The sequence below is a fragment of the Ixodes scapularis genome, unplaced genomic scaffold (assembly GCF_016920785.2).
Source record: "Ixodes scapularis isolate PalLabHiFi unplaced genomic scaffold, ASM1692078v2 PGA_scaffold0__279_contigs__length_252992795, whole genome shotgun sequence".
In the NCBI taxonomy this organism is placed as follows: domain Eukaryota; kingdom Metazoa; phylum Arthropoda; class Arachnida; order Ixodida; family Ixodidae; genus Ixodes; species Ixodes scapularis.
Genome location: NW_024609835.1, coordinates 75,456,130 through 75,584,694, shown reverse-complemented (window position 1 = coordinate 75,584,694; position 128,565 = coordinate 75,456,130). Strand labels below are relative to the sequence as shown.

The window sequence follows — 128,565 nt, the reverse complement described above, 5'->3', positions numbered from 1 at the left end:
CTGCTCAAATAGTTCAGATGATACCCAGTACTAGCATAGTCAGAGGAGAAGAACACTGAACGTGGTTTCTCCTAATACCCTAGCCCCACTAGAGCAACAAACAGAAATTGACACTGACAATCCTCGAGCACATGCCGCATGCACGTTAAGGTATCTCTGGCAAGCTTGCAATCGCTAATGCAAACATCACGAGCACAGAGACTCGAAGCTGGCCAAAGGTACCTCTGCGAGCACATTGCACGTGTTTGAAGCTAGTTAGTATTGGTTGTTTCTGTTTGCCGCTCCAGTGGGACGTGGGTATAAATGAAACCATTCAGTTCAGTGGCATTTATGTTTACCAAAGAATGGAAAAGTAGCAGACCATACTAACTGCATCACACTTTATGACAGCATTTTGTCTACATTTTAGTATTGGTAGCATCACAAACAATTTACCGTAAAGTTCTGAGAGAACGCCCGCCACCGAGAAATCGCCTATCGCGTTTTTCTGGCTAAATATTCGTAACATCAAAATTTAGAAACATTCCCCACCTTCCAATTCCCGTTGGACGTCACGCGATGTCCGACGGGAATCGTATCAACATTTGCTGTACCGGCACGTCTGACAAGCGAGTTCACAGCGGGTTCCCGCGCTTTTGTCCGCGATCTGCGTGCGCGATATCGGTTCCCGTGACAGGCTAGTTTGTAGCGGGTTCCCGCGTGTTTATTGTACCATTAACTTGAATCTGCTGCGTCTGCGGTATTCGTTCCCGCAAGATGCGAGTTCTGGGCGGGTTTTCTTCGCACCGTGAAAGGCGAATCTGCTGCATCCGCAACCTGCGCGCTATCCTTTCCCGTGACACAGGAGTTCCTAGTGGATCCCCGAGTGTTTATCACATCGGGAAACGCGAATTTGCGGTGTCCGCGATCTGAGGTAACAGTTCTCGCGGTACGTGGTTTGTAGCCGGTGATAGGGTGTTTATTATTATTATTTTTTTTTTTTTTTCCTGTGGCATCTTTAAAGATAGCCCAACCTGTCTTTCACCATTTATCTCTTCCCTTGGGTGGGCGTTCTTTCGGAACTTTACCGCAATTTTTGTCGCTCGGCAGTGGCGTAACAAGGTCATCCGGCATCCAGGGCCCTTAAATCTTTCGTAGGTCCCCGCTCGCCCCCCCCCCCCCCCCCCCCCCCTTCCCCCGAGATCGCAACCAGTAAAGCAGGGGGGGGGGGGGGGGGGGGGGGCGCCAGAGGTGGCACCCACACAGACACACAGGTGACTGGGACGCCTGGTATCCGGGGCTAAGGTACCCCAGCCTCCCCCGTTAGTACGCCACTGTAGCTCGGTAAATAATTCGACAAAATCCAAGTATTACTTGGTATCCCATTTTGTTCAATGAAGCTAAAAGTATGCCTTATGTGACAGAAATACCAATATCAGCACAGATTTAAGATTGCCAAAGAACAGAAAGGGCAGTTCAGAAATATAACAAATGTTGTACATAAGTTGAGCAAGGTTAACACAAGGAAAAAATAAATATTGAATGTTTCATTGATCTTTCATCAAAATTTAACGAAGTCAGTCTCCTACTTTATGAAATCTGTGTCTGACTGAAACTTTGTCCTTCCAACATTTTCTTTGATAACACCAACAATCAATGCTTAATTACAGTCTCCCATAAATTGAGGGGGTTATCTACAATTTATGATAGGGTGGGTGGTGAAAGTCGGTGCAGGGTTCAAGCCCCTTTGAGATCATTATCATCATCATCTGTTCTCTCTCTCTGCCTCCCTCCCTCTCCCCTTCTCCACTCCTCCTCTCCTCTCCTCTCCTCTCCTCTCCTCCCCCCCCCCCCCCCCCCCCCCCCCGACTTTGAGCACTCCCAACATTGGCCCAAGTTTGGCACTGTTGTCTTTTCTTTCTGCACGATGTGACCAGACCATGAAAATTGGGATAGAATTCTGTGGGAATGACAAGATGGAATTTACTAAGAAATAGGCAATTTGCAGTATTCCCAAGCGCCCCGGCCCGTACTCAAGGAATCATGGGAACGGTGTTCCTCCAGCTCCCTAGCATTCGCTAATTTTCGACCAACTCCATCGTTACACGGGTTTTGAGCGTAATTCGAAATCACCCTGAACAAACACCTGATACACCCCAAGGACCTGTCATATCACTTTTAAAATTGCTCATCAACGTCAGCATTTTTGATACTGCGCATGCGGTCCCACCTTTCAACCTGGCTGCGCTGCAGATATCTGAGGTATTCACTAGATGCCATATTTGAGGTAACTGCTCACAGCGCATGCCCGGGAAGAGTTTCCCGTCAGCTCACGGGCAACCACTCGAGAAGAGGGGAAGGAGAAATCCTCTCATCACCAGGACCCTCCTTTGTAGGTCACAGGCTTCTCCAGACGTCGCTATTCTCCCTCTAGAAGATTATAGAAGATTAACTTGCCACTCAAAACTCGTACAAAACCCTCTTTCCCCTCTCTCTCTTCTCCGGTGGTAAGAAAGCAGCCGCAAGCTCAGCTATGACCGCCAGTGAATACTCCGTGATGGTTGTTTGAGCAGGAATTGCTTAAAAAGCCGATAAATCACAACAACAAAAACCAGGATTTAGCTCGGAGTCCGCGGGGTTGTTTATAGACCTTTTCACCCTCCGCCACATGGGCGCTGCCATCTTGGAATCACGTGATGCGGCCGCCATTAGGTTGCTTCAACTTGTTGCTCCGCTCTCCCCTCCGCGCTACTCCACGCCTTGGGGGATGCGTTAAATTCGTGTTTTTCGTCGCGTTTCACCGACTTTCTTACCTTACTCCAGAAGGCGTTGTTCGATACTTATCTTTACCATATAATTGCATTACATCATTATGTGCACAACTTCTGCAGTTAGTTTGTAACAAAATTTGACCATTTTTACCGTCGGTTCGCCGGATACTTGTTAAGATGCTATAGTATATGGGCTCATAAATCAGCATTAGCGCTCACGCACATAGTCATACATGCATGACTCTAAAACAGCACGAGGACTCTAAAGTCAGTAACATATGAAAACTCAGGTTTGGTTCCTAATTGTTACGGCGGAACATTCGTAATAGGAAGAACACGGTAAGTATATATATGATCGCGCATTTAGGATCTCAAGGAAGGGGACAAAATTAGTAAATTACTCAGCAAAATTAATCACGTGTGTTTCCTGAAAGCATCGAGTTTTGTATTTATTACAGATCGAAAACGGTTGCTCTCGACTACGGTATGTGGGGGAACTTGTGGACAAGATGGAGTACAAACGTTTAATTTTGATTTTTTTTATTCTATGAATAATGGTACGTCAACGCCAAACAATTCCTTTACAATATCACCTACGTTCTTAATCGTCTCTGCGATATAAATTTTCGCTTGATCGCTTTATATATGATTTCCAAGAAACTGTATACCGTGCTTGGTGCCATACGCTTTTAATTGCCTAAATTATTTTCTTAAGATAATTACACAGTTCATTTCAGTTATTTAATTAAAAAAAATATTGCGACTCCCCTTGTGAGAAACAGTTACAGACAGCTTGAGAGTGCATTTGGTACACAATATGTGACACCGAAAAAAATCTGTCCGCACGAAAATCGCCCGAGTGCAACGTTGTTGACGGCGAATAGGGATTTACTGACGACTGGCGGCTGACGGCTGGCGACGCCGAAATCTACAAAGCGCATCGGCTCAAACCAGTAAAGAGCTTTCTGCATAGGTCCATGCATGGCGTGGCGCCTGGCGCTCGACTTCAGCCAAACTTCCTATATATCACTTCTTTTGCGCCCTTTAATTTTCTTTGTGAAATTTTACGCGAGATGAATTTCAGACCACATTTGAAGGAAAGTCACTTATCTTATACCTTGAGAACGTCGTAAGCAAATCTCCATACATGCAACAAATAGTTTATTTCATAAGGCCAATATTGTGAAATGTTGTTAGTGACTACTTTAGTTAAAGAAATTTTCTAGTCGGCCTAGGTGATCTATAAAAATATTTCTCTAACTTATTTCTGTTTTAATGAAACAGGACAAGACAATATTAGTTCTTTTGAATATTCTCTACGTCATTATAAAATACTTTTCTAGTGCGAACTTTATAAAAACTTGGTGCCCAAAAAACAAACATCGAGCAATAAACTTGTCCGTTCATCTGTTCTTCGTGATTCAGCACATTGTTGATCATGTTGTCAACCTGCATCTTCACTAAGCACTCATGCATTATTGTCTCTTGCAATATAAGATGAGCAGATATAATTTCTTACTTGAGCGCGAGCCATCTACCTGCCGTACCACACGGTGCACGCGCAGCCAAAGCACGGCGGCAGGAAACGAGAGCGTGCTGGAGCGGCTGGAAGCGGAGCTTGTCCTGCTCCTTATTTATTTATTTTCCTGGAAACTAGTGTCCACAGGTACGGCCGTGAATGATAGTAATCCTGTGCATCAGCGTAATTGTTTCACCGCCGAAAGTGGTCGGAATGAACCATGGACGTAATCAGACGCATTTGGTGTTCGTGTAAGTGCTCGCAATTTAGGCCTGAAACCACCTCCTGGTTTTCCAGGTGGCTCAGTACCATTGTTTCATGCGCTGTGTGGTACAAGGAACAAATTTGTAACATAAAAGAAGCGAAAACGGCACGAAATAGCTCCACCATCGCGTGCTCGTTGAAAACGAAACCAACCAAATTGAAGCAACCTCATGGCGGTGAGTGCGCCAGCGCCCTCTACCCGACTGTCAGGCAACTACTGAAGTGAAAAGGTCTATAGCATTTTTAGCGTTTCTAACTTAATATCAGTATGATAATAATGTAAGAGATTTCTGTAGCCCATCCAAGTTGAAGGGTGGACAGCATGCACAGTATCAAAAACGCTGACATTGAGGAGAAAGTTTAAAAGCGATTTGACGGGTCATTGGGGTATATCAGACGCTTATTCAGGGTGACTCCGAATTACGCTCAGAACCCGTGTAAACAAGAATAGGGTTGAAATTACCGATTAGTAAGGGGCTGAAGGAAAGCCGTTTTCATGATTCTTTTAGCGCGGGCCGGGGCACTTGGTCTATTACTCTGCTGCCATTACTTCAAACAGTTTAGGTTTTGTCAGGCTGTTAGGAAAATGCTGCATGAAATGTTTGTTAAATAATGTCTCGTACTGCCATAAACTAATTCGTGAATGTTTAGCATAGCGTCTTTTTTCACATTCTTGCCTTTCTGCCTATTCCACTCTCTGGGGTATTCACTCACTCCAGTACCTTGTCACCAGAATTTGATAGTACTTACTAGTTCACATAATATCTTTGAGTGCAGCAAGATATGTCAAAAAAATTTTTTTTTAAATAAAACTAAAGATGAGTGCTCTTAGGTGGCAGAAAGGATTATCAAATGTGGAAGCTTAGATTCTTCATCAGAAGCTGGTACACCTTTTACTACAAAACTAATGTTGAAGCTTGGCAAGGACTGTACAAAAGATGTTGGCATGACTATTAGGCTCAAAGGGCGACGGCGACGCCTCCCTTCGAGCGGCGTCGCCGTCGCCTCACGAGGGTCACGTGACCTCACGGAGTCACGGGACCTCTGTGAGGTCACATGACGGTGACGATGACGTCATCGTGATGACGTTATCGCCACTGATGACGTCATTAGTGACGTCACTGATGATGTCATCAACATCGTCACTGATGACGTCATTAGTGACGTCACCAGTTACATCACGCCTCCCCTCGGTTTTCTGCAGGGAAGATAATCCTTTTAGCGGACCCCTCTCCTAAGCTGCGAAGGGAGTCAAGGTAAAAAGTGGAGAGGATATAGGAAAGGAGGAGGCGGGCAAAAGTGGACAGCGCGATGTGTGCGTCGGCCTTTAAGCCAAAAACGGGCACCTAAGAGCTCCGCTCTAAAATTAAACAGCCAGGCAGCTAAACATTGGTAAGAGCAGTTCCAATGTCTATATTCTGTTTCATACTTAGTGTGCAACGCTGTCAAAGCTACTGGCGCGAGCGCATGGCTTCATCTATGGTTTTGTTTGCGCGAGAACACGTGCAAATGATCAACGATATCAAGCCCCTTGCTCGCAACAGTAGCTTTGACAGCATTACACACTAAGTATGAAACAGAGTATATGTACTGAGTAATTCATAATTATTCATGTAAAAATTATTAGTATGTCTTAGGATAAAAAGACTTGGCAACTAAACTATCAAGTATCTCTAAAAAAAAGTTTGCCTTCTAGTAATAGTTTATATTAAAAAAAATAATAAATACCTTTTTCTGTGTTAGTCAACAGATATTCTTACCTTTTAAAATGGTGGATATTATAACACTTGCACGTTATCGATAAACCAGGATGTTCATAAAAAAGTAGAGACAACTAGAGGGAAGCATAGATTTGAATTCTGGCATACATACCCATAGAGGGAAACCTGCTCCCCCAAGTAAATCATCGAACTCCACAAATCGGGAGGGAGAAAATAGTTTCTAATTCTTTTACTGCCCATAATAGAAGAAAGAGATCATAGCCATCACTGGAAAAAATCAGAGTACTAAGAAACAACAAGTAAAAGAAATGAACAGAATGAGCACTGTCTGTTAGTCTCTTTTACTTGTTTGAGGTGTCTTGGCACTGATTCTTTTCAGTTACACCACACTAACCAGCCCGAGTGTAGACTCTGTAATAGTCTAGGTATTGCACTATCAGATATCTATGACACATATATCATGGTATATGATGTAACATGGCTGAAAATTGAACCGTTATGTCTGACAAATGTAAAAAAGCATAAAAGTAAGAATGCAGACCAAAAACAATAGACCAGATAAGCCATTGTCTGCTGTGTCGTTCCTTGGTCTGCATCTTTATTTTTACATTCATTACGAATAATGTCTGAGGCATAACGGAGGTCCACAGTGTGGACAGTTATGAATCTGGTGGACAGTATTAAATGAAAAGAGCAAGTTCAGAGACTCAATAACACACTGGAATGACAGTCAAATATCTGTAAGGCTTTTACAATTCTCAAATTGTTTTACGGCTCTTTTCAAAAGGTTTTTATTTCTGGCTTTGAGGCAATCCTACTTCACAAAATTATGAAAACTTTTAGCTCATGTAGTAGTATATTACAATGCATGATACTCACCTGTCCATGTAGAAAATGTGAAGAATTTGCCATTGTTACTTCTGTAGGAAGCGAACTAGTGCAGTGGTGCAATTCATTTCCCTTCTCAAGTAGAAAGCTGCTTGTGAAGCACTTTGGCAACTTTCCGGGTGGAGAGGCAGAGACATAGCTGCTGTAAACCTAGGAAGAAAAACACCAATTAAGTTCCCCCATTCCTCTCTCATCGCTTCCCTCTCCCTCCCTCCCTCTCCCAACCCCTTTTCTCACCGTCTTATAGGGCCCCTCCCCTGCCCCAGTTGTCTCCCTTTCCTCTCCCTCTTCCTGGTCACATGACACACCAATTCAATTTCCCCAAAAATGATAGGAATGTAGGTTGTTCACTCCCAAATAACTGTTTCATGTCTTCCACACAATTGAAGTAATTTCTCCTAGACTGTAACAAAATTGCTTTGTTTTTGCCTTTGTCCTCCTCCAAATTAAGATGTCAGCTGAGAAAAAGCACTTGTCCTGTGTAGTCTTCCACTTGTCCTTCCTTGTCTTTTGCACATTCTATTTCCGTGAAGCTCCTAAACACTGCATTTCATGAATTATAGGACTTCGAAGATAAAGGTCGCTGCCAATTTTTTTTTATACACAAGATTTTCTTTTCAACTGGAAATACTATGCACTACAAGATATGAGGTCATAAATGCTCTGCTCTATTATTCTTGAAAATAAGAACTGTGTGGTACCATTTGTTTATAGGTAGCGATCAAGGGCAAGATGAGAACTTTCCAACTGGTAGAAGTTGGAAAGTTGTTTTGAGCCATCTAGTTCTTTTTATAAAAAATTGTTATGCTGGACCATGTTTTATAATAATGGTATAGCAGTAATTAGGACCATCTTTTCTCCCATTACTTCTTTAAAAGACAACTTCAGGAATGGCCTATGTAATTAGCATCCAACACACATTTTTTACTTCCCAGATCTGAGTGTTTTCTCCCCTCCCACATCTTTTCCCTTTCCATCACCCCCCTCTCCAAGCAGAGTTTGTGTGAAGCCATCATATTTCTTTTTCAGCCTTCCTTACATCTTTTGCTAATCTTGCTGCAGTTCGGGAGAGGGGAGAACCAAGACAATATATTTTACCCTGTGGAAGGTGACAAGACCAGATGACATTTCTCCATAATCTTGAATTCTGCAACCTCCCCATCCAACTTTTTTTTTTTTTTTTTTGCATTTATCATAGTTTGCATTTTTATTTTCATAATTTAACTATTCTAGCATTTAAAAGGGTGTAAAGAAATATGTAGAGAACAGCACACTAAAAGTGTTCCATTGTTCTGTGAGAATCTTAGGTCACTTTTTATATCTACAGCATTTCCATCCTGAAGCAGCTTAGTAAATATATTTCATACACCGTTGTTTAACCTATCCATCCGTTTTTCTCGCTGAGTTTGAAATGTAAGCATGTGTATTATGTTCAACCATTGCCAGCTCGTTTTTGCCCAAACATTTTATATTTATTATGCTGTATGTATACTTATTGTGAGCATTATATTGTTGAATTCTTTCCACTGTTTTATAGCATTATAACTGTAGTACTTGTTTATAAGTTTGTGCTTTCTTGCCTTGTGTCTTTTTTGTTTGTCTATATCTTGAATTCGTTGTATTTTCTTGTTTTTGTCCTTCCTTACTTAATGCTCCACATAAGCCTGTAAGGTATGAAAAATAAATAAATTCCAAAAAACTATATGGCCCTCACAAATTTTGCCCAGGACTGCCATCTTGCAGACTGGATGGATAGATGATAATGGCTGTACCCTTTGTAACTGGTGGTAGCTTGTGCCACCTAGCCTAAAAACAATAACAAAAACCTGATTTTCCCTTCCCAGTTAATGTGTTTCTCTAACCATCACCAGGTAGAAGATGATTGCCAGGCAGACCTTTGGGGGTTTGAGCAAAAAAACTAAAACATCATCCTTCACCTCCTCCCCACGGCGAAGGAGTTGCCAATTTTTACCTGGTCAAACCTTGTCGACGTCAAGTAACCCCCGACCCACTGGGAGACAGGGTTCAGACATTGGGCCGCAACCACACGGGAGGGAGTCCCAATTTTCCTCTGTCCCACCTGTCCCCCAACTGTGCTAGTCAGTTGTACTTAGTTCAAGTTTTCCTAGATAATTCCTACCAGCATTCCAATCTTGCTAACATGTGTCCACCACTGCCAGACTGGCATCCCAACAAAGCATTTTTCCACATACGGTAGCCAGATTAGCTTTTGAAGTGTGGCTACTTGCAAATGTGGATAGGTAAATGGTACAGAAAAAAAAAAACTGGAAAAGGAATAAAAAAAGGTCTACTACCTTAGGTTCAGAAATTCCTGTTTTCTCAAAAGCTAGGCCCAAATCAGATTTCTGAGGCTGCTGCCAAGAGTGGGACTTGTGGCACTGCTGAAGATGAATCAGGTGATTTGACCTGAAAAGAAGCAAAGGGTTTAAGGTCAGTATTACTTTCCCAAAAGCACTTATCTATAAAACAAAATACCTTGTTCACAACACACATAACTTCTACAACAATTTTCCACATTATAATACACCATGTTCTCGTATCCCTGAGTAATGTGAGCAAAGACCCACGTAGCACCCAATGTCGTGCGAACATTCCCTGGGTGTTCTGAACGTTGAAGGAACGTTAAAACACCATTCAGAACGTTCTAGGAACGTTCGTATGCGAACATTCCTCACAAGGTAAGCTGCTCAACACTCTAGGAACGTTCCTTGGCGAACATTCGTATGCCTAATGTTCTCGGAACATTCGCCTTCGAATATTCACATGTGCAACATTCTTTGAACGTTCGCTTGCGAACATTTCTAAAATTTTCGCAGGCGAAGCCAACTTTACGGAGCTCTCACCCAACCTGTGGTTCAAAACACCATCCACTATATGCCACTTTGTGCCAAGAATATGCAAATTAAGTGGAGTTTCTGGAAACTTAGCATAAGGGATCAGTTCTATCTCATATGAATCTACCGAGGAATGTAATATAAGCTGTAGGAGAAAAAGAATGGTTTTCAAAACTTCATAATAAACTTTGCACTCACTGCGTATGTAGAAGTGCAGTTTTGAATAAACCCGATTTTTCGCACGTGGGTAAAATACTTTGAAAAGGGTATATCCTGCAGTTGAGTGTGGGATGCTATGTTCTAAGCTCGGAGTGAGTAATCGGTTATGTATGCAGAACATTTTGAATGAAAGAAGTTGACAAGTGACAGGTAGGAGTAAACTGTCGTTAGTACATGCTCGGGCTGGTGAGCTGGGAAAGCGGTAATATTGTGCCTCCGCTTCTAAAAATATCTTTTGATTAAAAAATATCCATCGCCCTGTGAGCGGCTTTACCATCATTCATATATGTGAGCAGCTGATTAGTGCTTTTTCCTAATCAAACCGTAATTGTAAAAACTTTGTATAAGCAGAAAATGCTCCCTGAATGTAAGGAGCAGCAACCCACGCACGTTCCGGGGAGACTGAAGGATGTCCCTGCATAAATTTGCAGCATTTCAAGAAAGTTGCAGAAGTTCTTTGGATGTTCTGAGAACGTTCTTAGAACCTTGTTAGGATATTTTAATGTTGATTGAATATCCTGGTAATGTTCTTTGTCGTTCTCAGAACGTTTTAAGAATATATCTTTGAAAACATTTCCCGAATATAGCGATAAGTGCCTGCGCCACATTCTGACAACGTTGATAGAATGTTCTTACGTAAATTTCCAACATTCCAAGAATGTTGTCTATGTTCTCTTGAACATTCCCGGAATGTTCTCAGAACGTTCTCGTGCTACGCGGGGAACTTCACTCTAGAACCATTGCCAAAAGTGCGCAGATGATAGAAGACAAAGACAACATGAAGTATGCTTTTCAGGATTATGGCCTATACCTAGAGGGCAATGTATTAGATGTAACTTTTATTTCTGCCTTTAGAATGCTGATAGGGCTTAGTTAGTTCTTTAAAAAAAAAAATCAGTGCTCAATTTATTTTTTTGTTTTCTTTTTTTTACTGAAAATTTTATTTTGACAAGAAAAATATTGTTATGTGTACCAGGTTTCAAATATTTTAACAATAAACATAGAAGTAACAAAACTATGAAAACATGATATTTAAAATAGAAAAATTGAATAAAATAACTTTTACTCTGCACAATGTATTTTAAACTGAAGATGTTTCCAGACACAAAAAGAGCCAAACTATTTTTTGCTGTAAAGGCATTATGCATTCCTGATTTGGAATACTATCATAGAAATGCATGCAGAACTACCCACATTGACCAAAAGTAGAGGTTAGATATTGGTTTTATAAAAAGAATCGACATTGAAAGCCGATATATATATATATATATATATTGGGAGCCTTATCACATCAACATATGGATATTAATATTAATGAACTCGATTATTTATAGGTCTCTTTAGAAGGTTTAAAGTGAAGCATATTTCAAAACTCATCAACAAAAAATCCCAAGCTGGCAAATGAACATCACAAGTGACAAATTTCGGATTTGTTACTATCATGATATAAAGTAAAGACTTGTTAGTCACCGAAGCACACTATCTGATGTAAAAAAAATCCATGTTAAAGTAAAGCACCCATGTCTTGAGACACTCTCAAAACCGCGACAAAGATGATTGGCAAATTTATGACAAATATCTCAAGAACTAAACTGATAACAAAAATGCTGTTGCGTTTTGTTCTAGGAAGCAATAAAGCTTATACGATCTCTTTCATCACATAACCACACATTTTTAGAAAACAAGTAGAATAACAGAAGTGCCGTGAAAAAAAAAAGTCTTAATCATACAACGCACACTAATCATAGAATAAGTCATGCAGTCTTTAAACCAAAAAGACAAAAAAAATATATTATTATTTTTTCGCTTAAGTATCCTCGTTTGAAACTGTGCTTGTTTTCAAGCGCGAGCGTACGTGAAACTCCCTGTAGCGCTATACTCACACCACAAGAGCCTTTCCCCGACCGCCCTTGGCAAAAGCTGGCATAACGACGTTCAACTCTATCGCAAATATAGCGTCATCGTTTTATTTCCCTATCCTCGCCCACTCCGTTGGTCAGCAAACACGGCAAATAGGAAACCAGTCACGAATTCGCAATCAACACCAGCGAAGAAGGCGACTCTGCTCATGATGGGCCGACTTCCCTATCACCCTTCCGGACTCTGACGAGTGTTCTTTTCTGACTAGCGTACTTCTTCGAGCCCTCTCCCTCTCATCGACAGTCGATCGTATCTCTAATTGCTTTACTGCACTTCCTCGAATGTCCCCTTACGGGCCTTACCCAAAACGCGCTTCGCAAATGTAAACAGTCATTCCTTTTTTTTTTTCCCGGAGAATTGCACTTCTTTGATCAACGCGGCTTCTGATACGATAGCCCCGGGTGTATTTGACAAGAAGAGCAATCCAAAGAGAAGTAAACTTTCCCTGCCCCTCTCTCCCGTTGACACGAACGGAGAAGAGACAAGAAGAGGAAGAGCTCACAGCAGAGTCCTTTCGGCGCCGTTCGCGTGTTACCCGTGCACGAAGACGGCGACTGCGCCGTCGAAAGACAAACACCGCGATGTCAAGTTTAGGGTCACGCATACGAAGGGGGAGAGGGAAAGACTCCCCCTGGTTGCGGGGTCACGCGACTCGAACTTTGAAGACGTCTGCCTGCTGCCATGCCACCAAGACCCGGATCGCTCGATCCGCGGTCAACGAACCCCGCACCCCCGCTGCGCACGGGGACGTCGTCGTGCCACGGAGGAAATCGGATCAAATCAATATAACCAGAAAAAAAAAAAAAAAAAGACTCATGCCCTTTTACACGTTTGTGGGAGACATCCGAAATCGCGAGATTGGAACCTCGATGGTCCGCGAACGATTGGGGCACCAGGGAGTTGCCGTAGATCGTTTTTCTCCTCCGCTATACGGTATCCGTAAAGAAAACGCTGCAGCTGCGCATGCGCGCCGCCAGCCTTGTCTGCATAGTTCAAGGTCTTGTGGCGGATTATGGAGCGCTATTCGGGTGCCTAGCGGGCTGCGGAAACGGTCTACTCAAAGACCCTACTGGTGACGAACGCACGAGGAGTTTCAAACTTGCTAGAAGAGTGCCAGCGTGGTGAAGCAATAAATAATTCTCTGAAGAGGACATCTACGCGCATGCTATGCACATGCAAAAAAAAAAAAAACGCACGTTCTTGCGCACACGTAGAACTTAACATCACAGTTAAAAAAAGAGCGTAGTAAAAAAAAAAAAAAAACATATTCGCTATCTTAAACCAGTCAGTGCAATGAAGAAAAATAATTTGCGCTACACCTATTTTATCATAAAAGGAATAAAAGAAATTGCAAAAAAAAATGCCATTTTCAAAGAGCTAACAAAAGGTTCTTGAATTTTTCATAAATATAAAAAAATATACCTTCAGACCAAGCCTCGATAGTTGCATTTTACATGGTATAAATCATACATATGCAAATTTTTGTGGTTATAGGTCAAAAATAAGAACAAGAATTATTGAGCGCAAATTGTGAAAATGCCCCAAAATTGCATAGAGATAAACGCGTTCGAATAGATGTGTCACAACAATCACAACACTCTTCGGCGGGGCGAAAAAGAATAATTAAAATTACAATTTATAAATATATATATAAATATATATAAATCATATATATATATATATATATATATATATGATTTCCCCTGAGAGATTAAGCCACAGAAACTATGATGGAAAGGAGACGACTAGGACAACTCCTCAACATAAATGTGATGGAAGGCGACGTAACAATTTGAAGAGCCACGCACATAAAAATGGCTCAAATTTATGCCGCTCTGGATTGCCGGGAGTTCTTCAAATGCGTAATTAACTAATTTCGGAATCATGACCAGTCCTTGATACTTTTAGACGTAAAATATAAAGATTCAAGTTTACTACAAAACCCTAAATCGCAATGTTTGCAAAATATTGCCGTTTATCGATTTTTAGGTAGCAAGTATGACAAAACATCTAGCGTACGACATGTACGAACATTTCAGTAGGCTTTTAGCCTGCATGAAAACTAGAGCAGGTTTTTTGTCGAACATTAGCATATGGCGTCATTCCAGGGACAGCGCCCTGGTGTACGAAATACATATCCAGGTATATATCAAGACGAAATTACTTAACTCAAAAACAAAAGAACCCTTAAAAACCGAAATGTTTATGAAAGGGATTCAATGGAAAACTTAGTACCACATTTCCACGTGATGCAGTTATAGTTACCTAATGTGTGGCCAATAAAAACAGGGCCCAGACTAATATGTTGTTCAAACTAACCAGGGTCTTCTCTGTGGGAACATGAGGAACGAGCTCTTGCATTTGTCGATTTTACCCAAACTAGGTACCGACCAGAACTTATTACCTCAAGGTTGACGTTTTTCGCGCTTTCCCGACCCGGAGGAACCTTCCATTGAGGACTTTCACAAATCTTGCTACCCCTTGGCCCGTTTCCTCGATTGAACTGCTTGACAGCCAGTAACGCCTATGAGATGTTACCGATTATCAAGTCCAAATCCTTGCGAACGGTTAGATTGACAAGGACTTGGACATGCCCACACAGAAGACAGCGGCGCCTTGGCGTCTTCCATTCCGACTGGAGTGAGCGACGTTCGGGGCCGTCAAACGCCTGGCAGACAAACGTCACAGCAAGAAGCGAGCGACAGGCCCTGCGAAAGGCCGAAGAAGCGAGTATCTCTTGTACAAATGACGAGCTCTCCACGGGCGTGTCGCTTGGGCCTCTCTGGACAACGTCGTCGTCCGGATGTGTCAAGAGCCCCAGCGCCGTCTTGGACGACCCCCTCCTCTTGACGCCGTTCATCGCGGTGACGTTTGTACACTTAAGGACTCCCCGTCGCGAAGGCTGAGGTTGAACGGCGAGTCTCACGGTCGCCGACCCATCGGCGGCGAAAGGGGTTTGCAGAGGTGACCATCAGCGAAGTTCAACGAACGCGACGACCGAGCGCGGCGTATTTGCACGGACTGCCCTCTCTTCTCGAGTACAACCCTTGTAAATCCTGAAGTGGTGCGGGCTTTTATTAAATTAATCGCGCGCGCGGACCGCTCATCTGACGTGGGCGTATACGTGTGGGGCCGATGTTTAGTTCACGATAGAGAATCGTTAGAATATGGCAAAGCGAGTGACACCGACAAGGCAGTGATCTGAGACTCAACGTGCCGATGCGTCCATCAAAATGACAGGTGGCTCGCTATTACTAATAGAAAATTGCTAAAGCTACTACTGATATGAGGTTACTAAAAGGACGATGTCGGTGCTGAAATAGCGCATTCATGAGGGTGCCTGTATTGTAAACGAAACATCGCATCCTATACTTCTTGAAAAGAGAGAGAGAGAGAGAAAGAGAGGGGGGTGATGTTAATTTTAAATTTTCATGTGTTTTGATTAAAGCGCTTATTCATAGATTTCCTCTACAAACATCCTCGGTGGGCGCGCTTCTGTAAACACTGCTGATGAAAAAACGAAGCAACGAAGCGGTCCAAATGGCGGAACGCTACGGACTGCTTCCTGCTTTGACAAAAATATTTGGTCTACGTTTACGAGTTCGATACTGAGATTCGGCAGAAGTATAGAGCCGCTATCGTATACGCAGACATAACAGATGCCGCTGTCCAGCACTCGGTAAAACTAATTTATAATAATAATATTTATTTAAACTCTGAAGAGTTGCGGCACCGCAGTAAGGCGGGTAAGCTCGTACCAGAAGCCCAGCGAAAGAAATAGCTTTCCACTGCATAAATTCCACACATGGAAAAAAACAACACTCCACTAAACCATTTCACGGTGATTTATAAACAAAGCCGCATTGTCAAAACTAGACGCGAGAATGAAGACAAAGCTGAAGTCGGTACAGCAAACAAAGGACGCTAGACGTTAGGAATGCGCTGTCAGCTTGTTACTGGGGATGTCCGTAGTTAGACTGGCAGTTGTGTCTCCGCAGCAAAGGGACGACTTGTCTACCGACAGTCATCCGAGTTGTATGACTGGCGCGTCGTCCCCGTCCCGACCCTAGTCGCCCCAGATTCGTGTCGTGTGCAAACAAACACCAACAAAGCAACGGAGAGGAAAAGCTCCAATTCCCGGAGATACGACGCCCCAAGATGTTCGTGCGGTATAGTAATGTCGCGCGAGCATTACGATACAGCCCAATCATCATTACGCGAGGAATCTTTACTTGTCCGTTGACGCCAAGACCGAAGGTTAGCGCCAATTCCTCTGCCCGCGCTGCTGCAAGCCGTAATGTTAGTTCCTGCTCTAATAATTTCCGATTATATACGACACGCCCGAGCGGTATGCTGCTGCTCTAAGCCCGTTGTAGTTGCAGCGACGACCCAGATAAGCGGAGGCAAGCGTCGAGCCTGCCCGGCCTGGCGCGGCGGCGACTCGGCGATTTCCTCCTCAATGGCTCGCCGCGAACAAAGCGCTCATTTCGGAGCCAGAATATCGGCTGGTCCCCACTTTCGGGCAAAGCGGCCAAGGTCTGCCCTTACGGGAACTCGGCAAGCACGCGTCGCTGACGCAAGGACGTGATGTGGGTGACACAAGCGCTCGCATATATGCAAACGGGGCGCGACAGGGTCGTGCGATCGAGCGGCAGAGTGCCTCAACGTTGCTGGGGCACTCTATTGAGGCACTCTATCGAGTGTGCTCGTGTGTCAAATATCCGCACAAATCCTTTTTTTTTTTTTTTTTTTTTTTGGGGGGGGGGGGGGGGGGTGGGGGGGGCGAGCGTTTTACGTTGAAGATATTTATTAGTAAAGCAGAAAAAAAGATGAGACCAAAGAAGCAAAAACATAATAATAATAATAATGAACTAAACTCACTATAAAGCTTCCAGGGCTAAGGGGTCTAGTAAGCGAACTACACGACGGTGGAAGTAATTCCACAACTGCCGGTTGATCAGTCTGGCCTCGCCGTCGACGCAATAGGATTAAAAGAATTAATCTGGTTAATATTCCTCGCTTCTAAAACTTAGACGCATACCTGGTGTGTTTTCTTTTTCTGCAAGATGCCGCGAGTCTTAATTTTATTTAGATTATGTTGTCTCGGTGTTCCTGAGACGGCGCCATACTTTGTAACGTCTCCAGCATGCGCTCGTTGCTTAGCTAAGCGTGCACGCTCGAGGTTCACGAGACGCGGTTATCGAAGGTGGGAAGCGGGTCATCTGAAGGACCTTCGTGTCGTTCTAATTCTGTCAGTGACTGCAGACGCACGAAGCACGCCATGAGAAAGTCAACAGACAAAGTAATTGCGTGTGACAGAATGGCTGCGAGCCATCGGTCAAAGCTCAAGCAGGACGCTGCTTCATGTCTGCTCCGTACCCCAGAAAGAAGCAACGTGAGACAAAATTTTCTCAACCCCGTCACGGTGCGTACAAATCCAGGTGTTTTTTTATACATATATGGTTATAAACTTCCGACTGGAATCCCCACGATATTTTAGTCATACAAGCTATACGATTCCGAGCCTCACTTGCCACGCGCCGCAGTATGGAACAACCCGAATTTTTACTACCTCTCCTAATAGGGACGTTTAGCAAACCGTTACCGTGTTCCGCGTACCGTACTACCGGTACGCGGAAGCATGCCCTGCGGTCACGGTATCACCCGGGAGCGCTTTAAAGCATGCGGTACGCGAAACCCGGTAACGGTTTGCTAAAAGTCCCGAATGTTATTTTGCGGTGTCCTAACGTTTGCCCCTCCTCTATGTAAAGGTCCTCATTGGCAATAAATGAAATGAAATCAAGTAGTTCAGACTGCATATGTCAACAGAGAATATAATTTATGTTACTGTTTACGTGTCAGGGCCAGCAAACCCAGCTTTTCTGCGCCCCCGTTGGCCAGCCTGTGTTACTTGGCGAATCACGAGAGAGACAACATAATGGGTATATGAAAGAAAGAAAGAAAGAAAGAAAGCTGTCTTATTTCCTGGCGTCCCGGGAAACAAAAAGAAAAGTAGTCTAAAAATATCCTTATCAATATTGGTCTTGCCCGAATACGGAGCATGAGCTCACACGCGGCAATCTAGCTCGCTGAGAATTATATTTCGACTTCATTTGTTTACGTGCCATTGAAAGTGCGAAAAAAGCGGAAGATGCACTCGGTCTCTGTGAAGATCTCATTGCATGAGACATTTCGGTCCCGGCGTTGATGGTCCCAGATGCGGAGGTAAAGGCCTGGTTCACACAACACCGTTTTCTTACATTACCTTACGTATAAGTCACCGAAACATTCGTGCCTCAAAAGTCGCGTGCCAGGCCTTGGACTCGTAGCCACGCCTATAAAGCACAGATGTCCTGGGGTGCTATGTTGCTCTTTTTGGACTCCCAGGAGACTTGGAAGAAGGAAGTGACGTCAACGGTTAGAGCAAACGCAGATTGGATGTTGACAGAAGAAAACGAAATCAACATCCAATCTGCATTTGCTGCGTCGTTGACGTCACTTCCTTCTCCCTAGTCTCCTGGGAGTCCAAAACGTGCAACATAGCCCCCCTGGTGACTGGTGCATAAGCTTTCGTAACGTGACGTAGAAATATCGGGGACTGTGTGAACCATACATAATTGATAGCAAATATTTTCGGCTAATAATCCGCTATAATAGTGGAACAGAGCGATAGCAAATCGGAGGAATCCGCTTTTTATAACCTAGGTTTCTTGGATTTCTTAAGCTTTGCTTACACACGATCCTAAAGTTTCGATTGTTTCTCAAAAGCGATTAAGTTCATTTCTATGCCACCAGGAAAATTCAACGCTCAAATCGTTATGGCTTTTAACCTTATACATGTGGTCAATGGCAGTAAAACACAATTATATATTTCCAAAACTGCTCTTACTAATCGAAAATACGCATGCCACCAAAGGATTCGTGCCATGTTGACAAGGAGATCAAACTATAGGGGAAGCTCTTTCCAGTCTGTTTTCCCCAGAGCTCGGTGTTTACCTATAATACAATGTTTGTCGACTTTATTCTTTACACAATGTAAACAGTGTGGGCAATAAACGGAGTGACGTTTGCAGGACACGAAAAGCCGGAACTCTCGTGAAAGCAGTGGCCAGAGGATACGAGCTTGACCAATACCACCTTGAATCAACAAAACATGTGCACTCGGACGTCATAAGAGTGAGATCGAGCGAAGACACAGGTTGGATCCGAGTGCTGCGTCAGTGCTCGGCTGAGCCTCGTGTCCAATCAACGCGCCGAAAGACGCTCGCCATCGGCCTCGGGGCCAATTGCTGATTCGGCGCCATCCGGCTGTGATGAAGTTTAGTGAAGGAAGAGTGGGGAGTTCGAGGGCCTTCATCACTCTGTACTCGTTTTAACCTCAAGAACCGTAGTGAACGATATACAGGAAGATCCATTGGAGGATTCTTAGGGAATACGTTTGCTTGACCCTTGGGAAACGTCACACACGTCCCCCTTTGAGAATCGCTAATGCTGACCCATGAACGTTCCTCTTTTGGCTTTCTCTTTTGCTTCGTCTATTTTTCGCTGCCTTTTTTTAGTCTCGTTACGGGGTCAGCGTTAGCGTTTCCCAGAGGGGGACGTGTGTGGTGGTTCCCAAGGGTCATGCTAACGCATTCCCTAACAATCCACCAATGGATCTTCCGTTTTTGTTTCTTTTTACCCCTTTTCTGTACTTAGTTTGTCAAGGTACGTCGACGGCCTAAGATACGGTAATCCATATGACCCATAGAAAGAACCACATCCATACTACTTTACCCCTTTTCACCCCTTTTATGGACTTAGTTAGTCAAGGTACGTCGACGCCCTAAGGTACGGTAACCCATATGGCTCAGAAAGAACCACATCCATACTACTTTACCCCTTTTCTGTACTTTGTCAAGGTACGACGACGCCCTAGGATACGGCAATCCGTATGACTCATATAAGGAACCACATCCGTACTACGCATAGAAAGAACCACATCCATACTACTCCATACCACTCGTGGAGGGAACCGCATCCATCGTTTTAACTGCAGACACGCGTAACAAACAGTCCACGCACAGCTACTACGGAAATCCAGAGTGAAGTACAACCGGTGACGGCAGAGCGGCACCTGAGCACGCCCGCATTCCACCGCGCCAGCTGTGCGCGTGACGGACGAAAACGAAAGGGCTCGCTTCGACGAAAACCCGGCGGTGCCTGTCAGTTTGTCAGCGGCGGGGAGAGTGGGAGAGGTTGACGCGTGCTGACATCAGCGCTTCGGACTAATAGGAGCGCGTCACTCTCTCCCCCTCCCTCTCTCCCCGGCGCTGACAAAGGAAAGACACCGCCGGGTTTTCGTCAAAACGAGCGTTCTAATGCTAACGCATTAAAGGAGTCCGACTCTTCACGGAGCACTACTGCTTTTCTCTTTTATGTACAGAATTAAAGGGAAGTTGGGGCACTTCTACATTTGAGAAAAAACGCTTGAATTGCGTTCATTTGGCCTTTAGAATAACAGATATCAAAATTATATTTCAATGCGACGCGCCGGAGAGCCACAAGAGCAATTTCAAAATAGGGCTGAAGCCCCGCCCCCCTAGCCTTGGGCAGCCAAAAGATCCGTCGATGACGTCACGGACAGCGACTGTCTTTCGCGTTTTTCTCGCGTTTAACAATACTTACGCAGCAAATGGTTTGGGTATTTGGGTTTATGGGGCAAAAATACACTAGAATTCAATTCTAACTCATTTTTTCCAAGAAGCTCCGTAGCTTGCCTTTAAGATATATTTAGGTGCATTCTAGATTACATATTTGTTACCTTATCAAGACGTACACGTTTCAAATACCAAAATCATCGCTTCTTCCTCTGACAACAAAATCTTGTAAGAACTACTCCGCGCGGCATGTGAACAGCGGGCAAAACTTACTTCTTCCTTGGGGTGAAAATGAGGCACTTCAAGCCTTTTTGCCAAACAGGTACTGTGGTCACGTGCACGATGCATGCTGCATTGTCCACGCAGGCCGGAGTGGCTGATCGCTGAAGCAGTGTTCGGCTACGGCAGCCGAGCGCTGCGTTACTGTTGATGTCCACATATCCATGGTTCTGGCTGTCCCTAGGTTGTCCCCAGAAGTGTAGTTGTAAAGTTAGCCGCTCGGGGCGTAGCGATCTCCTCTCCAATAGGAGTGCGTCCCAGAAACGCTTCAGTGCGCGCTCTTCCGGCTCGTGGCCATTACGGGTGATCCTTCGACGGCTGGCACTATCAATATTCGTCACAGTTACGCACCATGGGTTAGCAATGCTGATGACACGTGTAGTGCCCATACATAGTTATAGTTCTTCGATTTCCGCCAAGGTGCTAATTGGTCGCTAACCGGAACCCGAGCATTCACCGACGGATTGATCTCGTTACCCAGCGCATGATATCCTGAGTGACGCAGCGCTCGTTTCTTCGGTAATCGTGAGTTGGATTCAGCTGACGTGGTAGAGTGTACTGCGTATGCACCAAGGTAAAAAAAAACAGAAAGCTTAGCAAGAAAAAAAAAATCCACTCTTGTTTTCTTTTGTGTTTTTTTTTTACAGGAAAAATTACTGTTTCTGGCTTCTTACCCACATGTATTAGGTGTATGTTGCCCCATTACACAATACGTAATATAAATCTAACCCAATATCGTTTCACGGTCCCACTGACGTTCTCATAGCTGTTGTCGAAGAACGCGGGAGATGGAAAAGGTTGCCCTCGAACTTTTGCTTCCTCCGCTCTTCCGCTTTTGTTTTGTTTTTCAAAACTACTGGCAAAAAAAAAAAAAAAAAAGATTGTGATATTAGCAGTGAAACGGTATTCCTGAAAGTGTTACGCGCCGAATAATATTCCTTCCAAATTTATTCACCCGACCATACGAGGCGTGTTTTGGGTTCCCCTTCGTAACCACTATTCAACACAAAAACTTCGGGTAGATGAGTGTATTTCGAGTGACCTGGATTCCGGAAAACACGCATTTCCCGATGTGGTCGTTCAGCTGTTGCACCCGATTTCTTTATTCCTTAGCCGAAAGGAAAGGGTACTATAGGGAACTAGCGTACAGTTTCGCCTGTCCTGCTTTCCTGGTTACTGCAAAACCACAGACCAGGAATGTAACCTTAAAGTGGTAATTGGTTCCCTTCTGTTTACAACGAGACGCATAAGTCAGAACATACATCGATGTCGACTAATTAAATATTTTTTTTACTATTTGCAAGTGACCTGTATCTATGCCAACGAGTTAATAAACTTTCATCTCTAAATAATTTTCGTTTCTTTTTTTTTTATGTATTACTGAAATAGACAGGTGACAGCAGGCTCCAATTTTCTTCGCTTAGTCAAAAGTTGCCTGTTTCACTGGATAACGCAGTTCAATCCGTTATCCAGTGTAGGGAACTATAATAGAAAGAAAAACATGTTTAAAGAGCATTAAGAAAAGGACATGATATGAGTCTAATTTATTGCGCTCCTCGATTCGATAAACCACAGTAAGGGCATCAAAAACTTCCAGTCAAAAAATGTATTCATAAAGTTTCTTATCCAAAACATATATATAGAACAAAAATAGTACGGAGTCGGAGGGTTAAAGGGTGAAACGAGTCCACGCGATATCTATAGGCGATGTGCACATTTTTGCATGACGACCTTACGAAGATCTCGGACAACCGTGCAAATTCTCAAAGTAACCTCTACACCGTGGCCACCGAGCACCAATTTTCCAAAGTACCGCAAAGACTATCGTCGTATTCTTTGACCGAGCTACAATTGGCACGTCGCGCAGCTGTCTCTGGGTCAGAGCAACGCAGACACATTTACGGCGGCCTCCTCGATCGCTTAGCCGGACACCAAACGCGACGGTAGACGAGCGTCCATACAATGTATGTGAGCACAACAACAGCGATACGCCTTGGTTCACTTTTCGTGTCAACCATTGTAAAGCATCCCGCGTGTAAAGACCGAAATCGCTACGCTCAGCTCATTCGGGGAAGGCATACTCCGTATGCATGGCTGAAGCAATCTGACGATCTCCAAATAAAAAAAAAAAAGAAAACAACTTTGTATACGTTTTTGAGAAGTGTGTTACTTCTGCTGGCCGACGTCACAATGGGCCGAATGTTCTCATAAACACACTCGCTTTGTAGCACGGCTTCTCGCGTATAACCACGCGAGAGCGCTGTCACACGAAATAAGAAACTTGGAGCACTGGAGAGGGGGAGCGGCAGGTCGAGCAACAAGCGGACATTGTTCTCCGTTTCCTCCTTTACGACCGCGGCCGTAGTGGATGCTACGAGCCATCAGAGCCAATCCGTTGCCGGCGGAATGTCACGTGCCCACCGGGACGAGCGCATGCAGCGGGGGAGGGGGGCGGCACGATAGTCATGCGATGCGTTCGCAGCGCTGCAATTGGCTGGGATGGCTCGTATAGCACTCGCCGCGGTCCATCGAAAGGTGAAACTGGGTACAGCGGTGCTTTGCTCGTATACGGCGCATCGCGGAAACCGGGTCGCGCGAAAGCGTGCTCACAACAACAGTGTACACCGGTTGTGTGAACAAGCTGAGAAAACGCAAACATTCGAAGACACAAAGAGCAGCTGCAGCAGCAGCAGGCGATCCAAAGAGAGCAAACTGCTTTAATGTGTTTCACAAGAGCCAACAAAGCCCGTATGTCAGCCCACAACGGCCGTCGGCACCTTGTTTGACCAACGCAGACGGGCGTTTATTCTTGGAGAACTTTGAGCGCTCGACGAGTGGCGGGAAAACGAAAGGGACGGGCGAAAGACGTTAAGAACAGCGAACCAATTCCCACTCGGTCATTCAACGCCGAACCCGCGATGGTGGTGTGGAACTCATACCTTGCCTAGAGTTCCTGTATAGGCTCCCTACGGGAGCCAGTGTGGCGCGTTTGATTCCACGTGCCGCGTGCCGCCCTCGCCGCTATTCGCCGAGATTCGATTACGTGAGGAGCCGTATCAAGTGTCGTGCAGCAAAGTAGACGTTGCACGCGCGCCAAGGTACGTTCCCCGGCTTTTGAGCGTGCCGCGCGCCTCGAACGCGCGGCGCTGCTATTCGCCGAATTCAGTCACGTGAGGAGCTGTATCCACATGCCATGCATGAACGCGCAACTCTGGCTCCCGTAGGGAGCCTCTACAGGAACTCTAACCTTGCTTTCTGAGAGAGAAAATGATCGGGGACGCGGATTCAGCGTTCCGGCCAAGGGCTCATAAGTTAGAAGCTATACCCTAAAGATCGACTTCCACGCGTGATGAAATAATGAGGCTCAAAGGCTCACTTTCCGAATTCTGGAGATGGCCAATATCAACAAGAGAGCCGACCCAAAACTTGTTTTCGTCGCGAGAATTCCCCAGCACCAGCAGACTCCTCCCGATTTTTTCATCCCACGCAAAGCCGAGCGCGATTGTTTGTAAACAGAGTACAACCGCGCGTAACTCCTGCAGAGCGGAACTGTTTAAATAGAGCGGGAGCGCGCGCCACGCGCGATAAGCACGATTTTGGGAGGGAAACGAAACGTGTGCACTCGTCCGGTGAAGGGAGCTGACGGACCCCCAAAACACGCTCTGAGGTGCTCATGAAGACGCTGCTCGCTCCTCGGTGCAAGGGTGAACGCCAAAGCGGCCAAGAAGCAATCGTGCACGAACGAAACCTCCTCTCAGTAATCGGGACGTTTACAGTTTCTGCAGCGTGTTTCCTTCCGCCGGTAATGAGGCGCAGCTGCTGACGGAACAGATGGCCCCGCACGGGGACCTCCGGAGCCAAACACCGAACCGGTGAGCACACTGCAATCACTAAACCTCTGACGCGCCGACAAATTGCACTCCGCCGAAGTATACGCAGCGGCGCGCATCCCGAGTCCCGACCCCAACGCGAGAAAATGGCGGCGAAGTAAAACGAGTGTCGCTCGAGATTAGCGCACGGAGGCAAGCACTATATATATATATATATATATATATATATATATATATATATAGAGAGAGAGAGAGAGAGAGAGAGAGAGAGAAAGCGGAACAGACGTCGCCCATCAACCGCGCGTTCAACGCGGCTTCTATATTCATCTTTAAAGTTTCCGCTCGGCTTGGCAGCTCAACAACTTGACGTTGCTCTGTTTGATTTTTTTTTTTTTTTCTGGTTTAACTTTTTCATGTACACAAAGCCGGAACCAGTTTAGCGACTCGAACAGTTTTACTGTTCCGGTTTGCCTGTGATTTGGAATATTTGCATGCGTCCAGAGGCACGAGCACGCGTGGCGCTTTAAATTCTTCAACAGTGTGGACATGAACTTTCGTTTACAAGAGCCACCCACAATCTTCACAAGTTGGCCACCGGCCACTGACCTTAGCTCTGACACGTACTTCCAGTAGGCTTCCGTGCGCCTCGAGTTCGAACCGTGTCGCCACCGTGCGGCCGAAATCGGTAACATCCGAAAGTGGGGATACCACCGTGCGTCGTCTGCTACGGACGCACGTTCAGAAGCATGGACCTCGACGACGCAAGTACTTTTTTGGCTGAGCTGGACCCTTCCTATTAAATGCTTGTTGTTGCAGTTTTTTTGCTTTTTTTTTTTTGCTAAAGGTTGTGTCGTGCCGTTTCACATGCGCGGAAATTCAGCAAAGCAATAAATATTAAGTCGAATGGTTCTATAGCCTAAGTGACGTGGTTTGTAGAACTGATGGTCCTATGCATTTTTTGTTAACTCTCGCAATCCATAGCTTTCATAAAACATTGCTTGCTCATGGGAGCTGAGGGTTGAATAAAAAATTAACTCTGCTGCTTTATCTGCGGGAGCTGGCGCTAACGCAGATAAAGCAGCAGAGTGATGATGTGAAATGAAGGTAGTGGAAGATCGCCTTCATACGCGGTAACGCACAAAACAATGGCGGCCAGTGTTTTTTTTTTTTTTTTTCCTAAATGTTGCAAAAAGAATGGGAAAGGGGGAGGAGGTTGTCCATCCTTGCTATAGCAAGCTGTAACGTGTGCTTACAAGCCTCTAGGGCAGCATACTGTCAAATAATCATGCGTGAACTATAGGTGCACTAAGTGAACAGTCGAGTAACTTCTCACACTAACGCACGCCTCGTTAATACAATCACCCTCTGCCAACTTGCAGGTGGCCCGTTGAATCGGTGGAGAACTTTTACCTTGTTTGACAAAAGATTTTTTTTTTCTTTTTTTTTTTTTTTTTCAACGCCGTCACGAATGTATTGACCATGTGTTGACGCCGTTTGAGCGTGACCGGACAGCGAACAAGGCTCTCGTGTCGATGGAAAGCGCTGAATGATTGAGCCCTGGACTAAGGGCACCCACCTACATTCTTTACAACTTTACTTCCATGCCCTCCCCCCCCCCCTTTTTTTTTCTATTCCATCTATCATTAAACAAAGGTTGCTACAAGAAACAATTGTCGGTTAGACGAATAAAGAAAAAACTGAGAACAGGTTACAGATTATTTCAAGAGGCATTTTATTAAAGCATGAAATGCGTTAATAATATTGTCCGTCCGTCGGTGCATTTCCCACTAAATTCAGCGGGGAAACTAAATTGGCGTTTAGGTTTCGTGACGTCAATTGATGTCCCGTGACCTGAGGTCAGGTGAACCATACATTAGAGAGTTTTCGTAGACCGCGTTTCTGCCTCCGCTAAGCCCTCCGCTACGAAGAAGCCGCTACTGCGCCTGCGCGCCGATGGCCTTGGCTGTAGACTTCCGGGTATCGTAGCGGGTTGCCGAGAGCGTTGTGGGACGGCGAAAACCATCTACGAAAACTCCCTATTAATTTAGTTTCCCCCGCTAAATTTAGCGGGAAAATTGACATGACGTGACCTGACGTCACGTGACATATACACCAATGAACTTTCCCGCTAAATTTAGCGGAAAATGGATGTCACGTGACCGGAGGTCACGTGAACCACACCCCAATTCAGTGTCCCCGCTTAATTTAGAAAGAAAATTGACATAACGTGACCTGAAGTCACGTGACCTCCAAAACAATTCTGTTTCCCAGCTAAATTCGGCGGGGAAATTGATGTTACATGTATAAGCATACGCTTCAGCACCATCAGTTTCCCCGCTAAATGTACCGAGGAAATCGACATCACATGACCCATCCATGCAATTTCTCCGCTAAATCAAGCAGAAGAACTGACTTGACGCGACCTATAGACTAATTTAGTCTCCCCGCTAAATTCACGCCACATGACCTACAGTAAAGTGGAGATTTGGGCCAGTTGGTTCATTGCAAGCAAAAAACATCAGTTGAGAGTGCGCCTTGTCCTGTTTCCCTTCGTCTGTGTCCCTGTATTTTTTCGGCGCTTTTTTGCTGACAAGACCTACGCACCGAGTCCCGTCCCCCCCCCCCCCCCCCCCCCCCCAATTTAGGTCCCTCTCTCCCAGAAATGACGGTCTAATGTCGTCTAAATAATATCAAGCGATCATACCTTAAACACTATATTTCATGCATTATAGAACCGTTAAAAAAACATTGCTGCTTTTTTTCTCTTTTTTTGGTGTGGGAGTAATGCAGGTCTTGTAGCTTATATGTAGCCAAGGTTTTTATTTGTCCATGACATATGAGAGCCCAACTACACAGAACACAATATGCGGCTCGAAATTTCTTTGCGCCCGAAAACCGCCGATCGAGAGCTGGCCGGTATGAGTCGCGCTCGCTCTCTTCTCTGCGGTCACGTGCCGTTTTCTGTGGCTTAGAAACAACAATCAATTATAATCAGAGTCGCAGGTCATCGAAGGTACGCAAAAAATATTTAAAAAAAAATATGGCACCCATTGCTGCGGCTTTTAAAACACCGCAAATACGTTGATTAGCAACAACAAAAAAAATCAATAGAATGTTGCACAGTTATGTGATTTTGGCACATTCTTCTTTATATTTCTTCTTCCTCTCCAGTCCAGTTTCGGTTTCGAGCAGTTGCGTATTTTGACTTTATTAAAAATATACGCGACGCAGTAGCAAAATACTGATTAGGTAGTCTTCTGACACCATAATAAATCGCCTGGCAAAAAAACTAAAAAAAAAAAAAAAGGTTCGGCGGGTGACGATATTCCACAGCTTCCAACGTAAGCAGACTTTCGAACGGGTAGGATGACCCCATATGCCCTTTCGCAAAATGAGGTTAATTTTGATCGACCATAGGTCAAATTATTCACACCGTTCACGTTGGAGGAACGAGGAACGTTGAAGACCTGCACAGATACCGAGGTCTCTTCCGCGTGACCTTGATTTACGCTCGGAGAAATCATCACGGCGACGTGACTCGCCTATCAGAAGCCCATTATGGAGGAAAACTAGAAGCAAACAAAAAAAAAATGAAAGAAAACGACCGAGGGGCGATGAAAACATCGTCTGTTCTTTTAGTTATCGACCTTCTGCTAATAGAGCTGCAAACGTTGGCGGTTAGTAGGCATGATATGGTGGACATTGGAAAGGCCTAAAGCAAGACCAGGAATATCCCAGAAACAACACCACATTTTAAACTCCGTTTTTCTTTTGTTTTTTCTTAGGCGGTAAAACTAGAGAAAGCGAATTTTATTAGGTAAAATGCTCACACTGCGTGATCAAGAGATTTCAAATGGAAAAAGAAAGATTCTCTTACTGCTCAAGTGTGTTCGAGTTTCGACAGACCGATCTCACCAGCCAGTTACTACGCCACCGCTACCGCAATGCATCGAAGTAACTTTAGTTAGGGTGTAGCGACCGTGTCGGCTTCTTCATAGGAGCTGGGTGTTGTGTTGCACAATTCTGCCGCAGGGGCCTGAGGCGGCGCTGCCATTCACAGCGGAGTAGGGTATGAAGGCACTCTACAGCGGAGCAGAGCCTGGGCTTCTCGACAACAAGCGAAGGAGCCAATACTGCTGAAGCCTTTTGGAAGACCCTCGAGCAGACGAAAAGACGACTGAAGGATCGGTGGCATCAAACACAACAGAGGGGGCGCTGAATTCACCCCCAGGCTTGGGCACGATAAATCGAGCCCGCCCTTTATAAAGGGAGCAGCCACAGTATCATCATCATCATCAGGCCAGGAGGTCTAACGGGCTGTGTTTGGCGAGGCTGGGGTGGTGCGTGTTGGTGTGACTATTTCCTGTTTTGTGTTGCTTTTGTGCAATAAAATGCTTAGATGGGCCAGTTGGTACATCATGGGAAAATAACCGCCAAAAGAACAGGGACAAAGAGTAGAATAACAACGACACAGGGCGCACTCTCAACTGAATGTATTAGGAAAAAACACAAACTTATATACCCACGGGAGCACACCATCAGACAACACACGTCACGGTAGTCCCCGCCCAGACCACGTTTCAAATATTTAAACTCATCCGTAGACAGAGCCAGAGATGTATCGCTAATGCATTTTTCACCCCTACTCCTAATCTCAAATGCCTCGTGAAGCTCGCGTGACACTTTGTTTTTGTACTTCGCCAATATTTTAACATACAATATTGTGTGGTTGCTAGCTGTGCCGAAGAGACAAAGGACTCACAACGACGTCAAATTTGGCGGAGAAAAAGACGTTGGTGTTTCATGCTGGGGTGCAACGTGGGTTACAGCGCATGCAAAGAGAAACACTCCTCGTTTACGACGTCGAGCGACGCCTCTTTGTTCGCAGAATGGGATAGTCTGATTCCAGTGGAAAACAACAATAAAACTGATACACAGTAAAGAAAAAGGAGTCTAAGAAGAATGTGTGAACTGTGTGACATGTCAGAGAAAACAGATTTCTCCAAGTGGGATGGCTCGTCAATAAAGACAACATTGAAAGTTGCTCTATTTATCTTGCCAGTATAGGTGTTTAATTTCATATCATACATGCTCACTAGACCAAATCAACTCAGACATTTCCTAGTCTAAGCTTTGGCTGAAAATGCGGAAGTCAAGAAAAAGTCGCTTTCGTCAATTCATGCCACGAAAAATTAACACCAGAACAAAAATGAGGTATTTAAAGGTCTGCAAACGCACAGCTGCCGAAAAAACAATCAAATGAGTTTTAACACTAAAGTGGAGAGGAAAGTACCGCATATCATATCATACTCAGAGTTCGATTTCTTAGTCTCGTGTAAGGGCAGATAGACAATTATTTGTCCAAACCAAACCAAGACGATAAAACAAAATGACCGCATCTCCACGTGGTGAATGATGTTGATTGGAGCGAAGCTCTATAGTTCGTTTCACCTTATGGGCGAGCGAAGCCAACGCTACAAGCGCGAGCATGCTGCTTGTAACAGCGCCTGTGGTGCACGAGCGCACGTGCGAAGCCGGCACGCTCGGAGCCTTGGGCTCGCGCTTCTAGCTTTGACTTCGCTCGCACATGAAGTGAAACGAAGTATAGATGTGCTTGTCTGCGCATGACGCCGCAGCATGCCGAGCCTTTTGTTCGTTTTCACCCATGTCAGAAAGAGAATGTGTGGTATGGAACGTGGTTATATACGCATTTGAGCATTTGACTGCAGCGCCCTCTCCAGTATAGACGTTGAGCGGCTACATACAACGTTTCATCCATGACTGAAACCCCAGCTCTTGAGTTACTACCACATCTCAGAGCCCCCTACTCAACTAGAAATCCATTGGGGTCTCCCCGCACAGGTTCGAATCCTGTCGACTGCGCAAACATTTTTTTCTTTTTTGCCCTACGTGAGCACGTGAGCAAACGAGCACGATCACGAGCACGAGCACGAGCACCAGCAAGATCGATGTGAGCACGGACGCCGGACGGACAAGGCTAGACCCTAAGGAGCTTCGCCCCTAAAAAATTACAAAAGCGAGACTACACTCTAAGCCCGGTCCCACTTAGTAAGAGGGACATTTCTTCGATTTTTTCCCACTTAACTTTAAGGGGGGCGACAGACCTCTTAATATTACTTGGAGATGCTCCCTCTTAATTAAGTGAGACACCACCCCTCTTAAAGTAAGCGAGGCGGCGTCTCCCTTAAATTTGAGGTCAGAGTCACTTAATTAAGAGGGACAGTTTTTAGATATTTTCTTCCTTAAATTCGGAGGGACGGTGGCCCGCTTAAAATGCAGGGGCATAGTCCCCCTTAAGTCGGGGTCACGCTGCTTATACTTCATACAAAATACATTCTGCAGACATGTTTTGAAACGAGTCGCCTCGACATCCGCGCTTCGTACGCCACGAGGTAACCAATCAAGAGGTTACTTTGTCACGTGGCATACAAAGCACGGATGTCGCGGTGACTCGCATTGGAACATGTCTGCAGGATGTATTTTGTATGATGTATAAGCAGCGTGACCCCGGCTTTAAGTTACCTCTGTTATTGTATCGTACAATTTCTGCTCCTTCGTGTTTTGAGTGTCAGGTGACTTCTCGCACTTTTGCTGATATGGTTTAACCAAAGTTATTCTGTGCTGCGTAGCAGAATTGAAATTTGATCTGTATATCTTGTTTGATAAACGAAATCAATGTGTTAAAGAAAACAGTAACAATCTTTAAAGGTAAACACTGTTTTATTTGCCATGACACAAGAAAATATTTTGATATGTCTTCATCAAAATAATAATTCTATAACGATGTTCTGGTAGCTTTTACGAATAAAAAAAGACTTAGAACGACGCCAGAAATCGGCGTTTCTTGGAAGCTATCACACAAGAAATTTCGTGCTGCAGAGTGACTCATTTTGCCTATCATAAACAATAATACAATCGTGCTGGAAAAAAAAAAAAAAAAAAACTTTTTTTAGCGGATAACACAAAAAGAAAAGTACATTCTAAAAAAAAAGCCCGTGCGTCTACTTTCCCGCACAACACTTGGAAAGACAATCACCATAACTCTCGGAGGCAGCTCAGCGAATGTAGATGCCGAAACATATGATTATACCAAAAAAATTAGTTGCGACATTAAGCACAACAAGCGTGATGTTTTGCATTGGTTAATGTCACAACTCGGACTGGCTTTTTTGGTCTAATCTTATGTTTCGGCATCGTGATTCGCTGAGCTGCTTCCGTGAGTTACGGTGATTGACTTTCCAAGTGCTGGCTCGGGAAAGTAGATTCCTGTGCTTTTTTTTAGAGCGTAGTTACCCACTTCATAGCATTAAAAACTAATTATTCGGCTTCTCTTGCCATCAGCAGAAGCTCAGAATTTCTGTTGTTTTTGAACGGCCATAAGCGATTTTATGAGCTTCTCCGACATAAACTGAATCGAAACACTTTATTTTCAACGAGCAGACTGTAGAAGAGTCCAAGGGTTTGTCCACATGCCACGGGGTAGGAAAGTCCCGTTATGTAATACACCCATAAGCACATGACTAGTGCCCCCTCCATAGTCGTGCTAGCGGTGAGTTTCACTGACCAGTTCCCAGAAACGATCCCTTTCTCTGAACCGAAGAAAGTCTTGGGTCTTGGAACTTTTTCGTCAGGGGTAAAATCGTCCTGCAAGCAGCAATTCTTAAAAAAAAAAAAAAAAATTGCGTCAGCGTCAAATTTAGATTTTTATTTTTGCATTCGCTTTTTCACATACCATAGGTGATGAAAGAACTTCTGGCCAATCGAGACCGGAGGATGGTCTTAATGTTCAAGAATGTTGTTGGGTTGTCTCCGCAGAAGGCCCCTTTTACCTCCTCCAGGTTTCCCAGAATGGTGACGATCGTGTTATGGAACCGAAGTTGTGCATCCACCTTTAGCTGAATGAAAGACCATATTGTTTTCCTTTAGATACAGAGGGTCGGAATTAGAATAAAGGTAATGAAGCGCTTTCACCTGTTATCAAGCAGGCGATAGGAAACAAATGCGAAAATAAAGTGCAAACAGTTCAAAGATTCGGAACCCAATCTGTATGCGATGAAATAGCGAGTGACATTAGCTTATGACGCAACTTCTGCTACTATTAATTTTTGGTACGAGAATAGACTTCAGTTTTAATTAATTTACGAGAATCAATTGTTTCTGTATTACCAAGACAAAACGAAAACGCATTTAGTAGTAGATGAACTTTAGAAGCCCCATGTGCTTTGGAAAGCATGGATTGCATTTGCGGCTCGAAGCTGCAGAAGTGATCTAGCGCATGTTTTAGAAAGCAACATAATCAAATAAAAAATTACATTTCTGTAAATATTTCGCTGCAAGCCATTCATTTTTTTTTTTTTTTTTTTTTCAGAAGCAGTGCATATGCCAACAGAACGTAAATAGAGCCTACCTACATACCGGAATACAAAAAGTTAATAATTACCGAGTTCGTTGTGAACCGTGTGCGGGTGGCCGCAGTAGGCTCACCACTCAGGGTGGTGCGTTCCACCGTGCAGAGGGTCCCGGTAGAGCTCTTTACACGAGCAATCCGAGCGGAACCCCCGCCTGATTCCCTTCATGTCAACGTTCGTTGCCATTGCCTCACTCTGAAACCAAGATTGTTAATAACGGTCAGTCATTTAACGCCCACAGTCAACGCACCAGCCCTAAAGCGCATAAGAAAAAAAAAAAAAAACTTCTGTTTATATATTTTTCGCGGATGCACGACACAGAAAAAAAAATATTCAGCCAGCTACAGAAAACAAAGAGCATAATAAACATCATAAATAAAATCTCTAAAAACAAAAACATGATCGGCGCCAAAAAAAAAAAAAAAAAAAAGCCGGTAGCTGTGCCGGCACGACCGTCAAAATATAACGAACAAAACAGTACGCCAAAGGAATACAAAAAAAAAAAAAAAAAAAAAAAAGTACTCCCTGGTCGCCGCTACACCCTTCCCCCAGACGCCGCGACGCCGACGCAACGCGAACACGGGAAGAAAAAAAAAACCTTTATTTCTTCTTTTTGTTTTGTGCTCGTCCAATCCCCCTGCCCTTTTCACAAACATACACACACATTATGGGTTTTTGCTCGCCGCCCACTTGAGAAAAAAATGTTCATAATCACTGCAACGCTAACGATGTCTACAACATAACGTTGCAGTGTAAATTGCTGTAATGAATTGTGAAGGCAAACAAACGCAAAATCGCCAACATAGTTTCTGTCAATCAACGCTCTCGGGCGGTCAACCTCAAGCATTTAGAGTGCACACCGAGAAAGAAATCGGCGAGCCAAGCTTACAAACACTGACTGCCCCAGCTAGGGTGCCTTTATGTTGGCTTTGCCTTAGGGAGGGTGATGCCATCCTTTGTAGTATTCGATGCCGACAGTGTACGCTCACGGATAAAATACCAGGAAATTGGCGGTAATAAAATGCCGGCGTAGCACTGCCAAAGTTAGCAGCTCGAGCTGGGAGAAGAACGAACGCGCGTTCGAAATTAAAAAGTAGACAAAAGCGTCGGACAGAAAATGGTCTGATATCACCAGCTTAAGACAGACGCGTACACATTGGGACACCCTAACCCGCTAAAAGTGTTCTGTGCGAAAGACAGCCCTGCGGCTCACGGCAGGACAAACGATTAGCGACGCTTTGTCCTAGCTGAACGAGCAGATCCAGGAAGCGACCGCGTCCGCGGACTACAGCTGAACACTCTCACTCTACATGCAAAGCTCGTGCATCTCACAGCCAGCGTGAAAATATTGATGGCTCGTTATTCCCACCCGCAATGCACCCAAAACAAAAGCGCCAATATGACAGGATTACTCACCCGAAGGAAGTCAAACGAGCAGCATGACGCTTGCGACTCTCCGGCAACGACCGTTTCCAGCTCTCCGTGAATTGGCGCGAAGCCTTAGCACCGTCTGAACTCTTTGACGTGGATTAGTGCGCCTGCCCCCCTCCTCCTCACCGAACTACATTGGTCCAGTTAAGAGGGACCGGTCCCCTCTTAATATGAAGGGACACGCGTGAATCTTTTTATCTGTCTTTCCTGTTCAGAGGGACTAACGAAACGGTTTCCTTGGTCTCTCTTAATATGTTGGTGTCCCTCTAGATGTTGCTATTTTATTTTTCAATTTCCCTCTTAAAATGGGCTGTCCCCCTGAAAGCATTGTTGTCCCCTCTAAAATCAGAGGGACAGCGTTTTTTATGAGGGACCGGTTTTAGAGTGTATGCAAGCAACTGATAGGTTCAAAACGGCATTTGCGCTTTGAATTTAATACCCGTGCCACATGGGCAACTCGAATGCCATTTACAACGAATGACATTGGAACGATCGGCCAATCAGCGCGCGACACTCCGAGCGTGGGGCGTTCCACGCGCGACAGATCGCGAGCCGATTCGTCGATCACACGAATGTCATTCGTTGTAAATGGCATTCGAGTTGCCCGTGTGGCACGGGTATAACTTCCAGCCGCTCGCGCAGCTCACGTTTATCACAAGGGCACAGTGACCAAGAATGAGGTAGTGGGCTCACCGCGCCCGCTCGCTGAGGCGGTTCATGTCTAAATTGACAGATGGTGCTCCGGTTGGCTCCTCCTGAAGATTTCTAGCGCGCTTCTGCGATCGCTTGCGTATTTGTGCGTGTGTGCGTCGGTGTTCTCTTGGTCAGACGTAGTTGGGAAAACTCGGAAGAATCATAGGAACTACGTCGGCCGAAAGCCTTGATTTCCTACGCTGAACGCGTACCTCTACACCGCTGATGACCGTGCACGTAATCTCTAATTACGTACTGTGGTTCAAAATGTGATTCGCGCACAGCAGGGGTTTCATCTATAGTCTTGCCCGCTCGATGCAAGTTCTTATCCCACAGTTTTCGCCGCTCCTCGTCTTCGCGTACACCGAACAAAGACACCTTTGGACCGTATTTCACGCAGGCGTATCCTGTGTTACAGCCGGGCGCAAAACATTATAATTTCGCCGGCGATTATCGATGCTTCCATTTGAGTCGAAGAACAGAAACGCAATACAACAGTAGTGCCAGTGGCCACAAGACAAAGGCACGCAGACGAAAACACGCGAACTGCAGTTGCTCACTCAACGACAAGATCAAAGTCGAACGCAAACACACTCTCAAGAAAAAGGGTGTAGAAGGGTGTATCGTTACACCCTTTGTCCCATATAATACACCCTAAAACTTCATTTCGACGTACTGAGCCCTACAGTCGAACAGACGGCCCAAAATTTTACGAGGGGCTTGAGAACGGTGCGATATAACTTTTTTAAATAGCTAAAGTACGTATCAAAGACCACATAAAGAAAACACCAAATTTTTACAGTAGAACCAAAAAAAAAAAACGTTAATCTTTTTTTTTTTTTTTTTTTGTAGTCGGTAAAACGTGCATAAGCTACTTTAATAAGTTGTACCACCACGGCTATCAAGCCCCTCAAAACATTTCGGGCCGTCTGTTCGATTGTAGGGCCCTGTACGTCAAATTGAAGTTTTGTGGTGTATTATATGGGACAAAGGGTGTAACGATACACCCTTTTTTCTTGAAAATGCAGGCGGCCGGGCGTAGCCGGGATGCAGGACGCTGTCGGAAGGAGTCGAAAGCAGCGCCCCCGTCAGCCTCCGACATAGACCGCCTCATCTCGAAGCATGAGCGAGAGAGGGCCAGTGCGCTCACTGCCCCATTCTAGGTCACCGTAACAGGGGAGTGAGATAGAATGGAACTTAATTCTCACAACCGAACAGACAAAAAAAAAAAAAAAACGAAGAATACGACTAGTTTCACGCCGAATAAGGCATCTCTGCTGCGACCGCCAGGCCTCTGTCAGCCGTCGGATGGCCGCGCTCTAAAGCCCCTCGATGTGTTTGGGTTTGTCTTGCAATTAGCGTCAAATGAGCCAGTGCACGAGGCCCGTGTCTCGAGCGGCACTTGGAAGCAAATGGCGGTGCAGCACTGAAATGAGTAAAACCCATCTATCCTGGGAAAAGTGGCGTCATTCATTTTTGTAGAAATGCTCGAGGCACGTGCCGCGCGCCACTTGTGGGAAGTTCATGGCGTCTGAAATCTAGCTCAGTGCTGCGCTGTGCCGCCATGATCTTCCAAAGGGCTGCACGTTGCACGTGCCTCATGCATCGATGAACATTGCGCTACTTTTGAAACATAAAGGGGCTTTAGAAATGAGCGGCTCTTTGATCCTTGGAAGCAAATGGCGGCGGAGCACCCGCTCGTGGCACGTGTCTTGCGCGTTTCCACGCCAACGGGGGGATCGATGGCGGAGTGGGCTAGCGCACACCAGCTCGGAGCACGTGGAGCGAAAGCTGGCGCTGCAGAACGCAGAGATCCTGGGTTCAATCCCCACCCCTGCCCATTTCAATCTGGGAGCACCGTACCAACGTGCGGTCGTGTACCACTATTGCGTGGTGCACGTTAAAGACCTCAGGTTAGCGGTGTGCTGCACTGGCTAAATGTCTCATCTACTGCGAGCGACACGTCGCAACTTTGAAATGGCTGACCAACTACACGCTGTCTAAATATCCACACAACCCCAAATATTATTATTTCCACGCCAACAGTTGGCGGTACTTGTAAGCGTGAATTTTATCAAGAGACTGTACCACGCTCTGACCCACAGCGCCCTCGCCGGTGTGCTTGCATATCGCAACACTCTCATGGCCGCCGGACGGAAGGCACACCTCCCCAATCTAGTTTTGGAACGTGCGACAACCTCGGTGGAGCTCTGCGGGTGTCGAGCACAAGACGGCACGAGCTCGCGCTCGTCTTCCTCCTGTGAACTGAACGCATGCGCTGAACGCCGAGTCGGATCGGTCTGTTGAAAAACGCACGCCCATGGCCACTGTCCGGACATGGGTGGTCTGAATCTCTCTCTCTCTCCCTCCCCTCTCTCGCTCGCTCGCTCTCTCTTTCGTTTCTTTTGTTTTCTTTCTCTTTTTTTTTTGTACGTGCAACCCCTCCCTCCCTCTTCCCTCCTCCCCTCCCCTCCCTCCCCCCCCCCCCCCCCCCCGTCGCTCACGCGAGGGGACCGAAAGACATACCTGCACGTGATAACTAAGGCAGCGCAAATTCAAGCAAAAATAATTTTCTTTGGTTTGCGCAAGCAGAGTGGGCTCCCTGTTGGTCTTTCCGCTTTTAGATTCCAGACTAATCAAGAAGGGGCCGCTCCATCTCCATAAATACGCGGCCGCGACACGGAGAAGTCCGCATAATTTCAGCCCTGTCGTCTAAATTACGGTATGACCTAGCAAACATCTGCCATGGAGTCGGCCCTAGAAGTCATTTATTGCCCCACTACAATATGCTGTAGAGATAAATGGGTGAAACAGGTGGAAGATTTACGTTGCAAGTGCAACTTAAAAAAAAGAACCAAAGCGCACACAAAACACTCGACGTGGTTCGTCGCCTACTAACGCTTAGCAGCTGCCTCGGGCCATACCACGACAGTTATAACATTAGAGATGAAGGGACAACTTCGTTTATTCGCTAGTTTTCTAAGCTACCATGCAGACGAGCAGATCGCTCGTCAAACCTCTATATATGGGTTTGTCCATTACTGCTTTCGACGTTCAAAGCTGATCGATAACTTGTTACGCGACTCGCGTTGTTGCGTATAAATCAGCAACAAACACGAGCGGGATGTTTCCTGCATCCAATTGCACCGAGAGATTGGACGGCCGATCGGACCTCGGGGCTGACAACTCGGCGCAGCTGCCGCCGGGTCGGCACGGCAGACGGACGACCGCGGCCATCTGGCCACCCCCCGTGGTCCGACAGGAGGCATGGCCCAGGCTCGAGGATATATAGAACGGCCACTTGGCGCAGCGCCACGCCGTCGCGTAAACAAAGGGCGGAGCGAGCGCGTCTTCGGGGTCCGATGCCTTCGGCGCTGCTCGCTGCCGTTCGGCCCGGGTTACGGCAACAGACCCACGCCCGAGGAGCCAGCTGACTTCGGCCGCTCGCGGCTCGTGACTCAACTCCGGGCGTGCCGACGTCACTGGCGAGGGAAGTCGTAAAAAAAGGAACGCGTATATCCTGTACACTCGCCGCGTCGCATCGCGGTTCAATTATCTCGGTCCGACAGCTGCAGAGGAGATACTGGCACGGGTCCCGGCTATTCCTGACGGCCATGGGACCGCGCCTCGTCTGATTGGCGGGTGCGTCTAGACTTGTAGGCGTAATAAGAGTCTGCCAGAAGGCCCGGGAATGCCCTCAAGGAGCGTTGTATTCGTCGTCTTTCTCGTGAATGATCGCCGGACCAGCGCAACACCACCTAGATAGAAAGTCATGCCGAATTCGATACGTAGCCTACCTAGGGCCAGCGTGGGACACCTGCATTGGACAGGAGAGGCACGTCAGCGTTCGACTGAAACTCGCGTCAAAGAGAACATTAACTGAACGCTGACAGAGCACTCGTATCCAAATCTGTAACCCGCACAGGCCATCAAGTGAAGTGCTACGACCTTCCATCCAGGTGGTACTAAACCGCAGCACACGAGCTCCCTCGACGAACCATCCACGGCTGATCGCATACACTTTCGACATCTATCATAGCCGCTTGCGCATAGCCGTTTCCCTCCCTTGCCACGGCCTTCGTCCTTGATCGGGAGATAAATGACAAAGTGCGCTGCAAGAGTGTGGTGCCAGCTGAGGCACGTAAAAATCCGCACACAGTGCGGCCCGTGCGGGCGCGGCTGTCATGCTATTACGGATTCAAAGATGGCGATAGAATGTACAGCTCGCGGGCCGCGCGTGACCGCGCCACGATGTTACGAGCCCTGCGGGAGTGGTGTGGTTAGCGCACCGCAGACACTTTCCGTTTAGTCTCCTGCACACACATCCGGTTTGTGCGACAAAAAAAAAAAAAAAAAAGAAGAACCTGCAACAAGGGCGTATATAAATATATATATATAAAAGAAGCAAACCAAGAAGGATTGACAGCGGTGATAAAACCAATTGGGTTTTGGGTATATTTATAGTACAGCCTGAACTTAGCCTGTCTCAACGGGCGACTTCACTGTCAGCTGTAGATGAGAAATTTAGCCAGTGCAGCACAACCGCTAGCCTGGGGGTCTTTAATATAGTGATACGCGACCGCACAGCGGTACGATGCTCATCCAGATCGAAACGGGCAGGGGTAAGGATTGAAGCCAGGATCCCTGGGTAGTGCAGCGCGAGCTTTCGCTCCACGCGCTCCGAGCTGACAGCAGTGATAAAAACGCGAACGCTTCCCAGTTGCGTGGCAAGGGCAAAACGATGTTTTACCCAATACCGGAAGTCCCGCGATTCAAGATGGCGACGACTACACGGAAAAGGTCGACAGGAGCGCAACGCACACATACCACAAAACTCAAACAATCAAGAATGTTAATAAAAAAAGAAGAATCCACCGTAGGCGTCTGACAGCGGTGCAAGACCGGCCCGCTCAATTTATCTTGCCACCTATCATATTTCTATCGGTGCTTAAACTCGGGCGATTCTTTCGAGCTACCCCAACTAACTATATTTTCGGAATCACCGGCCTTTAACCTTTCCAGTATGCTATTTAGTATCGCGAAATTCACAATAGGTATAGTGAAATCGGCAAGTGAAAAGGATGCCAAAACAAACATTCAAATATACCCGCGCTTTTCAGTGCGGTGAGATCAGTGGACGCAGTCTTTTAGGTCGAGAGGGCAATCTAAGAATGGACTATGCTGGGCATTTGTTTCGTGCTTCTGCGCCGGTGCTGAAGCGAGCTTCCAAAGCATTGATTTGACACCATGAAACTGCTTGCAATGAGGTGGAAGAAAGTCTACAGTCCAAAGTATTACACCTGCCTTCCGCTTACGTCACTTTTTTATTGTTGCCAGTAGAGACTTTCGCTTGAGCAAAAAAAATTATTTTTTTTTGCTCAATATTTGGGTTATGATTTTAGCGATGACTGTTGGTGTGCTTAGCTGATTTTCAGGCAAATCGAGGACTGTGACGAAAACGCCGGAGTACCCCTTTAAGAACTTGCCCTCACCTCCTGAAAGCACACGTGAACGACTCACGTGCCATCAGACGTATTCCCGTTTTTATTTACGTTTTCTTCTATCCTTCGTTCCTCAAGTCATCTGAGACAGTCTCCGTCGTCACCATCCTGGATCTGACTGTTTTTCATCAAAGTTTACAGGGACATTTTTCTTGTCGTCCCTACTTGATTTCGCAATTTTAAGTTTGCTGCGTTGTTCGGAATGTATAGTATACTTAAGTCTCGCGCTTATCTGTTGTCTTTATTTTGTCAACGGTGCTATCACCCCTCCCCCATTTACGTAACGCCCTTAACGGGTCCTTAAAATGCAATAAATGAATGAATGCATGCACCCTTACACAACCACCAAACAAACATTTTTTTTCTCTTTTCTTCGAGAGTTTTTTTCCGATTTTCGGTTCCAAGAGCAAGGAGCCGAGTTCACGGTCACGTATATTTTCAGCCGCAACGCGCAGCCCACAGTGGCGCGTCGTCTATTACGAGCAATCCCCGACGCCCGGAGAGTAGCTCCCTCTAAATATTCATGACGCCCCACTGCACGCAGCGGCCATTACAAGGCGGGCGGCCCGTGCCACGTACGTCAGTCCAACGCGCCCCGAAGCCGAACAGCGGATGGGCACTTTCGCCGGTGCATCACCGGGGGCGTACGGAGCACTGCGGGCTCTTGCGCGCTTCAAAGCGTGCCGCCCCAAAAACAGGCACGCCCAGCGGGCACCCACATTTCAGCGGCGTCCGCTCGCAATCCCCTCAGTCAGGACGCAACCGACAGGTACCGTGTTTTCTCGTGAACAACGCGCGCGATGTGCGTTTGACTGTACCCGACTGCGTCACGACCGCTTGTGACTCCCAGCCGAACACGGCGCAGCACTCCCGTCCAATCTGTGGCCCGGGCTCGATCGAGGTAGATGACGTGAAGAAGCCAGTCCAGAGGCCTTGTGTTGGGTATATATTGAGCTATGTGTAAGAGAACAACATGGACAAAGCGTCCCTTATAGTTCCACCTCCTCGCTCGCGCGCTCTCCTCTCTCCCCTCTTCATCCCCAATTTACTACTTCCTTGTTTGTAATTAATTACAAGCAGACGTCCCTCTCTTCTTCCGGGAGGCTTCCGATCGTTTGTTTGTTTGTGTCCGCGAGCTGCTTGAGAGCACCAGGCGCGTTGGTGAGTTCCCTGAAATTTTCATGCAAAACCAGAAGCCTTTTTTTTTCTTTTTTTGACGTTGTTTTTGAGCCTTGTGAGTCTGAAGTTGACCCGCGGAAAGCTCCCGAGACGCGGACGTTTGGAATTTCCGATCAAAGCGCCATCCCGAAACAACTGAGGAGCGCGGACATGGAGCAGGCAGTATCATGTATACATCGCGATTTGTGATGTCCAGCCAGACTTCCGCAATATTTGGTCGTGACACGCAACTGGCGTGTTTCACGTGCAGCGATTTTAGCCCTAGAGCGGCGCGATTTCTGCCTTCGCGGCGCTCGTGCCGCTTAACCGCTGGTGCTGGCCAGAGAGCCGCGACGGCAGAAATCGCGCCGCTCTAGGGCCAAAACCGCTGCATGTGAAACATGCTTAACACGCGATACAGCGAAAAGCGGCACAGACGATTGCAAGCCGGGCAACTGGCCGCCGACAAGCATGCCTCTGCTCGCGCGGGCACGCCCGTGCGATTGTAACCTTGCCGAAGCTACGTTCACGCGCACGTTGCACGTGCTTGCGCGCATGGGGCACCAGTCGGGGCACCATAAGACCTTTCCAAAAAGGGGCTCCTGGCCGGTTCCGTTCGTGCGTATGGCGCGTGATTTGCTCGCTTTCCGAAGCGACAACACGCGCGTGCTGGGCTGAGATCGCAGTTGGGCTACAGTGTACTAGAATACTTGGGTAGTGTGGGGACCGAAGGGGCTCGCCTGAAGCGCGTGGTATTGATAGCGACAGGTGTCGCGTCCGGCGCCTTATCCGCAGCTTATCCGTAGAGTGCCTTCATACACACGCGCGCTTTTGCTTGAGTGGTGACATCTCAGCCATTTTCACGCCCAATCGTTTTTTTATGCATTTTGAAGTGCGCGCAATACGGTGTTACTCAGCTCGAGCGCGCAGCTTGGGCTAATGCCAAGGACGTTTAAACAGACAGGACCCGGCATGACGTCAGCCTGAGTGAAGCCGGAAGAGGCGTTTAATCCCAGACTACCTTGCGCACCCGTTCCGAGGCCGTGGGGTAGCGCACCGGCGGTTCGTCTGCTTTCTAATCCGCTCCGGCGTGTGCTTCACGAGGCTAGCTTTCGATGCGGTCAGCGTCCGCCGTGGGCGTCCACGATGCAAATGCTTTGCAGCGTGAGTGTTTATACTTACTTCCACATTATGTGCGAGCGAGGTCAGAACTGGAAGCGCGAGCCCGTTGTTCTGTGCGCTCCTGGCCATCCTGGCTTGCATTCGCGCTCGTGCGATCTGCTGCTGCTGTTTATTAAAAAATGCGTTGCGCACCGCCAAGTCCTTCACGGTGCGTCGTCTAGAGCGTCTCAATTCTAGTCACTTACTTTCTGCTGGGCAACCAGGCGTTCGTTTATAATAATCTCATCCAATTCCGACCATACCGGTTCAAAAGTCTCCCGTTAAGCGCTGTTTCAAATAACAGTGGGTACCGCCATTACTTTCGGTGCACACAGTCGGGTTGCCACGGAAATGTCATGGCAACGCGGTTGTTTGCACCGAAATTAATGGCGGCGCCAACTCACTAGGCTTCCCATTGGTCAAGAAATGCTCGTTGCGGCTCGTGGCCACGCCTACTTCCGTTACACATCGCTCCATGCATTGGGGATAGGGACGCCACCTGCTAATGCATAGACGCCATTTTCTCGCCCAAGTCACGCACCAAGTGCGCGAGAGCGTCACGCGCTGGCACATTCAGTGCAACAATAGATGTCTTCACCCTGAGACAGACAGACATGTAGGCACCCTACTTATCCGGAAGGTGTGCGCGTGCGCGGCTGCACGCGCGAAAATATGAATCTTTGGTGCCGCTTTGGTGGAGTGCACGTAGGATTTCTGATACAGCTACGTCCCGCCAGCGGCCGTACCGCAGCATCAATTACGCTGCGGCACGATCGTTAGCAACATGATGCTTCAATGTATTGGACGGTACAAGCTACATTACCCTTCCTTTACATTAAAACAATTGCGACTTTAAAGAAGCGGTTTCGGTTTGTCGGATGGTGAGGCATTTTAAATGAAATGCCCATTTCCTTGGTCGCAAATGTCGAACATTAGATATTTGAAAGGGATATCTAAAACTCGGAAGCGGTTTTTTTTGTTGTTGTTTTTTTTCCTATCTTATTTTATAACGGAACGAAACGGCACATACTAAAGTTCGAGATTGTTTTAGTATGTTTTTAATACCCCAGGTTAACTTCTCTGTCTTCTTTTCTGCCCGTCTTCTTTTTCTTGGCCTTAATCAGCTCGCTTCACTTGTCACTCATTCTTTTGTCCATTTATGCGACGAACCACCCAAGCGACGGTCGCAAAGGGGTGAGAATCTTCTATTTCTTCGTGGCTGCCACGATCATCCGATAATCACCCGACGTTCACTTGTAAGAAATGGCTTATAAGCCGTGACAATTTTTATCACGCGTTTTAACATTTAACTTAAGTCCAAAAACTGAGACAATGTGGGCTGAACAAGTAATGCTTTATAAGATTCAAAGAAAACAAGAAAATATTTCACATCATTTTGAGCAGAAAACATGAGCACACGTAGATCAGGCAAGGAAAAAGTTGTAATAGTTTACAGCACGGCATTGAAATAATGGCTACAATGTGCAGCGCATACATGGTTAAAATATGCAGCGCATTATCCTCTTGAGGGTAAACCATCTGAAACCTACACGCTCACAATACATTTAACCGACAGCTGCTTTCTGACAACCAGGTAAGTCTCGCCTGAGCTGGGTATTCGAAGGGAAACACCCATGCATGGTTCCACAGGGGGCGTATCTGGTTCACTCAGACATTCAGGGTGTTTTTGTTTTATTCTTTACAGAACTTTACATATTTTACAAAAAAAAAAAAAAGGATGTGGCAGATATGTGGATGCTGTCTTTCGTTATATCTGTAGGGTTCGGTGGACAATGAATGGGTTAATAACCGTTGCAATGTTTAATAATGAACCAAGATATGTTAGTTAACTTGTTTATTAACGGTTTAATTGGCCATGGTGCAATTGCAGTTTTAAAAGGAGCCATTATTAAAGGCAAATACAATTTCGACACAATTCGCGAAAAGGCAACGAGGTTCGCAAAATTAATCGTAAAAGTTTGCCTTTCTTCGCTTGATTCAGAAACCGCGTAATGAAAATAATACGTAGAATAGTAACTTAGTCGTCTTGATGTGTGGCGCCGGCTAAAGTCACTGGATCCTGGGAAAGTAACGCCAAGCTCCCCGTTTGGTCGCCATCTTGGTCCGTGAAATGAGCAATTTCTCTTTGACCACTTCGTTCTTGGTGAGCCGATCTAAATTCGCTGGTGACCGGTAGCTTTATGGAAGCGTTTATTGTATACCGAGAGTTTGCTATCCACAAACCGGCGAAACAAGCGCACATATTTGTATCACCACCACATGCTGGGCCGGTGCTTGGATGCACTGAAAAATAAGTTTACTGTCTTGAAATACGCAAGATGAACACTAAAATAGTAAGATATCCATGGAGATATGCATGATTAATAAGTTGATCGCATACGAAGTGCCAAAGACTCTTAAATTGGTGGGGAACGCTTCCAGTACGATGATGCTCCATGGTGATCTTGGCGCGACTGGTTTAGAACGACCCCCTGGAGGCTTCGAAGATTTAAATGGACCAAGATGGCGATTTCCATGGCAACCTAGACCAATTAGCCAATCGCCTTGCGAGGTTTGGGTCGTGTGTATGTTAGTATCCGTTTGTGCCCGGCTAGCAGGTAGGGAAGGCAATGGCGCTACTTTCCCAGGATCCAGTGACTGTAGCGCCGGCGAGTCCACCGAAGAAACGCTGTCGAGTTAGTGACAAGGGGACAGAAACAACTTGCGTCATTCTTCTACGCATCAATATCAGCACAACCTCATTCGCGCTTTCAGCGCGCAGTTTTTTTAATTAAGTGAAGAAAGGCAAAATTTTAGCGATGAATATCTCAGGACAGAACGAGCGGGTTGGTAGAGATAATTAAGCTTGAGGAAGAAACGAAAATGGACGGACAAACACAACAAAAACGAACGCCTTGTTACTTTCGCTCAAAACTCGTTGTTTGTTCGCGAACTTTTTAAATTAAGTTGGCCTTTAATGATGGCTCCCTTTAAAGCTGCAATTGCAACATGGCCCATCAAACATTTCATTAACCCTTTGCCTACCGCAAAAATAAAAAAAAAAATTTGAAAATACCGATTTTTTTACGTGCCCTATGCTCTGTTTCACCTTGTGTTGTACCGCAGGAAAGGCTACAAGCGCGAGCTCCTTGCTCTAGGGCACATCTCGGCGGCACGAGCTCCCGTGCACCAAGGGCAGCTGCCAACGCCATGAGCTCGCGCTCCTAGCTTTCGCTACATGCACCGCTCAAAGAGAAAAAAAAAGAAAAAGGCGGGCTGCGCGAGCCGGATAACTCGACTACAGCGCCGCCACGAACTGTCAATACACGCGTCCTCACGAGCTCCCGTTGCCGAGCCGCTCCGGTCCCAACGCTACCCAAGTATTCTAGTACACTGTAGTTGGGCTGAGGACTTGTAAATATCGGAATGGTGTATAGGGAGTATTCAATGGCGGCCATTGCTGTGTGCGCGAATGCCGAGCGGCGCTGATGGCAAGCTTCCACAGTTCTTCCGCAACGTCTATTCCGCACTATCAAGATTGCCGGTCTTAGCAGGCTATTAATGCGAGCTCGTTCTGAGCATGCGCTCTTAACATCGCCCTCAAATATGCGTCCAGTAAATGCACCCTATACGAGCTCAGTAGAAGCCGCTTTTAAATTTGAGAGTTTGCGCGTTTTAGCCACCGCTGTGTTCAATACGCCAAATCATTGCTGCTAAACAATTAAGAACGTTTGCCGATGATAGTCAGTCACAGGTTAAGAAAAGTTTTCCAGGGAAAGGAGGCCAGGGGAGGATGAAGCAGACAAAATGCTGGTCAGGAGAGGGGGAAATATCCTCCTCTCTACAGCATTCCGTCTGTTTCCTGCTCCCCAGCCAGAAAACTTTAACCCTGTCACTGACTATAGCTATAAACACTGTAAACGCGCCGGTTTTTTTTGTTTTTTTGTTTTTTTTTGTTATGTTTAAATATATTTGTATTCTCGTCATTTGCCGAGCTCGCTCCGTAAATTGCCAATGGATCTCCCAACTACCTCCATACATGAGCTACGCTTTGAGTCTCGGCACTCTGTTTCTCGATATTGTTGTGGGCGCCTCCATCTTAGTGCTTAGTATACAGGGCAGACGCAACTGCAGATCGTCACGATGTAAAAAAGGTCGATTTCCTCGGCATTAAATTCAGTGTTAGGAAGCTCACGTAATGCTGCTTTGCTCCTCGTCGCAAACTGTTTAAAGATGTGTGGAGGACGGAAAAGCGTCTCCTGCGATTCCAGATAAAGCCCCAGGTAACTGGCAACCACGATTCTAAGCCCCAAGATGGGTGTAAGTGTCGTTACTCTGAAGCGTAAAGCTTATTTAGTGGCTCTACATCGTACAAAAGACACGCTCTGCAGACGTTATGACATGATTACATACGCCTCAAGCATGCAGGTTCGAAACATGATTGCTTCATGCATACACGTCTGCTTCGAACATGCCTGCAAAAAGAGTTCGTATGACTATGACCCATGTGAAAGGACACGCCCCACAGAGTGTCTCCAGACTTTGTTTTGTACGATGTATTAACATAGTGGTCGAAGTTTTTAGAGTGTAGCCACGCTGACGAACCCTGTTCCCTTCCCGGAAAACATCGAGACTGCGAGGGAAAGAGTCCAGGCCCGTCGGTCGTGTTAGAGCGAGTCAGACAGGGGAAGCACGGCTGAGAACCGCAGTCGACATTTCGGCGGACAATGCACGCGCTCGCATCTGGAGGCAGTCACGCTAAAATAAGCCGACAACTGCGCCGCGGCGTCGCGGGCGTATGTGTCAAGGCACACTCTTTGTTCGCCACGGGTAGAACCCAGCTGCAACGATACTATTTATCGCGCGCACGAAATACGACCGTGGATCGAGCACGAAGAACGCGAGAACAAACCGCACGCGAGAATAGTAGTTTTGAGGACTACAAGTATACGTCCTAATGCGTGAACTCAAGAGAAGAAAGAAAACGGAAAGAACAGGCACCCTACAGAAAGCATCAAAGCGCGGCGTATCGTGTCCGGACTGGTGTTATCTCGGTGAAGTGAGCTCGCGACGCATCGAAATAGCGCTTCTTCCGTAAGTATAGAGGGGATAGCTGCGAGCCGCAAAGCTCTGCATGTGCGAGTACAAGATTTTCAGATTGTACACCACGCTTCTCGCCGCCAGTACAAGAAACAAAAACGAAAAAGACGATATAAAAAATTCAAGATCACGTTTCTCGCCTTCGTTTATTCAGTGCCCAACCGGAAATCTCGTTAAAGCAAATAGAGAAAAAAAAAAGAAAAAAAAGAACAGTATGAGTTACACGAACGTGAGATACAAAGCTCCCATCGCCCCGTAGAAATCTACAGCGTTGTACTGTTTAATAGAGAAACAAACAAGCGCAGTTTGGTGCACACTCCAAGTAATATCGGATGACGGAGACCGCGAACAAATATTTACTATAGACCAACCCATATGGCTTACGTTATAACTGGGGCGGTGACGTGTCGAGCGCGCTTCCGGCACTTCCGCGACCTATGGGGCCAGTCACGCAGCACGGCATCGCATGGGACAGTTGCGGCATTTTGCTGGAAACTCGCGGCACAGCTGGCGCGAACACGACAGTGGCACCTTTGCGCATTCTTAGTCGGACAAGATAAAGATGAGCACAAAGTTCTTACGTTTAGGAGCCCTAAACTCGTCAGACACAAAGTTGTAGCCGAAAGTTCGCGGAGCGCGCCGATTGGACGTCGACGAGAAAAACGCCAAGTCTTCGTCGTGATTGTCCAATCGGCGCGCTCCCTCAACTTCGGCTCCAACTTTGTGTTTGACGAGTTTAGGGCCCTAGGTTGGTGCCTCGAATGAACACCTTGCACGACGTCCGTTGTGTTCACGAGTCTTCAAGTTTTTTTAACAGGTAAACGGGGCAAATCGCGCTCGCAATTTTTACGTTAACTGTACAGTGCCGCCCTCTGCATACTTCTCTCGCAGAAATGAAACAGACCTTCATATACAGGGTGTTTCACCAACGACTGATAGTACATTTGGAAAAGACCAGCCACTACAAGCTTGTCAGCGGCGGATAACACTGCACGAAGTCAACGCCAGTTCTCCTCCCCCGGGAGAAGGCGTGCGCCTGTTCCTACCAGAGAGACAGCCTTCTATTTCGGGGCAGCAACACACGGCCGCGGGGCTCGGTGTCACTGGCGCGCACGCCGAGCGCGAACTCGAAGAAAGCCAGCAGACGGTCCCGGCCGGAACTCGAAGCAGGCAATGCAGCAAACACTTCAATCTTCAAAAAAGAAAGCTTCGACTCTTCCTTCGCTTCCTGCCCACGTCCTCTCCCGCGCATCCTCCTTCCCCGCACTACACCACCCGCGGCAACGAGAGCGGAACAGGCGCCAGAGGCGTGCTGCCGGAGCCCCGAACCAGACACCAGGGCCCGAGATAGGCCAAGGATGGAGACCGCGGCTGCCAAAAGTTCCGAGAAGACTGGCGGCACTGCGAGGCTTTCTCCGAACTACGCCCGCTTCGTTGCGCGAGGGCGCTCTCGAAGCCGACTACATGGCGGACATTCCGTCAGCGGGAGGGGTTCGCGAGGACCGGAACTGTGGCTGATTCGAGCTGGGGTTCGCGTCTAACTTACGAGCCGTTGTTACGGCCGAGTTGAACGGCCACTGCTCCAATTCCACGAAGCGGCGACGCTGGCGATCGATGACATGGTGGGCTACATCGGGTTAGTAATAACAACAATAAGATCTAGCGCAGACAGAGATCGATCAATGTGAGCAACACTTGGAGACGGGCTAAGGCCCAATCGCCGAGTTGGCGCCACCCTGACGAGGTTTCATGAATGTAGAGCGGGCTCTTCACGGGCTTTGTTTAGGTGATGTTCGTTGAGCTCGCGTCATAGCCTGGTCACACTGAGCGAACGACCAACCAACACTGCTCGCCGAGTCACCGACACTGAAAAATCATTGTTTTGGTCATGCGATCGAGCTAATACAGTTTGTTCACAAGCACGTTCTTTTACCACCGGTTGACTAAAATACTTGGTGGCAGTGTTTGTTGACTGGTCGTTTTGTCGGGCTCTTATGAGTTTGGTTGACGCAACTTGCTCCGCGTGAACAGACAAATACGCCTCCGACATTAAGCGCGAAACACATGTACAACGAAACCGTCCGATCCGGCGTCCGACCACGCAATACGACGGTCAAAGGCGAGGGTTTTAAACGCTTTCCGATGCTACGAAAACCCTCGCCCCTCAAGGTCATTCCGGCAGTCCGCACGTCGGATCGGACGGTTTTGTCGTACATGTGTTTCGCGCTTTACTGCCTCTCAGTAATACCCGTGCAACACGGGCAACTCGAATGCCATTTACAACGAATGACATTTGAGCGGACGGCCAATCAGCGCGCGACACTCCGGGCTCGGCGCATTCCACGCGCGACAGATTGCGAGCTGATTCGCCGATCACACAAATGTCATTCGTTGTAAATGGCACTCGAGTTGCCCGTGTGGCACGGGTATAAGTCTCCGTCAAATTTTTGTGTCATTTACCCGTGCTGCGAGCAGACGATTGGTACAATAAGCCTAAATGACTATATATAGTCAGTTAAGGGCTAAGGAAAGCCCGACCGGCTGCTGTAACAAAGCGCTTCCCTTTTCCACTTTAGCGGAGCGAACGCTGAAAGGGAGGTGAGTGCAGAGGAGGAAGCCATCAATCATGGCGAGCAGCGATTCTTGTGGGAGGGAGTCGTTCTACTTTTCGTAACCTGCAACAGACTGTGTAGTCCATCTGCGGCCACAGCTTCCAGTCGTTTTCAAAAGTTACAATAACGTACACATTTTCAAACGCTAATACACCTAGTGGCACCATTCAGAGTTGAAGAAAAACGAAAATAACATTTTCAACACACGCCGATATGCCCAGCACCGTGGGACTGCAAGTTTAAAAAATGCGTCAAAACTGTGCTAATAATAATAAAAAAAAAAAAGTGAACGTTTGGCGTGGAGGCTACAAACTTGTGAAGCACTCGAAAATAATTAAATGGCGATAATGGGTGAATTATAGTGTACAAATAAGCACATAGCGGATGTCATGGGGATAGCCGAGCAGACTCGCTTATAATTCGAAAACTTCTCCAACTGTCAACCATATGCCAAGACGTCGGCAACGCTGCAAGGCACCAAAGCGTCGGAGGCTGATGTGGTTAGACACTGTTAACAGCCCTATAGGCCCAGTCACTCCCAGTTTCGGAAACGTCGCATTTTGTTTGAAAACGAGCACTACCTTACATGGTGCACTCAGGAGAAAAGTTATTCGGAAAATCAAGGGACAGGACAATAAATTGCAGCAAAACTAGCTGCACATGCACCTAGCAGATAGGCAAAATATTCGGGAATGAACTGGGTAAATACATGTGCTTTTGTCTCTTTCTAACGAACAACTCACATTATAGACAATTTTACGGGGAATGGAGGTGTCCATACATATAAACGAAACACGACTTCGATGTTTTCGGGGTTTACGTACGGTATACGAGCCAAAACGACGGAGGGCATCTAACGCACTCTAGAGAAGTCAAATCTCTAATGCACTACACCGAACGTCCCGACTACGCCACAAAAACACTTCTCAGATAGCAGTACCGACATTCATGACCAAATTTCGCTACCAGTACGCACTAGCAGACACTTCCCTGGCACACTGTGAAACTAGGTCAAGGCGACGTCAACCGCAGAATGCCCTTGTCAACAGCGGCCCGAACAATGCTCTTTTGATCAAAAATTCATTCAGATATTTCATGCGAACATCCGATTCCAGCGAGAACAGAGGGACAGCAGAAATACAAAAGTACCTTGCTTTCCTGCAACCAACTGCAGGACGTTTGCGCACACCCTATTTCGAGGCAGTAGAAACAACCATGGGTTTATATCAGGACGTCATAAAGACGCTGCAAGCTGCTGGAACTTAAAAAAAAAAAAAAAAAGTTGCAATGAACGACATCTTTGCTAAACTGTACTTTTGTCTCCACTAAAAATCCATCCGTGTTTTTTTTTTTTTTTTTTTACTTTTATTACATTTGAGGTTTGGTTACAAAAGGCGCTATGAAAACGGGAAATTACTTCATACACGAGTATTGCCGTTACAGCCCCATTCGCAAGGTAGGATTATCGCTGCACGCTGAAAGGGAAGTTCATTACAGGGACTGCACAGCACCTGGAGCGGTCTATCTCGCCTAGGTGTGTCTTCTGCGTGTGCGTTTGCGCGGCAATTTAATGGAATTAGGGCTAAAAATAAATTTTGAGCCTTCCCTGCGAAACGGGCATTTTGCGACCTTTCGGATCTTGTAGGAGCTCGGCAATCGGTCAATCAGCTCGCGCTCGGCCGATATTTCTCGTTTTTCTTTTTTGGACGATTTTTACCGTTTCTCTGTGGTGGAAAGGAATGATTCAGTAAATTAAGGCGCTCGTAAATTCTTTCCATAAACAGGGTACAGGCATATTATAAGTAAAACGCGAAAGTGTGTCGACCTCGTGTCCGCGCTAACTGTGTCGATGAGTGTCCGTGCCCACAGAACTGGGCGCGGCAAGGTCACTTCGCATGCCAAAACAAGCATTGTGGTCCCTTTGGGAGCCCCTGTCACGTGATCGCACGAAATAAGTACTAGGCCACACATTTCTGCAATCGACAAATGTAACTGTAAAGTAATAAATATATCTCTGAAATTCCGGCACAACAACATCACCGCGGTGTCAAGTCGCATCGAGCCCTGTCCCTCGTTCTCTTCCCAACCTCAGAAGTGTCAAGCCGCTCGAAACGATTATTTAAGGCAGCGCGTGCTACTTTGCTATGGCACAGTTTCAAAGAGGTCCAATAAATAAAGCTCGCAGTCGTACGTACACTCTCGGCTCTCGTGATTAGAGAAGGGCAAGGCAGTTTATATACAAAAGCTTACGACAAACTACAAGCGTTAAAACCGTAATAAGAGGTCAAAACGTGGGGAAACTTTTTTAAAAGTACAAGGAGGCAGTTTGTGAAGCGAGCGATGGCTCGCGACCAAGAAACATGACTCGAAGCCTTGCTGCGGCAAATTGCTAACGGGAAGGTCCCCTGACCCCGCCCAATTCGGGGCGACCTTGACACAGGACGGTGAAACACGCGTGTAAGCGTGGGAGCAAAAACCGGCAAGTGTCTAGTCCGCCCTGTCAGCGGAGGCGCAGCTCGGAATAGCCCAGGTTGGATCAGGCCGAGAATAACAACGAGGGCGCGAATTAGCGGCCCCAGGCATGTCATCGCGATCCTCTGGGCTGTGTACCTTCCCTCTTTCTCTCATGACCCATACCGATTTCTCCCCAACTCAGCACGCGCCTTTTCCCACGTAGAAGCGACAGGCTGCACTAGACGTTATCTAATTATGGTAAGAAAGATGGCACTTTATGCCATCATCATTTAACAGTTTACCAGAGTCTTGGTTCAATTTATTATTCATTCGAGTGGTCAAAAAGGATGGAAGAGAATGTTGCCACATGTTCTCGCACTAATCACTATGCAAGTCTAATGTTGTAGTTCTCTTCTTTTACCATTTCTTTTGCTCATATTGATTTTCTTGTAGTATTGTGTAATGATGTGCACAGTGTTCATGCTGAATGTTTGGTCCAACATACAAGCAACTTTGCATTCGTGGGTCAGTACGCTTGCATATCTGTTTAAATGTAAAACAAAGGCATTATTATTATTATTATTATTATATTTACTATTGTTATTCTTGTTATTATTAATATTATTATTCTTATTTTACATATTTGACGTCCGTTCCTTCCCAACCCTGAAACCCTTCCTCAATTGTGCACGAGATAAATCTGATGAATTTCTCGCTGATTAGCAACTGGCGTCGGCAGAAATTTGTCCACTCAAGATTCTTCAGATTGTTCGAGTTCGCAGCAGTCGTGCAGAAAGTCCCCAAATATATTTCTCTCCTACGCGTCCCCCCCCCCCCCCCCCTTTCCCTTGCTTCCTGTAGAGAGAAGGCCAACCGAGACGAACTTATTAATATTTTGTTATTGACACTGTCGGCCCTCTACAAGGCCTTTACAGGAGTGGTAATACATACAAGATGTAAAAGAAGGATCATGCATTGACACTTCAAAAAAGTGATTCACCCGGAGGAATAAAAAAGCAAAAGATTTTTTTTGTTTCTATTTATTTACTTGCCACGTTAACCCGTGTCATTTATTTTGTACGTTCTTCCTTTCCCCTCCTCCACTGTGACACATAGTGCGAGGCTGGGTATAGATAATCAACTGCAACGGAGCAGTACACTAATTTATGTAATGCCTCGTAATATTTTTTTACTGTTTAGTGCTTTTATGAATAGTACATGACTTCCCCAATTGCATCATTTATTTATTTATTTATTTTACGTATTTATTTGTAATTATTTATACTTTCAGTCATCGTGCGATACAGTCCACATTGACTGAGAGGCGAAACGTTAACACGCATCAAGTCCTGCACTCTAACTCGTTTTGTCGTGAGTGATTTCCTGCTCAATGAATTCCGAGTATGAGCGCGTGAAACGTCAGCTACTGTTGACAACGAAATACCAATCATGAACACCGAGGAAAATATAGTTACTTCGCCACGTCGATTACGAAGCGTGTTTCGATAGATCTAGTAACAACTATGCGAGCATTTTTACCAAGGTTCGATATGGCAGTGCCACGGTCACTGGAATCTGGCTCCCGCTGCTGCGCCAATCAACGGAAACTTTTTCCTCGATGCTGCTCAACTTCTTGACGAGGAATTCCAAAATCCTCCACTGACACGCGGCATACAAAGGGAGACGAACTGGAGCACAACGCTCAGATACAATCAGCACCTCCTATTACCAATCTATTGTAACAGTCCAAGCCAGAGTGCTCTGATAATGCACTAGCAGAAGACCGGACACTATACGGGGCATTAGCGCTACACGGTGCAAAACTAAAATGTTCGTCCCTTACACTGAAAATTATATTGAGGCGGAATTAAGAAAGGTAACAAGGCAGAGCACTTACTACTTTCTTGTGGACACGTCGCACTCGCGTTGCTCACCACATTCCCCAATTTTAAACGACGTTTAAGATGGAAAGATACCGTACTCTCATTTTGGAAGCCTGCGGCTGAAAACAAGCCGAGCCAAGTAAGCCGCCCACTTCCCACGGTCACCAGCGCGCGTCACGCTGGTGGCCGTGCAAAGTGGGTAGTACACTCGATAGCACCCACGCGCCGACGTTGCTAGGCCATCTTCGAAGATTACGGAGGCAATTACTCCGCCAAACAAAAAATAAAGAAATGTCTCGAAGTAAAGAGCGTTAGTAGCGATTATATTGACCCTTCCAACCGCAGGTTATAAGAAGACGAAGCAAACTCTTATATAGTTTTCCCTTTGCTTCTTTTTTACATATATATAATGAGGAAGAAACACGAGCATTTGAAGAAAGGCGCAATTAATCGAAACACCAACCGAACAGCTTGATAAAAAAATATAGAACAAGCGCGTTTGTGCATCATCGAAGTGTAGACAGTGAAAACGAGGCACGAACTGGCCGCAATGCCCAGAAAGGCTGAACGGTCTGCACAAAGAAAGTTGCTCTATTGGCACTGAGACTGCAGACAAAATAAATTCGTACAAAAAAAAAAACTGCGGTTGCGCGACGAAAATTGCGGTAACTCCGACAGAGGGTTTCATGCACAAAACAGATGACGCTATATCCTCTGACCGCTAACAAGGGTTCGTTTTCCTTATTATTGTTATTAGAGATGTAGTTATTGTCGTAGCTTTTCAACAATGCGAAAGAGATAAACCTCGCTTTGGTGGACAAAGCGAATGACGGACGTGGGCGCCGCCCTGGAGCCGATAAAGCTGTCGTGGGAACAGTACGTGACGCCGATTCGCAACATCGCTTCCGCGGAGGCAATGGGGCGCGGCACGAATGGTCCAAAGAAACGTCCCCTCAGCACCGGCGTCAGGCTCGGCTGCCTTCGAAAAGAGCGAGCAGTTGCATTGTTTTCTCGTCGACGCGTGCATTGTTGACATTTCTCAGATCGGGAGGGGGCCAGACAGTATGCCGGCGCGCCATCACGGTACTTACCGCGCAGCTAGATCTATCCTAAAATTACTAGAGACGCGAAGATAAACAGGGGCAGCAATAAAACTCTAATATGGGCCGTTGATGTCCAGGTACATACACCAAGTGGACAACAACCTATCGCAGTTCTACTAGACGAGGCGGAAACTCGCCGAAAAATATTGCAATCATCATTTTTTTCCCTTCTAAATATAAGGACTTTTTTTTTTCTTTTTTTTTGTCAGCGAGGCAAGGAATTGTGAGGAACGTAAGAGGTTAAAATGTAAAGTATGCATTGTAAAAAAAAAAAAAAACGTAACTTTTTCAAGATTCCAGTATAACGGTGAAATGCTCATAGCGCCCATCTAGTCGTCAGTGCAGCACAAAAAGCGCTCACTGGAACTAAAAAAGGAAAAACACTTTACTGATAATTTTACTATATACCAAAACAGGTAAAATCGTACATGAAAAAAAAAATCTTAAAGAACTTTTGGATTGCGAAACGAAACTTTCAGAAGCTGTCGCATTGAAAGAAGCTTACATGCAAACGGTCAACCTTGCAAAAAGGAGGTGTACAGATACATTTATTTCGAAATAAAATGTTGGCGCCTCGGTAACTTTCTAAGCAGCTCATGAAGTGAGAAGTCATTCTATCCGCATTTAAAAAAAGAAAATGAAGGGAGAAGGCCCTCGACCTTAATCGTAGGCTTTTTTTCGAAGCCCTCGACAGAAATGAAGGACGGGCGAACCTACGCCACAATAATTGCGCAGACCTTGTCCATGGCGTCCATGCCGGCAGCTTGGAGCGTCCTCGTCACGCTGAACGCTCCTGGCGAACGCGCCATGCGGGAGAAACGACTACCTCATACAATTAAAAGCTGAATGCATTAAGGTGGGAATGAACTTCGTGTGGCATTAGATAAAGCGAAGCAGTCACACGAACCGATGAAACTGTGGCTTCTGCCGTCGTCAAATACAGACGTTCTGACAGCGCCGATATTCCCTTCCGAGCCATGTCGTCCGAAGTACACCGCGCGCTAACTCATACTCATAAAATAACTCATAAAATAAAAAGGAAAGAGGTAAACAGCGAACTCGGAGAACCAGTGTGTGGAAAGTGTTTATGGAGTAATACTATTTTACGAGACCTACACATCGCTTGCACGTGGCCTCATGCAAGGAGCGCTCCGATGGCCACCAGAGAAGAGGGCAAGAAGGAGATCCACTCTTACCAAGACCCTGTCTGGTGTCTCCCAGATTTGCCCAGACATCGCTGCTCTCGCCCCAAAAGATTATAGAAGATTAACACGTCACTCAAAATTTCTACAAAAGCAGCTTCCCTCTCCCTCTCTCTCTCTTTCATGGTGTCCAGAAGTCTCGTTCACAAGTTGCCCTCTATCAACAGGAGTGGACTTGCAAAAGCGCTTCCACAAAACGAGCACTTCAAAATAGCCCCATAGCCACGTGGCCGCCGGCCATGGATATCGATCAGCCTGGTTTCGCCGAAAATGTTCACAGAAAGTCACAAAGACCGACGGCGATAGCTGAAAGTAACGTCGTTCAAACTTGTTTTTCCGTCCCACGGACAGCCTTTTCTGTTGCGGCGCTCGCGAAAGCACATTCGCGAGACTGCAGTCACGAGACCCTTAATTGCACGAAGCAAGCAACAAAAACGCATTGAAACGAAAATCACACGCTTTCACACGATGCTTCCGCTACGCTGCACCAGGAGATATCCAACACACACTTCCCTTTCGCTTCTCATTTACGCGCGCCCCGTCGGTGTAAAAGAAAGAGGTTTAAGATTGAGGTTTCTCGTATATTTTACACACCTGTGTCGCACAGGATTTTCTTTTCTTTCTTTTACATTCTTGCTTATCTTCTTCCGTGTATTTGTACATCCTTGTCGCGTCAGTTTGTGTGCTAGTATATAACGACTGTCGAGCAAAAAGATAATAATAAAGCCTGTCCATCGATAAGGGCAGCATGCAGATAGCATGTTTTACGGAATGCTGACCTTTAAATGAGTAGAAAGACAGCTCTGGGAAACAAGCGAGTCAAGTTCCGAAAGAACTACTTTGTGCCGTGAAGAAAGCAAAGCGTGTGAAAGGTTCTGAGCGAAGCGTCGCGTGCGCGGACTAGCACGGACGTTCTACCCGGGCGACCCTTTCCGACGCAGTTCCAGTTGGCTGCGGTAATCGGATGACTCACGCGACGCCGTTGTGTTGTGCACGTCAGCCGGCCACACGGCACACGGGTCGGCGGCGCTGGCCGAACGAGCGCACCGTTTGCATCTTCATCGACACATAGGAATGGCGCGAACTTTTGCCGAACATGAGGTTCGACCGGTTCGGCGAACTTTCGAAATATCGGCGAAACTCGACTTGTGATCAGTTTTGCCCCACTTCAACGCGAAATGTTCCAAATACCGAAGACATCTCATTTAGACGGAAGCCTTTTTTTTTTTTTTTTAACTTTTGGAACATTAGCGATTTTTGCAGAACATGCACTGGGCGTTACTGTTCGCGCCATCAACCTATCGTCATTTAAGTTTGCGTTTTTTCTTGGAATGGAAAGTTGTGTCGACAATACTACTAGCGCGATGGAAAGCTCTTATTTGGGTCACTAACCAAGGAAAATACGAAAAGCGCTAATGTCGTGTTCGCCGACAGTATCGCGCAATGTACGCTCAAAACAAACCGTTCTTTTTTTTTCTTTTTTTTTTTTTTTTGAACTTTGGTTGATTTTGAACGTCAGCAGGTTCGCGACATGCCTAATCGAGACGTCTCGCCGATCCGTCGCGGTCGCGCATTCCTCCGATACGCGCGCCCTTTTGGTTTCCGTCGGCCGCCTCGGGCAGCGCAACGAATAGAGCTGCCGAAACGCGCGGCTGACGTGAGAGGTGCGTGCATGGTGGAAGCAGAAGAAAGGAAGCGACGGGACCAGGTGGGGAAAGCAGACGCAATAACGGACGCGGGAACCCGTGACGTCGAAGGTGAAATATGCCGAGAATGATGTATACATTCTCGACTCGCTTATTTGTGGCACTACGAGCCCTAAACTGGTATCCCGTTCACCAGGCAGAAGTGACCCCCCCCCCCCCCCCCCTGGCTGCCGCCATGTTGTACAATTCTTACCACTAAACATGTGACCGTACCAAATCCTGGGGCTTTTACGCAAAACTGAGCGGAGATTTGTATCGCGATCACTGTAGGAAACATGATAATTTTTTTTTCAATACTGTTAGCCCCAGAGATTAGTGTCTAACTCCGATAAAAACCCAAAATACAGCACCGCGGCTGACGGTATCTAGCGGAGGCAGTGCGAATCTGTCCGAGTTTTTGCCGTAAAAGCACATTTTGGACTTAAAACAAACGAAACATAACTTATCTCGTTGGTAATGTTATTAAAGATCAATAAGCAATTATTACCGCGGTACTTCGTCAAAAATGTTGAAGTAAAACTATAGGTCACGTGTCTAGTGGTCAAAAATGTGCAACATGGCGGCGGCCAATTGGGGGTCAGTTTCAGCTGCCAGGACCTCTATACCTCGTTGATTTGTGGCGCGCACGTACATGCGGCGGTCGCTTCCTAATTACCGACGGTTTATATCCTAGACGCGTGATCCAATATAAACCCACTCATTTTCATGTCCCAAGCTGATCAAAGCCGTACTATACAGTCCCTAGTGGCTTAAGAAAAGCGGGGCTTATCACGTTACACTTCTTGCTTCGCGATTCGTTCTTGGGCATCCTTACCGGCATATCCAGCAATCTGATTGGCTACGGAGCTATAATAATATGTACAGGGACACATGTTAAATCCTGTGTGTACGCTAGCATGTTGGAGGGTTGCCTTGCCGAGTGCCCTACCCTGGGAAGCAGCAGCAGGGAGTCAGATTTCGAGGAATAGATATATAATTAGACACTTAGTAATAAAACGAAAACAGCTTACTAAACGAAGTATAAATAAACATCACAGCTGCGGTGTTCACCTGCTCGACAGGGTCTGGCCGATCCGATCTCTTGCGTTTCCTTTTTTTTTTCTTTTTTGCGTATTTTATTACGGTTTACAGGCCTGGCTAGTGGCATGGGCGTTTAACGGCATTTTTATAGTCACAATGCCCCGACGTGCGGTGGACAACGCAGGAGTTCCACCAGCTGTCGGTTACGATGTGAGAGAATTAACTTTATTATAGTCTCGACATTAGCTCCGCTTTTATCCCCTCTTTCCGACACAGATATCTCGATATGTTTCCCTGAGCTCTGGGTGGCGTGTCTTGGGCCAGTGTCTGAAGGGCGCGTGTGTAACTCAAGGGCCATAAAGTGCACTGCGTGCAATTATTATGTTGTATACTCGACCAGGTGCGCGTAAAACAAACTTAAAAAAAAAAGCACACAGCACAATTCATTTTTTTTTTTTTTTGTAATTAAGAAGTGCTACGATTGCAAGAACACTAAGGAATACATCATTTTTCTTCTCCCTCTGAGAAATTTCCTCAGGAGTGTCTTCGATCAAATAGGAGCCTTAAACGACCCCCCCCCCCCCCCCCCCTCCACCTCTTCTTCCCAAGAAAAAGAAAGGATGTTTATATCGCTCTAGTTTTCGTCTGAACATAACCAAAACTCTGTGCTGCCAACAACAGAATCGAGAAACCGTTATAGAATTCTCTCTGAAAGCAGAAAGCGCGAGCATGTACGCGCTTCCGCCTGCAAAATCATGTCCGTAATTTCGATTAAAAAAAAAAAAAAAAAAAAAAAAAAACGTTGTGAACGTATTTACACAGCGTGAGCCACAGCCACCTGAGATTTCCGCCCTAGCTATCTATTTCTTTGTTTTCACATTTCGACTGTGTCGTGATCACGTTGGCATCCGTCCACTTTCCACTGTCGTAGGGGCGTTGCCACCGGTACTCTAGTTCTTGAGTCTAATCCATTAGCGTACAACGTCGAAAAAAGCCCATTTCGTACGGGCTATATCAGCAACTCCGGTAAGGTCTCACTAATAAATATCTATCGTCAACTGCAAAATCGAAAAGGGAATACGTTGAAAGAGTTCGCGTCTTTCCGATAAAGCATCAATTAACGCGACGGCAGAGGGTCAGGCGAACTGGTGACTGCTCAACAACATTTCGAAACCCGAGACAAGGCTGAAAGACAACACTGAGTGGAAAGGACCGAAATACAACAACAGATAGGCTGCATCTGCAGCGTTCTGTTTCTATCCATAGAGTGGCCTCCCGTATCAAAACGTGCGCCCGACACTGTAAAAAAATAGACCAAACGTGTACGCATATATCCACTTCCTACTCACAAATTCTGACTGAACGCGGCATCAGGGATCGACAAGAAGCAGCGGGGATCAAGCGTACACAATCGAAACGATCCGATTAGAAACTAAACTAGCTTAAAATACTTCCGTGCGAGGCCTTTCCCCCGCAAAAAAAAGGAAACGGCGACGTACGTGCCGACACGCTACAGAGACGCGCACTCGTTATCGATTCACGGGCAGGCAAGCAGGCACCGCCGTCGTCGTACGCGCCGCCTCCACGCCCTCGGCGCGGTGAAGAGGTGCACCCGCGACACCCACCCAATCGCGATTCCAAAATTCCGCACTGAACCCGTCGCGCTCTCTTCCTGTTTAGATCTGACCGGCACAGGGCGTAAGCAACGTCAAGAGCATCTCCTCCGCCCCCCTCCGCCGCCGCACCCAAGGACGAAGCACCGGCAAAAGACGAGAGAAAGCAGCGCGCGGCCTCCACCCAGTGATCTCCATCCCACCGCTCGACTCTCCTACGCACTGCAAAAACGCGGTACACGAAGAAGAAGAAAAAGAACGTGTATGTCGCGTCTTCTTACCGCTTTTCAACCTCTTTCCGTCAGTTAGGTGGCTCGAGTTTGACGTTGTTGTCGACCGGTGGGTGGTATAAATCCTCCACTGGCGGGCAGTCTGCATTGGAGCGCAGCAGCGAAGGGATTCGGAAGCGGCCGCCGCCGATCAATACTGGAGTGGCGCCGCACGCGGCAGCAGCATCCGTAGGCTTTCTCTTTTCGGCCGCAGCCTGCCGCCGCGCAGACACCACGCAACACACGGAGAGGGCGAAGAAAAACACACCCAACGCCGTCCGCGGGTTTTGGGCGGTCGTGACGCGCACCTCTTGCGCTGTCGGGGGAGGACCAGTGCTCGAACGGCAAGATTTGTTGGCCCGCCGCGCAAAACGAGACAAACAGAGAGAGAAGTGCCGCTCTCGTTTGGTTTCACGAGGCAGCGAAGAGGAGCATCTTCCGCGCAGCAGCGGCTTCGGAATCGGCGGCGCGCCGGTAGGGTGCTCTCTCTACGCGCGCTGCTGGCCGCACCGACGTAGGCGCTCCTGGCGGAAGAACTCAAAGGCGACGAAAGAAAGAGAGGAAGCAGGCCGTAGGAGAGGAGGAAGAGGAGGAGGGAGGGCTGATGCCAGCGACGCTACGCGGCAGATTAGATCCCTAAATTGCGGCATTGGCTGTGGCGGTGGCGTGGGTGGCGTCATCGGTAAATGTACAATATTGAACAAGTGGGCGGGGCATTGCGAGAAAAATTACTTTCTTTTTTATTTGCTTTTTTTTTTTTTATTATTTTTCAGTTTTTGGTTTTTCTCAATGACATCTGAAAGTTCGGAAACGAAAGTCGGCCAAATTAAAAAGAGAGTATCCCACTTTCTACTTCCCGCGCGCGTACACGCATTCACAGTTTGTCAGAACACCTGTTCGCACACGATTCATCGGAACCATTCGGGAGATGGGGGAGAGAGATCCTCCCCTCCCCCCTTTTCCACTGACATGTCATCATTTGGGGTGTCGCGAAATTTTGTAGAACCTCAAGGTTCGACTAGTTCGCCGAACCTTCGACCTTTAACTAAAGGTCGAAGAAGTTCGACTTATTGGCAGTGTTGCACCGGCTTCTACACGAATATTTGGAATTTCTAGAAACAAAGAATTTAGAAAGTAGAATATTTTATATTTTATAAAATGGTCACCAACGTTTACACCATATAAAAGCGAAACTATTCTCTTTTAATGCTTTCGTCAGTTTGTAATGTGAACCAGTGATGCCAATACACCCAACAAATATTGCACTTTTCCTCCTCCAAATAAAATCAACCGAGTTTTTTTTTGTTTTTTTTTTAGTTTTCGCGTTTGCACACAAAAGTCGAACTTCAGTCGAACCTTTGTCGAACATCACGCTGAAAGATGAAAAAGTTGAATTTGGTCGAACTCGAACCTGGGCAGGCTCGCGACATCCCTAACCTGCATGATAGGGTACTTTTACGCGACCAAAGTTCCGTTTTTGTTGCTACCCCAAGAGTTAATCTTGTTTTGTCTAAAACGTGCACTTCCATTGCACGAGCGTTTGCGCGACAAGCGTTCTCTTTTTGAGGTGAAGACCTCGCGCAGCCTGCCAACACCCTCAAACCGCTGGTTCAGAAAATAAGTATGTTCTATACAGTGTATTCCAAGGTAAACATAAACATGTAATGGCGGAACTTCCTGGGGCCGAGATAACTTCCGGTTGACCAGCTTCATGTGTATGTTTCAATGAGCAGGAATGTGCTGCGCGTCTTTGAAGTTTTTATCAGCAAAAAATCGGAAAAGGTATGTTGAAAACCCGACGTAACGTAGATCGGTGTGTGTCTCTGGACCATGCGGTGCCAAGAAAAAAAACACCGAACCTAGTTTTATTTGGCTTCCGCGGCGAAATTTACCAAACCCTACCTGACGGGCCAGTGGCAATTTGTGTACCCGTGAGACATTCAACGAAGTTAGACGCCCACGAATCAACCGAGGCATCGGTATGTAATTGTTTCGTGTTTTTCGTGCACGAGAGAGCTTGCGTGGGAACAGCCTCGCTTCATCAACTGCGCGACGTCGCTGTGAGTGTTCGAGCTGGCCAAAGCGGAACTAGGCTACGTCTGTCGGTCGTAGTTGAAGGAAGGTACGAAGGATTGTGCAACTGGTGCTCGATCGAGACCGGGAAAAAGCGAGCGGTGCGTTTTCGACGACGAGTGGAGATCTCGTGATTGTGACAATGTCGGCCCACCACGGCCATCCCGATATTCACGCGGATACAGGTGCAGGTACGGACGTCAAAAATAATTTTAGATTCTAGAACCCAGCTGGGGATAAAGCAAGAAAACTAGTGTCGCATCCAATTTGTTACGATCATGCGAGACATATCGCATTTGTTCGAACTGTTCTGTTTGGGCAGGCAAACACACAAGCGCTGTTGTGTTCGACGACATGGGTAAGTAATAAAATCGAAAGGAGGCTACCGATGCCGTTTCACGTCCTGCTTTAATCGTGTCACGAACAGACGCTTCATTACATGCTGAAAAGAAAAAAAGATTGGCTCTGGAACTTCAAAAATTGACGTGTCTGAAATTAAAGTGGAACCGAAACTCTCAAAATTTACGGGTTTTCTCTCTTTTTTTTTTTTTAGTTTGTCCGTTGGTTTTTGCCGTAGTTTGTTCGGGGCTCACATAAACCGTTTGTTCACAAGTTCACATGCACTTGAAAAGTGACGTCATCAAATAATTCTGCTCTAAAACAAAAAAAAAAAATATATATATATATATATATAACCTATTATTTTATGTATTAAATATTCTATGCAGCAGTACTGGTAGTACCAAGTTGGTCTGTGTTACGAAAACCTGCGTTTCGACTAAAATGAAAAGTTATACCTGGGCGTAAACTAATTAATCTTGATTTGCATAAGAACTCAAGTGGGTGATTTGTTCGATCAAGTATTTTCGCTGTCCGGAGGAGTCGGATGTGTGTATCTTATTTAAAAAATTAAGCGATCCCAGCGTTGAGCGTGAAATCGACGCTCGCGTGACAAAGACTGTTCGCGCTCGACGGCCACGGCTTGCTGCATCTTTTATTTCTCGGATATCTGCCATAGCAAAGTTGCCCAGCTAGTAACAAGGCAAGCAAAAAAAAAAAAAAAAAAAAGGTTTGACGTCGACAAAAAGAAATTATTAAAAGTTAACTGAACTCGGGAGAAATAATTTTTCCACGGGCTTCCGAGAAAGCAAGATGCACCACTTTGCAGCGAACTTTTTTTGTACTTAAATATAGTACGGGTTTGCGAGGTACTTGAGAACACAACTTCAGGGTGCATATAGCTTTTCCTTGCGTTCGACTGCATCTATGTCATCTATCTATTGTATCAATTCGAAAATGGCAGCTTCCGGTCTGACACAAGAAATTAAAAGGCGTGCCGTCCTGGCTGCCTTGGCCGCCGATCACAGCGAGTTTAACATAGCCACATTCTTGAATGTGTCAAGGTCATTCGTTTTCAAGGTCAGAATACAGCTTTCAGGTCCTGATGGGGAAATTTCATCAATGGCCAAGCAAAAGAAAAACTAAAAAAAAAAAAACGTTTTTGGCGGTAAGACGTTGTCAGGACGGCGAGTTTGTCCGGCAGGTGCAGGACGTTGTGAACGACGATCCCAGGAAGTCAATGAGGACCGTCGCCAAGAGCCCAGTATCAGGCCTGTGGTGCATGGATACTTTAGATAGCAATCATACGTAATGAGGAGAGGTCAGATTAGCTCACAAAGGAACCAGGAAAACCCCGCCATCGCCGGTTCAAGCGCTTGTCGAACACGCTCAAGCAGCCCAAGGAACCGGATGTGTTTTGGTTTTCTTCCGACGAGAACATCTTTGACCGAGGCAAATAATGCGAACAGGAGAAATGACAAATGGCTCTGTGGGAGCTCCGATGAGGTCCGTACGGTCATGCAGAGATAAAGTTTCCGTCATCTGTGACCGTCCTAGCCGTTGCGAGTAACGAGGGCTACGTCACGCTGCGGCACATCTTTAAACAGGGCCTTAAAGGGGCCCTGCAATGACTTTTTGACTGGTTTTATTTTGCACCGAACCTGAGCGCACTGAACGTAGTAACTTAATAAAACTTTTATTTTCTCAAATTTCGCATTATTTTAAAGTTATAGGCGAATTAGAATTACAAAAACAAGCAAAAAATAACCTCCTTCATGACGTAGTAGGTCCTGTCTCGAGTGGCCGTGAACTAGAGGAGGGGTAGTGAGCTCATCGAGCGTTCACGGTTGCCGCACTCCGGGTCAACGGCTCGAGAGGGCGCCACTAAAGCATATGTTGGATAGGCTCTATGAAGCGGGCGGCCGGGGCGGCTCGGCATTGCATTTGCTGCGCGATTAAAGACTATTTCGGCGTAACACTTCATTCGCCACAAACGACAGCAAACACGGGGTAAAGATCAGTTCAGAACGGGAGCCACTTCGCGCTGCTATGCCGCCAAATGGCCAAATCGCCAGCAGGGCCCGCGCCGAAGACCTTCGGAACGCTCGGAACCGGTCGGATCGTTGAGCCGGTGTACGACCGCAGCGCCGCCGCGTACATCCGGGGCTTTTCTACGCTGGCTGTTCGCCGTAGCCTCATCCCACTAGTTATTTCTAGTATGCGCTGTTTTTTCCGCCGCTTGGTGGCGGGTATGTCGACGGGTCTTTTCTTGTTTCCGTACTTTATAAACTGCATTTTTTTCTTTTCTGATCTAAAATACTGAACAAAAACTTCTTTTATAAATAATGGAAACGAGTCGCGCCAGTTATATTTTGTATTTCGACTACGAAAAAGTTTTTAGCGGCTCTGACCAGTAGTAAGCCTAGGACCAAAGACGTCACATTTTGCGCGCTTTCGGTACCGCGGGTCGCCCTCGTCGGTGGAGGAGGTTTCCGCGTCGTCCGGTTAAAATATGACGGACTGATATTTAGTTACTCTCTCCGTGCCCGCTGGCTTGCCCGGACCCCAAGAGACGTGGAAACCGCAAAAAAGGTAGACGCTTAAATATGATTGCAGGGCCCCTTTAAGGTAGAGTCGAAGGTCTGCATAGAAACCCTGGGTGTTGTAATTGAGTTTATGAATCGCCACCAGGGTGCCCCTTTTCCTTTAATCGCCCTTGTGCGCGTGAATAAAGAAGTGTAGCAGCGTTCGTCGGGGCTGGACGTGTCCTTTTTCCTTCGGCGTGTCCGCTTGGCCGCGGGCCGCCGCTGCCCTCCACGCCATCGTCGTCGTACCGTAAGCCTTCCTGCGCATATATCCTAATGCAGTATAGCCCCTCAAACACTACACTGGGCACTGTAGTCAAACCTTGGATAGAAGGGGTGGCCCAGGGGAGGCTGCGTATTTTTCAACGTGACTCTGTTCCATGCCACATGGACCACGCGGTCCAACATTGGCTGTCTAAACACCTTCACGACCACGTCACTCCAAACATGTGGCTTCCTAACTCTCGATGTAACCCCCTTGGACTACTATATCTGGGGCGTCGTCGAGAGGCAGGCCAACGAACAGACCCGCAACCGCAAATAGTCGTTAAAGACTACCATTGTGGACGCTACGGCCAACATCAACTACGACCACTTGATCAGGACATGCAGGCGCTTGCGAAGCCGCATCGAGTCAGTCATTGCCTCTAAAGGTGGTTTTATCGAATGAAGTTAGAGGACACGAATAGGAAACGGCATCTGTACCAAATTCCGTGCAAATGTTTTTTTTTTTTTTTTATTATTTCTTAAAAACACCTTTCCATCTTTTTTTTTCTTTTTTTTCTTTCTTTTGCTATGGTGTTTGTCATTTTTTTTTTTAATACCTCACGCACCCTGTATATTGAAAACAATACTGGCTGCCGCAGAGGCACAGCCGCCTACTCCGTGTTCAATAAAGATGTAAATAAAAGCAAGCACGTCAAACCCGCACTATAAATAAACTCACCCATATATTGTCGCAGTTGCCTTATGTCGCCTTCCCCCATAACGCTCCCCCCCCCCCCCCCCCCCCCGCGAAAAAAAAGTATATATATATATATATATATAATTAAGATTGTTAGTTAAATCGAGTGCACCAGAAGATCAGCCGCGTGATCAGCGAAACTTCATCCAAGCGACTCCAGCGTTGTTTCTTTTGCACTTTGGCCTTCTCCATTCTCGGCATGAGTAGTCCGTAAAGCACACGCGGAAAACACGTAGCGCGCGCACTTGCACAAGTAAAAGAAAATAAAGAAAACAAAAAACCTCGGACATTCGGACAGATAATTTCAGATCTTGTAATACAGGTTCCCAGTTAATACCGTCGCGCATAACATATATAGCTTAAAGGGACACTGACACCCCCCAAAATTTTTTTTTAGTTTTTTGCCAGGCGCTTCATTATGGTGTCGGAGGACTACCCAATTAATATTTTGCAACAGAGTAGCGTATTTTTTTAATAAAGCCAAAAGACGCAACTGCTCGAAACCGAAACCGAAACCCGACGGAGGTCGGAGAAGTGGAGAGAAGAGAGTGAGTGGCGGAAGTCACGTGGCTACACCCGACCGTGTGTTTTTTTTTTTTTTGTTTTTTTTTCTCCTTCCCGGTAGCAGACGACATGCGGCGTACGGGAACTGTTCGCCGTGGGATTCTTTTGCAGTTATGTATGTTCCGCTCGTCGTTCTGTACTCCAAGATGATTTGTTTTGTACATTGACGAGTTGGAGATGAGTAGTGAGTGCCCGTGGTGAATTTTGATCGGCTCCGAAAAGAATACACCCAAGATGTTGCGTGAAGAGCTGGCTCACATGTCCTGCGTCCGAAACAGAAGTGGCATTGTGCGACAGAGTTTCCGAAAGATCAACGGGATCGGGACCAATGGCTGGCTGCAATTCCTGTAGACCATTTACGGGCACCTCGGAAAGCGGACGCTGATTTATATGCTCCTTGCATTTTGTGGAAAGTGATTACATTGAGTTGGCAGGTGTCAAAAAGGAAATCCCGTACCATTTAATTCAGCGACGTGTCGTCCCCAACATTTGTTTCTTATTTTATTTTGTTTGTTTCTTCAATGATAATTGTAAAAAAAAAAAATGTAGACATCAAAAAATATCTGGAAAAAAAAAAAAAAAAAAACAGTTTCACGGGGGATCGAACCCGGTCCTACCGCGCGTGAAGGGGACGTCTTTCCCACTGAGCTACTGGGGCATACTGAAATTGGGGGATCTTTCCTTGGTGATAATTCAGCCAATAAACTGTAAGTTGGAAAGTTTGCTGCCGATTTTCCTCTAGCAAAAGCACTCCCGGGTCGAAGTCGAGATGCACAACGCATTGGCGACATTCTTACCTAGTAAAGAAATCGTACGCGTGCATATTCAACTCGAAGTAGACACGTCGTGCTTGACGTTTGCGCGAGCGATGTCTTCAGTCACGAGAAGGGAGCGACGGCTCGGCGACGTCTTCGTGCAAATCGGCTTGGTGGTCGGGCGTGTCGTACGGGATGAATACCAATTCTTTTAATCAGTCCCAAATTTCTCTTTTAAAGGCAGACAAAATTCGCCGGTACCACAGACGACAGTTCTGAAATAGAGGTCCCACGCCCGTCATCCGCTGCCATCGCCGTCCCTGCGAGTCCCACGATACGCGAAACGACGCCGACGACGCACGCACAGAATGCTTCCGGTTGTCTGTGGAACTTTTTTTTCAATCAACGTATTTGCAACTTTTTAGAAGCCACAAAAAATGGATTTCATATTTTTTTCTATTTTTAATACTGAGTATGTGCCTCCAGTGACCCACGACTTTGATTAAATTTGGTGGTCGCATCGATACCTTAGAAAACGGCCCGTGACCGCGGAAAAGAGAGTGAGCGAGACTCGAAACGGCCAGTTCTTGATCGGCGGTTTTCGGGCGGAAAGAAACCGAATTTCGAGCCGCAAATTCTGTTCTGGGTAGTTCAGCTCTCATATGTCACGTACAACTAAAAACCTCGGAGAGCATAAATACCCTGTCAGTGTCCCTTTAAGAAAAAATAATATTAAAAAAATGTATAAAATGACGGGCGCTCGTAGCTTTGCCACAGTTTGCACCTGCACAAAAGCAACGCCCCCGTTCCCACCCCGCCAGCCAGGCTGCCACAATAATCCCCACCGACAATCAACCCCAAAACACAACAACGACGAACAGCACCAGGTACGAAAGGCACCGAACACACTGCGAGCACACACCTTCCCCGACACGGCGCCGTCGTCGCCGATAAGACATCGTATTCAGCCCAGGCTCGACTCTACGCGGCCGAACAAAAGAAGAAAATAAAAACGCCAAGAAGGCGGCACATCGTGAATAGGGCCAAAAGCTGGAGAAGCGGACCGTATAAATTGGACGCTCGTTTGCGACCACACGTCTCCGCGAGGGAAGAAAACTGGAACGCCCGCAAGTACACAGCAGAGGGGGCCCAGGCAGCGCGGCGGCCGGCAATCTAAAGACCTCATCTCACACGTCAGAGCCGCCGCGCACGGCGTCGCCAGGCCAGCCCTCAAGTGCAACGACCACACAGGAGGTAGGGGGACCCACCGGCAGACCACCGAAAACCTCGGAGCCGAGCGGCCACGAAGTGCCGTTTCGACGACGTTCGTGCCGAAGGAACGTTTGACTTCCGCGACCCGCGGGTGACATCTTCGTCGGCGATCGGTCGCACGGGCAGCGCAATCCCCACGAAGATAACTAGCTATCTCACAAAAGAGATATATTGAGTACGCGGTACTTACGCAGTACAATAGTGCCATTCCAACTCTGGTTGTGTTTCTCCCACACACCTCGTACATCGCACAAAAGACACGGTGTTCACTCCTGACACGATGACAAAATTATCTCTGGACACAAGCATGTGTGCTTCGTGTACACGTGGATATGCTTCGAACATGCGTAAAATAGGTAAATAAACATACCGGTCAATCGATACATTAATCAATAAGAAAATAGCTCAGCGACGGTAAAGAACCAATATAATACGCGAGATGGATCGTTTATTCGTATTCGCGAATCGAAATCCAGCGCTCCATTATGAGGTGCGATCAAAACGTTCCGGGACTGATCTTGTAGCGCAAAACGAGAGGGCAACGCGGTGATTCGCGCGCGTCAGTCGAAGTCGGGAACGTTCGTGTCTCGTTGAGCCGAAGCATGTCGTTTTGCGAACATTTGGAGCTGCGCTACGCGAGTTTTCTGTGACCAGATGCACGAGCGCAAGACTTCAAACCAGGGGTACTATGTTGCGCTTTTTGGACTCCCAGGAGACTAGGGAGAAGGAAGTGACGTCAACGATACAGCAAACGCAGATTGGATGTTGATTTTGTTTTCTTCTGTCAAAATCCATGTCTGCGTTTGCTGTGTCGTTGACGTCACTTTCTTCTCCCTAGGCTCCTGGGAGTCCAAAAAGCGCAACATAGCCCCCCAGAACGTGAGCGAGCGTCTATTCTCCTCAGAACTTCACCGGAAGACAAAGTCGGAGAAGGTCGCTTCGTCTTCCAGCAAAGTTCTGGTGTTCTTGAAGCGCGAGTGCCGCACAGAACACTTGGCACAATTCGCTGGTTTTTGACATAAACCTGCTCAATCATTTCACAAGGTCTCCGTTTCAGATTTGCCGAGTTTGACGCAGAATTGATGTCTGCTCTCGCTCCGGTTTGCAGTCTATGGAGAACTTGCCATTGTGCTCGAGTACGTGGCCACAAGAACTCGTGCAGCGCAGCTACAGATGTACACAGAATAACGCGCTTTGGCACAGCGAGATACGAAGGTCCCGGGATCCGGACATCTCAAAGTATAGGACGTTTCGGTGTAGGGCGTTTCGGTGCGGTCTTTTCGGTGTGCGGTCTTTTCGGTGCACGGACTTTTCGGTGCACGGACTTTTCGGTGCACGGACAGTTCGGTGCATGCACAGTTCAGTGCACAGACTTTTCGGTGTAGAACATTTCAATGTATCGATGTTTCGGTGCACGGACCTTTCGGTGTAAATATGAGTGTCGATTTGTTTTCTCAGACTTGACGAAACAACGTAAAACAGCACATAGATACGAACGGGCTGCGAGATGAAAAGTCGGCTTGCAATGCAGCCAACACTTATGATACTTCTCATATGGTCATATGTTTGCCATGCATTATTCCATCGCCAGGCACCATGAATTTCCTAAAAATAAGTCATGACTGAAAACATAAGGCACGTTTCCCTCCTCGCGCTACAGAGACAGATCTACGTAAATACCAGGTATCCCAAACAACGCGCCCCGATTTCTTTTTTTTTTTTTTCTTTAAAAGCGGATTGTTTTATGCCAATGAAGCCAAGCGCTCTTTGATAGCAAGCGCCTTGTGAGAGTTGCACTATATTGAAATGAGGCCTAATTAATAAAATGCTAGGACTAATTAACTCGTTTTTTTAATGTTTTAGTAAGAGCCAAAATGTCAATGGGAAAGTTGATGGGCTCCTTCAGAAACACCCGAATAGCTGTTTGCAACGTAACACGGTTCGCGTGAATTTTTTTTTTTTTTTCTGAGTAGTAGAAAACATTTGTGAAACATGACAAAATACCCCGATAACGGGCCCGGCCCTTGTTGGCAAACGTCGTGGAAGAAAAAGGACACAGGAAGAAAGACATCTCAAAGTTCCACGAAGTTTCCCATCTTTTACCAAAATCTCGGGTTATTTTCAACATTCTCAACCTTCTTGCTCTTAAAGCCTTTCCTACACAGATTACCAATAATAAAGCCCCATACCCTTAGAGAAGACGCCGAGAACGCCTGTATCGACCCTACGCGTAAACACGATGCGATGCGTCTAAAGCGTACGTTGGAAAAGAAACACCGGCAAACGATCGTTTGTAGGTGTCCAAAGTCTCCAGTCCTCACGCAGGATGGTGCTGCACCTAACAAAGTCACTTAGGTCGTGTATCAGTTAGTGACTGCAAATGGATGACCAAGTCTACAAAATTATAACGTGCAAAAACAAAAGGCATTTCTAGCTAAAATAGTGCTCACTAGTTTCAGAAGAAAAAAAATAAATAAATAAACTCGTGATTTTGGTTGACCGTGCAACGAAATATCCGTGCACCGAAAAGTCCGTGCACCGAAAAGTAAGCACTGAAACGTCCTACACCGAAACGCCCTGCACCGAAAAGTCATAGACTCGAAGGTCCCTGGCTTAGACTACTGCGCGCGCGCGTAACATCGTACTGCCCTCTCTTTTTACGACACAAAATTAATCTCGCTACTTTTTGATCGCACCTCGTATCAGTGTTGAATGAGCATAATGCACCTAAAAAAAATGCTTGAAAACTGCAAAGTAAGCCCAAAAACCCCTTCCTTCAAGTAAAATAACACGCGCATTAGTCACAGGTCTACTTTCTAAAAACTACAGTAACCGCACCCTACTTTGAAAGTCAACTACCAGCAGAATATTCAACACCTTTTTAGCTGAGTATATGCACGCCCCCCAGGGGTGCTCAAGTGGGTGATCAAAGATCTCCCCCTATTTAAATCGTTACCATTCAAGTGCCTACAAATGAACAACGAGTTCACGCCATGCAAGCGAGAAAACGTGAATCTACAACGCACAACGGCTGTACAACCTAGAGAGCACGTGCCTTTCTTCACGGGCATGTGTGCCTCCGCTTTTGCGCGTGCACACAATTTTCGGTCGAAGGGTGTGACACTTCCAGCACCTTCCGGTCATTTTAAAATATTTAAGAAGGGCACTCCATACTGACCAAGTTTGGTGGCCTTCGAATAAGTCATCGCCAAAAGCAACCATATACTAAAAAAAAAAAACTAGTGGACGCTGAACATTTTCTTTTGCCAAAAGATAAGTGCACGTGGAAAAACGGAGTCATACGTGTCTGTGAGGACAAGCCTTGACCGCATCGCAATATAGCGATCTTACAGCCAGTTTCATTACGTCACCCATGTCGTCATGCATCGTGGGAACAGTACCCTTTCTGTACCCGCGGCAATTCCGCTGAGGGTCTGCGCGAACAGAGCACGTGGTGGACGAACTGTCTCGTGAACTGGCGACAGCCTCCTATGAACTACAGTTATGGCGGCATCCCGCATGCGTGGAACGCTATAGTGAAATCGGTCTGTTGCTGAATGCGAGTAAGCCGCCAAAGTGCTCGACGCCAGCAATTCAGGTATGCTGGTACGCGAGGCACTGCTCGGAGCCGTTTCGGGTGGCCCAGGTTTGATGCAGACATCAGAGCCACTGAAGCTGAGCGCGAGATTTGCCAACAATATCAATGATAATAGAAGACCAGTCAGGCGTTGATACATCTGCGATACATCAACGCCCGCCTCAACCATCGACTCATGAGGAAGCATCCACACCGACTTCGTCGGACCATCGTACGACCGTCGTCAACGTTTACTTACAGGCACAGCAGACGAACTTCGCGGTGTGCAGCTTTATCATCGTCACACGTTTCCGACATCTGCAGTGACAACAACTATTTTATATGACGAAGGGAAATTATTTAGCTTTTTTTTTTTAACAAAAATAAAAACACAGCAAGAACGCTATATTGTCAGAGATGGAAAATAGTACACCAATGTTAACCTGAAAACAAATGTTTAATGACGCGAGCTTGTGCCTACAAATTTCAACGGAAAATAGCTGTACATTGTGAGACGGCGACGAAAGAGCGATTGTCTCGAAGCAACGCGTTACCGCTGCTTTTGTACGTGTGGCATGTAACCACGTACACGGGCACTATGGCGATTTCACCATAGATTGCAAACCAGAACGAGAGCGAACATCAATTCTGCGTCAAAAGATAAAACAGAGACCTCTGAAATGATTCGGCAGGCTCGTGTCAAAAAGCAGCTAATATCGGGAAGTGTTTTAGGTGGCACTCGCACTTCAGGAACGGCAAAACATCGCTGGAAGACAAAGAGCGGTATGACGAAATTATCCGACCTCCCCTTCATTCCAGTGACGTTCTGCCATTCTTGATGCGCGAGTGCCACTCAAAACACCGCCCACATCACTGCTTTTAGGCATAAGCCTTTCTAAGTCATTCAAGAGGTCTGTTTTAGATTTGCCAAGTCTTACGTAAAATTGGTGTTCGCTCTCGCTTTGGTTTGCTGTCTGTGGAGAGATCGCCATTGTGCTCGTGCATGCGGTCAAACAAACTCGTATAGCGCAGTTTCAAACACTCACAGAGTGAGGCCCTTTGGCATAATGACGCAGGAAGGTCCCTGCCTTCGACTACTGCGTGCGCTTTATTGTGTTGCCCTCTTTCTGGTCGCATTTCGTACTCAATGTTTCAAATAAATCTGAAGAAACGGATTTCGGTTTCTCGTGTCTTCATGCTTCTAGCCATACCTACACCTACGACGATCAGTGACGCACCTTGTGCGGAAAGAACTTACAGCTATCTAGACTGGGGTTTCCAAACCAGAGACATCTCAGGATTACGGCCGAATGTATCGTGGGCAAAACGAAGAAAGATGTCAGGAACAAGAACATGCCCATCATGCACTCAACTGCGCAGTTGAGTGCAGGACAACCTTTTTTGTTCCGACGACACACCGACGTGTCATCTTTCAGGGAACAACGCTTGCCGAAGCAATGTACGGCCGACCAATAGCCCCTCGATCTTAGGGATCAGCTACAAGCAAAGAATGGGAAGCTTCGAGAGGCGAAGTGGCGGAATAACATTCGGCAGAATACTCCAACTACTTGAAAAACCAGCGGGACTGCGTCATGGTTACGGGTTATCCTGGGACCGATGCGCATTCGGTCATTTCCAACAGTGAGACGACAGAAAACGCCAACGCCGACGCTTGGACATATTTGACACCGACGACTCAGGAAAAGAGCCGTGAAGGTCGAAGAAAGGGAGCACCTCTCTTCATAATGAACCTAAACGCCCAAACACCAAGCTCACCAATAAAACGAAAACACAAGTGGGCGCAAGGCAAGACCGCCACCATGACAACAGCGGGGACGTCCACGCAGACCTCGTCTCAAACACTGGACGGTGCGGTGCGGTTGCAGGATCAAGCAGCCAGCACATTTTAAGATACCATGTGCTATTTGACCAAGGATGAGGAGACTGTTATGTATCCCATGGCAACGAGGACCAAGATTATTGACGTAAGCATCGAGCACGCGAGAACGAGCTGCGAGAATTCTATGTCAGCAGTGGCTAACTTCACTTTCAATCGTAAATAAACTAGAACACAAACGTAACATTAAAAAGAAAATCGAATAAATCGACATCTACCTGACAAATCGTTGGATCGGTAAAACTCGCCTCGGAGATGCGCATCATTAAATAGCCACGGTCCGCCCTCTCTCCCAAACCGGTCACACGCTCGGAGCGCCAAGATGCATCGGTCTATAGAGAAAACGTCTTGATCATAACTGCTCGTGGGAAAAGTAATTACGTCTATCGATTACTGCGCTTCAACTTAGGCAAATTATCGACTAGCATCGCATCAAGACGCACTCGACCCAGTTCAAAATAAAGCTCGGCAGCGCTAATTCTGGAATCGATTCGCGCACCTGCCGTCCGAAGCAAAGATATCGCCGCCCAATCAGCAAAAGGGAGCGTAAGGACGCGCAAAGGAGTGCAAAATATGAAAGATGGCATGGATCGATGATTCCTCCAGACCGTCATCTCGCTAACGTTTTCTCGAAGCGAAGCGCAATCAGTTGACCTTTCGGGTTGTATACGTCTAGACTCTCAGGCTCGACCGCATGGAAGGTTGTCAGGAACTCCCCCAGGCTTCGTGCTTAATTACATTATAAATGCTCACGGCAGAAAGAGATACCAGTGTGGGCACTCATATTCCCGCACTTTGATGGCCAAAAACAGACGGCCTAAAAAAAAAAAGAAAAGAAACGAGAGAAAAAAAAACGACCACCTTCAGCAAAACATGAGAGCCAAACCGAGGCTTCTATATTTTTAGAGTTCTTCCAGCTTCGAGTACATTCGTGATCTGCTAACTACTTTTGCGAATCGTTTCATAATCGTTTTTTTTTTTTCTACTTTTCCCGTAGTGATTGTGCCAGAAATTGAATTATTTGAAGGAAATCATTTTAAATAAACTTAGTAGTCATGCTTACTTTCAGGAGCCATCCCCGGAGGATCCATTACGACGGACATCGAACAAGGAGGCGGCAGCTCTTTTGCTAAGATTGGGGTTAAACTATTTGTAGTGCAGCAACTTTTCTCCGATCGTGTAGAAAGGCATGCAACAATACCAGGTGCAAGCCACAAAAATTTCGTAGAAATACCTCCTATAAAATCCGAGGTTAAACTGTCTGGCTTTACAGCCTATAAGTCCGCCAAGCTATGACGCTCACGACGCACTCAAATAATCAATAAATAGTTTTTTTGTCATTTAATTGGGTAGGAAGATACCCACAGAAATAGTGCACTAACTCATCACCTTGAACTAAGACGCATTGAAATCGGTATGGATTTTTTTTTTTTTTTTTTCAGTGACGCATTCAAGACCACACAGACCGCCAGGAAAACACCCGCTTTGCAGGGTCAACCCGATGTCGTGCTCTCGGTATCCACTCCAACTCTCTGCGGTACCTCCCTACAAACAACGTGGCATGTCGACATATGTCGACTCACCATCGGACACACGCGGTACCCAACAGATTGACCAAGTCCGTGAACACAGCCTGTCAACGGACCAACGGAAGTGGGAATCGACCCCAGGCAACAATGCTGGAAAGACGCGAGCCAAGGTCCACAAATATTTGAATTGCGTAGTACACTCCCGTTGAAGCGAGGTGTATACACGGTGTTCGATTAGCACTTGCATATGATAGGCAAACGGAACGGAATCGACTGACTTCCGGATTAAAAAGTGACCAATTTCCTACACTTTTTTTTTAATTATAGCCGAGGATAATTTCAGATTCTTCAATGGGCGGGAGGGAGGCACAACGCGGCGTACGGCATAAAACGAAAGGCGCTTCGGCAGGTGCAGAAAACGCGCGAGTCACGGCATCGTGACGGGGTCGGCCCTGACCGAGGGGAGTCCCACGCGCGATTACGGAAGCGGTTCTCGAACGAGCCGCGACGTCGACCAGCCGGACCCACCTAGAAGACAAGGCCTGCGCCTTTCCTGCCTAAACGTCATCACTTATAAGAGGACTCACACAGCGGCGCCTAGCTCGCGTCAGCGTCGCCGTCAGCGCGTCTGTCTCAGAACAAGCGTGACGCCAGCAAGCGCGACGGAAAGACTCACACGTCTGCGGCTTTGCGTCAAGCTTAGGCGCATCTGCCGCTTGGAGTGGGTCCCGGATCCACTAACCATGACGTCATGGGCAGGCCTCGTCTTTTAGGTGGCCCGACTGCTCGTGCGCCGAGAAACTGCAGCCCCGAAAGGAATGCTGGTCCGACACTGCGGACGCTGTTCCACTCGTGGGATATACGTATGTGGAAGGCGCGAACGCCTGGTCCGTGGGTCTTCGGATATTGCTCTTGGGCTTGCGCTAAAATAATTTGTAACAAAGTTATTCGCAGGGTTACACCTTTCGGAATGTAGCTTTTGATAGAGCTGCACGTAATTTGCAAGATGAAGCGAAAGGCGGTGTAAACGGGGCTGCGGGAGTGTCAAGCGGGTACTTTCAGAAACCGCAAAGATGCTTTCGCGAACGAACGAGTTCGCAGTTTCGGTTTTGTCCGAACAACAAAGCTCAGAATAGGGCGTAACATTGCTCCAACAGATGCCAATTGCCAAAACTTTCCTCTTTTTTTTTTTTTTTTTTTTTTTTTTTGGGGGGGGGGGGGGGGGGGGGGTTGTGTCAGACGATGGCGTTTCAAAAACAATGCCAGTATCAACCTTCGCAAGAGTGAAGTGCCTAGAAGCATGACGCACCTTTCGCGGCGCAACTGCTGCAGCAGGGAAGCGAGATGTCGCTCGGCCGTCGGCGAGCTTAGCCGGGGTGTGGGTCTCCGTTCGGCCCTGGGTTCACCCGAAACGCCCTTGAGGGGCACGGGGCTGGCTGCACCCGCCGCCGCTGCTGCTGCGAGGATGAAGAACACAAGGAGTCAAACAAGGCACAGAACGGTAAGGCGTTTAGGGAGGTCGGTCCGCCCGCCTTCTGTCACCGTACATGTTACAGAAAAAGCAAAATAGCATGTTCGAAGATCAAATAAAATCACGGTAAGTGGATACTTATACAGCTTGGGCTGTGTTCCAAATCTGACCCAAACGGATCCGACTTACTCCGGCGAGTCGTGTTACGTGACAACACAAATTGAAACACGTTGGACGCGAGCAGGTTTTAGAACGCCATGGTGCAAAACCCTTATCCTGGAGTAAGACCAAGTGAATTTTGTAACAAGGTGTAAAGTTGGGTGAGTTGGTTGATGGTCATATTGAATGGGTTAAAACAGCGCAAAAAAGACGAAGGACCAGTAAAAGGAAACACGCAGACACAGCGCTGACTTACAACTGAGTCAGTTGTAAGTCATCGCTGTGTCTAGGTGTTTCCTTTTACTGGTCCTTCGTCTTTTTTTTTTTTTTTTTTTTTTTTTTGCGCTGTTTTAGCCCATTCAATACGAATTTTGTAACACAGCTTCGAAGTGTACCGTGACATCTTGTGTCGCGTTGTAGTGTGTTATGAAACTGACGTTTGTCGCGTTTTCCGTCTTGCTTCTAGGTGGTTACACTTTGCTGCGATGAAGGCCAATCAACTCCCCTGTCTGTTTCTTTTAATCGGTGAAATGGAAGAGAAAGGTGAGACGAGGCAGCTACCACCTTGATTCTTAGAGAGACACACAGAAGAGAAAGAAAAACGGCAGACATATGCGTGTACTTGAACGAAGATCGCTTTACAATCAAGAGGCTATGAAGCCGGGCAACTTAGGAAAAGTGACGTTAGCTTTGTCGCAAAACAAAAAGCCGCGAGGGCGTCTATAAGAACACAAATAAAAAAAAAAAGTCGCGCGTTTTATTTTGTTTCTATTGCCCTTTTCCCAGATGCGCGATGTTTCCAGGTGTCGAAACCATGCAGGGTCTCGGACTGGACGCAGGTTCCGGATAATCGCCTTTCGCAACCCCGGCCGTGAGCAGCGCGTGCTCATATAAACGACGCGGGGGACGGTTGACATGGGAACGGATCGCCGCAGCGAAGCCTTCGGCGAGGAAACCGTCCAGGGCACGCCCAACGGGAGACATCAAGGTCGACGCCTTCTTGGCATTGCACGCCACGGATCCCGTATACCACTACGGGGCAGATGTGAAGGTTGACGTAGGCCGGGGGAGAGGCAAGAGCCGTGATCACGGCAGAATAGAGCATCACGTTATGATGAGCAAAGAGGCGTGATGGCGTACCCGAGATCGTCCAACGATAATGCGTTTGTTTTCACATCGGCTCAAGGAACTGAATGCATTCCCCCAAAACACCTGAACTGGCTTGCTGTACTTCCTTTTACCTTAAGTCTAGACGCAGCTGATGATACCAGTTGATGGGAACAATCAGAAAGCGTCAGAAAGGCCCCATCATGGTGTTCATCATGCGTGTTCTATCATCGCTGAACCAATCATAGACAAAAAAGGCCCAGTGACTTCCGCTTTTGACGCTGCTTAATAGGGCCCATTAGCTCGTAGCGTGCGTCAGCTGCGTCTGGACTCAAGGGATACTGAACCGAAATTTCGAGCTCACAAAACAAGGCTGGACGGATAGGCGGGACACTGCAAAACTCAAAAACATCACTCGTATACAACGATATGTCTAACGGATCGCCGTATTTTTGGAAAAGAAGTGCGCGATTGAACACGGCCGACGAGACGACAACTTACGTCACGATATTTATTCCCTCTCCTCCTCGCTACGTCCCGTCGAGCTGGTGAACCGAAGCTAGGAGGAGAGAACCGAGTCCGCTTCCCCTCATTCTCAAATTTTCCAGGAGGCCAGTGACGTCACAGCCCTGGCTTGATCGCGCCCTTTTCCAAAAGTACGGCCTTCCGTTTGAAATTTCGATGTATGAGTCATGTTTTGGAGTTCGTAGCGTCCCGTTCAACGCTTCTGCGGCCTTATTTTGCGTAATCCAAATTTCGGTTCAGTATTCCTTTAAGCTGAAGCGAAGTATAGAGACAGCGTCTAAGAAGCGCCTGAGACTGTGTGAAAGAAAGCCTCGCCACCAAAGGTAGCGCACGAGCGGAGTGGCACGTGAAGTCGAGTCTCCAGTGCTAGCGCGCCCCAGGCTTGGCAGGCTTTCTTTCACACGCGGTCTAATTCTAGCAAGAGCCGGCCCTGGAACTCCTCTTGGACCGCTGAAAATTGGGCGAATTGGTTATGCATAGTTACGAAGAGGGAAACAGCGCCCAAAAGACGAACATACATCGGACCATCGCCTAAGGGCACGTGTCACAGCTCTCCAAGAACTTGATTTCCTTATCAAAAAGCGCAATCGAGGGAGCACTGACGCACTCATCCTTATACTTCGAAATGTAATAGGCCTCGAATATTTCACGAGTCGCCTGCTGACTGTGCCGAGCAACAATCGTCGTCTTTTCCAAAAAAGGGGAGCACCCACATCTACCACAATGAATGGACAAATTATCCGAAGGTGGAGATCCCCATCGAAGTTCCGAGCCTCTGCCAGATTCCAATGTCGGTGGGTGATGCGAAGAGGGTCACCAAAATTCTACGATCAGAAGTCTGGAGACGTTCGAGACTACTGCAATATTCGCAAAAGGTACGGTGCTATTCCGTTACCAGTGACAACAGAGCCGCGTCTCGGTTGCTGGAGAAGTGCATACGAGAGGATGCGCAGAGTATACCGAGTTCCTGCGGCAACGTGTCAGAGTGTCGATTGTGGCTACGAAAGAAAAGAAGAATGGAATGGTCCGCAGGAACGTTGTGCTGTTGGGGGACGTGTTGAAGGTCCTGGAGAAAGGCCCCAAATTCACCACTGAAGCGGTGGTAAAGCCTCAAGAACTGTTGTCTATGGTTAGGAATGTTGCTTCCAAGGCGGGGGAGGTCGACAGAGACAGATGCATTTTGGAGAGAGTCGAATCCTTGCCCAGGGTGTCCAGTGCTCACAACAATACGTCTAATGTGGGTAAGGTTGTCTCTTACTGCTTGGAGAAAGAGTTAAAGCTAATGCTTACTGACAATGAAGGAGGTTTTGCCTTAGTGTCTGAAGGTGTCTTTTCAGAGAAAACGGGATTTTCGAAATGTAAGAACTTTAAAGTGGTTGAGAAAGTGAGTTTGCATAAAATTAAACAGAGGGCTATCCAGCTGTGTGAAGATCTGGGTCTTGACAGGGTTAGGGCCTCAGTCCAGAGGGAAAAGGGTCTCCACCTGACTTTGTTTTTTACGGTGAAGTCACACAAAGAGTCGATGCCATTTAGCACCATTGTGGCGTAAAAGGGTGCTTGGCAGATACATTGGGCATCTTTTTTGAAAAGGCACCTTACATCCTTTGAGCTACAAGACCCTTTTAGGGTGTGTAGTTCGATGAGTGTGGTCAGTTTTTCACTGCGGAAACCGCGGCTCATGTGACGCCGTGTCTTTTGACGTTGAAGATCTGTTTTATGCTATTGCGCACCAGGAGTTATCGGGGGCGGTCCAAGAATGTATTGAGTCATCTGTACGAGTGTCCTTCCAGAACGCCTGCGGTGCTAGCGTAGAAAATTTCCTGGAATTGTTGTGTTTTTATCTTAGGTCTGTGTATGTTGTGCATAATGACACACTGCTTTTGCAGAAGCAGGGTGTATGTATCGGGGCTAGCGTTGCTCCAGTTCTGAGTGACATATTTTTTTCTATGTGCGATAGAGCTAGCGAAGTCGGTCTAGGAAAAGAGGTGATTCGTGTTTTTAGATACGCCGACGATTATCTGGTTTTATTTAGGAGAGTATCTGGCGAAAGCAGACTTGTACCGTACGCATTACAAGTAATCAAATTACTTGTAATCGATTACTTTTTGGAGTAATTTTGTAATCAGTTGATTACTTTTATTAGGCAGTAATCACAAGAGTAATCTGATTACTTTTTGAAGTGATAAAATTACTTGTAACCGTTACAATTTGTTCACAGGACACCCCCCCCCCCCCCCCTGCACATGCCTCTTTTTTTATGAAATGACAAAATATAAAATTTGCTTTTTTTTTTTTTCAAACGGAAAAAAGAAAGATTTCTGCGGAGCTGTAGGAAACGAGGTAAATCTCTTTCTATGTACAGTTTCTGCAGAATGTCCGTTTTTCTTCTTTTTTTTTTTCGAGCTAGGACTGGGAGTGGCAAGCCCCAGGTAAGCCACAGTGCGTGACAAAGGCCATTCAGGGCGAAGTATAAGGAAGTAGAATGTAGCTTTGTGAGTCCTAGGGAGCCTTCATAAGCGTACATGAAGGCACCCTAGTGAGTCCTTCGTTCAAACTAGCCCCCTCACACACACACACACACACACACAGAAATAAAAAAAAAAATAAAGAAAATCCTGCTTAGGGTATCTAGTCGCAGCCCGTAGGAGAACCAGAACCGAAAAATGCCTAAAGCGGATGCAAAATATAACAAAGGTAGTTTAAATATTTCCCCATTGCCCCTACGTGGTCTTTGTAACAAGCAATGTTTCGTGCTGAGAAGTGGTCGGGGCGATCTCTTCCGCTATTGGATGCTAAACATGATCCGTTTCAAATCCTGGAGCTGTTGCTCTTTTGTATAACATGCGAGCTCATCCGCATGTGAATAATAAAATGAGCGACGCAAACTTTGAGCGACAACCCTTGCTCAAGCTTAACAAGATCTATAACCCCCTCCGCTCCCCCCCCCCCCCCCCCCACACACACACACACACACAAACTGGCGAACATCCATATCATTAAACGTCTTCAAACGAATTCTGTGCTTGTGTCCGCATTGTGAAGGTGCAACGACCACGAAGAGGGAGCCAGTTTTTCGTCTTCAATACTTGTGCAAATGTGAAATATAGGTTGGAAATAGTTCATTGTAATGAGCGCTCAAGATGTGTCTTCAAACAATAAAGTAATCGGAAAAGTAACGATTACTTCTTTAAGTAATGTCCAATTACTTTTGCCGTCGAGTAATCAAGTAATCTAATCGAATACATTTTAGCCAAGAGTAATAGTAATTGTAATCGATTACTTTTTTTTAGTAACGTGTACAAGACTGGGCGAAAGTAACAATGAGTGCATCAAAATCATGTCGTGTGCGTTAAAATCCAACTCATGTGGTTTGAATTTTACAATGAAAAAGCCAGTAGACGGAAGGCTACAGTTTTCAGATATTAATTTTAGCTTTAATGAAGATCATGTGTGCTGGCGGTACTGGCCGAGAACAAAAAAGGTGTGCTGCCTTTTGACTCTAGCCACCAGAGGTCGGCATTTTAGGTCACCCTCACTCACCTTCCCCCTCACAGCCACACTCACCTAAGCCCCTCACTCACCCTCACCCTCACAGCTACACTCCCCTTCAGCCCCTCACTCACCCTCATCCTCACAGTCACGCTCACCTTCAGCCCTTCACTTACCCTCACTGAACCTTATGGTCCTCACGCCCCTCACGCACTCACAGCCCTCACCACACTCATACCCCTCATGCCCCTCACGCACTCATGGCCCTCACCGCCCTCACGGCCCTCACGCACTCATAGCCCTCACGCCCCTCACGCACTCACCGCCCTCACGCACCCATACCCCTCACGCCCCTCACACACTAATGGCCCTCACGCCACTCAGGCCCGCTTCAGATGGGGCAATTTCGCCCAGAAACTTGACGTCGCAACACGGGCACACGCAGCAACCAATTGGTGCAATTTGCCATCATCATCATGAAATTTTATTTTTCTTGCACTATTTAGACACAGAATTACGCGCTATTCGCCTCGAGATCGAACCGCGTCGCCACCTTGCGGCCGAAATTGGAAACGGTCGAAAGCGGGGATACCGCTGTGCGTCGTCTGCTACGGGCGCACGCTCAGAGCATGGATCTCGACGACGCAAGGCCGTTTCAGGCTGAGCTTGAATTAAATGTTTTATGTTTTTGTTTCCGTTTCTTCTTAATAAAGGTTGTGTTGTATCGTTTCCCATGCGTAGAAATTCAGCAAAGCGATTATTATTAAGTCGGAAGCTTCCATAATCTTAGTGCGTTGGTTTGTATACAATCACTAGTCCCACGTATTTTTGTTATCTCGCACAAACCGTGGCTTCCATAAAGCATTGAATGTTGAGTGGGTCAGTGGTTTGATTAGAAAATTAACCCGACTGATCGCTTTATTTTAATAGACTAATCAATCAATAAATCCGTATGTTGATTTTTGGCCGGTAATATTGCGTGAAAGGCGTTAAAAGCACATTTTTTTACTGGTTTTACTATGTCATAAATGGCGTATTGCATTCCTGTTCTAAACTTCACGTTTTGACTCCTACAGAAATATGAACACGGGAAGCCTTTTAAAGTGAAGGATTTTTTAAGTTATTATTTAAACGGTATAATCACCCTCGGTGAAATGACAAGCACGCTGAAGTGGTTTACCGTGCAAGCCTGTGTCACAAAAGAAATAAAGACGTCAAAAATATTAAAGCAGGCATTTTTTACTCCTTGTCGACTTTCTCCAGCACAAGACTCCAATTAACCGGCAAAAAAATGCAATTAAAGCATTATTTGAATAATTTTAAAGTTAATCGATGAACTGCCCAGTCCCGATATACGTTAGGTGAGGGCGGAGGGTGATCGGAAAGTCTCGTGAAGGTCGCTAGCCTTCATCAGTAAAAGGGTATCACTGCTGCCGATGCTGGCTGTGCCATGGTGCGCGTCGTGTGTTGGGGTGGCAGAGTCTGCTGTGTTTGAATGCAAGATTATTTAGCCAGAAATTAATAGTATTAGCCTCTTGACATCCGCCGCCCTCACCGAGAAAATTGAAGCGGGTGAACCCGCACTACCAAGAAAAGCATTTAATAACAGGAATGCTGGGTTACACTCGTTTATTACAGCCACGGCAGATATATTATAACAGTTTGTTTCACTTGTTTCAGTTGTCCTGCACTTCTGTAACTTCCGTTTTTTTTTTTTTTTTTTTTTTAGGAGAAACGAAACATTTGTCGAACATAGCCACCCAGATCTTAACTAGAAGAGGTCGACGCACCCTCCTCGTCGCAACGCAGTAGATTTGTTCAGACTCCAAAAAACTTACCCACACTATGGCACAGTAAAAGGGCAGAGGAACTCACTAGCATGGTAATTTCCAATACAGCGCCAACTTATCTTCATTCTAAATAATTATATTACTGGAAAAGCTAGAAGTTAAGAAACAGCATAGAAGCTGCGATTTCACAACCCACAGTACCAGTACCATATGTTATCTGGGTTGGAATATACTGTTTTATTTTAATTCCCACGTTGATGAACCGATACATTCATTTTAAAAGAAACAAATATTTAACACAAATATTCCAGTTCAGCCGGAGACAGGCATCAGTCGTGGTGATCCAGGCTCAACGTCTGCCTAGAGCAGACGACGCACCCACAGAAGCGATTATATAAATTTAGGCTGCACGCTGGCAACACGATTCGATCTTCACTGATGCACCGAACAGTACCGCATTCGATCTTCACTGAAGCACCGAACAGTATTTTGTCGCAATAGTATGCGACAAAATAAACGCAAGAATCTACGCCGTCCCGCGCGCGAACGTGGAGAGTCTATGGGGCGGCCGTTCTCCTATCCCCGCTTTGATGATGATGATAACGCGACCGTAGCGCCACCTCAAGGTCGATCTCGAGGCCAATAATCGTGTTTTTATGCATTTAAATCTCGTGGAGAATACTAATGCATCTTTATGAAACAGTTTATTTTCAAAAACAATAAATTTCAAACCAGAACCAAGTCTTTTGTTGTCCTCATCATCGGCACCAGGTATCACGTGAAAATATCGCGTCCCTGATTCGATGCAGCCGCTTCAAAAGTCTTCGAATTGCTCCGAGCTGCTCGCTTGTTTCGAGCAGGACCCGAACTCAGGGAAAGCTAGGGAACAACCCACCAGCAACACCAAAATTGCTAAGAAAGTGGCTCCATATGAAGAATGCCTCACACATTCACCGCTCTCACGCCCCTCACGCACTCATGGCCCTCACGCCACTCACACACTAACCGCCCTCACGGCCCTCACACCCCTCACGCACTCACCGCCCTCACACACTCATGGCCCTCATGCCACTCACCGCCCTTACGCCACTCACCGCCCTTACGCCCCTCACGCACTCATGGCCCTCACACCCCTCACGGCCTTCATGGTCCTCACAGCCCTGACAGCCCTCACGGCCCTCATTCACCCTCACACTCATGAATTTTCCTGATTCAGAAACTCACTCACCCTCACCTTACCTTTAAAGATGAGAGTGAGTGAGGGTGAGTAAGGGCCCTCATGAGTGAGGTTTGCCGAGGTATGCTAGCCACTCGAAGGTTGTAAAGAGAGGGATTGGGAGAGGTTGTACGCAGGCGGCCCTGGTGAGGTCTAGCCCTCACCAGATGATGGCTAGTTTTTGCAACCATGTCGACAGGCTCGCACAGGGAGGGTACCCTAGGGAGGTCCTTGTCAATGTGGCGGAGAGCCTGTTGAAAAGTCTTCGACGCCCCAAGTCCTAGCCTAGGAAAAAACCCAACGTGAGATCGGTGGTTCTTTCTTCTATACATAAGATTACGCACAGACTCAAAAGGGCAGCACAGCGACATGGAGTCCCCGTGGTGTTCTCTGCGCCTTCAAAACTGGGGAGTCTATGTTCTAAGGTTGAGAGGGGTCGTCCAGAAAAGCTCGACTGTGGAAAGAAGCACAAGAAGGCGCTTGTGCCGTGCGCGGTCGGCGTGGTGTACAAAATTGAGTTGTTCTCCGGGAAAGTGCACTTTGGCCAATCAGGGAGGTGTATCAATGATAGGCTCAGAAAACACGCCCTTTCGATAAGATCTTCACCTTCGGGAAATTCGGCCATTCATTGTGATAGATGTGGGTGCTCCCCCTTTTGGAAAAGAGGGCGATTGTCGCTCGGCACAGTCAGCAGGTGACTCGTGAAATATTCGAGGCCTATTACATTTCGAAGTATAAGGATGAGTGCGTCAGTGCTCCCTCGATTGCGTTCTTCGATAAGGAAATCGTGTTCTATGAGAGCTGCGACACGTGCCCTTAGGCGATGGTCCCATGTATGTTTGTCTACGGTTTTTATGCCGGTAGGTGGTTTCCAGAAATAAACCAGTTGTCAGTCAGCGCTCGGTCTGTGTGTTCCTCGTTCTTTGTCCTCCGTACTTTTGGCGCTGTTTCCCTCTTCGTAACTATCCTCTTGGACCGACCCAAGAGTTACGGGGTTACGAAAAGCGAAGCAAGCTCCTGCCACTGGTCCCTCCCCTCTTTAGGCAGAGCGAACACTGGACAGGAGGGAACCACCAATCATGGCGAGCACAGAGAGCTACGCGGGAACGAATTGTCTCGCTTTTTTTTTTCCCCTGCAACAGACCTCTGCAACAGACTACTCGCGACTCCAATCAACAGTATAGGCCGCAGCGCTCCTCCCGTGACGTCACCGAAGGAGGCGATCGAGTCGGACAGGCCATCTCGGGTTAACGCTGATATAAAGGCAACGCGCGTGAATATGCCGTAGTAAAAACAAGCTTTTATTCACACAAACATGTTTTATTATCTATACAGTAGTTTAGAAATAACAGATGATATTGAACCTGAGAAACTTTATAACAGACTGAAAAACTTAATGATATACATACAAGTGACGTAGCGCATAGATACACCTTTCGGCACTTCTTAACACGACCTTCACAGATTCGCACAAATTACGGAAAACAAACTAAAGATTATCAGATGACCAAATTATTAAATTCAAATAAAACCTTCGTAGATTTTAAAAACTTTTTTTTTTTTTAATTTAAGGAAGAGCTTAGGACACTCTCGGTGGCCAGTGGCACTGTTTTATAGCCATACTTATACATGTATAAATTGGTGGTTTTGCCTCTGAACGTGTGAAATAGTATCTTTCATAATTTACATTACTACCTGTGATCCTCTCTTGGTGATACCATACGAAGCCATAACGTTGTTTGGAATCCCTGATGTATACGGCTGTACGAAGTGTATGATACTGTGTACCGTATGTACGAACTGCAAAGGGGACAGAGACCTCGTCTGGCATTATTTGCCTTTAGTCTCTGTTCCCCTTTCGGTTGGATCCGAAAGAAATAAACTTCAAATTTCAGATATTGTTGCACGGGAAGCGATCTGGCGCCGCTGAACAGCTCTGACCTGTTGAGAGTGGATTTATATTCGTAGCTATAGGATTTATTTATTTTTAACGCAGACACGTTTTATTTATTAGAATGATAGTTACACACAGCAGCTAAGCTTAAAAGGTGTACACAGGCAAATTGCTAGGGCACAGAAACATTGAGCCGCAGGGTAAGAGCAATACGTGTACAAGGATGCCTGGGGAAAGATGGGTTTGCTTTGAAGCAAACTTCTTATGTAATGTAAATGTCACTCGGAAAGACAGAAGTTTTATAAACAATAATTCTCATAAAATAACATGACACCGAATGATGCGACATGGCAAAACGGTTCATAGCTGCAATGTAATTAATGCATACAAAACCAAACGCTCACGGAAAGTACTGCCTACAAAAGCAGTAACGTGTTGTAAAAGAATTGGTTTCTTTTTTTAGGATAAAACAGCATAAAAGTTACTTTGTTGGCGGGAGGAAAAATGACTGCGAATTTTTGAAAGAGTTGAGCTACCTTAATCTTTCACATTTATTTGTAATTAATCAAAGTCAATTTAGTTAATCAAGTTCATCGCTGCTTTACTACTAAGACACTTATGAATGCTCATTGTTTTATCACTTATTGCCCAACAACATACTCTTTTAGACGAATGGCTATCTTCAGGGGTGGAAGCAAGCTTCAGAGGTTTTTTGGCACGTCTGGGAGCAGCAAAGATGCCCCTTTGGAGCAGCTTTGGAGCAGCTCAGGAGGCACAAAAGTATTTTCGTAGCGGCTAAAGTAAATCCTGGAGCTGGTCACCAAACTGGGGTGTATAAGCACGGAGATGTATTTTCCAAATACAACAAATATCATAACGAAAAAGTATCTACATGTAACGTCCAGCACCATTTCCAAGCATACCCTTTCCTTAAATCCTAATCCAGCCCATAGCATTGAAAAGCAAACAGCATAATTGCAATTTATCTAAATGGTAGATATTGCAAACTGTCCTGGTAGAGGGTTGGTTCCTCTTATCGATTTCCAATAGAAAGCATAGTCAACAAAATAAGCACAAGTTAAGCGTCATGAAACCAAAACGTTGTGCCTATTTAGCAACCCAAATCACAAGTATCCATAAGTTGAGAACAAAACCATTTAAAAATGCAATCGTATGGGATGAAATAAAGCCCAACACTTACTGACTATAGTTTCCATTATTAGAAGATACAAATGTTCCCCAAGCAGTCATAAATGCATTTCAATACTCAAGTTTCATGATATCACCTCTGCTCATACCCATGCGGGCCTAAGACCTTACTAGAACAAGCATGACTCAATAGAACAAACAAAAGCTAGCTTAGGAGTTTGTTAAAAAAAAAATGTCTGACACAACTAGCAAGTAAGATTATAAAACAAAAGGTTTTCCTACGAATCGATTGCATTGATGAGTTCCAGTACTGCAGTTTATATTTTGTGACGCTCAGCAGGACATTCCCACTGTTCTCCTTGCCCTCCCGCCAATTTGCTGATTGCGAGACAGCGCGTGCGCTCGACACGTGCGTCGTCTTTACAGAAGTTTACAGATGTGTCACAGAAAGTTTACAGATGAGGTAACCAATTATCGCACGCATTGTTACGTTTATGCCCCGAATGAGGAGCGCGAAAGCGGTCCCGGCAAAATCAAACACCCTAAGCTCGAAACAACAACAAAAACAATTAGGCCAAATGTCTTTTTAATTTTGTAGCGTAATTATTGCTTTCCCCGGAGATTTGATAATAGGTGAACATGTCAACACGCCCCTACGTACACTTATATACCGTGAAGTCCTAAATAAACGCCAACCCAAATTAAAAGATGAATGGTGAAAAAGATGGGGTAATGCTCGAAAATGCGACAGCAAAATTATTTAAAAAAAAAAAACAATTGGTGATACGTACGGGTGCGAAAAATGCACGGAACTTCGCTATGACCTTCTCAGTCACTGCAACCACAAAAAAACGCGGACACAGCGCATTCGCGATTCACAGTGCGATATACACGCAAAAATCCACTAGAAACCCGGGTGTCACGGGAACCAAAAACGCGCGCACAAGTCGCGAAAAGAAAAAAAAAATGCGGGAAGGAGTTCCGAACTCTGCAGCGTCCGCAGATTGCGAACGCTGCAGAGTCGCGTGTCACGGTGCGATAAGCGCGAGGGAACCCGCGGCGAACCAGGCGAACTCGCTTGTCACACGTACCGATACTGCAGACCGCATTGCGTCTTCAAAAACGGCCGCCTGATCGTTCGAACTGTCGTCTACTCTTTCAAATGTTTCTGCTTGTTCTCGTCTGCTCGTTCAAACGACAGCGGCCCATGGACCAACCGCTGACCCTGTAATTGCGATAAGAAGTGCAGGCCTCAAAATACTTTCTTTTAAGTTTGAAGGTTGATTGGGTAAGTAGGCTCGGCGTATAAACAGTAGATACAAGGAGATGTTCATAATTGTTTCCAGAGGCCATCCCCGACTTGCTATATGCCTGATCCACATGGTCGGATTTTGCTCGCACTTTTCAGTATCGACGTCGACCATCTCAGCTGGTTCATGCTTTTGCAGCCCGAGCGACGTCATGACTGAAAATAGCAAGCAGAATCTCACCATGGGAATCGGGCTTCAGCGTCCATTCTGCGACGTCCACGCGGAATGAATCGCCGGATGTCGATTATTCACGCGAAGTTTTGCAGTGTAACGAGCCTCACTAATTTCCCTGATGCCGCTAAAGTAGTCAGACATAGACAGGAAGGCGTAGAATCAATAATTCCAACGCGGAAAAGAGCACGGGGACTCACAGCGACGCAGACAATATTGGATTCCAATGGTTTGTTTATGGGCGACGGCGAGCTTCTTGCTCACACTCCACCCATCGCATATGCGCGGCGCCGGTGGCGTCCGCTAGGGACGCTCCGGTTTGTTTGTAAACAAACCCTTTTGCAGATGGTATTCACTAAGTGAGGCCACGGGTTACAGGTTGGGGGACAGGTTAAGCCGCAAGATGACTGCTTTTTTTTTTTTTTTTTTTTTTTTTTGGGGGGGGGGGGGGGGGGGCGGGGTGGGGGTGACCGAGGGCCCTGGGGCACTGAAGTAACTGAAAACCCAACAAAGTCACGCGAGGCACCCAGGGTTAAAAAGAGGAGAAATCGTAAGAACGGGTATAAACAAACAGCACAATCAGACATTGGATATATTGACATGCAGGATGGTAGAAATAGGCTAAAATGGGAAGAGGTAGAGAAGCAAACGAAGAAAGGAGGAGTTAGTGGAGTATGGGTTTGTGGAAACACATCTCAGAGACATGGAGCAGCCACCTTCCAACCTTGACTACGCGCGCGAAGAATGCAACATAATGGAGGGAACGAGGAAGGGAGGTGGGATTGCAGCATTTATTATAGAAGAACATGAAGTTTCAAAGGATCAGAAAGGAGTGCGCCGAACATTTGTGGCTCAAAGAAAAAGTCGCTGGAAAATCAACAGTCCTTTGAGTTGTTTACTTATGGACAGGGACAGGTGCTAAAGAGGAAAATAGAAAAAAAAATGATTGATTGCATATCAAGAGACATAAGTGAGCTAGGGGAAGGCTCTGAAATAATTATTATGGGAGACATGAATGCCCATAGCGAGGGTCTGGAAGGGCATACGGACTCAAGTGGAAGCATATGACTAGAACTGGTGGAAAAGCATGACTTAGTTTTATGTAATACCAGTCAGAAGTGTGACGGGCACATAACGTGGGAAACTGGCAATCTACATTCACTATAGATTACGTACTTATGTTACACAAAATATATGGTAAGTTACAAGGAATGGAACTAGATGAAGAAGGTTCTAAAATTCTTGGTAGTGATCACAAACGTATTAAGCTGAATTTTGCCAGAGAAGTAAATGCTGAAACTAGACAACATAATTCAAAGCAAACTTTCTGCAGCGACAAAGAGTTGGAAATAGTTGCTGAAAGAATAGAGGAAGCAGTTTCAGGGCAACGGTATACAGATTGGACCTTTGAGAACCTAACTAGGCTTTTTGCTCAGGAACTAGACAAAGTTCAGAGTAAATGAAAGGAGAAGCAAGCAAGGACATAGACCAAAATGCTGGTGGGACAAAGAAGTGAAGCAAGCGATACAAAAACGTCAGAAAGCCTCTAGAGAACACAGGCATTCCAAGCGTAGTCGGGAGTCAGAAAGGGAAGTAAAAAGAAAATGGAACACTTTTATAACATGTCGCCGAGAGGCATTTGTTTGATCAATGCGAAAATTCAGAGAAAGGGTGAAGAATAAACGAGCAATGTAAGCAACAAAAAAAGAAACGCAGCCAAGAAGTTTTTGGAGCACCTGAACTCACTCGGTGAAACGATGCAAGCTAAACAGAGGTTCACACTCTCGCATCCGGGAGATCAATTCGAGGGAGATGATGCGATACGACATATAGGAGCAGTGATTGAGGAGAAATTTCGGGAACGGGTACATGTGAAAAATAGGAGAACTGAAGGAAGTAGCAGTCCAGCTTGTGACATCGCGGATTTTGGACAAAGATAATGGGAAAAGGCGGAACCAAGAGTCCCTAGTGGCACGTCGACAGGCACAGATGGTATCCCAATTAAGCTGGTGAAAAATTCGGGTCCTAAATCAAAGGCAAAACTAAGGGAGGTAGTGAGCATTGTGATAACAAAAGGAAATATTCCAGATGAATGGAGGCTTAGTAGGATGAGTATGATATATAAGGGAAAGGGAGATAAGTGTGATATTAGGAATTATCATCCCATAACCGTGACACCAGTTATTTACAGGTTGGTAATGCAGATTATAAAGAACAGTCTGGAGGAATGGGTAGAATGCGAGGGCGTACTGGGCGAGTTACAGAACGGGTTTCGGAAACAAAGAAGGTTGGAGGACAATATATTTTCTCTAACACAGTGTATAGAAACAGCGCAAAAAGAAAACGGACAGCTCTGGCTGGCATTTCTGGATATCAGGGGTGCTATGACAATGTGAACCAAAGGAATCTGTGGGACATAGTGGAGAACTTAAACCTAGATGAAGGACTGACAGCATTATTAAGGAACATTTACAAAGATAATAAAGTGATTATAACATGGGAAGGAAAGACGGGGAAAATAGAGATAAGACGATGCCTTAGGCAGGGGTGCCCGTTATCGTCTTTGCTGTTTATGTTGTATCTGGGGGGTTGGAGGAGAGACTAGAAAGAGTGGGCTTGGATTCGACTTTTCGTACAGTAAGCTAGGCCAAAAAGTTCAGCAAACCTTACCGGGATTGATGTATGCAGATGATATCGTACTAATGGCTAGCAACAGGATAGATTTCCAGGAATTAATGAGCATCTGTGGTAGGGAAGGAGAGGAATTAGGTTTAAAATTCAGTAGTGAAAAATCAGCAGTCATGATTTTTAACACTGATGAAGTTGAGAGGCTGAAGATACAGAATATTACAATTGAGAGAGCAAGTAAATACAAGTATCTAGGAGTATGGATATGTGATGGTGCACAATATTTCAGTGAGCATGAAAAGTATATAATAGGTGAGGGCAACAGAAATGCAGCTGTAATGAAAAATAGAGCACTTTGGAATTACAAGTATGAGGTGGTGAGAAAGATTTGGAAAGGGGTCATGGTGCCTGGCATGACTTTTGGAAACACAGTGCTATACATGAAATCCGGAGTGCATGCAAGACTAGAAATGAAACAGCGCGGAGTAGGTAGGCTGGCTTTGGGGGCACATTGCAAAACGCCAAACCAGGGAGTACAAGGAGACATGCAATGGACGTCATTTGAGGGCAGGGAAGCTGTGAGCAAGATAGAATTTGAGGATAGGTTGAGGCAAATGGATGGGGAGCAATGGGCACGAAAGGTTTTCAGCTATTTATACATGAGGAGTATAGACAGAAAGTGGAGACAGCGCACTAGGAAATTAGGAGGAAAGTTTTTAGGCTATAGTGGAGTTACGGAAGAGTAGGTCTCAGTTAAGAAGAAAGTTAAGGCCACAGAAAGAGATCGGTGGCTAGAGGGAATGCAGAGAAAGACGGCTCTGGAAAGCTATAGATTAAGCAAACAGTTATTGCCAAGAAAAGCATTTATGACAATTCTAGGGGAAGCTCATTGTTGTTTGAGGCAAGGACGGTGTTTTGCGAACCAGAACATACAGAGCGAAGTACCAGGAAATTAATACAGTGTGCGCTGCTTGTGGAGAGGAGGACGAGACGGCTGGGCACTTGATACTCTACTGTGAAGGGCTTCACCCTATGCCTACCGAAGACATCATAGGTTTAATAAAGTCATTGGGTTTTAGAGACAGCGAAGGAAAAGTGGAATTCAAGACAGTAGAGATTACCAAGCAAAGATTAAGTTAATGATGGCAGAAAGCGAGAGGAAACTATGTATTTTCTTATTAAGTAATAGCAAGGGGGTTTTATAGCCTCACTTTCTTTTCAGTGCGGAGTGAATATAGTTTTCACATTTAAACATTCTAAGCTTAAATGGTAAAACAAAATGGCTAGGTGGCGTAAGCTACCGCCCGATCCAAAGGGCTCAGCCGGATTCATTTATCCATCCATGCAAACATGAGTTGGTGCTTACTTATTAATGCTATTAATGCATGCTTATTAAAAAAATACAACCTTATACAAACGGGTAAACGTAAAATTATATTTAGCAACATGTTGAATACGGCACTATGACTACCACTGTGTTCGGCGTTCGACTGTCCGCAAAGAAAGAAGAGCAGAAAAGTAGGAAAACCCAAGGAGAAGCCTAAGGAAAAGCCAAACTTCCAGGATCGCCCCATCCTTCTGACGTTGGTGAAGTCACGCCTCCAAGCGCTACGGCCTTGACTCTAAGTGGTGTTGCTCCAATTCACTATAGGTGGCGCCACTCGTTTTCCAAAATGGCGGTTTTAGTGAGGGTCGGAGATACGTGCCGGTGTACCAGCAGCTGAGCTTGTCCAGTGTGCTGGCTTCATTGAGCGACACCAATTATTCCTGCTTATACGAGGAAGCTATTATGGGCGCAGGTCACCTCCTTATCATGAAAACAAAGACGTTGTTCACCGCAATATTTACGTCAGGAGGCACGTTTTGATTCTGGAACGACGCCGAAGCTAACCTCTTTTTGGATTTAATTTCTCGGTATAGATAGGTGTTAATTTTGAATTCCTTCATAACTCAAGATGTGTCTCACATCGTAATTATTGAGCTAAATAAGTTGTTCGCGGACACTTTATTTTGTGACATACGTGTCCGATCCAGGAACTTTAAAAGATTTTGGAGAGTTCAGTGTCTCTTTAAAGTATCATACTTTCATACACCTTAGAGGTAACATAGAGTATTGTAGTTGTTGAAAAAATCAGTGCTAATATTTGTGCGTTCTCGCTGCCTTTTCTTGTTCAGATAATTGCCATGTGAAATAATGAACTGCGGGCATTTTAATCGGTTTTGGGGTATTTAGATGATTAATTGCTTTAATATTATTCGCAGCAGAAGAATAACACAATCAATCGACATTTTACCAAATATCACCACGGATGATGAGTTTAGAATATGTTTCCAAAACGTATAAATTAAGAAAAGCTGTTCTCACTACAATAACCCAAAAAAGGAAATCGAGTCAGACAGCAGAAGTGTTTGTGTTTTTTAAAGCAACGGCGTGACTCACAGCCCTTTATTTTACACCTATACTTTGTTTCAGCTTCCGACCGAGCGCAGCCAAAGGCTGAGGGACGGTTCGCCAACTCGAGAAAAGCATTCCTACGCACCACAAGGTAGACTGCAAAAGTTTTTTTTTTTTTTTTTAAATAATTGTTTTGTGCGTAAGGATTGCACAAAATGCCAGATGTACACTGCAGAGAATGATTTGCAACTAAAGGAATTAAACATCTGAAGTTTACGTTTTTATTAATACGTGTAAATGCATGTGGTTTGGTAAAACACGTGCATCCGCTGACAACACGGCTGCAGCGCTCGGTTTTTCCTGCGTGATTTCGCTCTAGTAATGGCCGAATCATGTGCTTCGCTGCTTTCCTCGCCGAGTCGCTTCAAAACGTCCTTTCGCAAAGGCACGTTTGGGCGTCAGGTGCGAGAGGTCGTGATGAATGTCTGCTTTCAAATTCGGCAGGAGACTCCGGCCGCGTCGTACCGCGAATGCGTTTTCGTCAACAATAAAAGCGTCCGGACCACTACAATTCCCTGATACGCGGCGAAATCAGGGCACCCCTTTACCTGCCGATCACATTGAACGCCGAGAAGCTGGTGGAAAGGACTGCGCCTCGAGCCCTGGTATATCCAAACAATACAAGGAAACTTCAAGGGCCAGGTCGTCGAGCCCTTTGCAACGTGTACTTACATCTCAAAACTATCTATGCCGAACAGGTGGAAAGCTCGGACACAGACGCCAGCGGCCAGCCTACGTACTGACATCCCCGTGACTAAATTTCAGAACGTGGAAGGACACTTTTTAAACCTGTAACGATACCGTTGACACACCCGTAGCAGACGGAACCCTCGGCGAGCGCGGAAGGCGCGGACGACCAGCGGCGCAGCGGAGTGATACAAAACTGCAGGCGAGATCGCGTGACTTATTGCCGGCGTGTGATTGGCTCCGGCCACACGTAACTTTGGCTGCGCTCGGACGGAAGCTGAAACGAAGTATAGCGTTTGACTGTTTGTCAATCTTGATAACGATGTTAGTTTCTCACGTTCTAAAAATGAAAACAAAATTAGACCTTTCTAAAAAGACTATTATGGTTAAATGGGGGATTTTTGTGATCGTGGCGTTTATTGGGGGCCAATATTCATTGCCTCAATTTGTATTAACAATAATAACACAATGAAAATATTTTAGTTCGCAGTTTTTTAAGCTCTAATATAATTTGTTATTTACGATATAATTTCATACGCGCCAAGAAGTATGGCAATCAAAAGTGTACAAATTATAATCACTGGTGCCAATTGTAGCATTTTAATAAACAAGTTCTAAACTAAAAATACTCTATAATCAATGAAAACATTCTAGCTAATCTGAGAAATCTACGTAAAATTAAATTAATTGTGGGTAAAGCATTTGGTGCTCTCAAAGTCGCGACGTTTGACAATCGGCAGAACTTCCAAAGTCGCCGCCAATCTTTCGAAACCATATGCCTCAAAATAAAAAAATAAATAAATAAAATAAAATAAAAAAAGAGAACGCATAGAACGTATAGTTCTTTTTCCTTTGTTTACCATTTTTTTTTTTGAACATTTAGTTTTTTTTTTTATTTTTTACGCGCCATCGTTTTGCCAATTTCAGCCTTTCCAGTTCAAAGGAACGCCTACCTGCTTGCACGTCTGCTCACTGCAGCACGTTTCGTTGGCGCTGGAAACCGGTGAAACAGTAGTGCGTTTTGGTATTCCGTATACGAGCGACCGCAAGCACTGTCTTTGTGTTAATGTTACGTGTTCCACACTGCGCGTGCGCGGAGCCCAAAACTGCCTTCTTGAATTGTAGCATGGGGACGAAGCGCATGCACAGCGTGGAGCAAGCTGCAAAAGCGCAGCGCTTGCTTGTATACGCAATACTAAAACCCTCTAATAAGGTACAATCCCATACCGGCTGCAGCATCACGTTGGGACAGTATTGTTGCATTCGGAAATGACGCGAGCCATGATCGCGAGCGGTTGCCCCGTACCCGCTGAGCAGGAGAACCGGGGGACCTTCCTAAAGCGCTTTCCGTTTCCGCCGCGGGAAGGCGAGCAACGAGCTGGGGACATTATTAGAGGCAGTGGTGCTGCTACAGATGCCAGCTCCACTCGCTCGTGTTATTAGAGAGTTTTAGTAGATCGTTCCGATACCTCCGATAGCCCCGATAACGATACTCTGCATGCGCAAGGGGGGCGGTGGCGGAGTACCGGATATCGTTATCGGAGTCATGGGAACGATCTACTAAAGCTCTCTAATATAGTGCCTGACAGGATCGGAAAGGCAGGGAGGTTTCTCAGCCCATTCCAGAGAGAGCTTCCTGCTGTAGCGACTCTATGACGTCACCGAAGCACGTGACGCTGGGCATACGAAAGTGTGCCCAGCGTCACGTTATGTGACGTTATGTGTTCAAGGACCCTGAGGTCCTTGAACACATAAAACGAAGAAAAGAAAAAAAAAACCTCGAAACCTGCGAGGCCTTAACGAAGCCGCAGGGCTTCCTATGTGCTCCTCCGTAACAATAAACAATTATTTCGTGTTCTTTTTTTTTTTTTTTGCTTGCGAAGTTTGAAGGGGCGATGAAACGATTCTTTACTTTGCGCAAATACCGCTTAGAACGAATCCATGACCTATGATGACCTATGAAACAGGCGTTCGTTCATTTATTTTTATTTTTTATTACACGTTATAGAAGTCGCAGAAAAAATTAAATAAAAACGAGCAGCGTTTACCCCCTCAACTCGCAGCCAGAACAAGCGGCGACGTGACCTGGAGCCGATTATATGCTACCAAGGATGATTATAGGCACGCGCTGGGGTTGGCAAGGGTCAGGACACGCGCGCTGAGTTCGAGGCATTGTTAGGGTTCCGCTATGTTCGTCATAGTAGCGATTGGACACGGGCCACTACCCCTATGGATTATGACGAGCCCATATAAAGTACTCACTCAAATATCGTCAATGGGGAACACATCGCCAACACTGCAACCCCCCAGCTACGTCATCCAAGTTTCGCGAAGGAGAGATTGGAAGAAAACGCTCCCTTTTGTCGTTGAAATTACATTGCAACAAAGGAACATTTACATTGGTCAGTGGCGTTGCGTGCAGGGTATACTTGGGTCTTACTAGTGCCAGTAAGCCCGTGTAAAAAGAAACAAATTCCAAGCGAATATGATGATGATCAGGAACAACAAGTAGGAAGAGGAGTTCCCACAACTGGCTCGTTATGCAAATGGGTCAGCGTCATTGTTACGTTAGTAGCTCGTTAGCTAAACGAGGAAGTTAGTTTGCACTAAGGTCGCTGGATTGTGGGAAAGCTGCGCCGTTGCCTTCCCTAGCCGGAAGCAAACAGATACTAACACACAGACGACAAAAACCACGCAAGGGGATTGGCTAAACGGTCTCCGTTGCCCTGGCAATCGCCTTTTCGTTCCATTCAAGACTTCGACGATTCGAGAGGTTCGTTCTAAACCAGTCGCACCAAAATTACCATGTGGCATCATTGTACTGAAGGCTTTCCTCGACAACATACACTGCACGAAGTAGTAGCTACAAAATTTGATTGTTGAGGGAAAAGATAAAACTACGCCTTTTCTCTCGGAAACCTGCAGGTTGTGATAAAACGACAAACTCGCCAGATAAAAGCGGAATTAGTAATGCTCCGCAAAGAACCGAACATCTTCACTGCAAGTCTGCAAATGGATCTCTAGACTGAGCTTACGTTTAAAATTACGAAAATGTATAAAATTACAAAAATTGCATTTCGGGACCGCAATAACGTTCTGTAGACTGTCAGTTAACAACAGAGTAGATGTAAGGACGACCCACTTTAGAGCATGAAATGCATATTTTAGTAACTTACTGTCGGCATGCGCCCCCCGCCTATCGCTCGCACGAAACCCACGAAGACCGGTCAGCTCCCACGAAGCCTTTCACGACACAGCCGCCAGCAGCAGATCGGGCCGCGTTGGAAACGATGAGCCGCAAATAATGCCACGGAAGCATCGCGATGCACCGTCCCGCACACCCAGAAAATGATCGAGTGCTGATGGTCGTGCTAGTGGAAATAGCACGACGGGTTCTCTCTTCTACGACCGAAATATAGCCCGACAGCGAACCTCCCTCCGCTTTGTTCGTCGCTAAAACAGATAACGGGCCAATCCAATTGGAGCAGCCATCGTGCAGTGCAGTAGTGTTCGCCGCTCCCTTTCGGGCCTTAGGTGTATACGCCCGAAAACGTGGGATATACACTGTCCACTTCTAAACCGGGAGTGCGGTAGAAGCTAGAGTGCTCGTTGTACCAGTCTTTCTTTCAACACGTGATCACGCTCCCGCCCACACCCATGGGCACAGGGAGTGCGGGGTCAGGCGAAGAAAGAGACGCGGCTGATTGGTACGGGGAGTGCGTATAGCTACAACTGCAATGTCAGGTTGTAAACGGAGCATATCCTGCATCACGGGGGACCCCGCTACGGGAGTAATTGCCCGCATCATGCCCGCCGCGGGAGTAAGTAAGTGGAGCGGTATAATGCGGGGATTTGCACCGACCACTTTCGCTGTGACCCCCGACTCGAATCTCGTGCTCCCGAATCATCGGAGCAGCCGCTTTCTCCCTCTCCTTCTCGAGGCCGCACCTGCCCGCAATCTGGTCGGAATGGTCTGCTCGTGCCTCCCACATGCAGGCACTTCGATTACTTGGCAGTGCGCACCCCCCCCCCCCCCTCCCTCCCCCCTTCCCCGCTGCCGACACGTTGAAACTACGGCTGATTAGTATGCGCGGCTCGGAGCGCGCTTTCAACGTTCCATCTTCCTATATATAGCGGGTGATCGCCGGGAGGGGGCTGAGGCAGGGTCTCGAGGAACAGTCTTAGTTGTTTATCGGGCGGGGGAACACGGGCAAGCACGACTATCCTCATGGGGGTTCCTTTTGCGCTGCCACTGCACGGGCCCAATTGCAGCGTGCAGCACGAGTGAGCGACGACCCGCTTTCTTCGGACGCTCTGATCTTCGTTGGAGCACTCGCGCGATAAACTGATCAACACATCTCAATGCCTCGGACTACCTTGAATTGGAGACTGACCGCTAAGATTGCGAGCGCGATCGGGTATCGGGGCTCCCACTGCACGCGAGTTCGTGCTGTCGAGGCGGACGCTGGGGGCAAGGCAATCATCGGCATTAGGGCACTACCGGTTCGAGAACGCGACAACAGTGGCAACGTCGACATAAAATCGCACATAATGGCAAAGGATATATATATATTTTTTTCTTTTCTTTTTTAATTTGGGGGCTTGCTGAGATTACAACTGCCAAGCAAATACCATTATACATATTTTTCCCCTTATATGACGTGCCATGCCGATAGTCGCGCTGCCGCTTCGATAACGAAATCGTCCCAATCGAGAGTTTAGCCAACCGTCTTTTAAGTTCATATATACCGCCACGGACACGCGCCTCAAAGGGATTAGGCGCAGGAATAAAATGCCGAAGGGGGGTATCTGGCCCTGCCTTCATGCGAACGTTTCCCTATAAGATTATGTAACAAAATCGAGGAAGCAAACACTGCAAGAGCGGGCCCGAGGTCGAAGCCCAGATCGCCCAAGCCACCGGCCATGACCTCAGGAATGCACCGGATCACGGCACTCTCAACGAAACGCCTAAAGGTCGCCCATTACACAGCCAAGAAAGCCCCCCCCGATGGCGTACGATCGCGGACATTATGAACTGCGCTGACAGTATTTCACGCTCCTTTGGCACACCTGCCACTTCCCGAGAGCTGTGGTATCGAGGGATGGAATGCGAAATTTAGGTCCCATTCTCTTACCTACTTGATAAGTTGAGAAAGAGTAGAGCTTGTGGGGAACGCGAACGCAGAAAAGGGACCGATCCGGTGATGCAGCTAATATTGTCCGCGGCGAGGGTACATCCGAGTCGCGAAGAGCGCAATCCCTGAACACGTTTCCCCGACAGACATGTTTTGTCGCGGCATTCCCTTCGAGCTTCCCCGTCCTCAAGAATGCAGTCCAGCAAAGTCTGGATCCTCCCGCGAAGCGCCCGCGGCAGCTTTCGGAAGAGAAATGAGCCCAACGTTCAACGTCAAAATTCTTCGGAGTGCATAGACTCGAATAAGGAGACCCGGGTCATCCATTATTCCCGCTGCGCAAGACCCGCTCGTATACACTCAACGAAAATCTCCGCTAGAGGCGTTCCTCACTCGTCCGCACGTCAAATCTTTCTAAGAGGAAGGAATCCCTCAACGAGTCTTGAGGACAAATAAGCCCTATCGACGTGAGAGAGTTAATGGGAGGCCCAGAAGTGAGCTTTTCAGGCGTTAAATAATAAACCTTTCTCTACGAAGATATATTTTTCAGGCTAAGGTAAGCCATAGCTTCGCCGACTGCCAGCCATGTCCTTTTGAAAAAAACATCACAAAAAGAGTTCGCAATAGGACATTTCTTGGGCACTGTAATGACGCAGAGGCGCCATTCAATGAACTAGCAGCGATTTTAATTTATATGACAGTTAGTGGAATCTTGATTACTATAGTATCGAACAAACGACGATTAAAGGTGCTTGATTTTGAGGCCGTTTCAACGGCATTTCGTCTCCGAGAACAAGCGGCTCGTCCCGTGTATGAGGGAACAACACGTAACAACAATCTGCAATGAGTGCTTGGTTCATGAATTCGCCATGTCTATCAGCCCCCTAAGCTTTTAGGCACAGCAAAAACACCACGCGATCGAAGAAAAAAAAATACGCGTGCGGAGCAAAACAATTTTAGAAACAAAAGCAGGTCACCATGCAAAGGTAAACATTGCGCATGCGCGAAGGCATGTCTCCAGAGAAAAGTCATGATCGCGCAACCAAGCGACGTTACAACCCCGGTTCGACCCTTAATCCCCAATTATCACGACGTCACAAGAGCGCGACTAAATCTTTGCTACAACTTATCACCTCCGCTTCACTGCCTAACCGAAACCGTATATCTCACCAGCGCAACCACGGCTACGTCCGCAAAGAGAGCTAGGCCTTCACAACGCGCTCATCAAAAGCGACAACAAAAGCAAAAACGAAAGAGAGAAAAAAAAGGAAAAGACCTGTCAAGCAACGTTCACGGCGTGCGAAAGAGAGGAGCAATTACACCTTGTGACCCGCAATAGGTTTAATTGCTTGGGTGCCCGACATGGCACGACTCCAGGACCGGGGAGTGCTGACCCTCTCCCCCTATATTCCCTCGCCTCAAATCAATTTGTGCCTATTTTTAGACCACCGACACTAAAAGAAACTCTGATGTCAACAACCTTCATTATCAAAGTTCGTTTGCCTATGACAACGAGGGAGTCGCGTTTCCAATCTTACCTCAGAGTAAGAACACGGACCAGTCGCGCCGCAAACAAACGGCTAACCGATTCCTTATCGGAAGAAAAACAACGCATCCACGGCTTTGAACTGACTCGGGAAGAAAGCTGGAAGAGAAGAGCCACAAGCGAGTGCCACTCCAACGTACGCAGCGGTACGCAAATCGCGTCGCGGCTTCGGTAGGAAACGGGGCATTGTTGTGGTAGTACTCACGAGGCAACGCGCAGGCGAGCTTTTCCGCAGTGCATCGCGATCGAGCGGGAGAGCTAGACGTGCAGGACCAGGCACGCTAGCCCTGAGCCCAGCGCGCCGCTACGCTTTGTGCTTTTCGCTCCCCGCCGAGTCTGCGCAACGTGTGCTTTCCGGGTTCGAGGCTAAGGAAACGCGGGGAATTTGAAATCGGAGCGACCCTATCGGATATGCTTGAGTTGAAAGTACATTCTCGCTTTCATCCCGAGCTAAAAGCCGATTTTTTCCTGGTTTGACACTTAAGGAAGCGGAAACACTCCTTGCAAAAACTGAAATAGAGGTTCATTCTAGCGTAGTTCTATTCCGTGAACTTAAATATCAAGTTCGTTTTTTTTTTTTTTTTTCTTTTTTTCACGAAAATGTAACTCAAGGCGAGAAAACACGAAAAACCTCCCACAAGTCATTACGTCATAAGAGGGCCTTTCGACCGCCAAGCGCGTGTCGCTCGAGGGCCGCGCGAGCAATTGCAAGCCTGCCACGCATATTCTTCCCCCACACTGGCACCAGTCGTTACGTCTATCTTCTGCCTTTTTTTTTTTTTTTTTTTTTTAATCGCAAGAGAGCGCGTGCATGGCTTTGATAGGCGCTGAAGATGCGTGAGAGCGGAGATTCCGAAAAGTCATCTTGTGACTCCCGCTCCGGGAAGGAGGGCAATCAGAGGTACTTTAAAAATGATTTTTGCAACCTCCATCCACCAAATTGAAAAAATAAAAATAATAATAATAATTTCGATATTAGGGATCCTGGAGGTCAAATGAAGACGATTTAAGTGTGTTCCCTCAAATAGAAAACCACTTCAGCCCCCTTTTAAGCGACTAGTCGCGTTTCTCTTCACTCACAGCCTGCTTTATTAACTATTGTACTTTTACCATGACTTCCCATCATGACGTAGATGGCATCAAGACGCTGTATTCACTCCAGAGCAGTGTTAGATTTTTGCTTGCACACTAAGATACTTATGTTGGAATAGTGGTGCCTACAAAATATAATTAAAGTTACTTGCGCCTGACCATCATAACAAACGGGAATCACTTTATAATCTCGTAAAATCAACACCCATCGCAGTTCCATACTTTAATGCAAATGCCAAATTTTATCGTAAACATTCAGAAACTATTAAGTGCAGGAGAACCAGTGACATCGGTTAGTGTGGTTATAGCGCCTATGAACATAAACAAAGCTGAATATCATTGTACTGCGAGCCACAAGACTTTAGTCTATCCAGGATTAAAACCAATAGGTCTTGCAAGAAATGTCAATAACATTTAAAAAAAAAGGTTATTTCACCCTTCACCTTTAATAGAAGCTTGAATAACAACATTTATGAACATCAAACTCCTCCAACCCCTTACATTAGTCAATTTCTTTTTTTACATCATGCAGTGTCGTTATAGAAAATTGTTAAGAAGATTTTCACTACTGATGCAACCGCACTACAAGCTCAACAAGCATGTTCGTCTGTCCACTCCATTACTATTAGTTCTATAGGACTAATGACTGTACACAAAGAAAGTTCAAGGTAAAACAATATGTAATGCTGCGAGTTCCCTGCTATCACAGATCTAGATTCATTCATCTACTGCAAGACTGCCTAATGTTCTTTTTTTTTTTTCCTTTAAAGTAGCTAAATTGAATATAGCATTACACAAGAATTGTTCTCGTTATACAAAAACAATATCCGCACAGTTGTTTCCTTATAATATTTTAAGAAAAATATCTTTAGTTACCTTTCTACACTTCTTGAAAACTTCAGGCTACATAAGATGGTCACTAGCTTTGTTAATTCTGGAATAATTTGCAATATTCGTTACCATTACCACAGCTAGCCCATTAATGGCAGTATACTGCATGAAGCAGCCAGCTTAAATGGGGGATTGGCTTTTGCTTGTAGTTCACTCACGCCTGACTTCTGAGCTCCTGAGAGTGTGAACTGCACTTACACATCACATACAGACATTCCACAAAGGATAAAATTGTCAACAGTCTACTGTCAACAACGGATAACAGCCCCAAGCAAAATGTAAGAGCCCATTAAATTGAGCATTCAGGCAGACCGTGGTGCACACAGCACTAGGGTACAAAAAATGCAGACAGTTCTCCAGCTACATTGCTCTGGCTGTAATGAGACACTGTGAATTTTGTGATTTGCAGGCTGAATCAAACTACATTGCAAATGCAGAAAAGAAGATAAAAAGATAAAGAAAGGAAACTCACCCTTGACAGGGCACGGTGAGAAGTTTGCAACGCTTCCCACTCTGCAACTTGCTGGACGGACAAAGTGTTCTACATTCACTGACGGATCGCCGAGCACGCTCACCAGGGACATGGCAGGATTCCCAAACAGACTCGGAGTGGGTGGTCGGTCTACTGATTTCAAACCCATGTTTCTGGAAGCAAATATGCCAGCGAAAGCTTGCTGGTTCAACAAACACGTCCGAGCATCCTCCGTAGATCGAGTTTCTTTGTTTCTCAAATGTCTTCCCCGCCTTCGAGCTGTGTTATGACGGTAGATTCGTCTTTCCAATACCTTGTAGTTGTGATGGCTCTGGAAAAGAAAAAAAAAAATTGATTAAAGAAAGGTGCTCTGGACACACAGAGCAACAACATTCTGCGAAGAACAGAATGATCTTGGTTCATTTTCGTGAAAGACTTTCAGTGCATTTTATAAAGTGAGATCAAGATTGCGACTAAATATTTCTATGATCTTGTTTGGGCTCATCTCCTAAAGGTTGAAATCACCGCAAATGCTCTACTCAAAAGCTTCAAGAAACAAATGACAATGCTTTGTTGTAAGAAACAAAGTAACTCTGTATGCATTTTACCAAAGTTACCATCAATACCTGCATAGCACTAAACAAGAAAAAAAAAAAGAAGAATTAGCTACACATCACTGTGATCACGAAGTGCGATAAAAGATATGCCACGATTTTCACATTTCTAAAGCGAAGTGAAAGGCTGTTTAAGCAAAATCACTGCCAACTCACAGACTCTGTTGAAGAGCTGCTGGTGTCTTCAGCTTCAGAAAAGTCTCCATCCATACCGACCTTCTGAGGCAAGACGCCCGCCACCTGCCTGGATGAAGAAAAACAAGTGAACGATGACAATATAAAGCTAACGCACATGATATGAAAAAAAAGGGTTTTTTATTTACTACGAAACATTTGCAAAATGTTCCTATGTCAAAAGATGTGAGTGACACACACCATTCTGGCAGGTATTTGGAAGACACGGGGGCCGTCGGTACACGAGAAAGACACCAGGGGCACTGAGCGTGCTCGGAGACAGTTACCACGCCGCGCCCAGAACACCTGGAGAGTGATCAATATTCTGGGTATCTCCTCTGTGGCTTCCCCTTACCTACCTGACTCACCAAATTTTGTATTACGTTTGGGCGTTTTTTTTTCTTCTTTTTTTTTCTGCTAAGTAGGATCTATACATTGCCGCAACCGCCATCTATGCGTCGATTGTAGAACTAATGTTCACATACAAGCCGGTTGTAAGTTCTGACCAAGCTCGGAAGCGATTTTAAAATAGATGTTGTAAATTACGTGGAAAGCTATCAAATCGGTAATTTTAGTACAAATTTGACCGCCTAGAAATGCACGTAGATGAGGCGTTCGTGTGAGTTTTGAATAAACGCCGAGCGAAGTTCAAATAAAAATAAATATCTTCTTTTCCTAAAAAGTTCTTTTCCCGACGCAAATGCAAAGGAGTTGCAAATGTATGCAAACGTAAATGCAAAGGAGACTACAGAGACGGCAAATAACAAGCGGATATAAACTTCATGGTGGTATAACAAGTCGACCTTGGCAAACAACGAGACCGCGAAAACAAACGCAAAAAAAAAAAAAAAATTAGAACAGCTGATATACGCTTCCCGGACAGCTTTCACACACGCTATTTGGCACAATGCATGCAGACAGGTACTTTGGACTTCTGATCTCGCGTCTGCCGAAACCCAAGCAACTTATACATAAAGAACATTTAGAGAAACGGGGAGTAAGTTGCAAATATACGCCTGTCGCAAGCTACACAGAAAGCCATGGTCGATTCGCTGGTACTTCTTTGAGACCGTTCGTCCAATGCACTTTGACAGTCAGTTCCCAAGCAACTCGTCGTATCGGCCGATATCTAGGAAGGACGGAACTCGCATGCTTGTCAACTGATCAGCCGGCAACACCCTTTTTGAGTCATTCGCAAGCGGGCAAACTCTATCGGGCCGAATACCATTTTTGGTAACGCAGCGGGGGTTTATGATCGGTAACACAAAACAAAACGTACGGTTTGCCTAGGAGGCCACGGTCATCCCGCCTTCGGTTCTTGCATCTCGGTAAAGCGCTACGGGTGCGCTGCGTCTCGACTCAGGAACTCGGCAAGTTTGTCGAACTCGCCAAGCACAGACGGGATTGTTCGGACTTCCCCATTGACGGCCAGCAGCAGCCGCCGTCAACGCGGTCAGCGTCACGTTGTGAATTGCAGAAGGTGACGCCGGCTTTACTCGTGGCGCCATCTGTTGGAAAGCCAATAACACGCTGTGCGCGTTTGGAAGTTTCGGTTTTGATTTAAAATCCTACCTGATTTGATCAACGTCCGGCTTATTAAATGTACATTGAAATTAAAATAAAATAAAAAAAAAACAATTCATTTTTACGGGGTGTATGTAGTTGTTGAACAAGGCGAGCTGCCAGTGCACTACAAATCTTATTAAACTATTTTCTTTTAAGGTTTCTTTTTGTAAATTTATGATAGACCAGATGTTAAGTGTACTTCATTCTCCATATTAGCAATTCTTTTTGACCTGCTGAAACTCTTGGGCATTCATAACGTTTCAGCAGATTGTGCAATCTTCTCTGTAGCTTCAACAGTCGTTTTAGTTAACCTGGTAGCCACAAGGTGGAGCCACCGCACTGCTAGCCCTGCTGAATAGCGCGAAGTGCCAAATTGAATTCCGATTTGATTTTTTTCGTCCAAAAACTTTCTTTAATTTTGGCGTAACATACTTTTTACTGTCCACCGGAGTAAATTAAATTGGCCCGAATAACACTTGACACTCATCCACATGAACCGGTTGCATGTTGCATGGAGCCAGGGGCACCTTGAGTCAAAGTTGAGATAATTCTAGACCGGGGGACGAAAATATTCGATAAAAATGCCTCACTCTCAGCAGCGACGCTTATTTTCGACCGCCATGCCGATGTTTCAGCACTAACCGCAATCTCATTCAGAAGTTATAAGTGATTTTATAAATATTTCAATAGGAATGAGGTCCCTTTTCGTCCGTTTGCGGTAACTGGCAGCACCACCTAGAGAGCTTGCCTGCGCGTCACGTGACATGACGTCAGGTCCCGGAGGCCTGCACGGGTGCTAATTGGATGCAAGTGCCGCGTCAGCGTTCGCGTGGGACTATGATAGGAAACGAGCCCACGCGAACGCTGACGCGCCACTCGCATCCAATCAGCGCACGTGCCGGCCTCCGGGACGTGACGTCACGTCACGTCCCGGTGGGCTCAACGGGCCTGTCACACATACCGTCCCCCTGTGCACCCGACCTCGAAGTCCCCGAAACGAGTTCCTTATGGGAGGGGGGGGGGGAGGGGGGGTTGCTGACCCCAGTGACACCACTTAACCCCAGTCCCAGCGGAATAATTACGCCGCAGTTATGTCCAATCTGCGCCCCAGAGTCGCCTCCTTTAGTGACGCAGGCAAATTCCGCACTTACGATGCCATCCCTAGTAACCCTGAGACATAGGGAAAGGGAAAAAGGGGGGGGGGGGGGGGGGGGACGGACAGAACAACGACGCTTTTAACACAACTTCTGTCCGTTTTTTCTTTTTTTTTTTTTCTAACGTTTTAGGGTTGTTGTGGATGTCATTCACCAGCTCGCCTGCGTTCTTTTTTTTTTTTTTACCTTTCTTCACTTAGCCAAGCGTGGAGGGTCGCGCTGATCGGCAAAGCTACATACTAAGTATTATTGAATTAACAATATGACCAACCACCTAGCCCACCAGATGATCGTGATACATACTAAGTAAAATGCTTGTTATTTGGGAGTCAACGTTCTCTCAGCTACAAGCGGAGGTCTCGGCGCCTTACTCCCCCGGGATGAAAAGGCCGGAGAGAAAGTGTCGTACGTTTTCCCGGTTTTTCTTTCTCCTTTTTGATGGAGAAGAAGCGCCTAAGAACGAGGACGTCTTCGCTTTCGTCCTTCAGAGTAGTAAGGGAAGTCTAGTGACTCTCTAGGGACGCGAGTGAGGACGTTCTGTCCTCGGTTTCTAGGCGGTACTGTTCTATAAAGAGAAAAGAAAAAAGAAAAAAAACAGGAAAACGCACGATCCTTTTTACCCGGCCTTTCCATTCCGGGGGGAAAGGTGCCGACACGGCCGCATGTAGCCGGGAAAAAGTTAAGTGAAAATAACCGGCGTTAGGAGTGTACCCGCGATCGGCGCCACCCAAGAAAACAGCAGTCTTGGGTGGTATCGCGATACTTCTATCCGATACTGTGGCTTGTTACTCCTTTTTTTTTTTTTTTTTTTTTTTGGGGGGGGGGGGGGGTAATTTTTAACTTTTAACTTTCCGCAAAATTTTTTCGTAAAAATTAGCGGAGAAATTTCCCCGCTAAGTGTAGCGGTGGAATTTACCGGAAAATCGTCCCGCAATTTCCCGCTAAATTCCCCCCGGAACCCTTCCCTCCCTTCGTACCTTTCCCTCCTCCTCAGGAGCTGCGCTCTAATTTGGCAATACAGAAAATTCTAAACGTCCTTTCATTTTTTCCTTTTTTCCACTAATTTCTTTACCTTGTTTAATACAAGGTTGTTTCCCCTTTATTCAGTTACAAATGGTTTAGCCTTCTGCTCCCCTCGCTCACCTTGTATGGGCCCGTCTGTTCATCGGTGTAGCCCTTTGCTGTCAGCTGAGAGAACGTCGCAAAAAAAGAAGGAAAATAGTTCGATAGTAATTAACCGTTGCCGCTCAAACGAGAGGTTGTCATGAGTGACGAACGCCAGGTATTACCGTTGCCCGGCTATGAACTGTACTTTGACCTTCTCGAACATTGTGGCGATATTTCACTGCTCGCTGCAGACACTGCAAAAAAAGAAAAAATGTACGCAGCCCGGGAGATTCTCTTCCAACCTTCGCAAGCACCTCGGGGAGAGTTTCGACTTTCCTTTGTGGACACTACCGCTAGTCATGGAGACGGAATGATGGAAAACTGAAACCTTGACAGCGCTCTTCAGCCTAAACAACTTTCTTACCATTAGGATTTTTTTTTTATTGAATGCGAAAGCATTAACTGTCCCATGGAGCGAGCCGACGTCATCAGCTTTGAAGCCGCGCCAAACGGCACCTTAAATCCTTTCTCCAAGTAAAGCCAGCTCCCAGCTATAAACCACGCGAAAAGACTAGACAACGGCACCTAGTTTCCCCGATCCCAAAGGAGCGGAGTAAAGCTGATGGATTTCGGTTTCGGTCCCTGTAGAGGTGGTCGCCTTTATTTATTACTTTTTTCTTGACCGACAGGACGGCATACCCCGCTCTGTTTTGTTTAGCCGCCTGACGGCGCTTCGGTCGGGGGTGGGGAGGCGCTTTGGAAGTCGAGTGTCGCGTTTCAAGGGGTCCCGTGCCGTTACAAGTTGGAATTCTGCTTGTTTATGAGCTTTTCCCGGTATCGGGGAAATGGCCGCGGGCATTTCGCCCCCTTCGTTGCATTTCATGCGGAACCCCGGTTTTCGAACCCACGTGAAAACACTTAACTTGCCGACGAGAGGCTGCTGTCTTGGCGCCGCGTGCGTCTACCCATTGACCCTGAGACGCGAAGCCAGATGTAAAGGTTTGCCGGGGAACCCACGGCCGAGACATTAACACGTCACCGGTCGCCAGGTCGTTTGCTGGGAGACAAAGTGCTTCAGAGCTCTTGAAGTCGTGTCTCGGAACTCTTCCGTGACGCCCGGGAACCAGGCGCTTCCTATATATTCTGCATATGCCTGGCGGTGGCCTTTGGCGGTGGCATTGACGTGCCCCAGCCGACATGTCTCGATGGTTCTTGCCGTTCGCGAATGTGTATCCTCTGTGGCCAGATAGGAAAGCCATAAGTCTTATTTTATCCTCGGCTTCTGAGAACCAAGGCTCGGCTTATGGTTCACTCCCGGAGCAATGACCTCTCAGCCGATTGGTCGAAAGTGCGCTGTGTGTAGGCGTTGAAGTTTGGTTCCTCTGGCCAATGGGACCAGGGTCGAACCCTGATTGGCCTACGCGGGTTCGAGCCCGCTGTTTTAGACCCTGGTCGGACAGGGGAATCTTTGAGTTTTGGAACGGGCTCGTGAGCGACCCCACTGACGTTCAGCTCCCGCGGTGCGCCGCGTTACCTGTCGTGCGCGACAGCGTCTTCGTCTTCGCGGCTACAAGGTAGTCGCCGTCCTTACCGTGCGCGGTAGGATCATCTGACGCCGAGGCGTCTCAGTCTGTAAGCCGTGCGCGGCAGTTTATTACAGCGCGGAATCTGTTCGTACTTGTCTTTTATGTAACTGTTTGATTCCTTTTTTTTTAATCGAAGTAAAGTTTTGTTTAACTCGTTAACACTCCGAGTTGTCGGTCGCCTCTGCATCACCACCGACGCATCCAGCCCTCCAGCAACTAGCTTCATCCACGATCCCCCGGTCCTCGACGGCAACTTCAAGGTGGTCCATCGAGGTCGGGGAAAACAACCTACCTAACATCTACTGGCGCAGTCGACAGGATCGTGGACGTCGTCGGCACCTTCAAGCATCATCAGGTGCCACCAGGAAGACGACGCCGGCAGTTGCTGCGGGGGAGCCCATGGTGACGTCCCCATCGACGGGCGGCGACGACACTCCGAGAGCGGCTACTAAGTTCAGGTAGGTGGTCTCTCCTCTCTGTCAGTGTTTTGGGGGACACCGTCCGAGCAAGGCATAATGCCCGAAACGAGAAGCGGAACCTCCACTGTTCCGCCTAGTGCTGCGGACAGCAGTGACATGGAGGCGAATAGGAGAGCGGGTTCGTCGTCGAACTCTCAGGTAGAGGGGACGGATGTGAACCTAGAACTTGAGAGGGAAAGAATTATCCTTCGGCAGATGGAAATTCAGTTGAAGTTGGCCGAGCTGAACGCTCGCAGTGGGGCGAGAGCAGTGCGTAGCGAGCGGGATCCTGAGATCGAAAGGGGGGAGGCGCTTAAACACTATTCGAAAATGCTCCACGGAGCAATTCCAAAATTTCCCCATGACGCCGAAGTGCCGGTATGGTTTGAAACCGTAGAGTGCCTTTTTCAGAGGTATGCCGTACCCGTCGAGATTCAGGCGCATCTCATCTACCCTTTGATCGCCACTCGCCTATCTTACCTCTGCGCGAGCATGAAAGACGGCGAGTTTACGTTCGGACACCTGAGGTCCGTGGTGCTCGCCGAACTGCGACTTTCGGCGGAGGAGTATCGAAAAAGGTTTACAGCTGCGTCAAAAAGACGTGTCGAGACGTGGAAGCAGTTTGCTACCAGGGTCTCCAGCTACCTGCAGTATTACCTGGAGGCTAAAGGGGTGACCGAATTCCCTCAGCTATTGTCATTGTTGGTTGCAGACCACATGAAGGACACAATGGGGGAGGGTGCGCGGGAGTACGTTACCCTCCGAGAGGGCAAGGATTGGCTTGAGCCCGCGGGCATTGCCGACCTTTTGGCGGTGTACGACATTGCGAGGGGCCTTTCCCGGGGCCAGGGAGCGGGAGAAAAGAAAAGGTCGTGGGGCGAAAACCATTCCCAGGAGACAGGAAGGGGCGACAGAACACGGCTGACAGGAGACGGGAAATCGGCAAAGCCACACCACGTGCCGCCGCGAGGCTGTCATGTGTGCGGTAGCCCCACACATAGGGTGGCCGAATGTCCGCGCGCCCGGGAAACAAGGCAGTCAGCATCAGACGCTGGAGTGCACAACGTTGCTCTATGTCAGCCGGGGCCAGACCCGCTTACAGTGAAGGTGACCAACGTATGCGAGCAGCACCCGGCGCCGTCCGCATTGACGTATGTTGAGCTAATGTGTGGTGAGCGGGCGATTAGAGCACTCGTGGACTCCGGAACTGAAATTACAGTTGTTAGAGAGAGCGTCGTGCCGATCGAGATGAGGGAGCCCAGCGGCTCCGCGACGCTCGTGTCCGCGTTCGGGCAGAAAGTGAACGCGAAGCTCGTCACTCTTCCCCTGCGTCTGCTAACCGAACTGGACGCTCCGGCGTTCGCTGAGGTGCGCGAAGTGGTGTCCGTCATGTGTGCCCTGACGGATGACCTCGCCCCGCACACCGACTGCTTACTTGCGTTGGACGCGTGGCACGCGCTGTCCACCGGCTCGCGTTGCGAAGTGTCTCGGCAGTGCACCGTTGCTTCCGAGAAAGCCCGACCGGAAAGAGGCGAGCCTGCGGCTCCGGTGTCAGCGGGCGTGAGCGTCGCGGCAGACGCTGCCGAGCCTCCCACGGTTCAGAGCGATACGAGCCAGGCACAGACCTCTCGTGACGAGCCTCAAGTTTTAGGAGGCGAAACGACCGTCAGTAGAACGGGACGGCGGTTAGAGTTAGCAAAAGCTCAAAGGGACGATCCTACATTGGCGAAGGCCTTCCGCGACGCCGGAATCGCTAGGGGCGGCATGTTCGTCGAAGACGACCTGTTGTACCACCGAGACCGCATCTCGGGGAACGGAGTGACGCAGCTCGTGCTGCCGCAAAAGCGTAGGGGGGACGTCCTACTCCTCGCGCACGAGTCCCCGTGGGGTGGCCACCTTGGCACCCGAAAGACCATGGCTCGCATAAAACATAGCTTTTATTGGCCCGCCATGGAGGCCGACGTAAAGCAACACTGCGGGTCCTGCTCTGCTTGCCAGTGTAGAGCGGATAGACGGACGAGGGATCGAGTTCCAATCTCGCCTCTCACGCGGCCAGAGTGGCCCTTCCAGTGCGTAAATATGGACGTCGTCGGTCCGATCAATCCCCCGTCCGCACGGGGTCATAAATACGCTCTGTGCATCGTGGACCTCCATACCCGTTGGCCTGAGGTTGTCTGCCTCAGGTCGCTAACTGCCAAAGCCACTTGCGAGGCACTGCTAGAGGTGTTTAGTCGCACCGGTGTACCCGAACGAATCTGCTGCGACCAGGGCACGAACTTTACCGCAGGTCTTACACGCGAATTCCTCGCGCGCCTCGGGTGCTCCCCGAGGTTTTCGACGCCGGAGCACCCGGAGAGCAACGGTTCGGTGGAAAGATGGAACCGAGTATTTAAGAACATGCTTCATCATGTCATCCGAGAGGAGGCGGGCCAGTGGGACAAGTTCGTCCCTTACGTCCTTTGGGCATATCGCGAGGTGCCCCAGGAGACGACAGGCGCGTCTCCCTTCGAGTTGCTTTATGGCCGAACGCCGACCGGGCCCCTCTCTATCCTCCGAGACTCCTGGACGGGGCAGGTTGAGGTACCCGACACCCTGCGTGAGGCTCCCGCGGCCTACCTGCACCGTCTCAGAGAAAAGATGGAGAGGGCGGCCGTCGAGGCGAGACTAACTGCGGACCGTCAGCAGCAGAGCTACACTTCCTACTACAACAGGAGGGCAAAGGCAAAACAGTTCGAAGTGGGTGATCAGGTGATCGTTTTCGTTTCAGACCCCGCAACCAAGCTGCATGCAAAATGGAGCGGTCCACACACGGTGGTAGCTAAAACTCGCGACAACTCTTACGTTGTCGAGACAGCCGAGGGTAACCGCACCACAGTGCATGCTAACAAAATGAGGACGTACCAAGCCAGGGTCGCTCAGGTCGGGGTCATTTTCCACGAGGATGACGATTTCGGGGAGGTGGGTTACACTCCACGCATGCCAATCGGGGAAGAGTGGTGTGACGGTGGGGTCTCAGAGGTGTCACTGAAACATCTGAATCCGGTAGAGGCGGAAGGCGCGGTGACTCTCCTCAATGAGTTCGCCGACTTATTCCGAGAGCAGCCGCGAATCGCGAACGTGGGGGCGCATTCGATTGTCTTGAATGACGGCTCCAGCCGGAAGGCCCCGCACCGCTATCGAATCCCGGAGGCGCTCAAGGGTGAGGTCACCAAGCAGGTGGGCGAGCTACTCGACATGGGCCTCATCTACCCGATCGAAAGTGAGTTCGCTCACCCCGTGGTTTGTGTTTCAAAAAAGGATGGCAGCGTCCGCATGTGCGTGGATTTTCGCAATCTAAACGACGTCACCAGGAGTGACGCTTTCCCGATGTCGCTACCCCAGGAGCTTGTCCTTCGGGTAGGTCGCGCAAATTACATAACGCTGATTGACCTCAAACGAGGTTACTGGCAGGTCCCCATGGCTCCGGAGAGTGAGCAGTACACGGCATTCGTGACTCACGAGGGTCAGTACGCGTGGCGTGTTATGCCGTTCGGTTTAAAAAATGCGGCTGCTACGTTCCAGCGCATCATGAACACACTCCTGTCGTGCCACCGGGAATACGCGTGCGCGTACTTGGATGACGTGGCCATCTTCTCGGAGTCGTGGGAAGAACAGCTCCGTCACTTACGCGCCATTTTCCTCGCCTTAAGGAAGGCCGGCCTTACCATTGCGTCCAATAAGTGCCAGGTAGCTCTGCCATCGATCTCGTATTTGGGACACGTGATAGGGTCTGGCAAACACGCACCAGACCCTGCCAAAATCGAGGCAATTCGGGGGCTGAAACGCCCCGTGACGAAGCGAGAGGTACGGAGCGCCCTGGGACTTTGTGGCTACTACCGCGACTACGTCCCGAATTACGCAGAAATCGCGCGCCCCTTGACCGAATTGACCGGCAAGCGCGTCTCTAACACGGTCCCATGGGACCAAAAGGCGGAGCATGCCTTCGAGACGCTCAAACAGGCATTGGGTGGGGTCGCGGCACTATCTACCCCCGACATGGGAAAACCATACTGGCTGTTCACGGACGCGTCCGACTTCGCTGTTGGGGCCTGCTTAGCGCAGGAATCTGACGACGGGACAGAAATACCGATCTCGTTCGCCAGCTGCAAGTTCTCACCTACACAGGTGCGCTGGGCCACCATAGAGAAAGAGGCTCTCGCCGTGGTTTGGGCCCTCAAGCGATTCGACAACTGGCTCTTTGGGGCTGAGGTGAAGGTAGTTTCGGACCACAACCCGCTCTCCTACCTAACTACCGGCACTCCCAACAGTGCGAAGCTCATTCGCTGGGCCCTCGCGCTGCAGAGATATAATCTTACGATAACACACCGTAAGGGTAAGGCCCATGGAAACGCCGACGCGCTTTCCAGGCTTCCAAACGAATGTTGGGGGGGCGGCGAGATAGAGGGGGAATGCCCCACAGCGTAGACATACGGTGTCCCCTGCGGTGACAGACAGGCGAGGTCACCTCTAGTGACCTCGACCGGGACGGTCTGGTGTGTGTGTGTGTGTCGAAACTCTGGTGATCTTCCGCGTGATCACTGCATCGCGACTTTATTGTGTTTATCACCGCGCGCAATGACTGTTGTAGTATTGCCTATTTTTTTTTGTATGTGTTTTGTCGTGCACTTTGAGTATTTGTATTGTTTTAGTGAGTGTTTGGTGAACACGTCTGGCGTCTATATTTGCGCGTAGGTGGCACAGTTAACCTCGTTCTCTGATGGCCACACGTATCTTCTTTTCATTACTCATGTGGTTATATTTTCTTGGTAGGTTTTATACCATATTATCTTTTGGTATTTAACCGGAAAGTCCCATTAATTTGTTTTTCCAAGTGTGTTCGCATAAGTTGTATTTGTGTCTTGGGTTTTACCGACCACTCTTATTTGTTTTAACTGCCGACCAGTCCAAGAAGTCCTGGCGCAGTCTTAGGAGGGACGTGTAGAGGTGGTCGCCTTTATTTATTACTTTTTTCTTGACCGACAGGACGGCATACCCCGCTCTGTTTTGTTTAGCCGCCTGACGGCGCTTCGGTCGGGGGTGGGGAGGCGCTTTGGAAGTCGAGTGTCGCGTTTCAAGGGGTCCCGTGCCGTTACAAGTTGGAATTCTGCTTGTTTATGAGCTTTTCCCGGTATCGGGGAAATGGCCGCGGGCATTTCGCCCCCTTCGTTGCATTTCATGCGGAACCCCGGTTTTCGAACCCACGTGAAAACACTTAACTTGCCGACGAGAGGCTGCTGTCTTGGCGCCGCGTGCGTCTACCCATTGACCCTGAGACGCGAAGCCAGACGTAAAGGTTTGCCGGGGAACCCACGGCCGAGACATTAACACGTCACCGGTCGCCAGGTCGTTTGCTGGGAGACAAAGTGCTTCAGAGCTCTTGAAGTCGTGTCTCGGAACTCTTCCGTGACGCCCGGGAACCAGGCGCTTCCTATATATTCTGCATATGCCTGGCGGTGGCCTTTGGCGGTGGCATTGACGTGCCCCAGCCGACATGTCTCGATGGTTCTTGCCGTTCGCGAATGTGTATCCTCTGTGGCCAGATAGGAAAGCCATAAGTCTTATTTTATCCTCGGCTTCTGAGAACCAAGGCTCGGCTTATGGTTCACTCCCGGAGCAATGACCTCTCAGCCGATTGGTCGAAAGTGCGCTGTGTGTAGGCGTTGAAGTTTGGTTCCTCTGGCCAATGGGACCAGGGTCGAACCCTGATTGGCCTACGCGGGTTCGAGCCCGCTGTTTTAGACCCTGGTCGGACAGGGGAATCTTTGAGTTTTGGAACGGGCTCGTGAGCGACCCCACTGACGTTCAGCTCCCGCGGTGCGCCGCGTTACCTGTCGTGCGCGACAGCGTCTTCGTCTTCGCGGCTACAAGGTAGTCGCCGTCCTTACCGTGCGCGGTAGGATCATCTGACGCCGAGGCGTCTCAGTCTGTAAGCCGTGCGCGGCAGTTTATTACAGCGCGGAATCTGTTCGTACTTTTCTTTTATGTAACTGTTTGATTCCTTTTTTTTTAATCGAAGTAAAGTTTTGTTTAACTCGTTAACACTCCGAGTTGTCGGTCGCCTCTGCATCACCACCGACGCATCCAGCCCTCCAGCAACTAGCTTCATCCACGATCCCCCGGTCCTCGACGGCAACTTCAAGGTGGTCCATCGAGGTCGGGGAAAACAACCTACCTAACATCTACTGTCCCATTGGCTGACGCGCGTCGGCGAGGCTCCCATTGGCCACTGCGCGTCAGTTTCAACGGCCGCCACCCCATGACGCCGCGTGCCCGAGAGGCAGCGGCTCCACCGCTCCACGCCTTTTAGGTCAGCGCGGCGAGGAGAGCGCGCGCGCTCGACCGTCGACCCAATTGTACGGTATACGGACGAAAGAAGGGAGCAGAAGAGCGGCATACATGCTTTCGCATTCGCAACTCATAAGAAGTGCTCAGGTGTACCTCGAGCCTTTTTTCTTTCTTTTGTTTGCACGACTGGAATGCTCCAGATGACTCGAGAATCTTGTTGTTTGTTCGTTCTTGGAAACCTCTAGATACCCGCGCACTTACAAAAGGAGTTTTGCATTGCTGCTTGAGTCAGTCGTCCTTCCGTCTATGCACGGTCTTTTTTACTTTATGTTTCTCGGCACAAGTTCGCCGCATTAAACGTTCATTTTAAGTTTTCTTAATCAAGTTTATATTTTTATTCGTGACAATATAGTGTATTGAACCATGGATAAAAGCGCTAAAAAAAAGACGTACACAAGATAGAAGACATCTTGTGTACGTCGTTTTTTAGCGCTTTTAACCATGGTTCAATTCAGTCAACACCAACTAGCCCAACAACAAGTCCTTTTACAATATAGTGTATCGATTTGGTGGCTTGTAACCACATGCATTGTGCACATGAAAGCGGCTTTAGCATTCTCGCGATTGCATGTGCTTACTTGAACGAAGAGATATTGCTCGGTTACTGCAAATATTGAGCATCCGCCCATTCCACAATCGCCCACTTCTCAATTTTGTAACATTTGGAAAATATACAAAGGACATATCTTTATATATCGTGAACTGAAGGAGCGCCCTTTTCCCAGTTTTACCTGAATATCTCTATATTGTGACTGGGTACTTGCTCATGGTCTAATGTAAACAAGTAACAAAACGGAAATTATACAGTTATAAAGCAAATACGAAAGCTATACCATTACACAGTTTCAGTCTTTGTTGAATGCAGAATATTCAAAGCATGCAAGAGTTACAGCATTGCACAGATGCATAGTGCCTTGAATGCTTGCTGCGCTCGTGGTACTGTCAGAAACTATTGATCGCCCAAATTGCATCATTCAAGCATTGTGAAATACATTGGAGTATAAAAGTGCACATTTGCAGGCCCAAGTCTCAGCAGCTGGGCTGCCGCATCAGAATGTCCCTTGAGGGGTGGCAGCTTTTCTGGTCACAGAGGAGCCAGTATTGTTCCATTCTTTCGACTCTGCCTCCCCCCACTGCAGCAGCGATGTGCCACACAACTGCATATTTCCTGCTCACAGCAGCATTCCAGACTCTGATGCGACACACTCTCCATCTCGCTCTGCCGAAGGTTTCGGGAGGTAAGCTAAGCGTAAATGCGCCTAGAACTCGTGAATAGCGCTTTACATAATCATATTTCAGTGATGAGCAAACGTCAATGAAGTCCACCAGCCCTAGACAACGACGCCAGTTTCTGGTTTTTGAGAGCTGCTTGCGAGGACTCTTCAGGATGTGCCACAAGTGCTCAAGATCCTGCCACAATGACATCACGACCCAGGGCACGCTCATCACTATGGTCCAGTGCCGTACCAACTTGTTTTTGAGTGGGGGAACAAACCAAACCCCCCCCCCCCCCCCCCTCCGGGGCCGGGCGGCGGTGCCCTTGGTATCCCTTGGGTGCCGCCGGCCAGTGTTTGCCCTGCCCAGTGACGGCTGTTTCGGGGGGAGGGGGGAGGGGGGGGGACAGAACACGTGCCTTGCCCCCCGACTTTGAGAACTGGGGGGACAAGTGTCCCCTTTGCCTCCCCCCCCCCCCCCCCCCCCCCCCCCCCCGGGTTGGTACACCTGCCCTCTCGAGCATGTGAAGGAGTGGAGCAGTCAGCCCATCATCAATGAAAGAGACGCGGGAAACTTCCTGCTGACCAGCCACCTGCTCTTCTCTGGAGGCAAAGTCACAAGAACACTGCGGATGCTGCGCCAAATGAATGTCCAGGTCATGAACGATCAAATGTACAACGCGTATCAGAACACCCTCCTGTTCCTTGCAGTGGAGAAGGTGAGGAACATTCCGACGGTACGTTATGGCACTTTTATGTACTCAAATCAAGCCGATTCCCAGGCATAGGAAACTTCCTCTGAATCATTAAACTAAGGTTATTTACATATTCAGTGACGATGAGGTAGAAAAGTCTTATCAATCCAGTTTCACCGCACCGAAAATTGAAATTTGTCAGGGGATTGCTACCAAGGTGGGATTTACTTTCTTTTTTGTGAAAACATTCATTTGTAGGGGAGTGGGGGGGGGGGGGGGGGGGGGGTGATACTTGTAGGCCAGAAAATGCAATACTTCATATAGCGGCACATTTAATTTTTAATGAAATATTTTTATTCTGCAGAATTGGCCTTGCAATCCTACACTACAAGGAAATCACTGACCGCTGCCAAACCGTCAACAGGGCCATCCACGTTTCACGGCGACCACATTGAAGGTACGGAAAGGGCATTTTACAGCACGTGAAAAAAAACAAAAAAAAAACAGATCCAATTTATGGTAAGTGTGGTTGTTCAATCCAGACTGAATGCCTTGCTATGTGTATTTTGGGATGTCATCATGCAGGTGCTTTAATTCCAGAGTATATTGGAAAGCTTATCCAAGAGGTGACGGCCAGCAACAAGCGGTGCACGTCCCTCGATGAGGTGGTAATGACCAACAAGCACATCTTTCCGGCGCCCATGAATGTCGCCCTCGCGAGACCTTCTAATAAAAAACTCGTGGAGGTAAGGAGGTCCCGGTTTGCCCAGGGTACCCCGTGAGGGGCCCCCTCAATCTATCATGTCGCCTTTGCAGTCAATAGTATAAGACAAGTGAACAAGGCCCCCGACCTGCCGGATGAAGAGAAGTTTCAGGCTGAGGCAACAAATTTTGTTTCGCAGGAATTCTGCCTCGGCCAAGGGGCACGAGCGGAAAGGGGATCTTGCAGACCCGTGCCCCATCTTGATACGAGAGTTCCACCTGCGGCAAGGGGACTCAAGTTCTAACTGCATTCATTTTTCAAAAGAATTCAAATCTGTTGTGATCGTCAAGTTTCAATGCCAGGACCATTGACCAGCCTCAATGAGCGACACCGACGCTCAAGTGCTGTGAGCTGCCCTTTCCAGCCAGATATGGGGAACTTTGATACTGTCAGTCATAACAGTGAACAGAAAAAGCCAGTGCTGCAGTATTTCCTTTATAATCTACTCAATGCAAATCGGCTACCTCAGTGCAGATCTTCATGACCCCGATAGTTTTGCCCTACAAGGCACTAAGCACTGCGTTGTTTGCTCACTAACACAAAGGAAGTAGTGACCAGTAGACATCAAAGCCCGAGATCTTACGCAGCTCTTTACAAGTGATTCCTGTCCAAGTTCACAAGCTTAGTATGTAGCCAATGTTTTGCTAATGCACCGAAAAACTGACGGAGAGAAGGAGACGAGAGCGCGCAGGGACGTCAGAACGTCGAGCTCTGGTTAAAATGATTGGTGAGTATAGACGTAAATCTAGCTGCCTTTGTCATCCACTGCACTCGCCGAATGCGTTCGAATGCGAAAGCCAAACGCCGGGCGTCGGTGTTTTGCGTTCTAACGCGTTCGACGAGTGAAGTGGAGATAAAGGAAGTTAGCTTGAGGTGTACCCACTAATCATCCCAACCAGAGCTCGGCGTTTTAATTCTGTGTATTAAATTTATTTTAAAAAAAAAGAACGGATCGGCGGACGAGCGAATTAGTGCACACTATAAAGTCACTAAATACTGGGAAAGTAGCACCATTGCCTTCCATGCCTCCAAGCCGTAAACAAACAAATACTCACATACAGACAACCAAAACCTTACAAGGCGATTGGCTAATCAGCCTCCGTTGCTATGGCAATCGCAACCTCGGCCCCTTTAAATCTTCGAAGCTCTGAGGGGGTCGTTCTAAACCAGTCGCACCAAGATAACCATGAAGCCTCATCGTACCGAAGGTGTCCCTCGCCGGGAGGGAGGGGCGAGGGAGGGGCGGGGAGGGGGAGGGGAGGGAGGGAGGGGGGGGGGGATCGGTGGCCGAGTGGGCTGAAGCGCACACCCAGCTCGACGCACGTGGAGCGAAAGCTCGCGATGCAGAACCCAGGGATCCTGGGTTCGAGCCCCACCCCTGCCCGTTTCGATCTGGATGAGCATCGTACCGGCGTGCGGTCGTGTATCACTACTGCGTGGTGCACGTAAAAGACCCCAGGCTAGCGGCTGTACCGCACTGGCTAAATTGCTCATCTACAGCGTGTGACTCGTCGCAACTTTAATGGCAGACCAACTACACGCTGTATAAATATCCCCACAACCCCAATTATTATTCCCTCGCCAATATAAGCGTCTTAAGCACTGTGTATGCAATCAACTTATCAAATAATAATGCCCATCGCCACGGATCTCTTACAATTATACTGTTCATCTTGCGTATTTCAAAAGAGGCAAATTATTTTTCAATGCCTCCAAGCGCCGATGCCGCATGTGGTGGAGGGACGAAGATATGAACGATTGTTTCGCCGGTGTAGCAAAAGGTGGGGATCGGTGGCCGAGGAGAAAGAAGAAGACGCCGTTTTCGAACGGACGTATTTTCATGTTCTCCAGTGAAAATCAACAATCGGCCCCAGGCCGAGGAAACCCTTCTACTTCAGGTCTAACCGTTAATAACGACATTCAAAGGATGAACCCGGACAACTCAACGACGGCACCCGTAGGCCCAGAGGACATCCGGGCGCAGGCGACAAGCCAAGATGAGTACAGGGGGGCTATGTTGCGCTTTTTGCACTCCCAGGAGACTAGGGAGAGGGAAGTGACGTCAACGACACAGCCAACGCAGATTGGGTGTTGATTTCGTTTTCTTCTGTCAACATCGAATCTGCGTTTGCTGTGTCGTTGACGTCACTTCCCTCTTCCAAGTCTCCTGGGAGTGCAAAAAGCGCAACATAGCACCCCAGGGGGTGCTATGTTGCGTTGCACGTTTTGGACTCCCAGGAGACTAGGGAGAAGAAAGTGACGTCAACAACGCAGCAAATTCAGATTGGATGTGGATTTTGTTTTCTTCTGTCAACATCCAATCTGCGTTTGCTCTAGCCGTTGACGTCACTTCCTTCTCCCAAGTCTCCTGGGAGTCCAAAACGTGCAACATAGCCCCCCAGGATTCTCCTTCTTCGTCTCCCTCCGGGAGCTTTATGCCTCAACTCCGACTTTCTCCATGCTTACCTTACAGGCCGGCCCTACCGTGCGATAGATGTTCGCGATGGACTGAAGGGTGTAATCGGTTTGAGTGAAGTGATGTCCCTGGGGCAGTTTTAAATGAGCCATTTTTGGATGGCAACGCCCGCAAGCCCCGCAGCCGCGGAAAGGCTGAAAGCGGTGAAAAAACTCAATGTGAAAGGAAAGAAATGTCTCATAATAGATCCGAAATCTAAGGATGTAAGATCAAGCTTCTCTGGCTGCCGCTGTATTTAGAAGATAAGAAGATCGCTGAGGCGTTGGCGCGCTGTGGGACTGTGCGGAGCGTGACGCGAGAAAAGTGGCGAGTTCCAGGGATGGAGAACATGGAAACAATGAACAGAGGAGCCTGTCTGACTCTACATGACACAGCGACAACGAAAAACGTGCCTCATCTGTTCAAAGTCGTCGGTTCCCAGTGTCTTGTGGTCATGACCGGACGGCTACCCTTGTGTCTACGATGCAAAAAGGTCGGCCACATCCCTAGACAGTGTGGTACTCCAAAGTGTGCACGTTGCAACAGATTTGGTCATGAAAGTTATGAGTGCTACTGTAGCTATGCAACCTTGCTGTGAGGTCCTCTCATCGAACCAGACGCCAATTCGGAACTATTGATTGACATCACCGAAGTGGCAGACGCTAGCGGTGAGGTCCTTTCCTCACAAGAGAGGCCGAAAAAACCCGTGCCTCCAAGTTCTGATGACAGCAAGTCCACAACTGACAAAATACTTTCTGGGAGTCAAGCCAGCGCGACCACGCAAGCAGTTTTAACAGCTTGCCAGGAGACCAAGCAGGAAGACGCCCAGGAAACGTTGAAAGTACCTGTGCAGGTAGCAGATACAACAGAAGACCACGAGTCATCGGATTGCAAGGAGGAGCCCCCAACCGAAATGGACACAACAGTCAGCACTAAGGACGCTAATGACAGCAAGCGAAAAAAAGAGGTGCCGGCTGGCACCGTCGCGGGTAAGCGAAAATTCACCCTTTCACGCTAGACATTCATGTATAAGCAAAACCCTCCCCCTTCCTTCTTTCTCCTCCTCCCACTCCCCCTCACCTTCCCTTAGTTGATGGCCTTCGTTTTGCGACTTTAAAGGGTTTTAATTCTAGGAAAAAAACAGTATCATTTAAAGCGCCTAATCGAAGGTAAAGAAGTTGATTTTCTGGCTGTACAGGAAACAAAGCTTTCGCCTGATGAGCAGGTAGAACGTGCCATACAATATTTTCTGCAAGACTACGAAGTATGCGTAAGCCATGCTGTTGGTCTTTGTGGTGGCTGTTTATTATACATGAGAAAGTCTTTCCACCTCTCTGAATTAATGGTCACAACATACCTTTGTGGCCGCTTCATTATGTGCGATTTTCGAGTCTTTGACACAAGGTGTCAAGTCATATGTTTTTATGCGCCAAATGAGGTTGCTAACTGAGTAACGTTTTTTTGCCCTCTCCGACCTTATTTAATTTGTGACAGGATGTTAGTTCTTCTAGGAGATTTCAACTGTGTTTGCGATGAAGCTGACAGGGCTCCAACTGAAGCGCGAATTGACTAGAGCGCAAGGCTGCTGCTAGATTTAGTTGATGAAAGCAATCTTTTCGATGCTGCTTCATTTCAGTTAGGCGGAAAACAGCTTCCATACACACATTTTCAAAATTCATCTCATGCAAGGCTAAATAGAATTTACTGCTCCACAGAACTGTTTGAAAATTTAGATGGTTACGCGGTAGACCCAGTATATTTTACAGATCACTGCATGGTATCAGTAACTGTTGGTCATAAACGTAGAAATAAAAATACCCAACTGGAAGCTATGGAAGCTTAATAACCAACGGCTAAAAGATGAAGAGTTTCTGGCTAGTACGATCGATCTGCTCCAGCAGATAGGACACACAACTGAGCATATATTTGTTAAATGGGAGCGTTTCAAGCAAGAGCTCAAACAGCTGGCAATTGAGAGAGGCAGTATTATAAAATTTCAGAAGTCTGAAGCAGAAAAGACGCTGCAAAATAATTTACGCGTCTTGGTTGAACTTGAATGCAAATATCCTGGACAAGGTTTAGAAGATATAACTCACATAAAAGCTGAGTTAGATCAATTTTATCACGAACGTTACCAGGGCGCGGTTCTGCGCACGCGTGCTGAAAAATATTTCTTGGAAGAACAGCCAACCAAAAAGGCAATGGAGGAGGAGAAAAGATATGCGATGTCGAAAGAAATACATGAAATAGAACAAAATAGCGTGCTTATCCAAGATAAAGAGATTATAGTGAATGCGTTTTGTGAACATTACAAGAAGGTATTTGGCAATAATGAAACATCGAAAGATAATGAATATCTGAAAGAGCTGGTATCTCTACTGCCCCAGTTAGATCAAGAGTGCACAAAAGAGTCGGAGGGACCTTTCAGCGTAGCTGAAATGGAAAAGGCCGTGGATGCCCTTCCAAATAAAAAAAAAAAAAAAATAAACACCAGGTCCAGATGGCCTTACTGCAGAATTTTATAGATTGTGTAAAAATATCTTATGTCCCATCTTGCTAGGGATTTTTAAAGAGGCCTATGAGGCTAATTCTCCTTCCACCTTCATTTTTGCGTACACATACTATTCTCATTCCAAAGACTGATGGCAAGCAGAAACTCTTACATGTAACGGGCTATAGACCAATTGCGTTATGCAATGTAGATTACAAAATATTCGCAAAAATGTTAATAGATTACAACGTGTCATTTGCGATCTAGTTGGGAATGTCCAGATATGTGGGATTCGTGCTAGAGCCAGACAAGTGTTCACATTGCGAGGAGTGCACTGGAATGTGTAACCGACAGCAGTAATCAAGTTGCAATACTTCAGATTAATCTCGCGAAAGCATTTGACCGTGTTTGTAATAGCGTGCTTTTTACAATTCTTTCATATGTTGGCGTTGGAAATATGATATTTCAAGGCGTCAATATGTCTTACAGTAACTGCTACACGAGCTTAGTCATAAACAATAACGTCACAAGGAACATTCCAGTCCGTTCTTCGGTTCGGCAAGGCTGTCCATTGTTCCCCTCGCTCCTTACGTCATACCTTGAACCCTTGTGGCCAAAGCATAAAGAGAATTCTCTTTATACTTTCTGTTTTGCACAGAATGTAGCCCTGTACTTGCTCACTTAAGTGAGCAAGTACAGGGCTACATTCTGTGCAAAACAGAAATTAAAGTCCAGGCTTGCGCAGATGATGTAGCCTACTTCTGCAAGGACAAGAAATGCGTGACCCACGCTATAGAGCTCACACGCCGGTTTTGCGAAGCTACTGGAGCCTCCCTAAATATCGAAAAGTGTAGAGGTTTCTGGCATGGTGCTTGGACCACAACACCAGAACAATACGAAGGCATTCAATTGAGTTTCACTCCTTTCGATTACATGGGAGCGCCCT

At 47.0% G+C, this 128,565-nt stretch overlaps 2 protein-coding genes across 2 annotated transcripts; both read right to left on the bottom strand.

The window, feature by feature from the left end:
* Positions 1-6,871: 6,871 nt before the first annotated feature.
* LOC120836366 lies at positions 6,872-79,323 on the bottom strand. The gene is made up of 4 exons (XM_040205193.3): positions 79,317-79,323; positions 79,084-79,231; positions 9,458-9,569; positions 6,872-7,292 (listed from the first exon to the last, which is right to left on the bottom strand). The coding sequence occupies exons 1-4, from the start codon at positions 79,321-79,323 to the stop codon at positions 7,074-7,076; spliced, it is 486 nt and encodes a 161-aa protein (XP_040061127.1). The 3' UTR covers positions 6,872-7,073.
* Positions 79,324-102,972: 23,649 nt separating this feature from the next.
* On the bottom strand, positions 102,973-108,046 carry LOC120836365. Its single transcript, XM_042286158.1, has 4 exons — positions 107,948-108,046; positions 107,729-107,816; positions 106,959-107,289; positions 102,973-103,199 (listed from the first exon to the last, which is right to left on the bottom strand). Exons 2-4 carry the CDS (start codon positions 107,780-107,782, stop codon positions 103,147-103,149), a joined length of 438 nt encoding a protein of 145 aa, XP_042142092.1. The 5' UTR covers positions 107,783-107,816; positions 107,948-108,046; the 3' UTR covers positions 102,973-103,146.
* Positions 108,047-128,565: the final 20,519 nt, after the last annotated feature.

Coding starts and splice junctions, on each gene's coding strand:
- LOC120836366 (XM_040205193.3), bottom strand. Junction 9,570..79,083: donor CAGCAGTTGCGCCGCGAAAG/GTGCGTCATGCT, acceptor GCTTCTTTTCAG/GTCAAATCACCTGATTCATC. Junction 7,293..9,457: donor CAGGAATTTCTGAACCTAAG/GTAGTAGACCTT, acceptor TTTTCTTCCTAG/GTTTACAGCAGCTATGTCTC.
- LOC120836365 (XM_042286158.1), bottom strand. CDS start 107,782: ATGGATGGAGACTTTTCTGAAGCTGAAGACACCAGCAGCTCTTCAACA. Junction 107,290..107,728: donor GCAGCTCTTCAACAGAGTCT/GTGAGTTGGCAG, acceptor TTTCTTTTCCAG/AGCCATCACAACTACAAGGT. Junction 103,200..106,958: donor CTCACCGTGCCCTGTCAAGG/GTGAGTTTCCTT, acceptor CTCTTCCGAAAG/CTGCCGCGGGCGCTTCGCGG.